Source organism: Saimiri boliviensis, chromosome 8 (genome assembly GCF_048565385.1).
Source record: "Saimiri boliviensis isolate mSaiBol1 chromosome 8, mSaiBol1.pri, whole genome shotgun sequence".
NCBI classification, from domain to species: domain Eukaryota; kingdom Metazoa; phylum Chordata; class Mammalia; order Primates; family Cebidae; genus Saimiri; species Saimiri boliviensis.
This window is the reverse complement of record NC_133456.1, coordinates 72,740,423-72,869,026: the sequence shown is the minus strand read 5'-3', so window position 1 is coordinate 72,869,026 and position 128,604 is coordinate 72,740,423. Positions and strand designations below refer to the sequence as shown.

Below are 128,604 nucleotides of genomic sequence, written 5' to 3'. Positions count from 1 at the left end.
TTACCCAGGCTGGTCTCGAACTCCTGACTTCAAGTGATCTACCTGCTTCAGCCTCACAAAGTTCTGGGATTACAAAGGTCCAGGCAGTGGCCACCATCCCATAGGTGTGAACTAACATGCCCAGCCCAGTTTGTGTTTCTTAAGAACAAGGACCCACTCTTACATAAAATGGAGATTTAACTGTGAAACAATACTACTACGTAAACTACATTTACTAATTGTTACAATTTTACTAATTGCAATTTTGAAACCAATTTTAGGAACCAATTTTACTAATTGTTGCAAAATGTTCTCTATAAATACTCCCCTCTCCAATCCAATCCAGGATCACAGGTTGCATTTAGTTTGTAGTTTGCTTGAGTCTTTTGTTTGTTTGTTTTTTGAGAGTTTCACTCATCGCCCAGGCTGGAGAGCAATGGCTCAATCTCAGCCCATTGCAAAGTCTACCTCCTGGGTTCAAGTGATTCTCCTGCCTCAGCCTCCCAAGTAGCTGGGATTACAGGCACTGCCACCATGCCCAGTTAACTTTTGTATTTTTAGTAGAGACGAGATTTCACTACGTTGGCCGCCAGACTGGTCTCAAACTCCTGACCTCAGGTAATCCACCCAATTTAGACTCCCAAAGTGTTGGGATTACAGGCGTAAAGCACTGTGTCCAGCGGGGTTTTTTGCTTTTTTTTTTTTTTTTTTTTTTTTTTTTTGTGGAGATGAAGTCTATCTTTGTTGCCCAGACTGAAGTACAGTGGCATGATCTCAGCTCACTGCAACCTCTGCCTCCCAGGTTCAAGTGATTCTTCTGCCTCAGCCTCCCGAGTAGCTGGGATTACAGGTGCCTGCCACCATGCCTGGCTAATTTTTGTATTTTTAGTACAGATGGGGCTTCACCATGTTGGCCAGGCTGGTCTCGGACTCCTGACCTCAAGTGATCTGCCTGCCTCAGCCTCCCCAAGTGTTGAGATTACAGGTGTGAGCCGCCACCACCAGCCTTTAAGAGTCTTCTGTGGGGAGTAGTTTCTCCTTTTTGTCTTTTGTGATACTGACACATTTGAGTACTGGCCAGTTGTTTTGTAGAATGTCCCTCAGTTTGAGTTTGTCTGTTGTGTCCTCATAATCAATTCAGGTTATGTACTTTTTGTAGGTATACCAAATAAGTGACATTGCATTCTCACTATATCTCATTGGAAGGATGTACATGTCAGTTACTGTGACTGGTCATGTTAACTTTGATCATTTGAATAAGGTGGTGTGTTATGGTTCTCCAGAGGAAACAGAACCAACAGAGAAAGTGAGAGAACACATGTATGAAATAAGGAATTGGCTCGTGTGCTTGTGAAGACAGGTCCAGACCTGCAGTGCAGGCTGGCAGGCTAAAGACCCAGGAGACCTGACGGTGCAGATGAAATCCCAGGCAGCCTGCTGGAGAATTTCCTCTTTCTCATGGAGGTCCATCTTTTTGTTCTGTTCAGGCCTTCAAATGACTGGATGAGAAACATTGTGAAGGTTAACTCTGGGTCTTAGCTTGACTAAATTAAGGAAGACCTATTCAGAAGCTGGAGCTGGATACAGTGACTCACGCCTGTAATCCCAGCACTTTGGAAGGCTGAGGTGGGTGGATCACCTGAGGTCAGGAGTTTGAGACCAGATTGGCCAACATGATGAAACCTCATCTCTACTAAAATTACAAAAATTAGCCAGGCATGGTGGTAGGAGGCTGAGGCCAGTGAATTGCTTGAGCTTGGGAGGCAGAGGTTGCAGTGAGCTAAGATTGCACCACTGCACTGTAGCCTGGGCAACTGAGTGAGACTCCATCTCAAAAAAAAGAAGCCTGACTATAATCTGAAAAAAAAAGAAGACTAGAGAAGTGGTAAAGTATTCCTTCTGGGTGCATCTGCGAGGGTGTTTCTAGAAGAGACTGGCATGTAAGTCAGTGGATTGAGTGGGCAAAGATCTGCCCTCAATGTGAGAGGGCACCATCCAATCTGCTGGTGGCCCAGACAGAAGAAAAAATGGAGAGAAAAGAATTTCCTCTGTCTCCCTCTCCTAGAGCTGGGATACTTCTTTTCCTGCCCTTGGACATCAGAACTCCAGGCTCTCTGGCCTTGGGGTTTACACCAGAGGCCTCCCAGGTTCTCAGGTTTTTGGTGGCCTCAAACTGAAAGTTACACCATTGGCTTTCCTGGCTCTGAGGCCTTCAGACTTGGACTTGGACTTGGATGGCCAAGGGTCTCCAGCTTGCAGCTTTCCAGCCGAGAATGTACCACCGCACTCTAGTCTGGGTGACTGAGTGAGACTCCGTCTCAAAAAAAAAAAAGAGAAGAAGAAGAAGCCTGACTATAATCTGAAAAAAAAAAAAAAGACCAGAGAAGCAGTAAAGCATTCCTTCTGGGTGCATCTGTGAGGGTGCAGAGGGCCGGCTGTGGGATTTCTCTGCCTCCATAGTCACGTGAGCTAATTCCCCTAATGAATCCGTTCTCATCCATCTATCTGTCTGTCCATTCATCCATCCATCCATCCCTCCATCAACTATCTATCTTCTATTGGTTCTGTCTTTCTGGAGAATCATGACTCATACACCCACCCACATCCTGGAGGGCAATGTGCTTACTCAAAATTCACCCATTTCAATGTGAATCTCATTCAAAAACACTCCAAGTTGACACATAAAATTAACCATCACAGGTGTTGCTTGCCAGATTTCTCCACTATAATGCTACTATTTATATAATTAAACAAGTACATTTGTACGGAGACAATTTGATTCTATGTAACTATCCCAATCTTCATCAAAATTTCACCCGCCAGTTTTTGCATCCATTAATGACCTAAATAATATTTGGCATCAGTTTTACTGAGGCATAATTTACATACAGTAAAATGTACTTTATTGTTGTAAAATATATACAAGAAAAAATTTGCCATTAGTGGTATTTAGCACATTCATAACTTTATTTATCTATTTATTTATTTAGATGTAGTCTTGCTCTGTCTCCCAGGTTGAAGTACAATGGGGCAATCTCAGCTCACTGCAACTTCTGCCTCCTGGGTTCATGCGATTCTCTTGCCTCAGCCTCCCGATAGCTGGGACCACAGGTGTGCACCACCACACCTGGCGAATTTTGTATTTTTGGTAGAGATGGGGTTTCATCATGTTGGCCAGGCTGGTCTCAAACTCCTGACTGCAGGTGATCTGCCCACCTCGTCCTCCCAAAGTGCTGGGATTACAGGCATGAGCCACCATGCCCGGCCCCACATTTACTATATTGTGCAATCATTCACCACTGTCTGTCTAGCTCCAGAACATTTTCATCACCCCAAAAGGAAGCTTGTATTCATGAGGCAGTCACTCCCTATTTCCCCTCTTCCCAGTCCCTAAAATCCACTAATATGGCTATCTCTGTGGCTTTGCCTACTCTGGATATTTCATATAAATGGAATTCTATAATATATGGCTTTTTGTGTCTGGCTTCTTTCATTCAGTATAATGTTTTCAATGCGTATCTACATTGTAATACGAATCTGTTTATTCCTTTTCATGGCTAAATAATATTCCATTGTATGGATATTCCACATTTTATTTATCCATCTATCTGTAAATAGACATTTAGGTTGTTTCCACCTTTTGGCTATTGTGAATAATCCTGTGAATACTGATGTGTAAGGTTTTGTTTGAACAACTATTTTCAGCTTTTTCGGGTGTACACCCAGGAATGGAATTGCTAGGTCAGAGGATAATTCTGTGTTTAACTCATTGGAGTTTTCCATACCAATTGGACAATTTTACATTTCCATCAGCAATATGTAAGGGTTTCCATTTCCCCAAGCCTCACTAACACGAATCCAAACCTCAGTTTATTTGTTTATTTATTTATTTTTATTTTTGAGATGGAGTTTCACTCTTTTTGACCAGGCTGGAGTGCAGTGGTGCCATCTCTGCTCACTGCAACTTCTGCCTCCCGGGTTCAAGTGATTCTCCTGCTTCAGCCTCCCAAGTAGCTTGGATTACAGGCTCCCATCACCACATCTGGCTAGTTTTGTATTTTTAGTAGAGATGGGGTTTCACCATGTTGCCCAGGCTGGTCTCGAACTCCTGACCTCAGGTAATCCACCTGCCTTAGCCTCCCAGCGCGCCTGGTCAAAACCTCAGTTTATTGTTTTTTCTTTCGTAGAGCATACTTTTGTTATCATGTCTAATAGCTTTTCACTAAGCCCTACATCCCAGAGATTTTCTTCTAATTAGCTTATAAAATTTTTATAGTTTTACATTTAAATCTTTGACCCATTTGAAATAACCTTTGAGTAAGGTATGAGGTTTAGGTCAAGTTTTGTTTTGGTTTGGTTTTTTGTTTGTTTGTTTGTTTGTTTTGATTTTCAGAGTGTTGAAAGGTCGAGTTTTTGTTCGTTTTGCCTGTGGATATCCAGTAGCTCCAGCACTGCTTGTTGAAAAGGCAAGGCCAAACCGGGTAGTTCACACCTGTAATTTCAGCACTTTGAGAGGCCAAGGCAGAAGGATCACTTGAGCTGGGTGTTTGAGGCCAGCCTGGGCAACAGGGTGAAACCCTGTCTCTACAAAAAATATAAAAGTTCTCTGGGCATGGTGGTGTGCACCTATAATCCCAACTACTTGGGAGGCTGAGGTGGGAGAATTGCTGAGGTGGGAGGTCGAGGCTGCAGTGAGCCATGTTAGCGCCACTGCACTCCAGCCTGGGCAACAGAGCGATCCCCGTCTCAAACAACAGCAGCAGCAGCAGCAGCAAAAAGACAAATCCTTGCCTCCATTGAATTGCTTTTGCACATTTGTCAGAAATTTAAAAATAGAAAGAATGACAGCTGGGCCTGGTGGCTCACGCCTGTAATCCCAGCACTTTGGGAGGCCGAGGTGGTTGGATCACCTGAGGTCAGGAGTTTGAGACCAGCCTGACCAAAATGGAGAAACCCCATCTCTACAAAAAATACAAAATTAGCTAGGAGTGGCGGTGCATGCCTGTAATCCCAGCTACTTGGGAGGCTGAGGCAGGAGAATCGCTTGAACCCAGGAGGTAGAGGTTGCTGTGAGCCGAGACCGAGACATTGCACTTCAGCTTGGGCAACAAAAGCAAAATTCCATCTAGAAAAAAAAAAAAAAAAAGAACGAATAATACCTACTATTTGATAGCACAATAGGGTGACTACAGTCTACAATAACTTCACTGTATATTTTAAAATTAAGAATGTAATTGGACTGTGTAACTCAAAGGAGAAAAGCTTGAGGGGATGCCTATATCAAAACATCTCATGCCTCATAAATATTTATACTTATGATTTATTTGCCCACAAAAATTTAGAAAGGAAATTTAGTGAGCTGGCCACGCATGGTGGCTCATGCCTGTAATCCCAGCACTTTGGGAGGCTGAGGTGGGTGGATTACTTGAGGCCAAGAGTTTGAGACCAGCATGGGCCACACGGTGAAACCCTGTCTCTACAAAAAATACAAAAATTAGCTGGATGTGGTGGTGCACACCTGTGGTTCCAGCTACTCAGCAGGCTGAAATGGGAGGATTGCTTGAGCCTGGGAAGTTGAGGCTGCAGTGAGCCATGATCATGCCACTGCATTCCAGCTTGGGTGACAGAGTGAGACCCTGCCTCGAAAAAAACAAAAAGCAAAGCAAATAAGATGAAGGATAAGTTTTCAGGCCCAAGGACCTGTGTGTGCAGAAGCCGTGAGTTGAGAGAAAGCTTGGAGCCTAACTGATAAGGAAAGCTCATGTGAAAGCGAGCAGAGAGTGAGGCCAGACAGTCTGGAGAGGCCAGGAGGCGCTGGGTTACACAGGGCTTTAGAGCCCTGATAAGGATCTTCAAACCTGCTTGAAACTAGTGAAGAGTTATTGTTTTTTTTTTTGAGACAGAGTCTCACTCTTTCACCCAGGCTGGTGCAATCACAGCACATGCAACCTCAAACTTCTCGGCTCAAGTGATCCTCCTGCCTCAGCCTCCCAAGTAGCTGGGACTACGGGCCTACAGACATGCACCTGTGTGTGAATATATATATATGTGTGTGTATGTGTGTGTGTGTGTATGTCTATACATATATATATTTTTTGAGACAGAGTCTTGCTCTGTTGCCAGGCTAGAGTGTGGTGGCATGATCTCCGCTTGCTGTAGCCTCAACCTTCAGGGCTCAAGACATCCTCTTGCCTCAGCCTCCTGAGTAGCTGGGACTACAGGTGTGCACCACCATGCCCAGCTAACTTTCTTTTTTTTTTTGTTGTTGTTGTTGTTGTTGTTGTTTTGTTTTTTTTTTGGTAGTGATGTGGTTTAACCGTGTTGCCCAGGCTGGTCTCAAACTCCAGGGCTCAAGTGATCTGCAAACCTCAGCATCCCAAAGTGCTGGGACTACAGGCATGAGCCACTGCACCTGGCCATATATATTTTTTTAAATTGTAAAATATATTCATATTATTGTGCTTTTTTTTTTTTTTTTTTTTTTGAGACGGAGTTTCACTCTTGTTACCCAGGCTGGAGTGCAATGGCACGATCTCGCTCACCGCAACCTCTGCCTCCTGGGTTCAGGCAATTCTCCTGCCTCAGCCTCCTGAGTAGCTGGGATTATAGGCACGCGCCACCATGCCCAGCTAATTTTTTGTATTTTTTTTTTTTTTTTTTTTTTTGAAACAGAGTTTCGCTCTTGTTACCCAGGCTGGAGTGCAATGGCGCGATCTCGGCTCACCGCAACCTCCGCCTCCTGGGTTCAGGCAATTCTCCTGCCTCAGCCTCCCGAGTAGCTGGGATTACAGGCACGAGCCACCATGCCCAGCTAATTTTTTGTCTTTTTAGTAGAGACGGGGTTTCACCATGTTGACCAGGATGGTCTCGATCTCTCAACCTCGTGATCCACCCGCCTCGGCCTCCCAAAGTGCTGGGATTACAGGCTTGAGCCACCGCGCCCAGCTGTGCTTTTTTTTTTAGTATTGTAAAATTAGTTCACATTCCAGATATAAAGTCTTAATGGATATTCAGTGCAAAGTAAAAAGTACCCCCCCAGCCGGGCGCGGTGGCTCAAGCCTGTAATCCCAGCACTTTGGGAGGCCTAGGCGGGTGTATCACGAGGTCAAAAGATCGAGACCATTCTGGTCAACATGGTGAAACCCCGTCTCTACTAAAAATACAAAAAATTAGCTGGGCATGGTGGCACGTGCCTGTAATCCCAGCTACTCGGGAGGCTGAGGCAGGAGAATTGCCTGAACCCAGGAGGCGGAGGTTGCGATGAGCCGAGATCGCGCCATTGCACTCCAGCCTGGGTAACAAGAGCGAAACTCCGTCTCAAAAAAAAAAAAAAAAAAAAAAAAAAGTACCCCCTCCTTTTCCTTCTCTGTCCCCTTTCTAGAAGTAATCAGCATTGTTAGTATCTTACAGATCTTTCCATAATACAGCGGGGAAGCTATCTTACGGAAATGAACACACTGTTGTGTAAGGGAATATAGTCATGGATACAAACCTGTCTTAAGGGGCAATAAAAGAGGAAAACAACCTGAATGTTCCCCAAAGAGAGAACCACTCAGTAAATGACGGTGTATCCATAACCAGGAAGCATTGTGCAGTTTCGTGCTGCTCTTAACAAGAATGGGTTCTATTTATGTCTACTGAGAAAAGAAAAAAAGCTGGGTGCTGAATGATGTTATAGTATGATTTCATTTTTATAAAAATAAGTAATTGCCAAAGTCTTCTAGATAACTTTGATCACTTTTATGATCTGTTTTATAAAAGCAAATAATTACCACTACCTCTGATATCAGGATAGTGCAAACGCCCTGCCAGCAGAGGATCTGATGAGAACAGAAGGGACTGAGTCACCTTGGCACCACTCTGCCGTGTCCTCTTTCCAGAACCCCAGGGCCAGGAAATTACCTCCTCCCCGCCTGCTTCTCCCTGTGAGTTTAAAGGGCTTAAATGCCTTGGTGGGTGGCAGCAAATGGGAGTGATTAGTCGTGTTGTGTGCTGCTCTCTGCCTTAGGGTTCTTTCCTGGAACTCACCAGGACTACCAGAGACTGGGTGACACAGCCTCCAGAGCTTTTCCAACACCCACTACCAGATGGGATGGCTGAGACTGCCCCCCACCAGAGGAATATAAGCTCCCAGGCCAAAATCATCAGACACCCAGGGAGTCCAGGTGGAGGACAACAAACTGGACAATGTGAACATTCTTGTTTTTTTTTTTTTCAGACGGAGTCTCGCTCTGTTGCTAGGCTGAAGTGCAGTGGCACGATCTCGGCTCACTGCCATCTCCACCTCCTGGGTTCAAGCAATTCTCTTCCCTCAGCCTCTAAGTAGCAGGGATTACAGGCATGTGCCACCACACCCAGCTAATTTTTGTATTTTTGGTTTCACCATGTTGGCTTCAATCTCCTGACCTCGTGATCCGCCCCTCTCTGCCTCTCAAAGTGTTGGGATTACAGGCGTGAGCCATTGTGCCTGGCCACAATGTGAACATTCTAAAGTAGAAGCATTAGGTGCAGTGGCTCACACCTGTAATCCCAGCACTTTGGGAGGCCGAGGTGAGTGGATCACTTGAGGTCAGGAGTTTGAGACCAGCCTGGCTAACATGGCGAAACCCCATCTCTACTAAAATAGAAAAATTATCCAGGAATGGTGGCAGGCACCTGTAGTCCCTGCTATTGGGAGGCTGCGGCAGGAGAATTGCTTGAACCCGGGAGACAGAGGTTGCAGTGAGCTGAGATCACACCATTGCACTCCAGCCTGGGTGACAGAGCGAGACTCCATCTCAGAATAATAATTATAATAATTTTGAGGACAATACTCATTGGGTAGCAAAATCTGAACCAACAAGAGGCTATTTATCTAATACTAGTAGTTATCCCATTCAGGTGAATATTTTTAAGTTTTGCTTCAGAAGCACAACTGTGTCTGATTACAGAGTACTATTCCAGACCCTACTGGGGGTGTGGCCAAATGTGCACTATTGCGTTTGACAGGGGTTCCCAACTCGTTGGCACCAGAGATCAGTTTCGTGGAAGACAGTTTTTCCATGGATGCAGGAGATTGTTTCAGGTTGAAACTGCTCCACCTCAGATCACCAGGCATTAGATTCTCATAAGCAGCGGGCAACCTAGATCCCTCAAGTACACATTCACGGTAGGGTTTGTGCTCCCATGAGAATCGAACACGGGGCTGATCTGAGATCAGGTGATAATGCTCGATGGCCCGTGGCTCACCTCCTGCTGTGTGGCCAGTTCCTGACTGGGCACTGATCCATACCAGTATGCAGCCCAGGGGCTCGGAACTTCTGCATTAAAGTATTTGTATTAACTTTCCAAAATTTGAAATATTCTGAATTCTGAAAAATATGTGTCCCCATGGATTTGCTATTTTTCTTTTTTCTTATTTTTTTTTTTTTCCTGAGAGAGTCTGTCACCAGGCTGGCGTGCAATGGCGTGATCTCGGCTCACTGCAACCTCCGCCTCCTGGGCTCAAGCAAGTCTCCTCCCTCAGATTCCCGAATAGCTGGGATTACAGGCACACACCACCATGCCCAACTAATTTTTTTTCTTGTTTTTTAGTAGAGACGGGATTTCACCATGTTGGCCAGACTGGTCTCCAACTCCTGACCTCAGGTGATCCACCCACCTTGGCCTCCCAAAGTGCTGGGATTACAGGCATGAGCCACCAGGCCTGGCCCCATGGATTTCAATAAATGATTGTGGACCTCTTAGGTATAGAAACTACAGTTAAGGCTTAGTGTGGTTGCTCAAACCTGTAATCTCAGCACTTTGGGAGGCCAAGGTGGGCAATCACTTGAGGTCAGGAGTTTGAGACCACCCTGGCCAACATGGTGAAACCCCCACATCTACCAAAAATACAAAAATTAGCTGGTCATAGTGGCATGTGCCTGTAATCCCAGCTACTGGGGAGGCTGAGGCAGAAGAATTGCTTAAACTTGGGAGGTAGAGGTTGCAGTGAGCCGAGATCACGCCACTGCACTCCAGCCTGGGCAACAGAGTGAGACTCTGTTTCAAAAAAAAAAAGAGAAAAGTAAAAATGAAAAACATAGGCCAGATGCAATGGCTCACACTTGTAATCTCAGCACTTTGGGAGATTGAGACTAGCGTAGGGAACATAGCAAGACCCCTGTCTGTAAGAAAACAAAAATAAAATAAAAATGTGCCGGCTGTGGTGGTGCACACCTATAGTCTTAGCTACTCAGGGAGGCTGAGGTGGGAGGATGACTTGGGCCCAGGAGTTTGAAACCCTGTCTCTACTAAAAATACAAATAGTAGCTCGGTGTGGTGGCATGTGACTGTAATCCCAGCTACTCAGGAGGCTGAGGCAGGAGGATTGCTTAAACCTGGGAGGCGGAGGTTGCAGTGAGACAAGATTGTGCCACTGCACTCCAGCCTGGGTGACAGAGCAAGACTCCATCTCAGAAATAAAAGGAAAAAAAATATATATATACACACGCACACACATATAATAAGTTTAGATATATTACTTTATTTCATAAACATTTGTATCATGCTTACTATGGTGCCAAGCACAGTTCTAGGTACTTTACAAATAGTAGCTGTTTTAAGCCTTATGATAACTCTAAAAGGTAGATACTATTGTTATTATTTCCGTTTATTAAAGGATCTGAGGCACAGGGAATAAAACTTGCCTGAACTCATATTGTTGCTAACCTAGAGCAGGATGGGAAGCATGCAGGCTGACTCCAAAGCTCATGCTCTCAACTCCTATGTTCTGCTGGATTGCACAAACAGGGAATACGCTGTCCATGTACGCTCAGAAGATTTACAAAAATAAGCCACGATTGTGTCACAAAGAAAGGTCAAAATTCAGTCTACCATTAGATCTAGATCAATATCTCATAGACTATGTTCCCTAACCATTATGCATTACGACTACAAATTCATAACAAAAAGGATACTTTAAAAATACCGTAAATAACCACTACACACCTTTTAGAATGGCTAAAATCCCGAAAACTGACAATACCAATTGCTGATAAGGTGAAGATGCAGGAATGCTCCGTCATTGCTGGTGGGAATGTAAAATGATACAGCCACTCTGGAAGATAATTTGACAGTTTCTTACGAAGCCAAACATAGTTTTACCACACAACTTGGCAATCACACTCTTAGGTATTTGCCCAGCTGATGAGAAAACTTGCATTCACACGAACACTAGCAAACACACACAAATATTTACGGCACTTTTATTCAAAGTTGCTGAAAAGTATAAGCCAACCAAGATATCCTTCATTTGGTGAATGGATAAACAAACTGTAATACATCCCTACAGTAAAACACTGTTCAGCAATAAAAAGCAATGAGCTATCAAGCCACACAAATGCCTAGATGAATTTTCAGTGCACCGTGCTAAGCAAAAGAAGGCTGTGTGAAAAGGCTACAGAGTGTATGATTTCATTTACATGACATTCTGGAACAGGCAAAACTACAGAAATAGTAAACAAATTAGTGGTTGCCAGGGTTTGGGAGGGAGGGTGCAGTGAGGGTTAAATGAGGAATCACAGGAGATCTGGGGAGGATTGAAGCTATTCTGTATGATTCTGTCATTGTAGACACACGGCACTACAGGTATGTCAAAACCCATAGGTCCTTACAGCACAAAGAGTGAGACATAGATGCAAATGTTCAAAGATAATTTAGGAGATTGGGAGATTCTAGGATGGAGTGGAGAATGTAACAAAAGAATCTACCTGTATGACGAACGTATGAAACAACTTCACTGAAGAAGAGTGTTGGGGACAATGGTGCTGACGTAAGTTGCTTTGGAAATTGTAGAATCCATCAGACTAAAGGGAAAGGGAACTATACACAGGACTGTACTCTTGCTGATAAATCTGTTTCCTTGGGGAAATAGGTAACAATGTTGAGATCACTCTATGTGTATCCCAGATTTGAGCAATTAAGTTCCAGTGGTGCAAGGTGGGAGGTGAGTTTTGTTTCGTTTTGTTTTGTTGAGACGGAGTCGCCCAGGCTGGAGTGCAGTGGTGCAATCTTGGCTCACTGCAACCTCCACCTCCTGGGTTTAAGCGATTCTCCTGCCTCAGCCTCCCAAGTAGCTGGGATTACAGGCACCCACCACCATGCCCGGCTAATTTTTTGTAGTTTTAGTACAGACGGGGTTTCACCATGTTGGCCAAACTGGTTTCAAACTGCTGACCTCAAGTGATCTGCTTGCCTTGGCCTCCCAAAGTGCTGGGATGACAGGGTGAGCCACTGTGCCCAGGAGGAGGCAGGCTTTTGCTGTTATGAGAGCACATAGGTGAGCAAGGGGTCAGGCCAGAATGATCTGTGTGGTAATGAAGTGAAGCTGGAGCCATCAGTATGAATTCACATGTAGCTTACTACAGATACGGATAGCCACAGATAACAAATATATGTAGGTGTTTATATACACAACACCGTAATTCTTTATAAGTGATGTACTTCAAAATACCAGTAGAGTCAAGAAGCTGTTGTAACTAGTAAAAGAATTCACCAAGATAGCCAGATAGACAATCAATCTACAAAAATCAATAGCGTATCTGTTTTTTTTTTGTTTTGTTTTGTTTTGTTTTGTTTTGTTTTTTAGTTAGAGTCTTGCTCTATTGCCCAGGCTGGAGTGCAGCAGTGCAATCTTGACTCAGTGCAACCTCTGCCTCCTGGGTTTAAGCAATTCTCTTGCCTGAGTCTCCCAAGTAGCTGGGATTATAGGAGTCTGCCAGCAAACCTGGCTAATTTTTGGATTGTTAGCAGAGATGGAGTTTCACCATGTGAGTCAGGCTGGTCTTGAACACCTGACCTCAATGAATCCACCCACCTTGGCCTTCCAAAGTGCTGTGATTACAGGTATGAGTCATTGCACCCGGCCTCAATAGCCTGTCTCTATACCAGGTGAAACCAACTAGAAAATGGCACCAGAAGATGCCAGTCACAATAATGACAAAACTCTACAGTATCTAGGAACTTAATTAACAATATATAAGACCTCTATAGCCAGGTGTGGTGGCTCACATTTGTAATCCCAGCACTTTGGAGGCCAAGGCAGGTAAATCACCTGAGGTCAGGAGTTTGAGACCAGCCTGATCAATATGGTGAAACGCCATCTCTACTAAAAAGTACGAAAATTAGCCAGGTGTGGTGGCAGTGCCTATCAACCCAGCTACTTGGGAGGCTGAGACAGGAGAATTGCTTGAACCTGGGAGGTGGAGATAGAAGTGAGCCGAGATCATCATCATAATAATAATAAGGCTTGCTCTACCAGATATCAAGACATACTACAAGACTACAGTAATCAGGCCAGGCATGGTGGCTCACACCTGTAATCTCAGCACTTTGGGAGGCCGAGGTGGGTAGATTGTTTGAGGTCAGGAGTTCAAGACCAGCCTAGCCAACATAGTGAAACCCTATCTCTACCAAAAATACAAAAAAATTGGCTGGGCACAGTGGCTCACGCCTGTAATCCCAGCACTTTGAAAGGCTGAGGTGGGCAGATCACCTGAGTTCAGAAGTTCGAGACCAGTATGACCAACATAGAGAAGCCCCATCTCTACTAAAAATACAAAATTAGCCGGGCATGGTAGCCCATGACTGTAATCCCAGCTGCTCAGGAGACTCAGGGAGGAGAATTGCTTGAACCTGGGAGGCAGAGGCTGCAGTGAGCCGAGATCGTGCCATTGCACTCCAGCCTGGGCAATAAGAGGGAAACTCTGGCTCAGAAATTAAATAAAAATTTAAATTACAAATATATATATATGTATATATATATATATATATATATATATATATATATATATATATATATCCAGGTGTGGTGGCACTCGCCTGTATCCCAGCTACTCCTGAGGCTGTGACAGGCTAACTGCTTGAACCTGGGAGGCAGAGGTTGCTGTGAGCTGCGATGGCACCACTGCACTCCAGCCTGGGTGACAGAATGAAACTCCCCTTAAACAACAAAAAAACAAAAGTTTCTAATCTACAGTAATCAAAACAGTATGGCACAGGTGTAAGAACAAAGAGACCAAAAGAGAACCTGACCTACAATGTAACAAATGAGAACATCAAGTGTGTAACTGTGGCATCACCGTCACCGGAGCAAGGACAGATTGTTTCATAGGCAATGCTGGAAAAACTGGCTCACTGTATGGAGAAAAATGGAAACCATGTTCCTATAAAACAGTACATACAGGGTGAATTCTGGATGGATTAGAGACCTACATAAAAATAAAATGATACAACTAATAGAAAACAGCGGCGTAGAAAATGTCTGTCACCCAGGGGTGGGAAAGGACGAAAAGCTTCAAAAGAACAAATTATTCTTGCAAAACATTGATAATTTTGATTACATAAAAATTAAGTATTTTGTCTACAGGAAACCTGTTAATTACAAAGGAAAAAATAGTAATTTACAGCGTAGAAATCTGGCAGACACCACCTTAACCAAGTAATCGAAGTTAACATCAGCAGTAATGGGACAAATTGGTATCACATGCCTCCTGATAAGACGCACCGAGAAGGAACAGCATCGTTTACGCCGTGTTCCTGCCGAAAATGCATAGCCCAAATCTAATCATGGGAAAACACCAGTCTAGCCGAAATTAATAAATGTCCTGTTCTCTTCCAAAATGTCAAGGTCGTCACGAAAGATAAAGACCAAAGAATTGTTCCAAATAAAAGGATGCCGAAATAGATGTGACAACTAAATGCAGTATGGGATCCTAAATTGGATCCTGAACCAAAAAACTTGTTTTTCTCTCCTTCCCCTCCTTCCCGTTCCTCTCTCCTTCCCTCCCTCTCTCCTTCCCTCCCTCCCTCCTTCCTTCCCTCCTTCCCTCCCTCCCTCCCTCCTTCCTTCCTTCCTTCCTTCCTTCCTTCCTTCCTTCCTTCCTCTCGTTCTATCCCCCCAGGCCCAAGGCTGGAGTGCTATGCCAGGATCCCAACTCACTGCAACCTCCAGAGACGGAGTTTCACCATGTTGGCCAGGCTGGCAAACTCCTGATCCCAGGTGATCTGCCTGCCTCGGCCTCTCAAAGTGTTGGGATTACAGGCTGAGCCACCGTGCCCAGCTGTTTATATTTTCCTGTAAAGGAAATTGGGCTGGGTACAGTGGCTCATGCCTATAATCCCAGCACTTGGAGAGGCTGAGATGGAAGGATTGCTTGAGTCCAGAAGTTTGAGCCTGCAGTGGGCTGTAATCAATCTTGAGCATACCAAAAAATGAAATTATAGAACAAATAACATTTTTACCCTACGAACCATTTACAAGTAGCCAATCTGATGCCCTGTCCCTCTTGAATACTTCAGTATATTTCCTGCAAACATTCTCCTACAAAGTCACAGCACAACCACCAAAATCAGAAAAGTAGCTTAGATATATCTCTACCATCTAATCCTTAAACTTCACTCCGGTTTTGTTTAGTGTCTCAATAAATTCAGTTAAATTTATTTATTTATTTATGAGACAGAGTCTTGCTGGCACTGTTGCCTGGGCTGGGGTGCAATGGCAGGATCTTGGCTCACTGCAACCTCCGCCTCCCGGGCTCACACAATTCTCCTGCCTCAGCCTCTCAAATAGCTGGTATTACAGGTGCACACTACCACACCTGGCTAATTGTTTTGTATTTTTTTAGCAGAGACGTGGTTTCACTATGTTGCCCAGACTGATTAAGTTAAATTTTTAATAAATCGGCAGGGTGTGGTGGCTCACGCCTTTAATCCTAGCTCTTTGGGAGGCCGAGGTGGGCATATCACCAGGTCAGGAGATTGAGACCATCCTATCCAACATGGTGAAACCCTGTCTCTACAAAAAATACAAAAATTAGCCAGGTGCAGTGGCTCACGCCTATAATCCCAGCACTTTGGGAGGCTGAGGTGGGCAGATCATAAGGTCAAGACATCGAGACCATCCTAGCCAACATAGTGAAACCCCGTCTCTACTAAAATATAAAAATTAGCTGGGCTTGGTGGTGCATGTCTGTAGTCCCAGCTACTCGGAAGGCTGCGGCAGGAGAATTGCTTGATCCCAGGAGGCGGAGGCTGCAGTGAGCTGAGATTGTGCCACTGCACTCCAGCCTGGCGCCTGGCAATAAAACAAGACTCTGTCTCAAAAAAAAAAAAAAAAAAAAAATTAGCTGAGCATGGTGGTGCATGCCTGTAATCCCAGCTACTTGGGAGGCTGAGGCAGAAGAATCACTTGAACCTGGGAAGTGGAGGTTGCAGTGAGCCAAGATCATGCCAAAGCACTCCAGCCTGGCAACAGAGCTAGACTCTGTCTCAAGAAAAAAATATAAAAAATCGCCGGGTGCGGTGGCTCAAGCCTGTAATCCCAGCACTTTGGGAGGCCGAGGCGGGTGGATCACGAGGTCAAGAGATCGAGACCATCCTGGTCAACATGGTGAAACCCCCGTCTCTACTAAAAATACAAAAATTAGCTGGGCATGGTGGTGCGTGCCTGTAATCCCAGCTACTCAGGAGGCTGAGGCAGGAGAATTGCCTGAACCCAGGAGGCGGAGGTTGCGGTGAGCCAAGATCGTGCCATTGCACTCCAGCCTGGGTAACAAGAGCGAAACTCCGTCTCAAAAAAAAAAAAAAAAAAAGCAAATTAAATCAGATTCACTATCACTATCCCTCATTCTGAGTCCAAAATCCTTCCTTAAAAGGACAGAGGGCATGACCCTGGGTGTGCTCACAGGCATGAGGGACATGAGAATGTCACCCATTGCATGAAAAGCCATGGAAAAAATTTGAGACCAGTTGACCTGGGTGTAAGACTGAGACCCAGATACTTGGGTGCTTGCCCCGTCTCGGCACACACGGAGGTATTTAAACCCAAGCAAGAAAACACCTTTCTGCCCGAACACCTCTTGTTGATTTTTGAGGTGGAGTCCCACTCTGTCACCCAGGTTGGAGTGCAGTGGTACAATCTTGGCTCACTGCAACCTCTGCCTCCTGGGTTCAAGTGATTCTTCTACCTCAGCCTCCCTACTACCTGGGATTATAGGCTCATGCCACCATGCTGGGCTTTTGAGAAAATAAAAACAAAAGGTTTGGAGGCCAGGTGTGGTGGCTCCCACCTATAATCCCAGCACGTTGGGAGACTGAGGCTGGTGGATCACTTGAGCAAAGGAGTTTGAGACCAGCCTGGCTGACATGGCAAAATCTCATCTCCACTAAAAATCTTAAAAAATTAGTCAGGTGTGGTGGCGTGCACCTGTAATCCCAGCTACTCAGGAGGTTGAGTCATGAGAATCGCTTGAACCCAGGAGACAGAAGTTGCAGTGAGCTGAGATTGACCCACTGTACTCCAGCCTGGGCAACAGAATGAGACTCTCTCTAAATAAATAAATAAAGTTTGGGAAAGCATTCCTCAGTGTTGAAAATGCTGTAGTATGGGCCAATGAATATTTATTCTAATTTAGGGTTTCACAGATTTCTTTATATACAGTAAAGCAGAAATCACTTCCAAACCACCTATTTATTTAACATAAAGAAAAAAGAAACCTAGAATGACTGACAGACAGGGCATGTACATATTATTAGAATGGGCTTCAATTGCATGGTGATTTCTGCCTCATGCCATGGGAATCAGCGGGTCCAGGCAGAGCCTCATGCTGTACTCCTATGTGCATGCTTTTTTCTTCTCACATCTGAGCAGCCAGAGTGCTTGCTTTTTATTTATTTATTTATTTATTTATTTATTTATTTATTTATGAGACGGAGTTTCACTCTTGTTACCCAGGCTGGAGTGCAATGGCGCGATCTCGGCTCACCGCAACCTCCGCCTCCTGGGTTCAGGCAATTCTCCTGCTTCAGCCTCCTGAGTAGCAGGGATTATAGGCACGAGCCACCATGCCCAGCTAATTTTTTTGTATTTTTAGTACAGACGGGGTTTCACCATGGGTTTTTTTTTTTTTTTTTTTTCTTTACTGTCTCCTGCTAAGTTCAGGTCAGAATTAGCTAACTGAGTCAACATCACTCAAGCCATGAAGAATCCAAACCCCTTGGCTCGGTCTCTTCTTTTTTTTTTTTTTTTTTTTTTACCACTTGAAACAGAAGGAATCAGAGTGTGGATTTCAGCATTTCTCAGGCACGTTTAATGATGAAATACTTTTATAATTATGAGGTACTGACAGGATGTCAATAGGTGGTTGTAAAATAGTGGACAATTGTGCACTAAAGTCTATTGCAAAAAATACTCCCAAATGAAATAATTGCTGCTGGAAATTGTTAAAAGTTGTTCTTATGCTTTATAACAAACAAAACAAATTACAGCAATAAGATCATTTTAATTTATTAATACATCAGTGTATAGATTACTAAAATAAATAGCCTCCTCTGTTTCCCCTGCCTCCTGCCCCCCACCCCAGAAATACCTATGACTGTATTAAAGGTGGAAAAACCAAATGCTCTGATATTCCTTCCAATCTGGGACAATACACTTAGCAAAAATTATATTTGAAATCTCTTTGCCCTTTTCTGTGACTTCTCTAGCTCTCCATCACTTTCTTTTCCTCTTTTCTGGGCAATACTCCACCCTTGCCTCCAAGCTCCCTAGAACCTAGGTATCATATCTTCATCTCTCTCTCCCACCAGAATCTTCCCTTTTTTTTTTTTATTTTTTTTTCCACCTCAGCCTCCCGAGTAGCTGAGACTATAGGCATATGCCACCATGTCCAGCAAATTTTTAATTTTTTTGTAGAGACAGGGCCTTGCTATGTTTCCCAGGTTGGTCTTGAACTCCTGGATGCAAGCAATTCTACCACCTTGACCTCCCAAAGTGCTGGGACTTCAGGAGTGAGGCGCTGCACCTGGCCAACAGATTTCTTTTACTTTGGAAGTGCTAATACCAAAATCATACTGAAGTTACCAGTAAGTAGACAGCTTTGGTAATTGTAGCAACACATTTGTTATAATTTCACCTAATCGTGAGAAATTTGGTTGAATGGGATGAGGAATTATTATTATTATTATTATTTTTTTTTAAAGAGTAAAGAAGAGGAAGAAAGAGAAAGAGGAAGAGGGAGAGAGAATGGGGGTATTGCTTTGCTGCCCGGGCTAGAATGCAGTCTAAATATGGGTATGCCTATAATTGTCCTTAATAATGGAGACATGAAAGAAAATGAGGGAAGAGAATAACAAACAAGGAACCAACCAACATTTCATTTAAACTTCTAAGTTGATATGATGTGGTACTGATAAGAGTGTATATTTTGTGTAAAGTGGAGAGTTCTATAAATGTTAATTACGTTTACTTGTTCCAGATCTGAGTTCAAGTCCTGGATATCGTTGTTAATTTTCTGTCTCATTGATCTGTCTAATATTAATGTTGAAGTCTCCCACTATTATTGTGTGGGAGTCTAAGTCTCTTTATAAGTCTTGTATGTCTGGGTATTCCTGTATTGGGTGCGTGTATATTTAGGACCTTTAACTCTTCTTGTTGTTGCATTAATTCTTTTATCGTTATATAATGTCCTTCTTTTGATCTTTGTTGCTTTAAATACTATTTTATCAGAGGCAAAAATTGTAACTTCTGCTTTTTATTTATTTTTTGCTCTCTGGTTGGTTGGTAAGTCTCTCTCCATCCTTTGTTTTGAGTCTTTGTGTATCCTTGAATGTGAGATGGGTCTGGATGCAGCATACAGTTTTAGTTTTTTGTCCAAATTGGCTGTCTTTGAATTGAGGAATTTAGTCAATTTAAATTTAGAATTGATAATGGTATATGTGAGTTTAATACTGTCATTTAATATTAGCTGGCTATTTTGCCCATTAGTTGATGTAAATTCTTCATTATATTGATGTTTTTTACTTTTTGGTATTTTTTAGAAAGGCTGATACTGTTTGTTCCTTTCTATGTATAGTGGTTCTTTCAGAAGCTCTTGTAAAGCAGGCCTGGTGGTGATGAAATCTCTGAGTGCTTGCTTGTTCACAAAAAACTTTATTTTTCCTTCACTTATGAAGCTTAGTTTGGCTGGATGTAAAATTCTTGGTTGAAAGTTCTTTTCTTTAAGGATGTTGAATATTGGTCCCCACTCTCTTCTGGCCTGTAGGGTTTCTGCTGAGAGATCTGCTGTAAGTCTGATAGGCTTCCCTTTGTGGGTAACCTGACCTTTCTCTCTGGCTGCCCTTAGTATTTTCTCCTTCATTTCAACCCTGGTGAATCTGACGATTATGTGCCTTGGAGTTGCTCTTCTTGAGGAATATCTTTGTGGTGTTCTCTGTATTACCTGGAGTTGAATATTATCCTGCCTTACTATGTTGGGAAAATTTTCCTGAATAATATCCTGAAGCGTATTTTCCAGCTTGGATTCATTCTCTTCGTCACATTCAGGTACACCTATCAAGCGTAGATTAGGTCTTTTCACATAGTCCCATATTTCTTAGAGACTTTGCTCATTCCTTTTTATCCTTTTTTCTCTAATCTTGTCTTCTTATTTTATTTCATTGAGTTGGTCTTCGACCTCTGATATCCTTTCTTCTGCTTGATCAATTCGGCTGTTAAAACTTGTGCATACTTCACGTAGTTCTCGTATTGTGTTTTTCAGTTCCATCAATTCACTTATTTTCCTCTCTAAATTTTGTATTCTTGTTGACATTTCGTCAAACCTTTTTTCAAAGTTCTTAGTTTCTTTAGATTGTGTTAGCATAAGTTCTTTTAATTCACAGGAGTTTCTTATTATCCACGTTTTGAAGCCTGCTTCTGTAATTGGAACACACTCGTTCTCCATCAAGCCTTGTTTTGTTGCTGATGAGGAACTGGGATCCCCTGCTGAAGGAGAGGCGTTCTGATCTTGGGCATCCTCAGCCTTTTTTGGCTGTTTTCTTCCCTTCGTTGTAGATTTATCCATCTGTGGTCTTTATAATTACCGTCTTTGTAATTGGGTTTCTGAGTGGATGTCCAACTTCTTGATTCTCAGCGCCGAAATCTGAGCAACCCACTGCGCCGACCAAATTGGCGGCGTTAAGATTGATGGTGCTTTTCTGACTGCACCAAGAACCGACGCTCCGAGGCGCCGGCAAAACCGCCTCGCCGGTCACAAGAGTCGCGCTGGCGACCCGTGGGGCTCCTCCGCTGGGAATCTCCTGGTGCGTGAGCAACAAGAATTCATGTGAAGGTGTGGCGTCCTCTCGTTCTTTGCGTTTTCAGTGGGAGCTACAATCCCGACCTGCTAGTGATCAGCCATCTTGGATCTCTGGTTTCACCATGTTGACCAGGATGGTCTCGATCTCTTGACCTCGTGATCCACCCGCCTCGGCCTCCCAAAGTGCTGGGATTACAGGTGTGAGCCACCGCGCCCGGCCACTTTTTATTTTTTTGAGATGGAGTCTCACACTGTCATCCAGGCTGGAGTGCAATGGCACGGTCTCAGCTCACTGCAACCTCTGCCTCCTGGGTTCAAGTGATTCTCCTGCCTCAGCCTCCCAAGTAGCTGGGATTACAGGTGCCTCCCACCACCACATTCAGCTAATCTGTGTATTTTCAGTAGAGATGGGGTTTCACCATGTTGGCCAGCCTGGTCTCAAACTCCTGACCTCAAGTGATCTGCCTGCCTCAGCCTCCCAAAGTGCTGGGATTACAGGCATGAGCCACCACACCCGACCTGGAACCGTGCCTTTTTTGGAGACAGAGACTTGCTGTTGAACAGGCTGGATGGGGTGGTGAGATCACAGCTCATTGGAGCCTTGGGCTCAAGTCCCTCTGCCTCTTGAATAACTGGGACCTGCCTCTTGTGCGCCACCACATTCTGCTATGTGCAGACTTTCTGATACCTGGTTCTGCAGACATGGAGGCTATGGGGGCTCTCTTGGGGTGATCATCCTGAGGATGGCCTGGAATATTTATATGCATATGTGTAAGTATGTGTCTCAAAGAGGCTCCAGGCTGCTGACCCCAGAGCCGGCTCTCATGAAATAACACTTCTTAGATCCATAGGACTTTACAAAAATTTTTATTATGTTTACATAGGACCTTGTTTCATTCAATCCCTCCAATTACTGAAAGAATCAGGCAAGACAAACTTTTCTCTTTTTTTTTTGAGACGAAGTCTTGCTCTTATCACCCAGGCTGGAGTGCAATGGCTCGACCTTGGCTCACTGCAACCTCCGTCACCCAGGTTCAAGCGATTCTCCTGCCTCAGCCTCCCGAGTAGCTGAAATTACAGGTGGCTGCCACCAAGCCCGGCTAATTTTTTGTATTTTTAGTAGAGACAGGGTTTCACCATGTTGGTCAGTTTGGTCTCAAACTCCTGACCTCAACTGATCCTCTCACCTCGGCCTCCCAAAGTGCTGGGATTATAGGTGTGAGCCACTGTGCCAGGTTTTTTTTTTTTTTTTTTTGAGACAGAGTCTTGCTCTGTCACCCAGGCTGGAGTCAGGGGCGCAATCTTGGCTCATTGCAACCTCTGCCTCCCAAGTTCAAGCGATTCTCCTGCCTCAGCCTCTTGAGTAGCTATTACAGGTGCCCGCCACCATGCCCAGCTAATTTTTGTATTTTTAGTAGAGACGGGGTTTCACCATGTTGGTCAGGCTGGTCTCTAACTGCTGACCTCATGATCTGCCCACCTTGGCCTCCCAAAGTGCTGGGATTACAGGCATGAGCCACCGCACCCAGCCAAGACAAACTGTTATGCCCATTTTGTGGATAAGAACGATTTACTCCAAGAGAGGTGTACTTGCCTAAGACCATCAGTTGTAGAGCTGGGCTAACCCCAGTGCATGACTCTTCCATGAATTGTGAGTTATTTATTGAGACAGGGTCTTGCTCTGTCCCCCAGGCTGGAGTGCACAGGCACGATCATAGCTCACTGCAGCCTCAACCACCTGGGCTAAAGTGATCCCACCTCAGCCCCACATGTAACTGGCACTACAGGCACACACTACCAAACCTGGCTCATTTTTTTATTTTTGTATTTTTTTTTTTGAGACAGAGTTTCGCTCTTGTTACCCAGGCTGGAGTGCAATGGCACGATCTCGGCTCACCACAACCTCCGCCTCCTGGGTTCAGGCAATTCTCCTGCCTCAGCCTCAGCCTCCTGAGTAGCTGGGATTACAGGCACGCACCACCATGCCCAGCTAATTTTTTGTATTTTTAGTAGAGACGGGGTTTCACTGTGTTGACCAGGATGGTCTCGATCTCTCAACCTCGTGATCCACCCGCCTCGGCCTCCCAAAGTGCTGGGATTACAGGCTTGAGCCACTGCGACCGGCTGTATTTTTTTTTTTTTTTTTTTGAGACAAGGTTTTGCCATGTTGCCCAAGCTGGTCTTGAATTCCTGGGCTCAAGTGATCCACCCACCTTAACCTACCAAAATTCTGGAATGACAGGTGTGAGCCACTGCGCCCAGCCCCATTTACTACATGAACAATGAACTACTACTGAGCACCTGCCATGTGTCAGCCACTGTGCAGGAACCCCCAACTCACTGACTTGCTCTCCTGAGAGAATTGTGTTCAAGCCCCCTGCCCCTGCCACTAAGGACGAGTTTCAAGTGATGGAATTAACTAGCCATGACTCTTCTGCACATTAATAGCCAGGTGGCAGCACAGCGTGGCAGCAGTTAAGAGCTGTGCTGTGGCCAGGCGTTGTGGCTCACACCTGTAATCCCAGTACTCTGGCAGGCGGATCACAAGGTCAGGAGTACAAGACCAGCCTGGCCAGGATGGTGGAACTCTGTCTCTACTAAAAATACAAAAATTAGCCGGGTGTGATGGCGTGCGCCTGTAATCATAGCTACTTGGGAGGCTGAGACAGGAGAATCACTTGAACCTGGGAGGTGGAGGTTGCAGTGAGCCAAGTTGCACCACTGCACTCCAGCCTGGGCGACAGAGAGCAAGACTCCATATCAAAAAAAAAAAAAAAAAAAAAAAAAAGGGCCGGGCTCTGGGCCTGGTGCAGTGGCTCACGCCTATAATCCCAACACTTTGGGAGTCCGAGGTGGGAGGATCACAAGGTCAGGAGTTCAAGACCAGCCTGCCAATATGGTGAAACCCTGTCTCTACTAAAAATACCAAAAAAAATAAATAAATAAATAAATAAATTAGCTGGGCATGGTGGTGCACACCTGTAATCCCAGCTATTTGGGAGGCTGAGGCAGGAGGATTGCTTGAATCCGAGAGACTGAGGTTGCAGTGAGCTAAGATCTCACCACTGCACTCCAGCCTGGGTGACAGAGTGAGACTCCGTCTTGGAAAAAATAAATAAATAAAGAGCTTTGCTCCTCGGCAGGGTGCAGTGGCTTATGCCTGTAATTACAGCACTTTGGGAGGCCAAGGTGAGTGGATCCCCTGAGGTCAGGAGTTCAAGACCAGCACGGCCAATATGGTGAATCCCCATCTCTACTAAAAGTACAAAGATTAGCCAGGCATGGTGCCAGGCGCCTGTTTTCCCAGCTACTGGGGAGGCCAAGGCAGGAGAATCACTTGAACCTGGGAGGTGGAGGTTGCAGTGAGCCAAGATCGCACCACTGCACTCCAGCCTGGGCAACAGCGAGACTCTGCCACACACACACACACGAGCTGTGCTCGAATCAGACTGGCCTTGCAGCCCTGCCACCCAATATGTCAACTCCCTGTATTTCCTCATGTACAAAACAAGGGTGTAATAATTGTGCCCATCACATAGGGCTGTTGTGAAGACTGACTGAGTTAATATAGGCAAAGCACTTACAACCCCACCATTACACAATAAGAGCCTAGTAAACATGAACTGTTAGGACTTTAAAGTTCCTTAGCATTGTGTTGAAACAAGGGGAAGTTTTAAAAAAAAAAGCGGGGAAAAACAAGGCCCTGGCCAAGCATGGTGGCTCACACTGGTAATTCCAGCACCTTGGGAGGCCAAAGTGGATGGATCACTTGAGGCCAGGAGTTCAAGACCAACGTAGGCAACATAGTGAGACCCTGTCTCTACAAAAAATTTTAAAAATTAGCCAGGCGTGATGGTGCGTGCCTGTAGTCCCAGCTACTGGAGAGTCCGAGGCTGCAGGGAGCTATAATTGTGCCACCACACTCCAGCCTGAGCCACAGAGTGACATCCTGTCTCCAAAAAAAAGGGCTCTTTTCAGGCCGGCGTGGTGGCTGATGCCTCCCACCACGTTGGGAGGCTGAGGCGGGCAGATCACCTGAGGTCAGGAGTTTGAGACCAGCCTAGCCGACATGGTGAAACTTCATCTCTCCTAAATATGCAAAAATTAGCCAGGTGTGGTGGTGCTCACCTGAAATCCCAGGCAGTAATAAACACCTGTAATACTCAGGCAGTTGAGGCAAGAGAATCACTTGAATCCAGGAGCTGAAGGTTGCAGTGAGCTGAGATTGTGTCACTGCGCTCCAGCCTGGGTGACAGAGTGAGACTCCATCTCAAAAAAAAAAAAAAAATCCTCTTCCAAGGCCATGCCTCCTCCTGGTGGCAACTGGCACCCAAAGGCTGAGCACTTGAGAACCTGAGAGCCTAACTTGCCCTGACTTAGGACAACCCCGCAGAGCTCAGCCAGCTCCAGAGCATGGCCGCAGTGCACACCAGGCTGGGATTGCTGCCCAGCCTCTCCCTCTGCTCCAGTCTGTCTCCTGGGCCTGCTTTCCTGGGTGTCGATCCAGTGGCACCCCCAATAAGTGCCCTGCATGTTGGTCTCTCCAAGCTGCTTCCCGCAGAACCCAACCTATGACAGGCACAGCAGATGCAGAGATGAGTAAGCCACGGTCTGGCCTTCAAGAATGTCAAGGCCGAGTGAAATTGCAATCCCACGCGGCTTGCTGGGGTAAGCACACCATGCAGTGGAGGGGCTGGAATTGAGGGAGTCCAGGCCCTGCTGGGGACCAGCCGGGTTGCCTGAGGTGTTGGTGAGTGCAGTCCAGCCAGGAGAGAGGGAAAGCCCAGAATTTCAGCGAAGATTCTGTGGACTGAGGCCTGATGTCAGCAGCTGTGGAGACAGCTCCCCATCTATGTGGGGTTTGCAAGTGAAGGGGAGCTGCCATGGTGCACCGTCCACAGTGAGCAGGAGTGACCTGCCACCTTCCACGCCAGGGTCCCCTCTCCCGTCTCTGTCCTGTGCTTTCCGAAATGGGGCTGGCTGACACTGTCCTCCATCCTTCAAGACAACTATCTTCTACTGACTCCCCTCTCCCCTCCAAAAGCAAGGCCTTTCTCAGCACTCCAATTCCTCGACCCCGCCTCCCCAAAGTCCTGCAGTGAAGGTTCATGTGGCCACATGCAGGCTGCTCGCACGACTTCCATGGAATCACAAAATTGGAAGCCTCCCCGGAGGCCCATCTAGGGCTGCCTCCTACCCCCGAGGGCCCTTCTCCAAAGCCTGGCAGGGCTGAACAGTCCCAGTGACTGTTCCCACCAGTAAATTCCAGCACCTTGGGAGGCCACATGGTGAAACTTTGTCTCTACTGAAAAAACACAAGAATTAGCTGGGTGTTGCGGCAGGTGCCTGTAATCCCAGCCATTTTGGAGACTAAGGCTTGAGCTTGGCAACTCCCTCAGAAGACAGCCTGAGCTATGCAAGTTTTCCTTCCTTTGAGCCCAAACTGCCCTCTCTCTGGAGTCACTCAGAAAAATATCACTTCTTTTCCCGTATGATAGTCCTTCAAATCAGACTGGTCACACAAGCGTCACTTTTTGAGTGCCTATATATTGTTCTTACCAGCAAATCCTCAAAACAGTCCTATAAAGAAACCAAGTAGGTGTTCGAAAAGGTTGGGGAATTTGTTGTGGTTACCTTCTGTTACCAGCAACAGAGCTGGGATCTGATGTTAGACTCAACTCCAACTCCAGTGCTCTTGAAGCACAAAAGCAGATTTGGCATGACAGAACCCTCCAGATGCATTTCCAAGGACGCTAAGGAGTTGAGAGAACTACTCTCAGGGCTCACCGCTGGTGAGGGGCTCAGAGGCTGAAGCCTGGCAAGCAGGCAGCCACAGATCCTACAATGGATGGCTCCCCAGACACCCACCTGCAGGTCTCAAGTTGGGAGAGAATCATGAGGGCTGCAAGCAAGCTCTCTGGAGTGCTGAGCTGAGCGTGCCCATGGCCACAGACGGGAGGAGGAACGCCGAGGCGGCAGGAACATTGGTGGTTCTTTTGCCACCTTCACCAAGCCACCGTCTGCTCTGTGGTCAGTATTTATCTTGCTTTAACCCCCAAAACAGGGCTCTCTCCCTGGAGACCCATACCACGCCACCCTCGGCAGCTCAGTTAAGATTCTTTGGTCAAGCTTTTTTTTTTTTGAGATGGAGTCTTGCTCTGTTGCCCAGGCTGGAGTGCAGTGGCTCACTCTCAGCTCACTGCAACCTCCGCCTCCCAGGTTCAAGAAGCTATTCTCCTGCCTCGTCCTCCCCAGTAGCTGAGACTACAGGCACATGCCACCACACCTGGCTAATTTTTGTATTTTTAGTAGAGATGGGGCTTCCTCATGTTGCCCAGGCTGGTCTTGAACTCCTGACCTCAGATGATCCGCCCACCTTGGCCTCCAAAGTGCTGGGATTGCAGGTGTGAGCCACTGCTCCTTGCCCAGCCGAGCTTTTTGACTACAATCGGCACAAAGGCAGCAAGTTCCTTCTGCTGACTGGTTCTTTTGTCGTCACTGAGAGCAAAGCAATATGTCCATTTTATATTTTTCTTTTGACAGAAGTGGTCTTACTAAATTTCCTAGGCTGGCCTCAAACTCCTGGGCTTAAGCAATCCTCCCACCTCGGCCTCCCCAGTAGCTGGGACTCCAAGTGTGCACCACTGTGCTCAGCTCAGCTCTTTCCATTTTAACATCCTCTGCATAACAATCACACGTAACAGTCAACTCCTCAAGAAATAACATGTATAAAGGATACTACCTCTGCGCAATATCTCTCCCATCTTCAAGACTGCTTCATTTGAAAACAGTGTTCTATTTCTTCCTGCTAGACCCTGTCCTAAATTCCCTACTTCCCAGGCCCCTCCTATGTGGTTAGAGGAAATATAAAGAACATGCAATCACCCAAGCAAAGTAAGGACAAAGACGGTTTCTCTTCGGCGCCGAGTCTAGAGATCAGAGAAGCAGGGAAGCCAGATGCCACTGGAGAAAGCAACTGGCTGTGTGAGGCCAGGTTACAGTCAGTTCAACTGCCACGCATCGGTGCTGCAGACGTGGAACCCAAAACCCTTTCAGCTGAGGCTAAGCCAGGCTAGGGCTGACAACACCATGATGCCAACACACTGCCCTTCATTCCTCGGCCCACCCCAAGGTCAGGCAGGCAGATGACCTCGATGCCCCAGCAGCTGGACAGTGTCTCTTCTAGAGGCAAGGTTGGTGCTGCCACTGCTTCCTCCATGTGAGTGATGAAAGTGCCACAGAAAATGCCACTCAGAGTCCATACCCCTCAACAGTAGGCACCCACCGCCAGGGAGCAGCAGAGAAGACGCAAATGAGATGCAGGGAGAGATTTAATTTACATAGCAGCCACTTGGGGTCCAGTCAGAGCTGGGGCAGTGGGGGAATCTATAACCCTGGAGGGCACCCCCCCAGACCCCTCCCCCTGGGAAACCAATCCTCACCAACCCTTGGATGGGCTCCCAAGGTTGTGCAGAAGACGCTCCAGTCAAAAGGAGAGACACATTTGGGAATAAGGCTGTCCCCAAGTCGGGGGAAGTTCATGGCCTGGAGTTGGTTGCCTACGTGGTGGCCCAGGGGTCTGAGAGACAGTCCACGTCCTGGGCAAGTCCTCAGCCTGGTGGCCCTAGAGGAAACCTTCACGGCGGAACTGCTCCTGGAGGAGGGCACGGTACTGGTCAAATCCTCCTTCCACGCGGGTGACGCCGCCTCCCTCGCACACCCACAGCTCCCGGCACACCAGCCTGATGAAGCGCTCATCGTGGGACACCAGAATCACGCCACCCTGAAAGACAGGAGAACAGGAGGTGCTTGGCGGGGCACCACAAGGCACTGAGGCCTGGGGAGGAGTGGTCGGGGTGAAGGCATGCTTACTCTGAAATTGTTGAGGGCACGGCCCAGAGCCTCGATGGTCTCCATGTCCAGGTGGTTTGTGGGTTCATCCAGAATGTAGAAGTTGGGGCTGGAAGGCAGAACCCAGGAAGGTGGGCAGTAAAAGGGTGCACTGAGAGAAAATAAAGCCTTCTGACAGTTTTCTACTGGGCGAGAAGGGGAAGTGGAGGGAAGAGCTCTGGAGAATGAGGCCTCACCAGGGCATGGTCATCTGAGCAAAGGCCACTCGGCTCTTCTGGCCCCCAGACAAGCTGGCAACAGGGCGCATGGCCAGTTCTCCGGAGATGCCATACCGACCCAGCTGGTGACGGTACTCCTCCTCAGGCCGCCCTGGAAAGGATGCCTCGGGTCAGGTGGGTGCTCGGCCCACTCCCTCTCCATGCACCCCAGAGCGCCTCCAAGTCCCCATGTCCTTCGACGCACGCTCAGGAGGGCTGCTCTGCACTCACCCAAGGCTGGCCTGGATGCAGGAGTCAGCCTCAGCCCTCTTCCACTCAAATCCCCAACTCACCAGGAAACTTGCGCGCCAGCAGCTCCACAGCACTGACGTTTAGGTCCAGCTGCTCCACGTGGTGCTGGCTGAAATAGCCAATCTTCAGATTCCTGCAGGCAGAAGCCCAGGTGGAAAAGCAGACAAAAGGCAACGGCCGTGAAGGAGGGCAGGCTGCATGGGTGCCTGGAAGCATGCTGGCGGGGGTCTTGCCCTGCAAGCATGCTCAGGGGGTGGGGGGGTTTGCCTTGGAAGCATGCTCAGGGCTCAGGGGTGGGGGGATCTTGCCCTAGAAGCATGCTCAGAGGGTAGGGGTTGGGGGGCCTTGACCTGGAAGCATGCTCAGGGATTGATGGGGGGCTTGCCTGTGAGCATGTCTGATGCCCCGAACAGGTGCCAGGTCCCCCATAAGCAGCTTCAGCATGGTAGACTTCCCAGCTCCATTCTCTCCAACCTTAAGAAATGTGAACACTTTATACAGTGCATGCCGGAAAAATCAATACCGAATGTTCTCACTCATACATGGGCGCTAAAAAATGCTGAGCTCATAGAAATAGACAGTAGAGGCCGGGCGCGGTGGCTCAAGCCTGTAATCCCAGCACTTCGGGAGGCCGAGGCGGGTGGATCACGAGGTCAAAAGATCGAGACCATCCTGGTCAACGTGGTGAAACCCCGTCTCTACTAAAAATACAAAAAATTAGCTGGGCGTGGTGGCACGTGCCTGTAATCCCAGCTACTCAAGAGGCTGAGGCAGGAGAATTGCCTGAACCCGGGAGGCAGAGTTTGCGGTGAGCCGAGATCGTGCCATTGCACTCCAGCCTGGGTAACAAAAGTGAAACGCCGTCTCAAAAAAAAAAAAAAAAAAGAAAAAAGAAATAGTAGAGTTGTGGTTACTAGAGAGAGGCTGGGAAAGGTAAGGGGAGGAGGGGAATTGAGAGAGGGATTTGGGAGAGGTTGATTAACCAAAACAAAATTGCAGCTAGACAGGAGGGTTGGAGGAGTAAGTTCCTGGGTTCTACAGCACAGAACGCTACAGTTCACAATGACTTATGTACATTTTCAAAAAGATGTAAGATTCTGAATGTTCCCAACATCAAGTGATCAGGTTTATGGTAAATATGCTTATAACCCTGCTTTGACCATTACACATTGTATACGTGTATGGAAATATCACTCTGTACCCAGAAATATGTACAATTATGTATCAATAAAAAGAAAAAGAGCACCACTGTGTGTAACACAGAAGAGAAGGAAATTAGAAGGGGTCCCAGGCAGTCTCCAGTCCCAATGACCCCTTCAACAGCCAAAAAAATATTTTTAAGAACTCTAGCTGGGTGCAGTGGCTCACGCTTATAATCCCAGTACTTTGGGAGACTGAGGCGGGCAGATCATTTGAGGTCAGGAGTTTGAGACCAGCCTCGCCAACATGGTGAAACCCCGTCACTACTAAAAATACAAAAATTAGCCAGGCATGGTGGTGGGAACCTGTAATCTCAGCTGCTTGGGAGGTTGAAGCAGAAGAATTGCTTGAACCCAGGAGGCGAAGGTTGCAGTGAGCTGAGATTGTGCCATTGCACTCCAGGAGCCTGGGTGACAGAGCGGGACGCTGTCTCAAAAAAACAAAACAGAACAAAACACCACCAAAACCTCTACAGAAAAATACATACACTAATACACTAAGGGGAGCAGTATTTGAGTATCTGCTAAGTGCAGGGGACTCACTTCTCCCAAGAACCAAGTGACGTAGATGTCAGCTCCATCTTAATGCTTAGGAAACTGCTTGGTAACCAAGCTAGGAAATGGCAGAGTCAAGATCTGAAGTCTGACCCTGAAGCCCATGCTCTCTCCGTCATGTCTCAAGGTTTAGAAAACTCAGAACCAAGACCAATAAGGTAACGCACTGCTTTAAGTTTTCATAGAACATAATACACTAGGTTCTCCTCTCTGAAGAGCAGCGCTGTGCCGCCAGAGGACAGGGCCACTGTAAGTCCAGCAAAGCCCTTAGCCTGGGCCCTCACTTCTGTTCCATGGACCTCGTCCCTTTACAGCCTGAGGAGCAGTCCACACCACACACTCAGACAGAATCCCAGCTCATGGCACAGAGAAACAGCAGCCATACCACACAGATGCGGGACTCGAGATCAGCAGACACCGAAAGGCAACTGAAGATGACGTGCTTCGGATCATAGTAGAAATCCACCTCATCTAGCTGCAGAATTGGCGGCGAGAACTTCTCAAACCCATCAGGGAACCTGCAGGAGGCAGGGGTGACGATGTGGAGCAGCCAGAAGGAAGCAATTCCCCACCAGCCCCACCAACCCAGCGCTTACTTCATTACCACCTCCGATTCCTTGTCCACAGGCTTCAGCTCAGGTCTGGGGGCAGAGATGAGGCAGACTAGATTTACAACTTAAAAAATAACTTCCTGCGCAACTCATGTATGTTCAGAGAAAACTTAGGGCTTATACTCCTACCACTCAGGTATCATTACTTTGGAGTACATTCTTCTCGTTTACTATATGCTAAAAAATAGAATCAGGCTTTTGTGACTTTTTACCCACAGTTAGTATACCATGGTGTATTTACATGTTGCAAACATCTAACTAAGCCTTACGATTTTAAGCTTCCTGCCAGCACTTATAGAAAGGGCACTTCAAGATTGAAATTCCAATGCACATTATCATTAGTTATTAAGAAAATGCAAATCAAAACCACAATGAGCTATCTCGTCACAACCATTAGGACGGCTAAAACTAAAAAGACAGTAACAGTGTTGGCAAGGACATGGAGAAATTGGAACTCTCATTCCTTGTTGGTAGGAATGTAAAATTATGTCGTTGCTTTGGAAAAGTTTGGCAGTTCCTCAAAACATTAAATGTGGAATTACCATGTAACCCAGCAATTCCGCGCCTACGTATGCACCTAAGCAAGTGGAAAACGTGTCCACACAAAAATGTGTACACCAACGTTCACAGCAACATTATTCACAATAACCAAAATGGAAACAACCCAAATGTCCCCTAACGACTCAATAAACAAAATGCTGTGGAATATTATCCAGCCACAAAAAGAAATGAAGTACTGACACACGCTACAACATGGATGAACTGCAAACATGATGCTGGGTGAAAGGAGCCAGACACAAAGGTTACTATCCTATGATTCCATTGAAAGGAAACGCCCAGAATAAGCAGATACATAGAAGCAGAAATAGTAAATTAGTGGTTGCTATGTGCCAGTCAAGATTAGCCCTCCAAGGACAGTGTGGAACACTCTGTTTCCCAGCAGGGGAGGAAGTCAAAGGTGGCTTCTAGCAAAGGGGAGAGCTAGAATGGTCAGGTAAAGGGTGGGCCACAGATGAGAAAAGAGATGAAGAGAACCAGAGAGTCAGGGTCTGGCCAAGGCCGCTGTACTCACAGCTTCTCCAGCATCTTGAGTTTACTCTGCACTTGAGAGGCCCTGTTGGCATTGTAGCGAAACCGGTCAATGAAAACCTGCAGGGGAGGAGTGCTGGCATTGGTGAAACTCCCTCACTATCCCCGACTCCAGAACGCATGGGATGGGAGCCCCAGCCCTGCCGGGCCCCACACCTGGATATGCTGGCGGTACTGCTGCTGGGCCTCATATTCCCGCTGCTGGTTGAGCAGCCGCTCCTGCTTACTCTTGATGAAGGTCTCAAAGTCTCCCCGGTAACCATCTAGCCGCTGGCTATGCAGGTGGATGATGTCTGTGGCGATGGCATTCAGGAAGTTTCGGTCGTGAGAGACGACCAGGATCGTGGAGGGCCATGTCTGAGGGGTCACAGGACGGCAGGTCCAGTTTGGGAGGGCAGTCAGTTCTCAGGTCCCCAGGTATCTTGGAGGCCGACTTGCCCCCAGCCACTCCAGCACCCACAGGCACTCACCTGCAGGTAATTCTCCAGCCACAGGATGGCCCTGACATCCAGCATGTTTGTAGGTTCTGGAGAAGTAGGGGAGCACACACTTGGGATTGCAGGGCTGGAGAACTAGGAACTTGGATGCTACCGCCCCTGCCCATCCTAAAGCCTGGGTGCCCCATTTCAAACTCACCATCTAACAGCAGCAGATCTGGTCTATGAAAAAGAATACACGGCATGAGGGTTTAGGGCAGCAACTCACTGCCACCTCCCAAGAGTTAAGACCAATCTTCCATAGGGCTCCATACACTGGCCCAGAAGACTCACCTAGCAAATAGGGCCCGGGCCAGGGCCAGCCTCATCCTCCAGCCACCCGAGAACTCCCTAAAGAATGATGGGGCCACATTAGGGGTGGGTGTTCATCAAGTCAGAAAGGGGCTGAGTCAACAGGGTTCAAAGCCAAGAATGGCAAGGGTCACTCACCGGGTGGGCTGCTGCTGCATTTTAGGGGTAAAGCCAAGCCCAGCGAGAATGACTGATGCCCTAGGAGGGAAGAAATTGAAGAAGTCAAGTGGAACAGTCCACAGAAGGGAAAGGAAATCTGGAGGGAGTGGGAATTTGAGGTACCTGGCAGGTGCCTTGTCGGCCTCAATCTCCTCCAGCTTGGCATAGATTTCTGCCAGCTCTGCAGCTTCAGAGCCCTCCGCCCTGGAGGGAGGAGAAACAGCAACTGGCCTAAGTGGGGGCAGTCTAGGAGGATGTCCTGCACCCTATACAGCTGGAAAGAGGCCACTGGCTACCTTGCGGCTAGAAGAGGAAGAGAACACAGGAAGGATCTGCCCAAGGAAATGAGGGCACTGGGCACTGTGGGAAGAACAAGGGCTGCTGGGTCCCAGAGTGCCAAGTTCTGGGCTCTGCTGATTACTAGGATGGACATGCAAATGGTGGATTGCTCCAGCACGGCAGGCACTCTGTGAGGGCCAGCAGCTGCTAGTTACTCTCTAGCCTGAAGCCCTCACCTGCCAGCAGCAATCTGGGCGCTGAGTTCCCGCTCCCGCCGTAACAGGCCCTCCCGCACACTGTCACTCTCCAGCACACTCTGTAGGGCAGGGGTGTCATCTCCAGCAACCTCTTGCTCAACGTGCAGCAGGGAAATGTGGGCTGGAACCCGCAGACTCCGGGTGGCCAGCATCTTCAGTAACGTGGTCTTCCCCAGCCCATTCCGCCCCACCAGCCCGTAACGGCGGCCCCATGCCAGGTTCACATCAGCTCCAGCCAGCAGTACTCTGCAGGAGTGGAGAAAGGAGACCAAAGATGCTCTAAAAACAGGTGCACAGAAAGTTTAACGATAAACCTAACATTGGTTGTAGCCCCATTTCATCTCTCTAAATTCTCCTCTAATTAGAAAAAGAAAACCAAGCCCCGCCCCCACCATTCACTCACCTGTCACCGAAAGACACGTCAAAGTTCTCAATTCGCACATCATAGGATTTGTTCTTGCCAGATGATTCCAATCGACTCTCCTTTCTGCTGCCTGCCTGGCTGGCTGATGCCTCTTCTAAGACTCTTTAAAGGGAGAAACGGACAGCTCTTAGTGCTCCTACCACCTTCTGTCCAGGCAGACACTGCTCTGCTCTCTTCTGAGCCATGCTTTCCCCACTCACAGAGGGTTGCTGGTCTTGAGCATGTCCTTCTCTGACCGCTTCTCCTGCTTTGCCTTAAGTCGAGCCTCAGCCTTCTCAAGCTTCTTTGCATTCACTGTCTAAGGATCCAAACACATCGACTTCACTCTAGGGTACAGGCTCAGAAAGGAACCCGAAGAGAAAACACCTCAAGTAAACCCTCTTAACTTACCCAAGATGAACACACTCAAAGGCTCAGGGAAAGACACAGTCAGAAATCCCCCAAAAAGATCCTCCAATTAGACTGTCCACTCCCAACCCCATCACACACTCCCTCCCTTGCTTCCTCCTCCTCACCGAGGACTGTTCCCTCTTTAGCAGTCCTGGAAGTTTGGTTCCACAGTCTGTAAGCGATAAGAAAAGCAGTCACCTTCTCCCTGAGGGAAGGGAAACTAACACTTTGAGTGACTAATATGAACCAGGCACACAAACAGACGTTTTCTACAAAGCTTTATAATCCTGGAGATGGCTATTATCTTCCCTGCACTTAAAAAACAAAAACAAACAGAAAAAACTTCACATAAAAGAATACAGAGGCATAGGCGGGGGTGGGGACAGATAACCAACTCTAACAAGATCATGCAGCTGGTTAGTAAGTTGCAAAATTGGGGAGTGAAACCAAGTCTGTCCAGCTCCAGGCTCCTATGCTTCCTACCATACCCAAGAGCTGGGAGAACCCTCCAACAACAGCCTCCCCCCGACCATGGGCTCTTTTGCCCTCGGTAAGGACATCAACTAGCTCCTACAACCCTGTCCTGTGGAAAAGCCATAGTGGGAGCCCTAAGCTGCAGGGGCAGATGGGTAGGGGCGGAGAAAAGGACAGAGGGCAGTTAGTTCAACCTCCCCTCACTCTCACCGTAGTTCTCTGTTATCTTTGACAACTGGATGGGGGCGTCCAGTAGCACCTGGCTACTTCCCTGGCTCTGTGGTTCAGCCCTGTGTCGGCAGAGACAGAAAGCGCAAAGTTAGGAGTTGAGGGAAAAGCTCTATGGACGTCAGACCTTCTTCCGCCACCTCTCGTCTCCGGACCGTTCGCCCTCCCTTCGCCCCCATCAACCCCTACTCCCTGGCACATACAGGCGCAGAGTGTTGTACATGCGCTGGCACACGGCCCTGATGCCCGCGTCATCCTTGCTGTCCCCGGACACCTCTTGCAATAGTTCCCCCACAGCTTCCACCAGGTCATCCACAGACTCAAAGTCCGAGCTGCCGCTGTGCAAGACGCCTGCGCAGGGCGTGGCAGAACGAGGAAGGTATCAGGTAGGGAGGACACACAAGCGGTTTCCCTAAACGGCGGCCCCAGTCCAGGCTCGAGACCCAACCGGCCCCCGGGACAAGAGGTCATGCCGAGGAGAGGCCTGGCAGCAGTCTCCGGCACGACGCCCGCTTAGGCTTCGCCCCGGCCTCCGCTGCGGTCTCCTCAGCCAGCTGATTCAGTTCTGCTTACCCGTCACGTAGTCGAAGACCTGTCCGTCAATTTCGGGGAACTCGCTCCGCAGGATCTCGGCGCAAGTCGCCATGTTCCAGTCGAGAACCAGTCCGCGCAGTCGCTGTGAGCCCCTGGCCTAGGCCCGCCCCCCGCCCTGTCCCCGAAATCTCGCCCCCTTCCTTGCAAGGCGCATGCGTAGCGGTGACACAAGAAACGGGCGGAGCGCAAGGAGCCCGGTGGGCGGGGCGAGCGGGGCACAGAGAGGCGCTGAGCCTGCGCCGCCGCCCTCTCTGCGCGTGCGCAACACCTTTTCTGCCGAAAGATTAGTCACACGTGCGGTTCTCACTGCCTTCTGGGAGGTGGAGTTCCAGGAGCAAGGGGTGGGGCGGGGGCTGAGAGCTCAAGGTTTATCAGGGCGCGAGGCATCGGTGGTCTGGCAGGTGGGAGCCTCCCAAGAGACAGGCGGCTGATAAAGCTCTTTTGCTTTGCCGAGTTCTATGCGCTCCCTCGAGGCGCGTCCGGTGTGGCTGCGCACCCAGCCAGGCCCATTTTGGAGCCCGCCCAGAGCTGCTGATTCACCCTGGTCCCTGACTCTGGGCGCTGAGCTCCCGCTCCCGCCGGAACAGGTCCTCCCGCACATTGTCACTCTCCAGCAAACTCTTCCCCCACCTCAGTGCTTTGCTTTCGCGGGCCCCCGGATCCTACGGGCTCCTCAGCCTGGTGGTCAGCGCCACCAGCCTGCCCGCCGCGACCTGTCTTTTCATACTTCATAATTGAGCTGACCTTTGCGAATTAAGCCCATTCAGTTCTTGCACCACCACAGGGCACGACCAAATCCACCGCCAAAGGGCAAGAAAACCAGGACAACGTGGCTTGTATAAATTCACTGGTATTTATTCCCTACCTACACCCAAAGCCGACTTCTTCGCACCCTGAATCTCAGTAAATGCCAGTAAAAGGCTACTTCCTTTTACCGATTCCCTCAGGAAGCTAGGAATTTCCTCCAAAATGACGTTACTGCTTTATATTTAACGTGAAAATTCCTCCAATCGGCCACTAAAGTGGCACCCAAAATTACATTACTACTCATTCATCTCTTTGGATTAAAAACATTGCCATCCGGGGCCCGGTGGTTTACACCGGCAATCCCAGCACTTAGGGAGGCCGAGGAGTGCTGATATCCTGAGGTCAGGAGTTTGAGATCAGCCTGACCAACATGGAGAAACTCCGTCTCTACTAAAAATACAAAATTAGCAGGGCGTGGTGGAGCACGCTTGTAATCCCAGCTACTCAGAAGGCTGAGGCAGGAGAATCGCTTGAACCTGGGAGGTGGAGGTTGCAGTGAGCAGAGACCGTGCCATTGCACTCCAACCTGGGCAACAAGAAACTCCGTCTCAAAAAAAACAACAAAAAACAAAAAACAAAAAACCACCTGCCATCATGAGGAATCAATTAATCCTGATAGTTAACCATTTTACAGGAAATACAGGTAAAGAGGATTATGTTAAGTGACTTAATGGGGACAAAAGGCAAATTCTGATGGGAGAAACTACAAAACTCTGGTTTCTTCGACAAAATTGCAAGACCTAAAGGGAAACATCGATTTTAAAATTTGAGTGTGATCTCGGCTCACCATAACCTCCGCCTCCTGGGTTCAAGTGATTCTCCTGCCTCAGCCTCCTGAGTAGCTAGGATTACAGGCATGTGCCACCATGCCCGGCTAATTTTGTACTTTTAGTAAAGATGGGGTTTCTCCATGTTGGTCAGGCTGGTCTCAAATTCCCGACCTCAGGTAATTGTCCCTCCTCAGTCTCCCAAAGTGCTGGGATTACAGGCATGAGCCACCACGCCTGGCCCATTACATTATTCTACTTCAGTTTATGTTTGAAATTTTCTCTAGTAGATTTTTGAAGTGTAAAAAAGCTGAAACTCAGTAAGGGAAAACCGCTGAAGGCAAACTTGCTCTTTTATCTGCCCCAACACACCAGCAGGATCTGGGACATGCCCCAGGGGCACATTGCACTGCCGGGGAGGGGGAGAAACAAGCCTGTCCTCCTGCCACCCACTCAGCAAGATTTGGGAAAGCTGGGTAAATGATGGAATTAAGAGGTCAGTTTCTCAGGATGGCTATAAGACCAGATACAAACTTTGCTTCATCTATACTTAATTATAGAACATCTGCCTAAGAATTAAAGAGCTAGGTGCTGTGGTGGTGCACACCTGTAATCCCAGCTACATCGGAGGCCGAGGCAGGTAAGATCTCTTGAGCCTAGGAGTCCGGTGACCAGGGGGAATAAAGGGGGGCTAGGGCAATAATCTACCCCCAGGGTACTGGGGCTGCTTGCCCTTGAGGCTTTCTTATAGGGGCCAGGAAACCTGGGCCCACAACCCACAAGGATAAGGGCTTGGATGGCCCAGGAGGGGCCTGACTGGGACAAGTCGAGCAAAGCGCCTTTGGAGAACTAGGAGCAGAAAACTGTGGGAAGAGCAGCACCGCCAGCCCCTCCCCACCGAGCTCCCACGTCAACACAGCCAACTCCACTCCACAGAGTTTATTGGGTCTGTAACTGGACGAAGTCACACTGTACAAAGTGAAGCTCACACTATCCCAAAGCAGAGTGGGACTAGGGGCTGGGGTCCTTTACTGGCCTTCGGGGGAGCTCCAAGTGAGGGGCAGCCAACCCTCTCACTCCAGAGGTGTGGCCACAAGGGTGGGAAGGAAAAGGAACCCACCTGGCTTTGGTCACAGAACTCAGAGCCTGGCACTAGGCCAGGACAGACAGGCGGTTGGGAGAGCAGGAGCCTCAGCCACCCTGCCCAGGGAGCCCGGGGAGCCCGGGGACTGCTCCACCAGTCCCACTTGCAATGTGCTTGGCCCAGACCTAGACTCAGGGGCTGGTGCAAAGGGAAGGCAGCAAAGCAGGAGGGAGGAGACACTGACGTGTGGTGGCGGGGAGGGAGTGGCACCTGGACCTGTGGAGGAAGGTGGGTGGGGAGGTGGGCTAGCAGCCTAGTGGCAGCTAGCAGCGAGTTTCATAAATGCCGCTGCGGCCAATGTAGCGCACCCATTTGATGACATCGTGGTCGCTGTAGTTCAGCTTCGGTTCAAACACCTTCAAGTAGCGCACCTTGAGGCCAGATGGCGCAAATGGCACCTGGGCAAGGACAGCTTGTTAGAAATGTGGCCTTAGTATTACAGCTGCTCTCCTCTGCGAAGTCCCGTTGCCCTGCCCTACTTCATCCCACTACAGGTGTTTGAATGGCTGTGGCCCTGAAAGCAGCTGGGGGGTGAGGGACCCTCTAAGAGGTGACTAGAGAAGAAAGCCCTGCCTATGACACCTTGAATCAGTTCCTTTAACAGCAGGAGACAGCAACCAAAGAGTTGCTTTAGAATACACTTATCCTGCTCAATATTACGAACTCAAAAATAAGGTGGAGCAAATGACGTCTACCATGTGTAAAACAAAGTCAGCTCACTGTTTTGTCTGCAAGTAAACTTTGTGTCTCACCTGGCATTTAAACAATCTAAGTTTTTCAAAAGAACTGTGTTAGAACAAGGCGAGAGAAGTAAAAGATTTTCCTCACTGTGAATAGTAATTTCTGCGAAGAGGCTTGAAGGGGAAGGATGGATCTATGAATTAAAGCCACTTCTTTCTAGGCCTCAAGTTTCCTCACCTCTAAGGTGTTTATCAAGATTATCTCTAGGAGCTTTTCCAGCATACCCTGGCATGACTCTAGGTCCCTCCTCTGCCATACCTCAAAGTTCATGGAAATGGGGGGTCGAGCCCATTTCTTCTTGTCGTTGGTAGGCAGAAGCTCAATCTCTGCGCTGATCTGCGATTCCTTCATACCTGCCATGCGCTTGATCCTGGGAACACAGGGACAGTGGGCAGCCTGTTGCAGCATGGAGGAATTTCAAGGGCAGTTGCCCATTTTAAGCAGAGAGAGAGCCCAGGAGGTGCCAGGACAAGGAGAGGTGGTCAGGGCCCTGAAAACCACTTGCTACGGAGCCTTGGGTCTACTCCTTCAGGACAGGATGCAGTTTCTGCTTAGACACTGGGGCACGCTGTCCTTTGCTGTCCTTTGCTGATATATTACAGGGGCAAGCAGGGAAACGCTGAAGCATCTTAAAAAATAAGCACATGCATGAACCCCAATGCAGGCGTGTACATACTCACACAGAGAAGGGCTGACAGTACATGCCGAGGCTCCTAGAACAGCAAACAGGCACACTCCCCCTACCCCTCATGCAGAAGATCAAAGGTGAAACAAGAAGGTACACTGCCATCTCGAGCCCTGCTGCGGCCTAATGAAGGAAAGACTCACTTCCATACAATGGCGTTCTCGCTGGCCTTGTACTTGGCCTTCCCCTTCATGCAGATCACCTGCACCCCACTTGTGTTCAGGGGGGTTGGGATCCTCACCTAGAAGTGACACACCTGTCAGGGAGCTCTGTCAAGCTGTGACATCAGCTGCCTTTATGCCTAGGGACAAGTTCTTCCTCCTCCCCGAGCCCCTTGTCCTCACCTCAATCTTCTGAGCCAGAAGTGAGGGTTTAAAGTTGGACTTGATGACCACCTTGACCTCCAGTTTGGTGCGTCCCACTTCTCGCACTAGCGGGATGACCCGGAAAGGAAGGATGATGTCCTTGGTTGTGCGATACCTAAGGGATGGGAAGCAAGGTCACCAAAGAGCCTGCTGTACTTCCTCTCCTCGATCTCTGCCAGCAGCTCTGGCTGTCTCCTCCCACCCCAGCAGCACCTCATAAGCTCAAACTCTCCATCTGGTGGGATGAAGCTGATGCTGCGTTCAGAGTCAAACTTGCTGAGTCGTACACACTGGTGGAAGGTGCAGTCATCAATGGCAATTGATTGCTTCCCGCTGCAGGCAGGGGCAGAGGAGGAGGTCTTGTTGGTATAGGAGAATGACAGGTGTCAGGCTGGGAGACCACTCCACCCCAGGCTAGCACCAGAGACTATGAAAAGCTGCTAGAATGCAGCTTTCTGATGCAGAGGTCTGCCCCAGAGTTTGGGATGACAGAGAGGCTTGCAAGCTCATTCTCTCCAGAGAGCCCTGCTGCTCGGGACTGGGGTGTTTCAGGCGCACAGGACAGAGGCTGTCAGTATGTACAGAAGAGGCTTGACCCTAGGGACCAAACAAAGGGGCTTGCTCTCTGAGGGCAATTCCCTCATCTCTCATAGCACTAATGTCAAGAGCAAACAGCCAGGCTTACCATCAGGAACAGAGAGTTTACAATTATGGTGGGAATGAAGTTCAGAAGAAACTTGAGTTCAGTAGACCCCACTGAGCCCTCCGTGGGACACCCCTTCCCGCCAGCTCCCTGCCTCAGGCACCTCTTGCTTGTTTCATCAGCTGTGCCTTTGCCCTGTTTTTCAATGACGATCTTGTCATTCATCCCAAATTTGCATTCAGGCATCCCACTCAGGTAGCTCTTCATCACCACCCGGCCCGACACATGGGCGCTCAGCACCTGCCCTGGTGATGAACAGATAAATGGGGAGCAGCAGAGTCAGTCGGCAGGCCCAGGATCCTGCCCAAGCCCCCTCCTGCTTTATCATCAAAGGGACCTCACCTTGTGGGGACATGAGCAGGTTCACACTCTCCAGCACATCCAGGAAGAGCTCATTCCGGCGATACTTGATACCTTCTCGCCGCCAGCCGATCTGCCCCGTCACCTGGCTGGTGATCTGTGACTGCTCTTCTTTTGTCTACACGGGGGCAAAGACAAACAGCAATAGCCTCACTCCTCTCTCCCTTCCCTCATCCTGTCTCTATCCCCATTCCACCCTCATTCCCCTCCCGTCTAGTCCCCACCTGTAATCCATTTTCCCCTGTGAGCCCCAAAGGGCAGGGCCTGGATAAAACAAAGCAAAGCTGCAAGGGTGAAGGCTAAGGGACAGCTTACCTGATGCTGGAGGCCGCAGGGCCAGCGAGGAGCCCACATGAAGCAGCAAGGGAGGCAGAAAAGGAGGAGAAAGCTATGAGGCTTGGATCCTAGGAGAGGGCCCAAGCTCTCTCCCTGCAAGGAACACCTGGCCTCAGGAGCAGGCCTCCCCCTACCCCCATCCCCACCCCTCAGTGCAGAAGGAAACTGCTGGCGCTGTATTCCTGGTAACAGAGATGCTGAATTGGCTGCTCCTGAGGACCACACAGGGCAAACTAAGCCTGCAATCACAGCAGGAGGCTCAGGCCAGCACTTCCTGTCACGGGAGGGCTCATGAGTCAGCTCAGACAAGGCTCAGGGGCCAGTGGAGATGAAGGGAGATTGGACTCCACCCTGACTATAGTTTGCACAATTCAAGTACCTGACTCTTGATGCCCTGCTGGGTGATGAAGGTTTTCAGCGCGCCTGTCTCGGAATTCTGTGGGTAACCAAAGTCTAGAATCTCTGCAAAAAGAAGGGAACCATCAGCCCCTGGTCAAAGCTTCATTCCAGTCCCTACTCAGGCCTACACATGTCTGGCTGGCACAGCTTCCACAGACTGTGTGGGATCATCTCAACAAAGTCTTCTAGCTCTGTAGCATTTATTCTGTGATTTGTGCTTGATAGGAAAACAATTCAAAGGTTTGATTGTTTTCAAATAGAGAAATCAAAGCCAGGTGCAGTGGCTCATGCCTGTAATCCCAACACTTTGGGAGGCCAAGGTGGAAGAATCACTTGAGACCAGGAGTTCAAGACCAGCCTGGGCGGCCGGGCGTGGTGGCTCAAGCCTGTAATCCCAGCACTTTGGGAGGCCGAGGTGGGTGGATCACGAGGTCAAGAGATCGAGACCATCCTGGTCAACATGGTGAAACCCCGTCTCTACTAAAAATACAAAAAATTAGCTGGGCATGGTGGCGCATGCCTGTAATCCCAGCTACTCAGGAGGCTGAGGCAGGAGAATTGCCTGAACCCAGGAGGCGGAGGTTGCGGTGAGCTGAGATCGCGCCATTGCACTCCAGCCTGGGTAACAAGAGTGAAACTCCGTCTCAAAAAAAAAAAAAAAAGACCAGCCTGGGCAACACAGTGAGACCCAGCTCTGCGAAAAATAGTCAAAATGAGCCAAGCATGGTGGCATGTGCCCACGGTCCCGTCTACGCAGGAGGTTGAGGCTTCAGTGAGCTGCGACTGCACCACTGCACTCAGCATGTGTGACAAGAGCAGGACCCTGCCTGTCTCAAGAAAAAGAGAAATCAACAGATGAGTCACATGGCCAGCGGGTGGCAAGTCAAGAAGCTTTGAGCGGTTTTCTCCAGAAAACAGACATTCGGAAGATGGAAGGACTCACCTTCCCTTACATCGTAATCATGGTATCTCCCCTGCCAGGTAAGTATACCTTCCCTTACATCACACTCTATAGAGAAACAGAGGTAACAGTGCACCTCAAGGGGCCTGTAATAGCTCACTCTCCCCCAGGCTCTGAAGCAGCTGCCGAGATGGGAAACCGGGAGGAGAGCCAGTGAACCAAGGTCCAAGCCACAAAGGAAAGAGTATGAATACAGGAGGTTCAGCCACCAAAGCTGAGTCAGGTTCCAAGCCCCCTGAAAGCCCAATACACCTGCTGGCCCATTTCTGTGTTCTACTTCAGAGCAGCCTTTAGGTCTGGATGTGAACTGGCCTTCTAAGAGGCACAGAGATCCTAGCCCAAGAGACCAGATACTCAGAAAGTTCAGAGTGCACCAAAGCCTCAGACCCGCACCCGCTTCAGGCCAGGCCCAGCTTGCTCCTTCCTCACCCTGGGCCCGCCACCCTGCCAGCCCACCAGGCTCACCATCCAGCAGCTCATATATGAGCACAAAATTGTTCTTGATGTTTTCCTCGCTGATCTTGCCAAAGTAGGCAGCCATCACATCACACATCTTATAGAGGAATTCGAAGACCATGGCAGCGTTGACATTCTGCTTGGTGACTGCTGCCAGCCAGATGTTGGACCGCTTGACGTGGAAGAAGCTGGTGCGAGCAATGTTGGTGACGGGGCTGCGCACCTGCTGCCGGGCATGGATAACATTGACCCGAAAGGCATCCACCGCGTTCCTCCTGAGGGAAAAGGGCACATGGGGCCTGCTCATCACCCAGGCCAACCTCACCCAACAAGGACCAACCACAGCTGCTAACAGCCCCACTCTCCTTACTGCAGAGGTCTGACACACACGCTGGAAAGAAAACCAGTGCCTAAACCACTAGGGTGGTTCCCTTCTCGTGACTGCCCGTGGAGGCATGGGGAGCAGGCCGGAGTGGGGCTGGTGTCTACGGCCCCCGAGAAATAGGGAAGTCAGGTATTAAGGCCGACGTAACCTTAACAACGTGAAGTTCATCAGGTTTAGACACAGACAGTCCTGCCGCCCAGGGCTGGTTTCCTGGCTTTCTCTAGCTTCCCCGTAAGCTCCCAGGCCCAGGGCAGAAGGAGACACTGCTTCTTCTCCAGTCCTCCCGCTAGTGTCCCACGAGTGGGGAAGGCCAGCTCCTCCAGAAGTTAGACAAAGCCAGAGTGACTTCAGAAGTCACGAAGGAGGGAGAGGTCTGCAGGACCTGTGGAACTGTGCAACCCACTCTTGCCAGGATCAACTCCAGAGCCAGTTCAGGGACCGGAAAAGGATGCAGGCAAACAACCATGGGGGCAGGGCCCCCCACCTGTACCTGGGCAGCAGCTTGAGAGGCCGCTTACCTATTGCTACGGCAGCCAATGAGATGGGATGAGAGAAATGACGCCAGCAAGAAGAGGAGAGTGACAGCAACGAGAGAGAGGGTTAGACACACAACACACCGGGAGGCAGCACACACCGTGAGGCGGAGGCAGACGGGACAGGCAAGGCGGCGCGTGAACCGCCTCGGCTTGCCCAGTCCATCCGAGGCAGGAGGGCTGGGGGGGTGCAGCCAGCCAGGGGCAGCCAGGCCAGGCCCTGCCACAGCTGCTGTAGCTCATGCCACTCTACCAGCCAACAGAGAAACAGCCTCAAAGGCCAGGCCAGCCCAGCACCCAGGGAGTCAGGTGAGGGACACAGCAACAGGCCCATTCTGTGACTGTATCTCCAGCTCTCTGGGGAAGAACAACAGGCAGCAAGAACCAGAGGAGCCTCATCTCGTTGGCGCCTCACAGGCCAGGCTAGGTCCCCAGTCGGAAAGAACAAGGGCGTCCAGGGGGCACAGAATGAGAAGGCAGGCTGTGGTTGGGTGAAGGTCTGAGGGGCCCAGCATATGGAGCTGTTCTGGGTCTACTCTGATAGGCTGGGGAGGGTAGCATGGCCTCCCCTGCCCTCCCTCCATGACCCGGAGAGTGCCTCACGCTTCCTCCCAGCCTCTCCCCCAGGAATGGCCCAGAGGAACTGAAGACAGCTGAGTCAGCAGCCTGACTCCTCCTGAGAAAGGGAGCAGGAGAGGATTCGGCAGCCTGGAGAGGCTTTCAATAGAATCCAGTGAAGGCGCTTGACATGAGAAGGGCTTCTGAGAGCAAGGCTTAGATGGATTAGGACCTCCAGCCTGGCCACTAACTCCGCCCACTGGAGGCACTTCTCCCTCCTCCTCCCCAAGGAAGGCATTAACTAGCCTGGGCAAAAGCACTCATCTTCAGCACCCAGGCCTGTAACTAAAGAAACAGGATGCAGGAAGGGCAGGAGCTCCTCAGGCGTGGGACCTTGCCATTCCACAGGTCCCACCTCGTAGCCTGCAGGCTGCCTGCCAGGCCGATACCACCAGACCTAATGGGAGCCAGGCTAACTAGCTGGGCTTCCAGGATGCAGCCAGGGGTCGGGGTGGCCCAAGTCAAGCCTCTGGTGGGAACAGACCTAATCCTGCATGCTGGGGCTGGAGGGGAGGCGAGGTGGGGGGCATAGCTGGCAGGGCCAGGGGACTCACCCGATGTCATCTCGGTAGACTCGGGAGATGAGCACCTCCCCCTTGTGATTATAGATGAATAAGCCTCCAATCATGGCGGCAGATCAGTCTCCGAGGCCCATCGCTCTGAGAACAGACCTAGGATAGGCAGGGGCGGGTAAAAGAAGGCCTCAGAACCCCTGCCAACAACCCCTGTGGAGCTGTGCAGGTCACTGGAGCTTTTTTCCTGACTCAACCCTCTAGCAAGTGACCCTGCAGCCCTCCCAGACAGGCCCCTCCCCTCAGCCAGGCTCCAGTTCCTGTTTATTCCACACTGGATGGGAGAAAGAAAAGGAGAGAGATTAGGCCCAGGACTCTAAGGCCATTTTGACCCTCCCTTTCCTGGGGCTGAGCATCAGTAACCCCCGCCCCCTCTCCAGAGCACTGAGCTCAGAAATGATCCTTTTCGGCCACCTCCTGTGCAGACTCTCAGGCTCCAGCCTGTGAGTCACTAAGGCCTGCCTGCCTGCGGCTGCAGGAATGGCGGTAGGAATTACTACGGCTGGTTCAGGCCTGGAGCCCCCAGGCCTAACCTTTAGAGCATCCAGCCTCTCGGGCTCCACTACCCTTCAAAGAAGGTCGCAGGGCCCTGAACCTCCTGCACTCACATTCCAGGAAAGGGTGTGAGGAGAAGAGAAGGGAGCCCTTAGGCCCTACTGTCGACCCAGGAGTGTGGCTTAACCTCTTCCTAGCAGTGGAATAGGCAGGCAAAGGGCAAAGGAGGAAGGTCCAGTGCTGGCAGACTACACTTCCATCACCCACGCTGCTATTACAGTTACCTCTGACCACTGCTCCCCTTTCAAAAAGCTCTGGAATGCAATAAAAATAAGGACTGCGGTGGGGGTGGGGGTGGTGCAAGCTCATAAAATTAAGAAATCCTTCCATCTGAAATCGTGATCCAAGCCCATCTAGTAACTCACTGCTGGCCTGCGTTACCTATAAGCAAGAGCCAGGGATGTTAGAATGCCTGAATTATCCAAATTATTTGGGTCAAATTAATTTGAGTTGTTTTAGAAAAGGCGCTACTTTGGTTTTAGATTTCCTGGATTAGCCCTGGTATTAATTTCACAGGGAGTACTTTAGCAGACTTTTCTAAACTGGAAAATAAGGCCTTTTCCTGTGGCTGTCAAGGTCTTCCAGAGGGGTGAGCGCTCTCTCAAGGTGGTCGACTACATTCCATGCCTCACTCCCTAACAGCCTAGGAAAGGACACGCAAAATGGAGGTGGAGCCTGGGGCAGGGAACCAAGTCCACAGGTACCGGCTGGTAGGTAGCGCAGGGCACCGGAGAACCGGAGGTGGGGCCTTGGGCAGAAATGGAACATTTAGTTAAGGGAAAAGACCTGCAGCGACAGCCAGGCAGCGTCCCCAGGTGAGCCCACAGCAGCAAACTGGGCTGGTGGGGTGCACCGAAAGGTAAGAGTTCCCAGTATGGAAAAGGTCAAGGCTTTAAGAAGGAAAAGCCGGCAGGCGGAGATTGACAGTGGTGAACAAGCTGGGGCTGACAGAGCCTGCCTGGGATTCGGCTGCAGAGTAATGGAGGGGTGGTGGGCTTTTCGCCTTGGGGAGGGCATCGTGGGAAAAAAATGATGCCACAGGGTGCGGGGGCTGTCACAGGTCTAAGGAAGAGCCAAGGGGTGTCACTGAACTGAGAGGAGGGGGCGCTGCATGGTGTGAGACTTGTCACGGTGCAAGGCGGCGGCACAAGGGGGTGTCACTGTCCTACGAGACGGGAAATTGTCCTTGCGCGGAGGGCTAGGGGGTTGGCAGGATCCTAGGGAGGGGGCGCTGCGCAGCGTTCCTGCTCTGGGAGGATTCCAGGCGGTCTCCCTCTCACGGGAGGCGCCAGGCGGGTCAGGTGGAGGGCGCCGCTCCCCGCCAGCCCTGCAACCGCGCCCTGGGCGCCCCCGCCCCACCATCCGCTCGCTCCCGGGTCTGAAGGCTGAAGCCACTCCCGGGTGTGGGCAGCTTTTCTCTCAGCTCAGTGCAGGGCAGGGCAAAGCTGGGCGGCGGGACAGACAACCCGCGGCGTTCTCCCCCGACCCATAAGGCCAGATGCCCGGCTCACCTGGTGTCCGCGGCCCTCTGCTCTGCCGGCCCGGCCACTCTCGGGATCCCAAGATGTCCGCCCGCCCCCTGCTCGTCTGCCCGCTCCCTCGGCTTTCACCGCAGTGCCGCGGCCCCGCCCCGGCGCCGGCTGCGCTTGCGCGCCCGCCTCCCGCGCCAACTACAAATCCCGTCAGGCTTCGCGGCCTCCTTGCTAGCAATTTGAAGCTAAGTTTAGCAAAACCACAACTACCGACTGCCTTCCAGAAACCATCCCCGCCTCAGGGGGAGGGATAGGCGTGGCCTTAGTCGGCCCTACCAGAAATACACATTCCGGCATACACCGCTCCACCCACCTTTTTTTTTTCACTGAGCACTCTGGGAATTGTAGTCTCTGCACTTCTTCCTGTTCCCATTTGTTTCAGAGAGCTTTGGAATATTAATACCATTTGTAGAAGCACACCTGTTAAGCCTCGGATTGCTGTAGGCCTTTTCTGTCTCCAGAGTCCCAGGACTGGCTGTCCTCACTTTACACACAAATAAACGCAACTTGGCAGTAGAAGTGTTTGTGCTGAATTTACTGCTTTCTAACAGTACCTCTGATTCTCCTAAGCTTTTCTCAGTTATTTGTTCCAGACACGAGCTTTTTCCAAGGGATTCAAGACCCAAGGAGAGGAGCGGGAGGAAGGAGGCGACTACTTGGGAAGAAACTAAAGCTTTTCACAAATATGTCGATGACTGTATACTCTTCCTCGAGGTCAGCTAAAGCTTTTCATGAACGGGCCAATGTTCTCCTTAACTATACGATTGTTACGCCTTCTTCTAGTGACAGGCATATATGTTGCTCAGAAGATGTTAAAAGAGTTGGATTTAGTTGGACATGGGATTTGAAATCCCCTCTTTGATAAACATAATCTTTACATCCAAGCTGAGGAGATAGAGCCAACCCTCAAACATGAAGGGCCTGCTTGGTTCTTGCAGAATCTGAAGAAAATCTGTTGGCTCTTCTCTTTCTGTGGGCAGAGAGAAATTGCTGCTTTCCCTGGGCAGGACTGCACCTGTCATGCGAAGAAGGAAGGGCAAGAAAGGGCAGATCTGGTTGCAGATGTTACAGTCCTTCACAGCCTCCAGCCGGAAGCCACAATGTGGTTGGATGAAGATCTGACCTCCTTCAAATAGTAGTCGCAGCCTGAAGTCATTAAATGACTGAATACTGGCATTTCTAATTTTTGAACCAGCATTCAAGGCTTCAAGACTCCTACCTTTGCAAAAAGCTTTATCTTCCAAAAATACCCTAAACTGCTACCAATTTAGAGTAAATAATAATAATGATAAAATAATAATAATAGCTACCATTTATTGAGCACCTACTCTACTGTGTGCCAGGCACTGTGCTAGGCACTTTTCGTACAATATCTAATTTAAATCCTCACAACAACCCTGTGAGGTAGGTATTATTATCATCATTTTACATACGAGGGAACTGAGGCTCAGAGAGGTTAAATAACTCTCCTATCACACAACCAAAAATAGTAGAGCTGGAATTCAAACCCAAAACAACCTGACTCCAAATCCCATGCTCCAGTGAATTAAAGTAGAGACAGAGGGGAGAGGGAGGGCAAATTCAAGAAAGATTGTTGGAGTGAAATGGATATGATGTGCTGATGAGTAAGATATGGGAAGAAGGAATGTAAGCTCATAAATGTTTCTAGCTGGTGAGCCTATGTAGATTGTGATGAAGGTAACCAGGATAGGAATTCAGGAGAAACATAGTTGGTTGGGCATGTGAGTCGAGTCCATATGGAAATGCCCAGAAATGTCCAGTAGGTAACACTAATACAGATCTGAAGTCTGGGGGAAGTTGGGGTTGGAGCTATATATTTGGGAGTCACCAGCATATCAGCAGCAATTGAGGATATCAGGATGAATGACTCCATTTTGGGAGTAACTAGAAAGGAAAGAGAAGTGAATCCAAGACAGAACGATGGAAGCACTGATACTGACAGGCAAGAGCAATCGTGGAGAAATTCTCAAGAGGGTTGGACAAGACAGAGTCAGAGCGAGAAGTACATGAAACAGCCCTGCTGTGGGTGGCTGGAAGCCATGGACTTGGTTGGGAAAAATCTAGAGCTCCCAGAAGGCAGGCAAGACTGAGTCACACTTCCAGTAAAGCCCTCTGCTCACCAAAACCCCAAGAAGTATTGTTTTTGTTTGTTTGCTTTTGAGGCAGAATCACACTCTGTCACCCAGGGTGGATGCAGTGGTGCAATCTCAGCTCACTGCAACCTCCACTTCCTGGGTTCAAGCGATTCTCATGCCTCAGCCTCCTGAGTAGCTGAGATTACAGTCAGGCACCAAAACACCCATCTAATTTTTGTAATTTTAGTAGAGATAGGGTTTCACTATGTTGGCCAGGCTGATCTTGAACTCCTGACCTCAAGTGATCCACCTGCCTCAGCCTCCCAAAGTGCTGGGATTACAGACGTGAGCCACCGCACCTGGCCAAGTATTGCTAATTGAATGAATGCCAAAATGCCTCTACCTTGGTTTACTTCAAAACCTAGAGCTAAGGACTTCATCTCAGTTTTGACACCCTAGACCCAAAAATATGGAAGCCCAGGGAGCCAGGAGAATTTATAGCAGAGGCTTAAAGAGAAAATCATGATTTGTTTAAAGTGGAGAATAAGGTGAAAAATAAAATCTGGCCCTCGGTCTGGAAGTCCTGGAAGTGTCCTTGCCCAGCCTCAACTGGCCTGTGGGCTTCTGTGTCCTTGCGCTGGGGAGCCATGATGAATGTGAAAACGGGTAAGGTTGCGTGTGGGGGTGGGAATGGCCTGTCAGTTGTGGGGCAAGTCCTCTCAGAGTCCAGCTTGACCCAGCTTACGGGCTTTATCCAGGTGCGAAAATGCTAGGGATGTGTGGGAGTTTTGAGGGCTACCAGGAAGGGGAGAAGGATGTCAGGGGACCAGCCCCACAACCTAGGAGAGGATTAGGAGAGAGGGTCCAGCCCTTTGGGCAGGGGCCAGCCCCAAGGCTTAACTGAACTTGCATAGGCACCTGTGGGTGTCTCTGGGCATGTATGCATGCAGGAGTGAGAAAGGTAAAGAGAGCTAGAGAGGCCCCCTGCAGACTGCCACGTGTTGTGTGGCCTGATTCTCTCTGGAAAGGAGGAGAGTCTCCATGCACGGGCGAAGCTGGGCCCTCCCCAGAAGCTTAGTGACTCAGTATGTTAACATGTGGGTGTGGGGGCTGGACATCCTTGGGAAGCCCTGAGGCGCTGCCGAAGCAGGGTTCCTGGTCTCCTCGGAGGCTGGGCCACCCCTCGCTGGGGGCTCACAGAAAGTCAAACAGCCCGAAATTCTTGGCTGCTCCAGGCCCAGGGAAAATTGGGGGAGGAAAAAAGAAAGAAAAGAAATGTTTCAGGCCTGGAGGTGAGATGAGCCTGCTGATTAGTAGGGTTAGGGGTCCAAAGGAACCAGCACACAGGGCAGGCAGGGGTAGAGCAGAGATGCTCTCTGGAAGCCAGTAGCTGCTCAGGCAACTGAGGGGGCCCTCGGGACCTCTGATCTTGGCACAGGCAGGGACAGCACAATGGCTACCGGAGGCAATTACAGCTTTAGGTTGCAGGACTGAGGCAGCAGGCAGGGGTTGGTTAGTAGGGGCAGATGAAGCAAATGTATTTTGGTGTCAGTAATGTGGGGTAAAGTCAAGAGGGGTGGAGTTAATAGAGGGATGATGTAGCTGAGTGAATGGTGAAAGGGAGCTGAAGAGGAGATGAGAGAATAGGGAGTGAGCATCCCATCAAGGACACTGCCGGAGACAACTCTCTAAAGGGGGTTTGCAGAGGGGAGTAAGGGGCAGCACCAAGTCTGGTCCCGGGGACACAAAGGATTCTGGGAATTCCTGTGCAGCAGTTAGTGGGCAGAGGAAACGAACTGGGGCCAGAGGCAGGTTAGGGGGCTGCAGAGCCAATCGGTAGGTGCATTCCATCCTTGCAGCACCCAGCGAGCAGTTAGCGCACCTGGATTTAGTTCCGTTTATTTCCCTTTCAGGTACCAAACAAAGTAAAAAAGACGGACGGATGGAGAGGAACGCAGCCGGCTAGGGTGGGAGCGGAATGGAGGTGGGGAGGGGCCCTGCTCACATCACATCCACAAAGAACTCACTGGGGTTTCCCATGGCCATGCGGAAGGACTGTCTGCTGGCGGTCAGTTCCGGGGGCACTGAGGCCAGGTCGCGGCCTGGAGGGGCTCCTGGGGGGCCCAGGGCCGTGGGCGGTGGGGGCATCATCAGCATGGGGGGGCCGTAGAGAGGGGGCACGCCGGGAGGACCATAGCTCGGGTGTGTGTGGTGGCTGCGAAGGCTGCTGGCCAGAGAATGGTGGCTGCGGTGGCTGTGTTCACTGGCCGCCGGGCCTGAGCGCTCGCTGGGCGCCCGCTCCCGCGGCCCCCGCAGGCTGCTGCGTGTCGTGTGGTCCGATTCGCTGCCGCTGCCCCCCGACTTGGAGTCCCCGGCCTTCGGGTCCTTCTCTTTCCTCCGGTCACTGCCGCTACGGTTGGAGCCACTGCTCCGACTGCCTGTAGGAGGCAAACAGGGCCGGCGTGGGGCAGCTGGGCGGCGGGTAAAGCCCGCAGCCCACCTGTGGCCTTCCACCATGGCCCCATTACTTTACCTTCGCTGTGCTGACTGCTGGCGCTGCCCCCGCCGTAGCTGTAGCCCAGCTCTGGGAAGCCCGGGTGCGGGTTGTAGGGGTGCGGGGGTGGCGGGTACTGGTACGGGAAAGCCATGGGCCAAGGGGCGGCCCCTGGGTGCGGCAAAGGGGCCAACGTGTCCTGGTCAGAGGCGCCACTGGAGCCATCGTGATCGTGGAGAGACAGGTTGGCCATGTCTGTGGAGGGAAGGCCGCATGGAGCTAGCTCTTTCCGGAGAGAGGTCCCTAGCCTAGGTCAGGTGGGTTCTGGCTAAAATGAGGAGGCACAGACCAGAGAACTCCCCACTTCTGCAGATCCGCTTTGGCACCACCAGAGCCAGCCCCCGGGGGAGACCCTCCTCAGGAAGGCCCTGAGTCATCATTCTAGATTCTCAGCTAAAGCTGTACCCCCAATCCCTGGAAGGCCCTTGCGAAGCTTTTGTACTTTCTCTGCTGGCCTCAGCGGGATAGAAGCAGCAAAACTCTTTATTCTGAGACGGTGTCTCGCTCTGTCCCGGAGGCTGGAGTGCAGTTGGCACAGTTTTGGCTCACTGCAACCTCCTTCTCCCGGTTCCAGCAATTCTGCCTCAGCCTCCTGACAGGCGTGCACCACCATGCCCAGCTAATTTTTTTCTTTTCTTTTTCTTTTTTTTGTATTTTTAGTAGAGATGAGGTTTCCCCATGTTGGCCAGGCTGGTCTCAGGCGACCCACCCGCCTCAGCCTCCCAAAGTGCTGGGATTACAGGTGTGAGTCACGGCGCCTGGACTGCAAAACTCTTAGGTGGCCATTTTCTTTTCTGTTCACTCAGCCGGTGCAAGTTGAGGAATTTGGAAGGCTGAAATACCAGCCAGCCACCAAGTACATCACACCTGAAGTTCACGAAGCACAAGAGAGAACATTATTTTCTGCAGATGTCAGCACAGCCCTATGAAGAAGGCATTCATCATGTCTTTCCCCCACGAGGATAGTGAAGTCCAGAGAGGTTCAATGAACCGGCCTGAGGTCAGCCTGAATTGTAATCAGAACAGAGCTAGGCTGGGCGCGGTGGCTCAAGCCTGTAATTCCAGCACTTTGGGAGGCCAAGGCGGGTGGATCACGAGGTCAAGAAATCGAGACCATCCTGGTCAACATGGTGAAACCCCGTCTCTACTAAAAATACAAAAAAAATTAGCTGGGCATGGTGGCGCATGCCTGTAGTCCCAGCTACTCAGGAGGCTGAGGCAGGAGAATTGCCTGAACCCAGGAGGCGGAGGTTGCAGTGAGCCGAGATCGCGCCATTGCACTCCAGCCTGGGTAACAAGAGCGAAACTCTGTCTAAAAAAAAAGAACAGAAGCTAAGAGTAGATTACTTTCTCCTTACCTTCTCTGATGAAGTCATTAATTAGGAGTAAGGAGCAGTTTGGGACATTTTTTTTGAGATGGAGTTTCGCTCTTGTTGCCCAGGCTGGGGTGCAATGGCGTGATCTCAGCTCACTGTTACCTCTGTTTCCCAGGTTCAAGCGATTCTCCTTCCTCAGCCTCCCGAGCAGCTGGGATTACAGGCATGTGCCACCATGCCCAGCTAGTTTTGTATTTTTAGTAGAGATGGGTTTTCTCCATGTTAGTCAGACTGGTCTTATACTCCCAACCTCAGGTGATCCACCCACCTCGGCCTCCCAAAAGTGCCAGGATTACAGGCGTGAGCCACCTCACCCAGCCAGTTTGGGAAATGTAGGTGAAGTTTTACCCACTCCCTCACCTAGAACTAAATACCCACTAAAAGCCCAGAATGAGTGCAGGGCCCTCTAGAGATTCCCTACATAGAAGGTACTAGGCCCTGACTGCACTTTCCCGGTGCTGCTGGGAGGGTGAGTAGGGTGGGAAGGGGCCAGAAAGAAAAAACAACTTAGGTGCATCCCCCTGTGCTCTCCAACCAGTTCCCAGACGGGCCTGGCTCTTCACAGCACTGTCTCACCCACTAATATTCCTCATCTCATGACTCTGGTGCCCCCAGGGAAATTTACATTCCTTAAGGGCAAGGCTGCTCCCACCAATGTTGGAACTACCGTGAAGAGAGTATAAGGGGCCAGCCGCTAGGACTCGATACCTTCCTGGGACACCCTCTGCTCACACACTATTTGTACCAGTTCCCAGAGCTCCAAGAGAGCAATAATTGCCCTTGAGGCCACCTGCCTTATTAAGATGAGACATTCCTCCCAGCCCTAAGGAGAGCCAGCCCAGCCTTCCAGGAAAGAAGTCAGGAGACAGGGCTGTGAGGCTGCCTGTGGACGCCGTAGCCAAGCCATCAACCTGTCAAGAGGCCAGCAGGCAGCACGGGGAGTGGAGGAGGAGGAAAGCAGTGGTCTGTGTCAGCTCTTGCCCGAAGAGCTGATGACACCGTGAGCCTCCAGGCTGTTGTCTCGAGGCAAATGACTGTGCTTCGCAGGGTGACCTAGGCCTCCAGTTCTTCCCGTTGAGCCTGTAACACCCCTAGCTGAGACTTTGGCCAGTGAGAAGGAAAAGGCCTGTCTGTCAGTATCCTCCTGAGCTGGGCCTCTGGGAGGTTGTGAGGCTTGAGTAAGATGACCCTTTGGGAACCAGCATGGTCAGGCAGAGCAGGCACTTAGAAAATGCCAGGCCCAACAGGGAGATGTAGGCAGGCGAACAGGCTAGATGGGACTCTTCTTCCACCACAGAACTCCTAGGCTGGGATTACAGGCATGTGCCACAATGCCCAGCTAGTTTTGGGCCCCTGGCTCTGCTGTCCTCCAATCTGGGTTCCCGAGTCTGCTGCCACCTCCCTGGCTACCTCCCCACTCCTAGCCAGGAGACAGGACAAGAAGGTGAGGGAGGCACATACTGCCGCAGAGGTCGCCAAAGATGTAGTAGCACTGCTCGGAGAAGGTGATCTTGTTGACGGTGTGGCGGATGAAGCCAGCTTTCAGCAGGTTGCTGGCATACTTGCGGGCCTCCCTCCGGTCCGTGAAGCCTTCCACATTGTGGTATAGCCAGTCCACCACATCTGAGCCTGGGGGCAAGGCTGCCAGTTGATTGGGGGGGGCCCATCTGACTTGGACCCATCGGGCCTCACAGAGGCTATGAGGCTGGGGCTGGTTCCAGCTCAAGGGAAGTCCTGGGTCCCCCGGCCAACCCTGCCCGTCACTCCCACCTGCCCCACATCCCACCATGGGGCTCTCTCACCGATGAAAGCGTTAGGGATGGTAATCTTGAGCCACATGCGGTCACGGACCTCCAACCCTGATTCAGGGGAGGCCATGGCTTTTACGATGGCAGCCATGTCACTGTGGATGGACAGGTGGAAGTCGTCTAGGCCTGGGGGTGGGAGGCAGAATGGTAAGGCAGAAAGGGGCTTTGCAGTTAGGGAAACAAGAGTTTGCATTCTAGCTCTACCACCTAATCGTTATGGGACCAATGCTGGGAAAATTACTGACTTCTTGGACACTCAGTTTCCCCTTCTGTGAAAAAATGGGGATTTTAATATCTACTTTACAAAGCTATTTGAAGAATTAAATCATGTAAATGCAGGTGCTTGGCCCAGGGTATAATGAACGCGCTATGATAATCGGAATGACTGCCATTTACTGGGTGCTTGCTTTATACCACGCACTGCAATGGTGCTTCATCCACATCCTCTCATTAAACCCACAGGAATCTGGTAACGTTTATATTGTGAGCCCCATTTTGTAAGAGGAAACTGAGGTGCCCTGGGTGCTCATACAGGTTCAGAAGCAAACACTGTTGAGTGGGGGTTGGAGTGCCCACCGTGGGGGAGTTGCAGTGTGGGGTCGCTGACAGGAGCCAAGTCCCCTCTCCAGCCCTCTCTGATGCCCAAGCAAGAGTCTCCACACGGACCCGCATCAGTTTCCCCCACCTGGCCCTGTCTGCTGAGCCCAGGAGACAGGGTTGGACACTCACGCTCTGTGTCAGGGATAGAACTGGTGATGGAGGAGCTGGTGGAGGTGATGGTGCTCAGGGAGGGGCTCATGCCATATGCAGGGAAGGTGCCCGTCATGGCTGCAGTGTGGGAGACCCAGGCCGCAGGGTCAATGGGCCGGATGGGCTCGCCTGCAGGGAGGACGAGGAGTCATGGGCTACCCACCGCACCCACTGCTGGGCCCAACAGGATAGGTGTGGGGGTTCTGGGTGACAGAAGAGAGACCGGGCTCATGGATGTAAGCACCAGCGTTAGGACAGAGTCTCCCATCCACTTACTCCTGGGCAACGTGAAGCAACCACGTGGACTTGGGTCCCAGCACTTGGCTACAGTCAGGGTGATGGGCCTGAAAACAAGGGTGTCCTAGTGAAGGCAGGATGTGTACAGGCCAGACCACGCCCCTTGCCCAGTGCCCCATTCCATCCGTACCCCGGTTTGTGCACAATCTCCCGCAGTACTCGGACTGCGTCGTCATTACTCATGTTCTCAAAGTTGATCTCGTTTACCTGGGAAAGAGGACCCAGAGTGGGATAAGCAGTTGTGCTGGGGAGGATGAGCGGGGAACTCAACTTGGTAGGTTAGGGAGTCTTTCCCCAACCAAGAAGGGGCCTCTGAATGAGCAGGGTGCAGATGGTAGGACACCTCCCTGCTCCCTATCCACACCACTACCTAGGGTGGGCCCTGATACCTGTAACAGCATGTCTCCTGGCTCGATGCGCCCGTCAGCAGCCACGGCCCCGCCCTTCATGATAGAGCCGATGTAGATGCCGCCGTCTCCACGCTCGTTGCTTTGGCCCACAATGGAGATGCCCAGGAAGTTATATTTTTCTAGAGAGAGTAATTTAAGACCTTAACGGGGAGCAAGGTTCCTACCCACATTCCCAGCCTGTTAGGAAATGGAAAGGGACAGGAACTGAACTGACATTTACTGATCCTGAACCAGACACTGCACTCAGCATGCATGCTCAAACATGCTTCCATGGAATCCTTGCTGGCTGTAAGGTAGGGACTCAGTCCCATTTTACAGAGCAGGCAATTGAGGTTCGGTGAACTTAGAAGATGACTTTTCTAAGCCAGTAAGTGGCAGAGCCAGGACTCAAACTCAGATTGAAATCCCAAAGTTGAGCTCCTTTTATTATATTCAGCTGTCTCTTAAAGAGTACCTAGGGCAGAAATCAGAGAGCAAGGATGCAATGGCTGAGAGATGCAGAGGAGTGGACACTCAGGAATCATTTCCTCCAGGAAGCCTTCCCTGATGCCATTTTCTGCTTCCACAACTCTCTGTGCTTATCTCTGTCACAGCCCTGATGGTGAGGTACTAAAATGATCAGTTTATGTATCAGCTGATGCTTAGAAAAGAGAGCTCCTGGAGGGCAGGGAGCAAACTCTGCGCCTCTCTGACCTCGAGTCTGCCGAGTGGCTGGCACAGAGTATGTGCCTGAGATTGCAGTTTCCTCAGACTCACCCATGTTGAGAGTGACCGTGATGATGTTGAGTGACATGGTGGAGTCCGTGATGCTGCTGAAGGATGAGGACTGGAATAGACAGAGGCCCTGAGCAGCACATGGGGCTGGCAGGAATTCACTCCCACCTGGCTCCTCCTCAAGGTGAGTCCTCGATGCTGCCCCCGCCCCAAGGTTCTAAACACCGCACTAAGGGGAAGGGATATGAGGAAGAACGAACCTTGGCCCTGCCTAGGAAGGGCTCACCACCTGCCCGCGCCATCCCTAGCTTTCCAGACCCCATACCCGCTCAATCCGGGAAACCTTCTGCTTCCGCCGCCGCCGCTTGTGTCTTCTCATCAGGCGTGAGGCGCTGCTCTGCTCCGTGGAGCTGCTGAACCTGTGGGGCCCACAGTCGTTCCCCACCAGGCTGGCCCAGCCCTGCCCCATGAGAGGCACTGCAGGGCCTGGGTCCCCAACACGAAGCCCACAAGCCTCCAAGGGGCCCCACATCCTCAGATTTTAGGTTCCTCAGGGGTCACCTGCCCCACAATACCCATGAAACTCAAGCCCCACCTGCTGGTGGAGTCATCCTCATCTGAGTCAAAGAAGCTGGTGGTCTCCAGCTCGCTGCTCATGAGGGTGGATGAGCTGTCGTAACCGCCTGGCTCTCGCCGCCGCTCCCCCTTCGCAGTTCCATTGAGCCGGGCTGCTGCAGGGATGGAAGCAGTCGTGTTTACACAGTGCCAGCGCAGGACGAAGGAAGGAGGTAAGCCAGGGGCTGCACTGAGGCCAGGCACATCCTGAGCACAGGAAGTAGGGCGAGGAGGTGGCTAGCTGGGTGGAAAGCACGGGGAGGGTGTCTGTGTTCAGGAAGATATACCATGCTCTGGGCCATCCCTCCGGCGTGGACGCTCTCGCTGGGCAGACACCAAGGAGTCCGTTTCTGTGTCATTGTCCAGGTTCTCCTGGCTGCCCCCACCAGCATGAGGGCTGCAGGGAAGAGACTTGATGGGGGAGGGGGGCAGGCTGGGGGCTCCCTTGCCGAGCCCTGGGCTGAGCTGATGTGGCCCTCTCCACCCTCAGGTCACACTCACTGGAAGGATGGGGGTCGGGAGTCCCCGATGCCTCCAGTGCGCTCCATAGGTGGTGGCAGCTCCGACGGGTTGTCCGCACAGAAGGGGGCTGGGTCTGGGTGTGAGCCCTCAGCGGACACCAGCTGAGGGAGAGAAACAGAGTCAGTAGTATGTTACAGGAGCACCAAAGAGAAGGGGATAGTTGGCTTCTGGCAAGGCGGGAAGGCCTAGGAAGAAGGAAGCAGGAAATACGGAGGGAGGAAGGACAGGGCTGTGCAAGGGCGGCTGAGATGGACAGTGGCCCCTCTGCCACTGCCTGCTACTGATGGGGCGGCTGGAAGACAAGGTGTGGTGAAGTGGAGGGGGAGCAAAGGACAAGGTTCAGGGGTCTGAGCAGAGATCAGCAGCTGGCAGGAGGAAAGCTGAGGCCAGTGTGAAAGGCACAGGAAACGTTACTGTCCCCACTGTGTGTTTCTGTCTCTCGCTCTCCCCCCTCCCCACCACTGTCTCACTTTTCATCAAGGTTACAGAATCTGGGGTGAGAAACAGTTCATTTAGAAAGCTAAAGCCAGATGCAGATACTAAAGCTTAAAACCACCAGCTACAGTCTCAGTGACGTATTTCCCTTGTCCAGCCCAGCACAGGGATGCAGGTGGGTGGAGGGCTGAGGCTCCTTACCCAGGACACCACCCGGCCATTGAAGCACGGCAGCTTGGCATTGTCATCAGAGATCTCCTCCTTCACCACTCTGCAGAGAAAGGGGGATGCCACAGAGAACCTTCTAGGGTGAAAATGAAGGATCCCCAAATCCCAACTCTCAGGGGCTCCTCTATTCTAAATTGAGAATCAAACCACCAGCACAAGACTTTTCAAATGAAAGCAGAGGTTGGGGAGACCAAGGGACAGCTCTTTAGCACCACCAGGAAGACACCAGCCCTGCCTGGGCCAGATGCCTTCCTGGGGCATCCTCTGTCATCAGGTGGTTGCAAATTAAAATGGACACATCACTGCCCTCTATGCCACTCCCTAAAATCTCCAGAGTGCACTACCCATCCCCAACATCATGATTCTCCTGCGCTGGATTTTCTCTATTCCTCTGATCCCTAACTGGAAAAAAAGCATACAATTATAATTGTCCTTCCTTTCTTAAGTGGAAACCCTAACATTGTTGTGGGAGGTGTGAACAAAGAATTTAAGAAAATTAGAAAAGAGAAGTGGAGGCTGGGTGTGGTAGCTCACGCCTGTAATCGCCACTTTGGGAGGCTGAGGTGGGTGGATCACGAGGTCAGGAGTTCAAGACCAGCCTGGCCAACATGACAAAACCCTGTCTCTACTAAAAATACAAAAATTAGCTGGATGTGGTGGCGAGTACCTGTAATGTCAGCTACTTGGGAGGCTGAGGCAGGCAAATTGCTCGAACCGAGGAGGTGGAGGTTACAGTGAGCTGAGATTGTGTCACTGTACTCCAGTCTGGGCGACAGAGCAAGACTCTGTCTCAAAAAAAAAAAGACAGAAAGAAAGCAGAGGGGAGAAGGCATTTACTGGTTATTTTTCACATGCCATTATGATAATTAACAGTAACACTTGCACTCTCTCACACTGGTAATCCCAGCACTTTGGGAGGCCAAGGCAGGAGGATCACTTGAGGCCAGGAGTTTTAAGATTTGCCTGGTCAACATAGTGAGGTCCCGTCTCTACAAAACAAAACAAATACAAAAATTAGCCGGGCATGGTGGTGTACGCCTATGGTCCCAGCTACTTGGAAGGCTGAGGTAGGATCGCTTGAGCCTGGGAGTTCGAGGCTGCAGTGAGCTATGTTTGTGCCACTGCACTCCAGTTTGAGTGAAAAAGAAAGGGAGGTACAATGGGGAAACTAGGCTCAATAGGTTCAGTAATTCAGCTAAACTCCTATTACTAGTATGTGAAGAGCTGGAATTTGAATCCTGGTCAGCCTGAGTCTAACGTCTGCATTCTTACCTATTACACCACCCTATCTCCCCAGAGTTAGAACCTATAATCTTCACATCAGCCTCAGTGGGCAGACAATATGATCTTCATTTCATGAAAAAAAAAATTGAGAAACACTTGATAACTTATCCAAGGTCATAGGACTAGTAGATGTCAGAGCTTGTCCGACTCCAAAATCCATACTCTTTCCATTGTATTTCACATTCTTTACTATATAATAACAGAGGTAATGTGGGTCTGTGTGGAGGGTGGATTCGGGAGGACGATGATACGAGGCATGAAGGGTGTGGAATGTGGCCTAGGGAATGTGGTTTGACCTAGGGAATGTGGGGAAGTAAGAAGTCAAGATAGTAACTGCAGTTTGGGGTTGGAAAAGGGAGTAGTAAAGTTTGAGGACCCTCAGACTGTCAAATATGCCAGGAGTACAGGGATGGGAAGACATGACCAGGGGTAAGATGATGCATAACCGGGAGCTCTGAGCAGAGCGGGAAGACAGCAAGGAGGAGATTGGGAAGTCTAGTCCTGCCTTGATTTTTTTTTTTTTTTTTTTTTTGGAGACGAAGTCTCGCTCTGTCACCCAGGTTAGAGTGCAGTGCTGCAATCTCAGCTCACTGCAACCTTCACCTCCCGAGTTCAAGTGATTCTCCTGCCTAAGCCTTCTGAGTAGCTGGGATTACAGGTACCTGCCACCATGCCTGGGTAATTTTGTATTTTTAGTAGAGATGGGGTTTCACCATGTTGGCCAGGCAGGTCTCAAACTCCTGACCTCAGGGTGATCCACCCGCCTCAGCCTCCCACAGTGCTGGGATTACAGGCATGAGCTACTGTGCCCAGCCCCCTTTGTTCTTCGAGCAGCTTCTGCCCAGAGCCGGAAACATGCTTGGCTCCTTGTGATGCTCACATTTTTGGACTCACAGCCAAGTTGGCAGACCGAGCCTGCCCTTCCCACTCCCATCCGTCTCTGGTTCCTCAATCATTCCCAACACCACAGCGACCCTTGGAAAGCAACCCAAATCATCCTACTCAGGCCCACCATGGCAGAAAGTGTAGAAAGGATAGGATAGAGGCTGGGCGCCATGGCTGATGTCTGTAATCCCAGCACTTTGGGAGGCCAAGGCAGGGGTCGGGGGGATCACCTAAGGTCAGGAGTTCGAGACCAGTCTGATCAACATGGAGAAACCCCATCTCTACTAAAAATACAAAATTAGCCAGGCATGGTGGTGCACGCCTGAAATCCCAGCTACTCAAGAGGCTGAGGCAGGAGAATCGCTTGAACCTGGGAGGCAGAGGTTACAGTAAGCTGAGATTGTGCCACTGCACTCCAGCCTGGGCAACACGAGCGAAACTCCATCTCAAAAAAAAAGAAAGGATAGGCTAAAAAGAAGGGACAGAGAGGTAGCTCAGACCCGCCAGCCAGTCTGGCCACAGGGTACTACTACAAGCTGGCAGCCCCACAGGACCCAGCGGAAAAGGGAAGACACGGGCCACATGGCACAGCCTGCTTTGGAGGGGGGGGTCTGCCTATGGGTGGGAAAATGCTGCCAAGTCCCTACCCAGCCCTCCACTGGCAGACCCCACCACGCTGCTCCACACTACACGTTTCCTCTGTTTCTGGGGGTTATCAACAGGTCACCAAGGCTCTGCTGACTCACAAGAATCAGCTGATCTTCGGCAGCTTTGGGGGACCTCAGTCAGGCCTTACTCTCCCACCATGGAGCTGAATGGCTGGGGGTTACACAGCGCGCGCGCACACACACACACACACACACACACACACACACTCACGCCCCAAACAGAATCAAACAAATATGGGCTCAAATTCCAATTCTCCCAGTTACTAGCCTACCAATTTCTCCAAGCCTCTGTCTCATCCTGGTAACTGGATCCTCAAATGCCAAGCATGATCCAGGCAATACAAGCTAGTTATATTGTCACTTTTTAGCGGGTCCACACGCTATTTCTAACTACATATATGTTTTTAAGGGCAGAGCAAATACATCTATTCATCATTCATTGTTCATCCAGTTAAAATATTTTGGCTGAGAGCCCAGTGGGTTTTAGGTCCTGAGCTTGCTACTGTAGAGATCTCATGAAACATCAGACCCAGAGTCTGCCTTGTTCTCAGAGAGACTGTGTTCCAGTGGATAGTTTACGGAAATATATTGCAATCCAGGAAGTGGTTGAAGCTGCAGGAGCAGCACGTGTTCACTGGATAGACATCTGCTGAGTGTTACACAGGTGTCAGGATATAAAGATAAGATAAGCCAGGTGCGGTGCTCAGCACTTTGGGAGGCCAAGGCGGGCAGATCACTTGAGGTCAAGAGTTTGTGACCCGCCTGGCTAACACAGCAAAACCCCATCTCTACTAAAAATACAAAAATTAGCCAGGTGTGGTGGCACACACCAGTAGTTCCAGCTATTCAAGAGGCTGAGGCAGGAGAATTGCTCGAACCCAGGAGGCAGAGGGTGCAGTGAGCTAAGATCGTACCACTGTACCCCAGCCTGGGTGACAAAGGCAGGTCCCATCTTAAAAAAAAAAAAAAGGAAGGCCCATAGGGAAGACAGTGTATGACATGGAGCAGCAAGCCACAGTAAATGACCTGACCGCTATGTTGCCCCCTCTCACAGCTCAACATCAGACTAGCAGTAGGTACCTTACTTCCATGTACCATCCACCACGCCCTCAATGCTAAAGATGTTTATCCTTCCTCCAGTTTTCAAATAAGATGGCAGGCTGGCTGCAGTGGCTCATGCCAGTAATCCCAGCACTTTGGGAGGTGGATCACCTGAGGTCAGGAGTTAAGAGACCAGCCTGACCAACATGGTGAAACCTCGTCTTTACTAAAAATACAAAAATTAGCTGGGCATGGCGTTGGGTGCCTGTAATCCCAGCTACTCGGGAGGCTGAGGCAGGAGAATTGCTTGAACCCAGGAGACAGAGGTTGCTGTGAGCCGAGATCACGCCACTGCACTCCAGCCTGGGTGACAAGAGTAAAACTCCTCAAAAAAATGAAATAAATAAAACCATAAAAAGATGGCTGAGCTTACCCTGAGCTTGACAAATACTTTTGAGACCAGATGGGACTTGAGGAGTCCTCAGGCCTCACAGCAGAACCTCAAAGGCTGAGGCAGGAGTAGAGAAACTGGAGAGACAGTAGCCTTCCTCCGCTGACAACTTTCCCTTCTGTCAACTAGGATCAATGGCCCCTGCCTGACCTTTGTCTTGTAGGGCTTGGAGAAATGGCGGCCTTATCACCTCTAGTTTGCCAAGGCTTACCACCTCCCTCGAAGAGGATTCATCAGTAAAATGGTGACAGTAATGACACTTAAAATTGTGTGATTAAGGATTTTGATGTGGATCCAGATTCCTAATGTCAAAGCAAACTCTGCCTTTTCTTAGCTGTATGACCTTGGTTGGGCAAGTTACTTCAGCTTTCTGTGCTCTAGTTTCCTTTTTTTTGTTGAAACAGGGTCTTACTCTATTGCCTAGGCTGGAGTACAGTGGCACCATCACAGCTCACTGCAGCCCCAAACTCCTGTGCTCAAGTGATCCTCCTGTTTCAGCTTACCAAATTGGGACTACAGGCACACTCCATCACGCCTGGCTAATTAAAAAAATTTTTTTTGTAGGGATGGGGTCTGGCTATGTTGCCAAGACTGGTCTCGAACTACTGGCCTCAGGCGATCCTCCCACCTCAGCCTCCCAAAGTGCTGACATGACCAGTGTGAGCCACCATGCCCGGCATAGTTTCATTTGTAAACCAGAGATACCATTATACTTTCTATTTCACAGGGCTGTTTTGAAGATCAAGTGAGTGAAGATTTGAAAAACATTTTGATTAGTCCCTGGCACACTAAGCATAAAAGGAGTGTGTTAAATAAATGAAACACACACACATGTATATATACATATGCTATTAGTCAGCTATTAGTCCTCTGTCACAAGACAGCCGTATCAGGTCTCCTGCTCATTTATCCTTCTGAGGATAAAAACAAAATCCATCTCCTCCACTTTATTATTATTTTTTTGAGAAGGAGTCTCACTCTGTTGCCCAGGCTGGAGTGCAGTAAAAAATCTTGGCTCACTGCAACTTCTGCCTCCCAGCAATTCTCCTGCCTCAGCCTCCTGAGTAGCTGGGATTACAGGCACGTCCCACCACACCCGACTTTATTTTTTATTTTTAGTAGAGACGGGGTTTCACCATGTTGGGCTGGCTGGTCTTGAACTCCTGACCTCGTGATCCACCTGCCTCAGCCTCCCAAAGTGCTGGCTGTGAACCACTGAGCCCAGCCTTGACTTCATTTTTAGCACTGTTTTCAACCCTGCTAAAATGGTCCCACTCTGATATTTTGGTTCAAGTCCCACTGATGTTTGCAAGACGGCTTCAGGTGGCACATAAATTAACATTGCTTAGTTCAATCGTTAAATATTTACGTTAAACATATTTTAGAAAGAAATATAAATAGAAAATCAGACCTCTGGTTTCACATTATTGCTTGGTTTAAGCTAAGAAAAGAATGAGTGGGCCGGGTGTGGTGGCTCACCCTATAATCCCAGCACTTTGGGAGGCTGAGGCAGATGGATCACAAGGTCAAGAGATCGAGACCATCCTGGTCAAGATGGTGAAACCCTGTCTCTACTAAAAATACAAAAATCAGCTAGGCATGGTGGCGTGCGCCTATAGTCCCAGCTACTTGGGAGGCTGAGGCAGGAGAATCATTTGAACCCGGGAGGTGGAGGTTACAGTGAGCTGAGATCGCGCCATTGCAATCCAACATGGGCAACAAGAAAGAAACTAAAAAAAAAAAAAAAAAAAAAGAATAAGAATGAGTGGACTGACAATGGATTTAAAGAAAAATATTAAGTAAACAGTGACTAGTGTAAGGGGGGCCCTCTTACAACTGCAGTTTGGCCTGCCTCAACAGCAGCCTTGGGAGAGTGACAGCAGCCCAGAGTTGTCCAGGCTTAGGAGGCAGGGGCCAGGCCCGGTGGACGTAGAGGTAAGTGGAGGGTGGAGAGACAGCCTATCCTAGCCCTGCAAGGCATCTGGATCTGGGATGGCCCCAGGGCACTGGACTCTGGCTGATCTTCCCCCATTCCTTACGTGGAGGCTGTAGCTTGATCCCTTCTAACCCTATTCTTCTCTTGCCAGGCCAAGGCACCCACCCCCTCACCCAGACCCCTTCTCGACCCATCCGTCCTCGGAATCTTCCAATCAGAGGTGTCTGTCTCTGGGCTGAAGGCAGACAATGGTCACAACACCAGGAGCACCTCACCCCAGGGCAGGAACAACGGCAGAAACCAGAATAGTTAAAATCTACATAGCACTGCCCACTGTGCAAAGGACTCTCACACACAGGATTTCAGGGGCCCATCCAATCCTGAGTTCCCGGGCAGAAGGTGACAGCAACACACGCCAGGCATTAGACAGAAGGTGCTTGCTTCCCAGGGCTAGGTGGGTCAGGGGCTTGGGAGAGAAGCCAGACTGATGAGCACTGGGGAGAAGAATGTCTCCTCTTGGCTGTGGGGCCTCAGCTCCAAAGAGCAGTGCGGGCCTCAGGCGAGGGCTGGAGAGGCAGCAGCCTTCAGGCCTGGTGGGGCCTCCCCAACGACTCCAGGCCCAGCGCCCACCTAGTGAGGCGGCAGGCTAGTGTGGGCGCCTCCCCCTCCCCCAGTCTCCTGGGAGTTGGGGGGTTCGAGGGGATCAGCCAGCCCCCCCCCCAAGGCCAGCTGCTTCAGAACCTTCCGGCTCCAACATTCCATCCCCTCTTAAAGGGGAAGTGACTGCTTCCCAACTCTGCCTGTCCAGATCTCTGCAGCTGTGTGGAAGGGAAGACCCCACCAGGGAGGGGAAGATGGAGAACACCAAGAAACTCTTCCTGGCCCTCCCATCCAGGTCCCAGGTCGTTCCCAACGTCTCCCCCTTGGCCACCATCTGGAGGAAAAAGGCTAGAACTGGAGGAAAGATCAGCACCTGGGTCATGAGGACCAGTCGTCAGGGGTCAGGCGCTCTGTTCCAGTGGCAACACCCTCCGCAGCCCACAAGGGAGAGGAGAGGCAGCTAAGATAAACATCAGCTCTGCAGACCCCGCTCCTGGCCGGCGCCCGAGCACCCCCGACACCCCTCCCCCAGCTCAAAGTCCCAGCAGAGCCCTCAGATGCAGCATACTCCAAATATGGCTGGGAGCTGCGCTGCTGAAAAGATGCAGGGGCGAAGAAAGCGGGCCACGCAACCCCAGTCTGCGGAAAAGGTGGCGCCGGCCCCTCGGCAGGAGGAGGACGGAGACTCGGGCTCCGGAACCAGGTGGAGGGGGGCGTGTGTCTGTCTCTGGGGGCCGCTGGTCCCCGAGGAGGTGAGGGGACCGCACGGCAGGAACTCCGATCGCTCTCGGGGAGTTGGACGTCCCCTTAAACCAGGGAGGCCCAGGTCCCCCTTCAGGGATGGGCTGGAACCCACGGGGCCCCCGCGGGCCGAGTCGCCCCTGAGGTCAGAGCAGGGCTCGGAGCCGGCGAGCGAGGGCAGTCCAGACGGGCCGCGCCGTCCCCGGGGGCGGGGCGGGGGCCCTCCTCACCCGAAATCGTCGTCCATAGACTTGAAGAAGAACTTATAGCTGGGTCGCTGCAGAACGCCCTTAAAGTCCGCCAAGGTGACGCGCTCGGCGGGCAGGGGCAGCTTCACGAGGTACGGCGTCTCCTGCCCGTCCAAGTGGTAGATGATCTTGGTCTCGCCCATGGCTCGGGCCTCGGGCCCGGAGGCCCGCGCGCGGCCTGCTCGGGCGGCGGGGCCGAGCCTCCCACACGGTGGCGGCGGCGGCGCGCGGCGCGCGGCGCGGCCCAGCGGCTCAACCCGGCGGCTCAACCCCGCTCGGCGGCGGCCCGCGGCGCCAGCTCCCTTGTTCTCCGGCCGCTCCCGGGTCCCAGCGCCGCCCGCCGCCGCCGCGGCCGCCGCTTCCGCTCCCCACTCTCCCGGCTGGGCCGGCGGCCGCTACTCTTCCGGTGGCCGCGGCCCTCCCGGCCCTGGGCTGCGTCCCGGCCCGCTCCCCTCCCCCGGCCCGGCGCGGCCCCGCCCCGGCGCGCCCCGCCCTCGGCCGCCGCACGGAGGCGCCGGCCTCGCGGCAGATGGCTGGGCTTCCACCCGGCTCCGCGGACGTCCCGCCCCCTGGCCGGGCCGCGGCGCTCGGTCCCGGGTCCTTAGAGACGGAAGGGGAGATTCACCGGGAGGGCGGCGTTCCCGGACCCGCGACGCCCTGACTCTGGACCCGAGTGGGATGGGTGGTTCCTCTGCGGTCCGAGGGGAGTGGAATGCAGGGATTGCTTTGGTCCCCAGAAATGGTCTACGGAAAGAGGGTGGCTCTGACTCTGGATCCCTGGAGGGGAGTGACCGCAACATGGCCCTTCAGGGTTTCTTGAGTAGCACTACTGCTGTCGCGGAGTCTACGAAACTGATCTCCTCAAGGGCAGGACAGCATCCAGTTCGGATTCCTCCCTATAGCCTTAGCGTCCAGTTGCAAGGCAGTGGTTCAAGAAATGGACTGAATGAAGAATAAGTTGATGCATGCACGCCGGACAGTAAGTCACCAACCCGAACTAGGTATAGCCAGTTCCTCACAGACCTCCTTTTAATTTATTTACTAAACACTGAGGGCCTACTATGTGTAAGGCATACTGCGTGAGATACAGCGGTAGCAAGAAAGACACGGCTTCTCTCAGGACCTTCCTTCTGCTGGATGGAAGTGCACAGGCTTGTTAATAAATAGCTTCAGAGTGGCAACTGCTATGAAGAAGGTAACAGTGCTGTGATGGGAACAGGGGAAGTCGGGCACAGTGGTTCATGCTTGTAATTCCAGCACTATGAGAGGCTGAGGCAGGTGGATCACCTGAGGTCAGGAGTTTGAGACCAGCCTGGCCAACATGGTGAAACCCCATCGCTCTTAAAAATACAAAAATTAGGCCAGGCGCGGTGGCTCACGCCTGTAATCCCAGCAAGTTGGGAGGCCGAGGCAGGCAGATCTCAAGGTCAGAAGTTCAAGACCAGCCTGACCAACATGGTGAAACCCTGCCTCTGCTAAAAATACAAAAATTAGCCAGGCATGGTGACTCGCACCTGTAATCCCAGCTACTCAGGAGGCTGAGGCAGGAGAATGGCTTGAACCTGGGAGGTGGAGGTTGCAGTGAGCCGAGATTGTGCCACTGCACTCCACCCTGGATAACAGAGCAAGACTCCATCTCAAAAAGAAAAAAAGAAAGAAAAATTAGCCAAGTGTGGTGGTGGGGGCCTGTAATCCCAGCTACTCAGGAGGCTGAGGCAGGAGAATTGCTTGAACCCGGGAGGTGGAGGTTGCAGTGAGATCACACCACTGCACTGCAGCCTGGGCGACAGAGCGAGACTCTGCCTCAAAAACCAACAACAAAACAAAAAAGACAGTGACCGGGGAAAGAAGTTTCTGGGGGTTAGAGAAGTACCCTTCCAGAAGAGAAGACCTAGAAATAGAGCGTATAAAGTGGCTATGAGATCTGGGGTGAGAGCATTCTAGGCAGAGGTGCAGGGAATATATGGGCTCAACACAGGAATAAATGTGTCACATTTGAGGAAAGAGAAGGCCATCGTGACTAAAGGGACAGTCCTCAACGAGGCTGGAAACATAGACCGGCCAAATTACATAGGACCTTGCATGCTACGGTCTTAAGTACAGGCTCCTTCTACTCCATTTTGTACACTGTTGCCAAATTAGCACTAGACTAAGAAGCTCTTTCAGATACCTCTTCTATTCAGAAATCTTTGCACTTTCCCCAAAGCCCCCAAATATCCTTAATATATCAAGGTCCTCTGTAATCTAACCTCTACCTACTTTTCTTTTATAGACTTTTGTCTCATGTCCTGGCAATTTTTTTTTTTAAGAGACGGGGTCTCGCTATATTGCTCAGGCTGGAGTGCAGTGGCTATTGACAAGCGCGATCCTACTACTGATCAGCATGGGAGTTTTGACCTGCTCCGTTTCTGACCTGGGCCGGTTCACCCCTCCTTAGGCAACCTAGTGGTCGCCCGCTCCTGTGAGGTCACCATATTAATGCCGAACTTAGTGCAGACACCCGATTGGCATAGCACACTGCAGCCCAGAACTCCTGGGCTCAAGCGATCCTCCAGCCTCAGCCTCTTGAGTAGCTGGGACTACAGGCACGTGACACCACACTGGGCTCCTGGCCAAATTTTTGACTCCAGGCAAATGAACCTACTTGGTAGCTCCTGCACACACCTTATATATTGTCACTTTATACACTTTCCTCCACTTTCTTTACATTTTTTATCAAAGGAGTATGTTTGCAAAGTCAAATCATATTTAAAAAGCTTTTTAGGCCAGGCGCAGTGGCTCAAGCCTGTAATCCCAGCACTTTGGGAGGCCGAGGCGGGTGGATCACGAGGTCGAGAGATCGAGACCATCCTGGTCAACATGGTGAAACCCGTCTCTACTAAAAATACAAAAAAAAAACTAGCTGGGCATGGTGGCGCGTGCCTGTAATCCCAGCTACTCAGGAGGCTGAGGCAGGAGAATTGCCTGAGCCCAGGAGGCGGAGGTTGTGGTGAGCCGAGATCGCGCCATTGCACTCCAGCCTGGGTAACAAGAGTGAAACTCCGTCTCAAAAAAAAAAAAAAAGAAAAAAAAAAAAAAAAAAGCTTTTTAACAAAACAGCAATCCTCGTCATTGGTATAGTGGTGAGAAAAAACAAAAATCCAGCAGTTCTTTGTCCCATTTCCTTCTCACTCTCAGTACTCATACTTCTTTGTCATTTATGCATTCTAGACATTCCTTATTGATTTCCAAATTTGATTGATGATTATCTGTCTCTCTTCCACCTTTCCCTTCCCTCTCAAAATAGTGAAAGACCCCTCTCTCTTCCTTGGCGCTGCCTACGGAGGTGGCAGCCATCTCCTCCGCAGCACTACTGGCATTCAGCGAGCAGTGTCATCTCCATTTTACAAGCATCATGGCCACCCTCAGCCTCCTCGTGAAGTCCAAGATTGTCAAAAAGAGAACCAAGAAGTTCATCTGGCACCAGTCTCACCGGTATTTCAAAATTAAGCAGAACTGGCGGAAACCCAGAGGTGCTGACAACAGGGTTTGTAGAAGGTTCAGGGGTCAGATCTTGATGCCCAACACTGGTTATGGGAGCAATGATAAAGCACGTGCTGCCCAGTGGCTTCTGGAAGCTCCTGGGCCGCGACGTCAAGGAGCTGGAAGTGCTGCGGATCTACACCAAATCTTCCTATGCTGAGATCACTCACGATGTTCCTCCAAGAACCTCAAAGCCATCATGGAAAGAGCTGCCCAGCTGGCCATCAGATTCACCAACCCCAATGCCAGGCTGCGCAGTGAAAAAAATGAGTAGACAGCTCATGTGCATGTTTTGTGTTTCAATAAAACTATAAAAACTGCCAAAAAAAAAAAATCGCGAAAGCACACTTTTTGGCTAAGAAAATACAGTACTTGGTATTGATCTTATTTTGACTGAGCAAATGTTCGCTGCTAAGTCATGTGTGTTTTATGATTGTTTCCTCTACAACCTTTTCATTTCCTCTGACTTTAATGATTGCCTTGTTTTTTCATGTTTTAATATATCATACTTACCATTAATTCTTCCCATGTAATCTAATAGTTTCTCAATATACTCTTTGTTTACTAGTCAAGGCTATTAGATAATCCATCAGTTCCATTTTTCCTGGAGCCTTCTATTCTTCTTTTTTTTTTTTTAGATGGAGTCTCACTCTGTCACCCAGGCTGGAGTGCAGTGTCACTATCCCAGCTCACTGCAATCTCTGCCTCCTGGGTTCAAGTGATTGTTCTGCCTCAGCCTCCCAAGTAGCTGATATTATAGGCACCCACCACCCCATCCAGCTGATTTTGTATTTCTAGTAGACACAGGGTTTCACCATGTTAGCCAGGCTGATTTTGAACTCCCGACTTCAGGTGACTGCCCGCCTTGTCCTCTCAAAGTGCTGGGATTAGAGGCGTGAGCCACCCGGTCTGGCCAAGCCTTCCATTATTTTGTTCTGGTCTGCGCCACTCACTGTCTCAGCCTGTGGACAGCTCTCATCGTGGGACTTCTCTGCATCCTCAAAATTCCCTTTACCTGTCTCCATGTTTTTTTTTTTTTTTAATCTTTTATTTGTTTTTATATTGCAAGCTCACAACAAACATCTTATAACTGTCTCCATGTTGAATCTGTTTCCTGGATACTTTACTCCTTTGTTTTATTTATTTGTTAATTGAGGCAGGGCCTTGCTCTGCTGCTCAGGTTGGAGTATAGTGGAGTAATCATGGCTCACTGCAGCCTCAAACTCCTGGGCTCAAGCGATCCTATCAAAGTCCTGGGATTATAGGCGTGAGCCACTGCACCCAGCCAACAATAAATTATTGAATTAAGAACAGGCCCATTCCCATAATCCCAACACTTTGGGAGGCTGATGTGGGAGGATCACTTGAGCCCAGGTGTTTGAGACCAGTCTGGGCAACACAGCAAGACCTTGTTTCTACTGGGGCGGGGGGCGGGGGGTGGGAAATGGCTGGATGCATAGCTCACGTCTGTAATCCAAGCACTTTGGGAAGCTAAGGTGGTCGGATCACTTGAGGTCAGGAGTTCGAGACCAGCCTGGCCATCATGGTGAAACCCCGTCTCTACTGAAAATACAGAAATTAGCCAGGTGTGGTGGCTTGTGCCTGCAATCCCAGCTAACTGGGAGGCTGAGGCAGGAGAATTGCTTGAACCCAGGAGAAAGAGGTTGCAGTGAGCCAAGACTGCACCACTGCACTCCAGCCTGGGTGACAGAGTGAGACTCTGTTTCAAAAACGAAAAAAAAAGAACATTTTAATTACTGGTTTTCACTTTTTTTTTTTTTTGAGATTTGAGACTGAGTTTTGCTCTGTCGACCAGGCTGGAGTGCAGTGGTGTGGTCTCCACTCACTGCAATCTCCACCTCCTGGATTCAAGCAATTCTCATGCCTCAGCCTCCTAAATAACTGGGATTACAGGTGCGCACTCCCACACCCAGCTAATTTTGTTTTTTTTTTCTTTTTTTCTTTTTTTTTTTTTTTTAAATAAAAGATGGGGTTTCACCACGATGGCCAGGCTGGTCTTGAACTCCTGACCTCAAGTGATCCACCCACCTCGGCCTCCCAAAGTGCTGGGATCACAGGTGTGAGCCACTGTGCCTGGCTTGTATTTTTAATAGACATGGGGTTTGACCACATTGGCCAGGCTGGTCTCGAACTCCTGGGCTCAAGTCATCTGCCCACCTTGGCCTTCTAAAGTGCTGGGATCATAGGCATAAGCCACATTGCACCCAGCTTTTTTTCTTTTTTTTATTAAGACAGGGTCTTGCTCTGTGATCCCCGCTGGAGTGCAGTGGTGTGATCATAGTTCACTGCAGCCTGGAACTCCTGGGCTCAAGTGATCCTCCTATCTCAGCCTCCTGAGTAGCTGGGACTACAGGCGCACACCACCACTCTTGGCTGATAATTTTAAATATTTTGTAGAGATGGGGTCTTGCTCTGTTGCCCAGCTGGTCTCAAATTCCTGGCATCAAGTGACCTACCTGCCTTGGCCTCCCAAAGGGCTGGGATTGCAGGCATGAGTCACCATGTCCAGCCGATTTTTCCTATTCTCTTTCTGGAACCCAGTAGATGATTTTGTGATTTGGGGCCTTATGGATTGATCCTTTATTTTCTTATCCTTTTCTCCGTTTTTTTTTTTTTTTGAGGCAGAGTTTCGCTCTTGTTACCCAGGCTAGAGTGCAATGGCACGATCTCGGCTCACCGCAACCTCCACCTCCTGGGTTCAGGCAATTCTCCTGCCTCAGCCCTGAGTAGCTGGGATTACAGGCACGCGCCACCATGCCCAGCTAATTTTTTGTATTTTTAGTAGAGACGGGGTTTCACCATGTTGACCAGGATGGTCTCGATCTCTTTTTTTTTTTTTTTTTTTGAGACGGAGTTTCGCTCTCGTTACCCAGGCTGGAGTGCAATGGCGCGATCTCGGCTCACCGCAACCTCCGCCTCCTGGGTTCAGGCAATTCTCCTGCCTCAGCCTCCTAAGTAGCTGGGATTACAGGCACGCGCCACCACGCCCAGCTAGTTTTTTGTATTTTTAGTAGAGACAGGGTTTCACTATGTTGACCAAGATAGTCTCGATCTCTCGACCTCGTGATCCACCCGCCTCGGCCTCCCAAAGTGCTGGGATTACAGGCTTGAGCCACCGAGCCCGGCCTGGTCTCGATCTCTTGACCTCGTGATCCACCCGCCTCGGCCTCCCAAAGTGCTGGGATTACAGGCTTGAGCCAGCGCGCCCGGCCCTGTTTTTTTTTTTTTAATAGAGAAAATATTCATGATTCAAGATTCAGGAAGTATGTAAAAATGGAAATACAGTGAAACATCACCCTCCTATTTAGAATCTAAATTCTCCACTTCTCAAGAGAAGGAATTAATTTTTTTTTTTTTTTTTGGAGACAGTCTCACTCTGTCACCAGGCTTGAGTACAGTGGTGCAATCTCAGGTCACCGCAACCTCCGCCTCCTAGATTCAAGCAATTCTCCTGCCTCAGCCTCCTGAGTAGCTGGGATACAGGGGCACGCCACAATGCCCGGCTAATTTTTTGTGTTTTTAGTAGAGATGGGGTTTCACCATGTTGTCCAGGATGGTCTTGATCTCTTGACCTCATGATTGGCCTACCTCAGCCTTCCAAAGTGCTGGGATTACAGGCGTGAGCCACAGCACCTGGCCTTAGTTTTAATTTTTAAGAACTCTTCTCCAATTCTTCCTTTTTAAAATACTTCATAGACACAATATCTTCTGAGTTTCAAGAACGGTTAATTGTAGCTTTTTCCCCATGAAGTTTTCAAAAAGCTCCCTACTTTGTCATTGTTTCAATTTTCTGTTTGTTTCAGACTGTAATACTGGAAGGTTACTCAGGTGTTTAGTGGTCCTTGGCTGTCTATTCATATTTAACAGAGAGATACCAAAGAGCAGATTCCAAGTTCAGTCTACGTACAAAACTTATTATCAACCAACAGGCTTCACTGTAGGGTGATCACATCGAGGGAAAGCTGACTTCTTTTGTTGTTGAAGAAACCAAAATTGTCAGTATGCGTAGCCATTTTTTTTTTCCTGCAGTTGTTTCTTTTTAGACTGGAGGTTATGTCAGTGTGTGCTGGTGTTGAGTCTCACTGCTCATATATTCTCACCTAATTCTTCATTTTCAGTCTAATACCGCACCTCTATCCCCACTATGCCTGCTGCTGAATGCAGAGGCTCTGATAAAGTTTAAGTTCTTCTGGACATTCTGAAATTTCATGGGCTTTTTCATTCATTATGTTGGGCACAGGTGGGCAGTCAGTCTGGAAAACTGTGACCTTTGGGCTTAGGAAACCTGAAGTCTATCTTTGCTGATTTTTCCCCTACCATTTCTCCAGAGACAGAATCTCCCATTTAATAATGCAGGGGGAGAGTAGGGGTAATCACTCCGGCTGGATCAGATGAGGTTGGGACTTGGTGGTGCTTTTTCTTACACAGATCTTTGTGTAACCTCCTTCCACCCCACCCCTAGTTATCAGCATCAGTCCATACCCTCCTCCGGGGTGCTGAACCTTTTCTAGGTTCAGAAGGGCACATTGGCTTGCTTCTTGTCACTAACTTCCTCAGCAGGTAGAGCCCACCTCATTCTGCTTTGTTATGTCACTGTTCACTCTTATTTTTCATTTTCCAAAATGTTGACATCTCTCATTCATTGTCACCTCCCATTTTCCTTATCATTGGGTCACGTGCCTTTTTTTTTGAGACAGAGTTTCACTCTTGTCGCCCAGGCTGCTGGAGTGCAATGTCACGATCTCAGCTCACTGCAACCTCCACCTCCCGAGTTCAAGCACTTCTCCTGCCTCAGCCTCTTGAATAGCTGGGATTACAGGTGCCTGCTACCATGCTTGGCTAATTTTTTTTTGTCTGTATTTTTAGTAGACATGGGGTTTCACTGTGTTAGCCAGGATGGTCTCAATCTCCTGACCTTGTGATCCGTACACCTCAGCCTCCCAAAGTGCTGGGGTTACAGGTGTGAGCCACTGTGCCTGGCTAGAAATAATCTCTTTCCAAAAATGCTCTGTAGACCACTTCTGATTTCTGCTACACATTCGGTACAGATCAGGGATGCCTTGTAAATTACTTATATCTCACTGCTGTACTAACTCCATGCCATAATGCCAGAATCTTCATACTAGACACTAGATCCTATACCTGACAAGACAGAAGAAGCTGAGATTTACTAGAAAAGTAAATTAAGTCAAACGCTGGCTAGCCTGTCTTTTCCTTTTCCAGTGATACCTTCATACCCCCAAGGAGACGTCAGTCACCCTGTCCTCTGTTTGTATCTTTTTTTTTTTTTTTGAGAGATTTGCTTGTCATCCAGGCTGGAATGCAATGTCACGATCTCAGCTCACTGCAACCTCCACCTCCCGAGTTCAAGCAATTCTCCTGCCTCAGCCTCTCAAGGAGCGGAGATTACAGGCATTCTACCACCACGCCCGACTAATTTTTGTTGTTTTTATTGGAGACAGGGTTTCACCATGTTGGCCAGGCTGGTCTCAAACTCCTGGTCTCAGCTGATCTGCCCGCCTCAGCCTCCCAAAGTGTTGGGATTACAGGCCTGAGCCACAGCACCCGGCCAAAATTATTGACACTATATGAAGACAAGGAACTCAAAAAGAAAAGACAGACAGGCATGCCTCTTTTGGTTGAGGTTAAAGTGATACAGCAGAGTGACAAGCTCTAGCTCAAGGGTCCAGTATCAAACCTGGCTCTATCAGTTACTTGAAGCTCTCTGAGCTTCAGGTATCTTATCTGAAAATGGGGATACAACTTTTAAGTCTCATGTGAGGGTGAAATGAAACTATATGTGAAAATGACTTGCCTATCACATAGCAAACACTCTGATGTGAAGGGAGAGCACCCTCCACAGGGCCTTCTTATGTTCTTGGGACCTCCATTACTGGCTCAGGGTTATGTTTGTCTGTGGGGCCAATTTGCCCTTCACTGAAACACAGTACACTGAAGAGCAGAGTTCTGGATTCTGAAAGTCCTAAGCTTTACCCCTCAAGAGTCATGTGACCCGGGCTGATTTCCTTATTTTTAAGATGAAGAATGGCCCGGCTTCCCTGACAGAACGAGTACCAGATCAACTGGAAAGGCACGTGGGAACGCCTGGCGTGTCTAATGGGCTTTCCATATAGTCGGCAACATAACCCTCTGGCAGAAAACTGTTCAGAATGAGACTCTGTGGAAACAAACGTGGGCACAGCACCCTAGGACCACAAGCTGGTCCAGAGGCTGGAAAAGAACCTCCGCCCTCCGTTGCCCAGGAGCCACGGGAAAGGTTAATGAGCAAGGTACCACAGTACCACCTAGTGGCCGGCACACCTGTCATCCTGCTCCCCCAGGCGTTACAGAAAGGCTACCATGACTGGTCACATACTTTACAGGCTGATTAGTCAGGGATGGAGAGAAACCAAATCCACCGCTCTCTTCTCTTTAATGTTGACATATACAAGTAGCAGAGAGCGCCAGCTGCTCTCTGCTTTTCCCTGAGGGAAAGCCGGAGCACAAAGCTGTTCCTCTGGCCTTCCTCCAACGGCAGGGCCTCCTTAGCTCCTCCTTAGGCAGAAGCTTTGTTCTAGCCCCACTGCCCACATCCCAGCTCCAAGTCAGGACGGGAGGCACATGGTGGCTGGCGGTGGGAAGAATACTGTAGTTCCAGCCCCTGCTCCTTTAAGTCTCAGCCTGGATGGTGGCCACTCATCCCTCCGCAGCTAGTTCCTCACTGTCCCAGCTCAGGAGCCAGGAGGGCACCCAGTCACACCCACTGGAGCAGCAGTGTGACTTCAGTCACCTTCAGATGACTCCTCTTCTGCCTCTTTTAGCCACTGGATGAACCTCTGCAGCTGTAAGGAAGCAGAGGAGCGACCAGCTGCGGGAGGTGCACGTAACTCTCCTGCTCCTCTTGGCAGATAAACAGCTCTAACAACCAGAGCCCCAGAAACCAACCACCCTGGAGTCCGGGGGCCAGGACCGTCTCAGCGAGAGGGCAGCAGGACTCACCTGTTGATTCTTGCGCAACTGCCGGCCCTTGTCAGTTGTATCTCTTTGGCTGAACCAGAGTAGAATTGTTTCCTCGGCCAGGATCTCCAGTTGGTAGAAAGCCATCAGTACCTGCAAAAGGCCAATAAAAGGCGACCTCAGGGGCCTTGGAGAGTCCAGCAGGATACTCTACCCGGCCCTCAGATCCCTCTATGCACCAAGTAGCATCCTCCAAAACAGACAGGAGTGAGCTGCTTGCTCTGCTCCTGGGGCAGGTCTAACTTCTGGAACTATTGCTGGGGAGAGCTTTGCACATTTCCAGGCCACCCCCAGGATGGCTACCTTGCTAGCCTGGCTCCAAGCAGTACTATTCTAGCTATAAGCATGACATTGGGAGTGGATGGGCCATATTTGATTCACATTAGATTCTTCTTTCTTTTTTTTTTTGATGAAGTCTCACTGTGTTGACCAAGCTGGAGTGCAGTGGTGCGATCTCGGCTCACTGCAACCCCCACTTCTTGGGTTCAAGCAATTTTCCTTCCTCAGCTTTCCGGGTAGGTGGGACTACAGGCACACACCACCATGCCCGGCTAATTTTTGTATTTTTATTTTTTTTATTATTTTATTTATTTATTTATTTATTTATTTATTTATTTATTTATTGAGGAGGAGTTTCGCTCTTGTTACCCAGGCTGGAGTGCAATGGCGCGATCTCGGTTCACCGCAACCTCCACCTCCTGTGTTCAGGCAATTCTCTTGCCTCAGCCTCCTGAGTAGCTGGGATTACAGGCACATGCCACCATGCCCAGCTAATTTTTGTATTTTTAGTAGAGACGGGGTTTCACCATGTTGACCAGGATGGTCTCGATCTCTCGACCTCGTGATCCACCCGCCTCGGCCTCCCAAAGTGCTGGGATTACAGGCTTGAGCCACCGCGCCCGGCCTTATTTTTTTTTTTTTATTTTTTTGAGACAGAGTTTCGCTCTTGTTACCCAGGCTGGAGTGCAATGGCACGATCTCGGCTCACCGCAACCTCCACCTCCTGGGTTCAGGCAATTCTCCTGTCTCAGCCTCCTGAGTAGCTGGGATTGCAGGCATGCACCACCATGCCCAGCTAACTTTTTGAATTTTTAGTAGAGACGAGGTTTCACCTTGTGGACCAGGATGGTCTCGATCTCTTGACCTCGTGATCCACCCGCCTTGGCCTCCCAAAGTGCTGGGATTACAGGCTTGAGCCACCGCGCCCGGCCTTTTTGTATTTTTAGTACAGATGTATGTTGGCCAGGCTGGTCTTGAACTCCTGACCTTGTGATCCACCTACCCTGGCCTCTCAAAGTGCTGGGATTATAGGTGTGAGCCTCCACGCCTGCCGGGCCACATTAGCTTCTAGTTTATGTCTCCCAGCAGGGGGTCACCAACACTCATTTGAAAGCAAGTACAGAAGAATGAGGCTTGAGGTTGTATTTACCTTGGCCATGGAAGAACCAAGAGCTTCATATTCTAGGAAGAAGTCCTCAATGGCTGCTAACGCTTCCAAATGGTCAGCTACACGCTTTACGTAGTTCCTAAAAACAGGGCTCCAGGCCTTGAGCAGCTATGGAAGACAGAAGGGAGCTGCAATGTATTCCTGAGCATTCACCTACACCTGGACATCCAAGCAAACCCATATTGATGACATGGGTGGACAAGAGGGAGATGATACAGGGTCTGTGGAATCATGTCAGAGGGACTTGGGAATTGTTGACAGGGCTTGGGAAAAAGAGATTCCTTAGGGAAGGTAAAGGGGATCAGATGCTGTAGGCTGCCTCCAAATACCTATTCCCACCCCAAAGGCTGATCTTGTATTGGGTCAAATCGCTGCCACACAGTCAATGTCCAGGTTCCTTCTGAGTACACCTTTGGGGGCCTAGTATGGTATGAATCCTGGAGTCTCAAAGGCCAGTCAGTATTGAACTCAACCTGACCCCTCTGAACTAGCCAAGGCTGCTCTAGAGCCCAACCAGCTTCCAGAGGCAAGGAGAAAGGAACCAGATGTAACATATACCCAATATGGCAAGACAGTCTACTCCTGCGTTTCCTTTAAAGTCAAGTACAGCAAGGATGTGTATCTGCCTCTACCCAGTCCCTTGTACTCAGCTCCAATCTTTGCTCACAGGAAGCAGCAGGGCACAGTAGCGGCTTGGGTCAAGCGGGAAATCCATCTGCTGCAGGGGGAACTCCAGGACCACGTGGCTCAGTACCTGCATTACCTCCTTCAGACTTATGTTATAGGCATACCTGTGGGGAGACTGGGGTGACACCAGGGCCTTCACTGGCCCTTCGGCATGCTTAGAACTATGACTCTGACAGACACTGGAGAAGTTGGATAAAACAACATGGAAGGGGAGGGTTTAGGAAGAAGAGAGTCTACGCTGAGGCTAGAACTTAATAATGCTCTCCTTGCTCCAAATACTACTGGTCTCACCATTTGGGATATCGAGGGAATAGGTTCCTATTCGGAGAAGAACCGCTTATGAGAAAGCCTCTACCTTCCCGGGATTGCCCCGAGGAGAACAGGAACGGACTGCTCTTACTTGAGAGAGTTGATTTCCAGGACTAGATTGTCACAAGAAATGTTCTCCTCTTTGCCCCGCTGCAGCGTTCCTAAAACTTCATTCTGGAACACTGAAATCAAAGCAAGCGTAAGTTCACGGGCCAGCATCGTCCCGGGATGCTCTAAGTCATCTAGTCTTGACTACACCAAACCCCTTCCGAGGAACGTAAGCCTCTGGCGAGTTGATCCAGGTGGAGAGTAAACTCATCCAACTTTTCTCCCCCGGCCACTCACCTTTGATGTCATCCATCTGAGGGGAGCCTCCCCGGCTGTCCGGCTCCTCAGCATCCACACTTCGTTCACTTTCAGTTTCACTCTCCTCTTCCATGTTGATATTGAGTTCTGAGAAGCCATAACAGGTAAGGAGTAAAAAAACCAGCCATCGACAGAGAGCAATATACCTGCCCTGTCTGCATGAATAAAGGAGCGAATAAGTAATGTGACTCTGAAGTATTAATCATCCTTCAAAACACTCAAGATTCAGCAGGAGGAGGGCAGGCACAAGGCCTAGCTCACCCCACAGGCTGTGCCGCAGTTTCTCCTCTTCCTCCGTGTTCATGCCTGCAGCTTTCCAGAGGTGGCCCTGGCCAGCAACTCCTACTTCTGCTGGATTGTAACCTGGAAAAGACAACGATCTCTAGAGAGGGCCCTGAAGCAGCATCAATCCCGCCAGGAGGAAACACTGGTTCTTTTATGAGGCAGAGACGCACACAGATGCCCCACATCTGCCGCGTCTCACACCTTTCATCTTCACTTTCTCCTTTTCTTGGTCAGCCCCAGAATCATCACTGAACTGGCCCTCATCTTCATCTTCCTCTGTATCTGGAGGGTGCAAAGAGATCACCGAGCCCTCAGGCAGCGTGATGTTGGGGCCCACTACCACCTAGGGGGAAAATACAGAACCATTAGGGTGTGGAGGAAGAGTGCATCCTGACCACGAGAGCAACTTTTTCTCTCTTTTTTTTTTTTTTTTTTTTGAGACAGAGTGTCGCTCTTGTTACCCAGGCTGGAGTGCAATGGCACGATCTCGGCTCACCGCAACCTCCGCCTCCTGGGTTCAAGCAATTCTCCTGCCTCAGCCTCCTGAGTAGCTGGGACTACAGGCACGCGCCACCATGCCCAGCTAATTTTTTTTTGTATTATTAGTAGAGACGGGGTTTCACCACGTTGACCAGGATGGTCTCGATCTCTCGACCTCGTGATCCACCCGCCTCGGCCTCCCAAAGTGCTGGGATTACAGGCTTTAGCCACCGTGCCCGGCCTCTTTTTTTTAAACTAAGGCTAGAAAGTAAATGAAACCACTGGATTTGGACTCTCAATCAGTCAGGATTATGGGTGGAAACAATGCTCCTTCTGGCTCAGTGTGACTGCCACTCAATTTGGGGCCTGTGCACAGTGCAGATCAGGTCTTACCTGGGAAGTAAGGACACAGCGTGGCTTCAGGGTCACTTGTTCCTTGACCTCAGCATTGTCACAAAGCAGAGACTGATGGATTTGTGCTCCAGCAGCCACTCGAACACCCTGCCACAGGTAAGTCTGGTCCAGCACCACGTTATCACCTGGCTCGGGATGGGAAGGCCTCTGGGTCACTAAGCGCTCCAACTGCACACCAGAGCCCTTCATAGAGGACAGGGGTGACAGACACCAGCACAGCTCCTGCCTAGCTCTCATTCCCCATCCCACAAGTCACCAGAAACACCCACTCACCCTCTAAACCCAGGCCTGAGAAGACAACACACTTCACCAAGTTTATAATTACAGACTATATACAGGGCTTAAGAACCTGAGAACCTTCGGGGTTTCTGGGGATCCTCTGAACTCAAAACCTTATAAATCATATCCATGTCTACAAGCAGAACCAAATAATTCCACCTCTTTTGGTACATTTTAGAATCCAAGTCTTTTGTTTTTTTTGAGACGTGGTCTCACTCTGTTACGCAGGCTGGAGTGCAGTGGTATGATCAAGACTGACTGCAGCCTCAACCTCCCCAGGCTCAGGTAATCCTCCGGCCTCAGCCTCCCAAGTAGCTGAGACTACAGGCATGTGCCATCACGCCTGGCATATTTCTGTATTATTTGTAGAGAAGGGGTGTCACCATGTTGCCCAGGCTGGTCTTGAACTCCTGGGCTCAAGTGATCCTCCCACCCTGGCTTCCTAATGTGTTGGGATTACAAGCGTGAGCAACGACGCTCAGCTCCTAGAATCTGAGCCTTAATGTTGTTCCTGCAAAGGGCAGTACTATTAGAAGCATCACATTCCTACAACCAAAATGAGTTACCATGAGGCCAACCAGGCAGTTACAGTAGGCTAAAAAGAACACTGGATTTACAATCAGAATCCCCAGATTCAGGTTCCATTATTACCAATGGCCTTGGGCAAGAAAACCTTGTCCTGCCTGTTTGTTCATTTGTAAATTATGATTAAATGAAACAAGGTATAAAAAAGCCCTTTGTAAACTGTAATACACGAAATAGATGTTGTTAGTGCATGTTAATTACCCACTTGCTCCTGAAGGTGACTACAGGGTGCCCTGGAATGTGAAGAGCCATCCAGTGAGGCTCACAGGCCATGAATTAAGGTATTGCTATTTCCAAATCCCTGCTTCCTCCTTTCCTGAGCTAGCCACTCCAGTTCCTTATTTCCAGGGACTGTCCCTGGTGTAGCCATCCTTGTGTTTCTGGACACAGGGCCTCCCCCAAGTTCCTGCTCCTAGGATAGTTGGCTTGATTCCCCACCTGTGCTCACCAATGTGGCAGCCGGGGCCAATGACACTGTTGGTGATAAAGCAATTGCTGCCAACGACAGTGCCCGACCCCAGGAGCACATTTTCCTCCAGGATGCTGCCATGGCCCAGGCTGACCTCAGGCCCTCGGTAGATGTTGTGCCGGGAATGAGTGCAGCTCTGGGTGCTGCTGTCAGTGAAGTTTGCCTCCGGGGTGAGAGGGTAGACCCATCGGCGGATGACGTCAGCACAGACAGCCGAGTACATGTGTAGGTTGGAGACACGGGCACCGTATTCCTTAGTTGTTACGTGCATGTGGATCTGGTTCCCTAGGATCTGAATGAGAAGGAAGGGGAGGTCACCTAAGCATGAAAGACAAGAACGCCCCCAAGTACAACTTTTGTAAACCTTATAAGTTCCCCTCTGCCTCTCCCTGCCACAAAGACTTTTCTTCGTGTACTGTTCCTCCCGCCCCTAGCTCTTTTCCGCCATCCTATGCCTCAATAAAACACAAAAAGGGATCAAAAGTTACCAGCATGAGATATAATTATAGCCTTCTCCTCTCTCCTAAAGAGGCACTGGAAGACTTTTCTCACCTCCTCATTTACTAAGAGACCTCTCACAAAGTCATCTCGAGTTTGGTAGTCGAAGTTGTCTGTAAAGAGTTGTGCCACCTGTGGAAGGAGGTGGAGTGGGCTAAGATTAAGGACTATTCTTTAGGAACACAGATAAGCTCCCCAGAGACCTAGCAAACCCTGCGACAGCTGGACACAGGCCAGAATTCCAAAGAGACTTCCACTGCGATACTGGATACAAAAACTTTGCTTTACAACAGATTCTTTTAAAAAAAAAAAAAAGTCCAGGCACAGTGGCTCATGCCTGTAATCCCAGCACTTTGGGAGGCCAAGGTGGGTGAATCACAAGGTCAGGTGTTCAAGACCAACCTGGCCAATATGGTGAAGCTCATTTCTACTAAAAAATACAAAAACTAGCCAGGCGCAGTGGTGCATGCCTGTAATCTCAGCTACTTGGGAGGTTGAGGCAGGAGAATCGCTGGAACCCGGGAGGTGGAGGTTGCAGTGAGCCGAGATCGCGCCACTGCACTCTAGCCTAGGCAACAGAGTGAGACTCCGTCTCAAAAACAAAAACCAAAAAAGCCATGGTGGCTCATCCCAGCATTTTGGAAGGTGGTCAGATAGCTTGAGCTCAGGAGTTCGTGAACAGCCTGGATACTATGGTAACCCCGTCTCTACTAAAAAATAGAAAAATTGGTGGTAGTGCATGCCTGTGGTTATAGTTACTTGGGAGGCTGAGGCAGGAGGATCACTTGAATATGGAAGGCTGAGGCTGCAGTGAGCCATCATCGCACCACTGTGCCCCAGCCTGGGCCACAGAGTGAGACCCTGTCTCAAAAAATATATATAAATAAAAATGAAAATGGGGCCGGGTGTGGTTGCTCATGCCTGTAATCCCAGTACTTTGGGAGGCCGAGATGGGTAGATCACCTGAGACCAGGAGCTCAAGACGAGCCTGGCCAAAATGGTGAAATCCCATCTCTACTAAAAATACAAAAATTAGCCAGGCATGGTGGTGTGTGCCTATAATCCCAGCTACTCAGGAGGTTGAGGCAGGGGAATCAGTTGAACCTAGGAGGCAGAGGTTGAGTGAGCTCAAATCACACTACTGCACTCCAGCCTGGGCAACAGAGTGAGACACTATCTCAAAAAATAAAAATAATGAAAATAAAGAGGGAGAAGAAATATCCCTTTGCCTTCTGAAGGAGGCAATAGAGACCCGTAGGGTTCCACTCTCTGGGTGTGCAGCCCCAGCCCTGAAGAGCTCACCTGAGGAGAACAGATGCTGATTTGACAGTCCAGTAAATCATAGCGAACCTCCACCCCATCTCGACTGCCCTGAAACAGGCTCTGTGGGGAGAGGTTATAGGACTTTAATTTGTTTCTCCCACTGAAGCCTGCGACTTCCCCACCTCAAAGGACCCCAGATATCCACACACCAGAGGAAATGAAAAACGCCGGAGACCCTGGGTCTTCTGAAAATGGAGAACCCTGTTGGTGGCACTGTCCACAGCCACTACCACATTGTCTTCAGGGCTGCGAGTCGGGTGGCTGGGGGATGACTCCTTGAAGATCATCGTCATCACAGAAACATTCTTTTCTAGCTTCCGTCTCAACCTATAAAGAACAGGAGGGAGAGAACTGCAAAAATGCAGCCTCAGGGCTCTGCTGGTCTTTAATCCTTGCTCCTGGCACTCTCTCATCCTGACCTGTGTTCCTCAAGGGCTCTGGTGATATTGATGTTGGAGACAACATCCCCATACACCAGAATGAAGTCAGAGTGCACCAAGGCCTTGGCATCAACATCACGGAGGACATCTCCCAGTGATCGATACAGTGCTGATGTAATTATTCGGACCACATTGAGAGATGTAGGGCGGCACCACTTGGACTTCCTAAAGGGAGAAGGGAGAGAGGCATGAGTATATCAAGCATAAAGATGATATAAGCCTTCCCCATTTTTCTCCCGCATTCAGCATTCACAGTCCTTCTGGACGGCTTCTTTGGGTTCTTGCCAGCGTCTTCAACTTCAAAGAGAATTATGAACTATAATTAATGCTTTCAGCATCTGGTGTCACCAGTCTTTTTTTTTTTTTTTTTTTTTTGAGACAGTCTTGCTCTGTCGCCAGGCGCCAGGCTGGAGTGCAGTGGTGCGATCTTGGCTCACTGCAACCTCTGCCTCCCGGGTTCAAGCAATTCTCCTGCCTCAGCCTCCCAAGTAGCTGGGACTACAGGCTCATGCTACCACACCCAGCTAATTTTTGTATTTTTAGTAGAGACAGGATTTCACCATGTTGGCCAGGATGGTCTCCATCTCTTGACCTCGTGATCTGCCCACCTCGGCCTCCCAAAGTGTTGGGATTACAGGCATGAGCCACTGCGCCCGGCCACCAGTCTTGTTTTATGGGTTAGAAAACACGGTTATTTCTTCTCCATACCTTGACCCCTGTCCCCAAACATCGATTTGAACTCAAAATCCTGCTGAAACCTAGAATATACAAAGTACCCTAGGAACACACTTCATGTCGGCTTTCCCTTTCTGCAATCCATATAACATTTAGGAACTGTCTGATGGAGACCATGCTAATGTCCTAGTCTATATTTCCTAGATTTCCATAAGTGATGAGACTCCCTATTTTTCAAGATTTCAACAAACATGTAAGTGCTCACTACATGCCCGGCACTGAACTAGGCAGTGGGAATACAAAGATGACAAGGAGCTCATTTATATCCTTGCAGGTGAGAACAAACAAGATTTAGAAACTCAGTGGAAAAACAAAGATGTTATTGTTGTAACTTCCAAACTGAAGCAATTACATAAAAGCAAAGTCCACTGGGACCAAACTTTGCAAGTGACATTCAGAAAAAAAACAAGTTTATTCTTTAAACTTCGTCACAGAAAACCTAAGACAGACAAATACAAGGTTTCAGCTGCTCACCTCCTGTTAAGCGTAGAAAATACCCTTAGAACTTACAATGACATCTGAGTAGACAGTTTCCTCTCTCGCATTTCCCCTTACTTAGTTACATTCCTCCTGAAAAAACTAGAAAAAGATGGCGAAATATACGACGAAAAGTTGCAGGGCCTTACAGTAAATGTTCTTTGATTTGAGCAGCTTTCCAGCAACAAAAGACAAATGTTTCCTGTACACCTGTGGCAGTCAGGAATTCCAAAGTATAGTCAATTAATGCCACATTGGCCAGGGGCAAGAGGACCTGAAGGACAGAAGATTGAAAAAAAAAATGAGTTCTCAAATCCCTCTCTGGGTACCCCACCGCAACAATTTTCACTCTTATGTTAATATTTCCAAACAGGGTAGTTTTGCTGTATCTTTCCAATTCAAAGGTAAACAGGTTCCTGCCGCAGATGTTCATGCCATGCTCTAAGCCTGAGTCTGAGATGTTGCAATTTGGGGATGGCAAGCACAGAATCTATGCGCCTTCTATCTGACACAGAGCTCTGACAGAATGGCAGTTCACCGCTGGCAAAGGGCAATACTGGAAATCAATCATATTTCCATAAATTTAAGCACTGCTAACGCCTTCTTCCCCATAAGATTTCCTGCCTTGATCCTTTTCTAAGAGTCATAGTTAGCCATTTCCCATCGCTTTTCAAAAATGAACAGCCATTAGACTTTTTCGAGGGAATCAGGGAGGATTTGGATTTTCCTTAAATCCAATGCAGTTCCCTCTCTTTGAAATGGGGACTGCTGAACCACCCAGCTGAGAGCAGTTACCATTGTCTAGACAACTCCGGGGCGATGGCAAGATGGCAATCAACCACTAAACCCATTTTGTCCTTTCGACAGATGGCACTATCATTAGAACCTGGAAGGAAAAAACAAAAGTACACTGCCCGAGAGCTAGCCCTCTCTTTTTAAGGCATTATTACAGCCCTTTCAGAGGCAAAAGGTCGTTTCTTTTCACCTAAGCATCCGTCATCTGCAAGGTTAAAAGCAGCGCTGCCTCTTCTAGGGGCACTGAATCCCCGCGTGAAGGCTTCTCTCAAGTGCTGTTTCTACATTAGCTCCCTTCCTTCCTCTCAAACCCGAGGTGGACGGCATTACGAGTGCCCAAAATCTGCCAGCCACTCACTTGGTCAGCAGTCATCAGGGTTTAGACAGACCCTCTACCTCTTTCCTAACCACACAAACTCGGTTTTGGGATAACAGCACGGACACAAGTCCTTCAGGGGCATGCTGTACTAGTTAGCCGAAAGGAGAACTTGCTCCAGCCCCGCCAACTTCCCTGCCCGCTGGCTGCTTGCGTGCGCGGCGCTCACCCGAGGCAGGTCCTTGGAGATGGGGAAGAAGCGGCGATCGAAGCTATCGGCCACCAGAACTGCTTGCAGGGGCGGCGACGGTTCCTCCTCCGCCCCTCTGGCTCCCCCGCCACCGCCGCCTCCCGATCCCGCGCCGCTGCGCTTGTTGGCCCGACTAACCGACACACCAGGCGGCGCCACCACAGGGGCCGCCATCTTCTTCTCCCACGGCCACCACTTCCGCAAGGAAGCTGACACCGCACGCAGTAGGGGACAAAAAGATGCAGCACTTGAAAGGCGAAGGACTAATTAACGCAGGGAAGGAGGAGACAAGGCGGGAGCAGTGCGCATGCGTCTTTCTCGGGAGCCCACTAGGGTCTGAGGTTGATCCCGGAGGCGCGAGGAGTGGGGACGAGTCACGGTTGTCCCGGCCAGTGGAGGCGCAGGGTAGGGGTGGGGTCCCAGAGACGTCATACTCGGTCTGCAAGTATCGTAGGCCTTCATTTGTATGAGAACAAGCCGAGATTCTTGAGGCGTGATGGGATTTATTGTCGCCGCGAAGGGGCCAGCGCCATCCGGAAGCTGTAAACGTCCAGCAGTTTCCCCGCCCCACGCATGTGAAATATGTAGCCCTCCGCATTCATTCTGGAAAATTCTGGGGACCCAGCGCCTTGGGAGACGGAACCGAGCCAGATGGCCCCCCGCTGCGAGAAACCCACAACCTGCATAAATAGAGAAGGTGGCATATAGTAAGGGGACTCATAATTCCATTGAGAGCTGATTGTGGGCCAGGCACGATGGAAGCATCATCTCATTTAATTCGGCACATATCTCTGCAAAACATCTTATTCACTCGTTCCGCAAACATTTCTTGAACTCTCAGAGGGATGAAGGACGTTGACCCAGCTAGTAAATGGAAGAACTGGTATTGGAACCCTGTCTAATTTCAGAGTTCCACAGTCTTGCTGCCAAGTTAGGTGGGGATAACAGTGGTTATTTTATGTCTTCATCTATTCATTCATCCAGCCTGTCAGCCTCCTCTGTCTTAAGCAGAGTGCCAGCACCTTATTCTCTTTGGGGAAAGAAGCGGTGGCTGCAGGGAATAAACCAACTCTGCAGAGGGCCGGGTCCGTGGGAAAGCGGCGGAACGAGGCAGGCAGCCTGGGCGTCATCTGGGAGGAGCGGAGCTTTTCTGTAAGCCATCGCGCCCTGTTTGCACGGGCCTGCCCAGGTTCCACACCACAGGCTTCCGCAGTTCCTCCCATCCCGCCCCGCGCTGCACGTCGGGATTTGGAGTTCGCGAGGCTGAGAGTTGTTTCCACGTGGCGATTCCGACTTAACCCGTCGTGCTCCGGCGCCCGACTCGTCGGACCGACGAATCTGTCATTTCTTCCCTCGTTAAGGAACGGAACGAAAACCATTTGATTTTGGAAAATTTAGCCTAGAAAAGGAAAGGCAGAAGGTAACTAAGTAAAAGTTTTCAATTAAATGAATGAACGTTGTAGAAAAGAATGTTCAGCTGCCCTGCAAATCCAGAGGTAGAAATAGAGGGGGTAAAAAGGAATTAAATAGGGGACACACACACACACACACACACTCTCTCTCTCTCTCTCTCTCTCTCTCTCTCTCTAACGCTCTCCCCCCCACCCACCCCCCCACCCCCCACACACACACCGGTGGTAGGGTATGGAAAGTAGGTTCGATTGCAGAATTTATTTTAAATGATTCCCGCATCCTCGGGAAGTGAATCCGCTGCCGAAAGGCATTTGTGCTTATGGTAAATCTAGGTCTTAAAATTCTGTAGACTGGTAGCTATATGGATATGATTTTAATAGATGAGTCTCAGGAAGACTGTCTTAAACTGCTATTTTTGTTGTTGTTTAAAAACTTACTTGAGGCCGGGCTCGGTGCCTCATGCCTGTAATCCCAGCACTTTGGGAGGCCGAGGCCGGTGGATCACAAGGTCAGGAGATTGAGACCATCCTGGCTAACGTGGTGTAACACAGCCTATACTAAAAATACAAAAAAAATTAGCCAGGCGTGGTGGCCGGTGCCTGTAATCCCAGCTGCTCCAAAGGCTGAGGCAGGGGAATCGCTTGAATCAGGGAAGCAGAGGGTGCAGTGAGCCAAGATCGTGCCACTGCACTCCAGCCTGGGCAATAGAGCCAGACTCCATGTAAAAAACGAAACAAAACCAAAAAACTTACTTGAAATATACTAGAAATCACATATACATAATTTCACATACACACGCATGCACACACTACATAAGTAAAAATTCCTTTCCCCACATCTTTCATCCTATAGAATCTGTGGAGTTATAACCATTCTTAATAATTTGATGGGTTTTCTTTCCATTTCCCCCTTAAGTTTATATATCTAGAACTAGAGCTAGAGTATATGCCTACATACCTACACACAGGCACCCATACATATGTATTCAAACATAATGTATGTATACCCACATGTATTCAAACACAGAATTATGTTTAGGTAATTATGGTTATATGCTGGTACGCCAGAGCCAGACTGCCTGGCTTCCATTCCAGGCCCTAGATGGGTAACTTTGGGTACTCAGCCTCTCTATGCCTGGACTTCATCTTTGAAATGGGATATAATAATACTTTTCTCATAAGGTTATTGTGAGAATTAAATGAGAGCCCTTAGAACGGCATTGACAGACACACTGTGAAGGTATTAGCTATTTTGATGATGATGCATTTTGTCTGCAACTTGATTTTTATTTAACATATGATGGAATGTAGACAAACCTAGCCATTTTCAATGATTCCAGAATATTCCACAGCATGAATATGCCATTGTTTATCCAACCATTTCTCTCTTGATAAACATTGCAGATTTTTTCTGGAGTTTTATGATTACAAATAATGCTGCAATAGTTTTCTATATATAGTCTTTTTTTTTTTTTTGAGACGGAGTTTCGCTCTTGTTACCCAGGCTGGAGTGCAATGGCACGATCTCGGCTCACCGCAACCTCCGCCTCCTGGGTTCAGGCAATTCTCCTGCCTCAGCCTCCTGAGTAGCTGGGATTACAGGCACGAGCCACCATGCCCAGCTGATTTTTTGTATTTTTAGTAGAGACGGGGTTTCACCATGTTGACCAGGATGGTCTCGATCTCTCGACCTCGTGATCCACCCGCCTCGGCCTACCAAAGTGCTGGGATTACAGGCTTGAGCCACCGCGCCCGGCCTATATAGTCTTTATAAATTTGCATTTATTTCTTAGAATTTATTTATTTATTTATTTATTTATTTTGGGACAGAGTCTTGCTCTGTCACCCAGGCTGGAGTGCAGTGGTGCCATGTCAGCTCACTGAAACCTCTGACTACCAGGTTCAAGCAATTCTTCTGCCTCAGCTTCCTGAGTCGCTAGGATTACAAGCACCCGCCACCACACCCGGCTAATTCTTGTATCTTTTTGTTTGTTTGTTTTTTGTTTTGTTTTGTTTTGTTTTTTTTGAGACGGAGTTTCGCTCTTGTTACCCAGGCTGGAGTGCAATGGCGCGATCTCAGCTCACCGCAACCTCCGCCTCCTGGGTTCAGGCAATTCTCCTGCCTCAGCCTCCTGAATAGCTGGGATTACAGGCACGCGCCACCATGCCCAGCTAATTTTTTGTATTTTTTTTTAGTAGAGACGGGGTTTCACCATGTTGACCAGGATGGTCTCGATCTCTCGACCTTGTGATCCACCCGCCTCGGCCTCCCAAAGTGCTGGGATTACAGGCTTGAGCCACCGCGCCCGGCCAATTCTTGTATTTTTAATAGAGACTACGTTTCACCATGTTGGTAAGGCTGGTCTTGAACTCCTGACTTCATGATCTGCCCTCCTTGGCCTCCGAAAGTGCTGGGATTACAGGTGTGAGGCACCACGCCTGGCCTTAGAATGTATTCTTAAATTAGAGTAACTGGTTCAAATTGGATGCAATTCCAGCTACCTACAAATGTAGGTACCTTGTTGGCAGCGGGTGCGTTGTTGGACTCACTGGCAAGGGTGATGAGGCCCTGGTGGAACTCATGGAGATGTTGCTTAACTGCTCTCCCTGGACAGTGTGTTGTTTTGCACTTATACCAGCAATGTATGAGAGTGCCTGTTTCCCCATAGCTTCACCAACAGAGGATCTTGTCAGTAGTTTGGACTTTCTGCCATTCTATAAAGGAAGAAAAGTGTAGTTTTAATTTGTATTTATCTTTTTCACTGAGGTTGAACATCTTTTCGTATAGTAAAGGGCTATTTTTACTTTTTGGTCAACTCCCAGTTCTGGTTCATTTTCTTTTCTTTTTAGACAGAGTCTCACTGTCACCCAGGCTAGAGTGCAGTGGCGCAATCTCAGCTCACTGCAACCTCTGCCTCCTGGGTTCAAGCGATTCTCCTACCCAGGCCCCCTGAGTAGCTGGGATTACAGATGCTCACCACCATGCCCACCTGATTTTTGTATTTTTAATAAAGATGGGGTTTCACCATGTTGGCCAGGCTGGTCTTGAACTCCTGACTTCAGGTGATCCACCCACCTCAGCCTCTCAGAGTGCTGGGATTACAGGCATGAGCCACTGCACCCAGCATTCCTTTCTTTTCTTTTCTTTCTTTCTCTCTTTTTTTTAGAAACAGGGTTGTGCTGTGTTGCCCAGGCTGAAGTACAGGGGTACAATCATAGCTCACTGCAGCCTCGAACTCCTGGACTCGAGCAATCCTTCTGCCTCAGTCTCCAGAGTAGCTGGGACAACAGGCATGTGCTACCACACCTAAGTTTTGTAGTTTTTGTAGAGATGGAGTCTTTCTGTGTTGCCCAGGCTAGTTCTGGTTCTTTCTCTGCATTTAGAATTCAAAATGAGTCTTGAATATAAAGTCAGTGTAGAACATAAGCTCTGCGGGCTTTCTGTTTGTGTTATCCACTACTGTAGCCCAGGTGTCTAGAAGAGAGACTGGCACATGGCAGATCTCACTAAGTATTTGTTGAATGAATCACTGGTTGTTGCTAGTCAGTCACCAAGTGTGTGATCAACTGCAGACAAACAGAAGTAATTCCTGGCTCTCCTAAGTCTGAGGCTCTTTTTAAATGTGAAAGTACCACAAAACATAAAAGTTATCATCTTAACAATTTTTTAACCTTGGCATGGAGAACTGATTGAAGTTAGCCATTTTTAAGTACACAACTCTGCAGTGTTTCTTACATTCACATTGTTGTGCTACCATCACCACCATCCATCCACAGAACTCTTTTCATTTAAAAATTTTTTTTTTTCTTTTTTTGAGACGGAGTTTCTCTCTTGTTACCCAGGCTGGAGTGCAATGGCGTGATCTCGGCTCACCGCAACCTCCGCCTCCTGGGTTCAGGCAATTCTCCTGTCTCAGCCTCCTGAGTAGCTGGGATTACAGGCACGAGCCACCATGCCCAGCTAACTTTTGTATTTTTAGTAGAGACGGGGTTTCACCATGTTGACTAGGACGGTCTCGATCTTTTGACCTCGTGATCCACCCGCCTTGGCCTCCCAAAGTGCTGGGATTACAGGCTTGAGCCACCGCGCGCGGCTAAATTTTTTTTTTTTATGTTTTTCGAGATGGAGTCTCACTTACCCAGGCTGGAGTGCAGTGGTGCGATCTCGGCTGACTGCAACCTCTGCCTCCCAGGTTCAAGCGATTCTCCTGCCTCACCCTCCTGAGTTGCTGGGGTGACAGGTGTGCGCCACCACGCCTGGTTAATTTTTGTATTTTTAATAGAGATGGGGTTTCACCATCTTGGTCAGGCTTGTCTGAAACTCCTGACCCTGTGATCCACCCGCCTCAGCCTCCCAAATTGCTGGAATTACAGGCACGAGCCACCATGCCCGGCCTGTTTTCTTCTCACTTTATTTTTAATTTTATTTATTTATTTATTTTTTTGAGACGGAGTCTTACCCTGTTGCCCAGGTTGGAGTGCAGTGGCACAGTCTCGGCTCACTGCAACTTCTGCCTCCTGGGTTCAAGTGATTCTGCTGCCTCAACCTCCTGAGTAGCTGGGACTACAGGCGCATGCCACCATGCCCAGCTAATTTTTGTATTTTTAGTAAAGACGGGGTTTCACCATATTGGCCAGGCTGGTTTTGATCTCCTGACCTCGTGATTGGCCTCCCAAAGTGCTGGGATTACAGTCATGAGCCACCATGCCCGGCCTTTCTTCTAACTTTAAATGGCACTTTTCCTCTTCCAAAATTCTACTTGTAATATATTAAAATAATGGTAGGATATGTCCCCTTCAGGGCATCCTTGATACGTATACAAGAGCTGGCCTTTCCTAGGCGCTGCTAAAGAGCCAGGGCTCTGGGGAGAGGACACATTAAACTGGTGTATCACTCTGAGGGTAAGTCAGGGGGCATTTTGTGCTTCTCAGCTGGGCTCACTTGTTGCTTAGTGGACTGAGCTTGTTATTCATTGCTGTTGTTTATTTTTCTAGTTACTTTGGGGTCTGCAATAGTTGTTCTGAAAGTTAAGAGTTCTAAATATACTACGGGATAGCTGAGGTCCATGTTGTAGCTTGGTAGAAAATGACAGAGGAAATACAATTCTGGACTGGATGCGTGACTCACACTTGTAATCCCAGCACTTTTGGGAGGCCGAGGTGGGTGGATCCCCTGAGGTGAGGAGTTTGAGACCAGCCTGGCCAATATGGCAAAACCCTGTCTCTGCTTAAAAAAAAAAAAAAAAAAAAATTAGCCAGGTGTAGTGATGTACGACTGTAATTCTAGCTAGTGGGAGGCTGAGGCGGGGAATCACTTGAACCTGGGAGGCGGAGGTTGCAGCAAGCTGATATCACGCCCCTGCACTCCAGCCTGGGCGGCAGAGCGAGACTCTGTCTAAATAAAAAAAAAATAAAAATAAAAAATAAAAAAATTCTGAGTTCTTTCCTGTTCTTGTTTTCACTTCCAGAGATATACCTCGTCTCCAGGGTACAACAATCCTTTTTGTCTTCTAGGCTGAAGTTTGAGGGGAAAAAAAGTCCTTCAAATTTTATCCATAGTTGAGTTGAAACAGGTTGGGATTTTTCAAAAGAAACTTTACTCAAAATCCTAAGGCAAGAGAAGGGAGAAAAAACGAAAATAAGGTCATAATCAATCCGCTGCTTTGGCTGGGCCCTTCCTGCTGAAAGGCTGGAGTGGCTTGTGGCGTCTGGCAACACCGCCCCCTAGAGGTCATTGCTGTGCTACGCTCCCACCTCCCCAACAATTGTTAGACTATTCAGATCCCTATTGACACTGAGCATTCCAGGATTGTGAAGTGGAAGCCAGCCACATCCATGATGTCCGTGGAGCCTAGAAGAACCCTGCGGAAAAAAATTTTACCTGGCTACTCTGAGATCCAGACGTGCACAGGCCAGCCCTCTTGAAGAGAGCTTGAGCTTCTTGAATGGGGCTCGAATGGAGAGAGACAATGGGATTTCTGAGACAGCGTTGCCAGGAGAAAAACACGTGGCTGAATGGGTCAGCCCAAACATGAGGGGAGGAGGGAGGAGGGGCTGGAGGAACAGTGCGAAGCTGTGCCTGGCTGCTCTTTATCCAGCCTCCTCTGAGGAACGTGTGTGACCCAGGACGGAAAAGGCTGTGGTCTATAGGAGGAGCAGTAGGTAGGGTGGCCATCTGTCCCTGTTTGCTTAGAACTGTCCCAGCCTAGGCCGGGCGCGGTGGCTCAAGCCTGTAATCCCAGCACTTTGGGAGGCCGAGGCGGGTGGATCACGAGGTCAAGAGATCGAGACCATCCTGGTCAACATGGTGAAACCCCGTCTCTACTAAAAATACAAAAAATTAGCTGGGCATGGTGGCGTGTGCCTGTAATCCCAGCTACTCAGGAGGCTGAGGCAGGAGAATTGCCTGAACCCAGGAGGTGGAGGTTGCGGTGAGCCGAGATTGTGCCATTGCACTCCAGCCTGGGTAACGAGAGCGAAACTCCGTCTCAAAAAAAAAAAAAAAAAAAAAAAAGAACTGTCCCAGCTTTAGCAATGGAAAGTCCTGGCTCCTGGACTGAAGAAAGCTGATCCGTTCCTGGCCCTCTGAAATGATTGGTCACCATAGATAAGGGTCACTCAGTGCCAAGAGTTCCTCTGTGGAAACTCCTCTCTAAACAACTGACCAAGAGAAATAGCCAGTTTCCCCAATGCCTGGACAGGAAGGAGTCCCTGAATCTGGTGGGCCACAGGTTAGCCACCCTGTGGCACTTACTGGTGGCAAAACACCAAAGACAACAACAACAACAACAACAAAAAGATTAGAAATAGCCAGAGAGAAAATATATACAGCATTACCTAAAGGGGAACAAAATGAGATTGACTTCACTACAGCAAATATGGAAGCCAGGAGAAAATGGCGTAACATCTTCAAAGTGTTGAGATAAAATAATGTCAACCTAGAATTGTCTTCCCAGAAAAATTATCTTTCTTTTTTTAAATTTATTTTTAAGCTGGGCACAGTGGTTCATGGCTGTAATCCCAGCACTTTGGGAGGCCAAGGCGGGTGGATCACCTGAGGTCAGGAGTTTGAGACCAGCCTGACCAACATGGTGAAACTCCATCTCTACTAAAAACACGAAAATTAGCTGGATATGGTGGCATGTGTGTCTGTAATCCCTGCTACACTGGAGGCTGAGGCAGGGGAATCACTTGAACCTGGGAGGCGGAGGTTGCAGTGAGCCAAGATTGTGCCACTGCACTCCAGGCTGGGCAACAAAGTAAGACTCTGTCTCAAAAAAAAAAAAAAAAAAAAAAAAAAAAATCTTAAAAAAAATTTTTTTTTATTTTTTATTTTTACTTTTAAGAGATGGGGTTTCACAATGTTGGCCAGGATGGCCTCGATCTTCTGACCTCGTGATCCACCTGCCTTGGCCTCCCAAAGTGCTGGGATTACAGGCGTGAGCCACTGTTCCCAGCCCCCCAAAAAATTCTTTTTATGCCGGGCGCGGTGGCTCAAGCCTGTAATCCCAGCACTTTGGGAGGCCCAGGCAGGTGGATCACGAGGTCAAGAGATCGAGACCATCCTGGTCAACATGGTGAAGCCCTGTCTCTACTCAAAATACAAAAAAATTAGCTGGGCATGGTAGCGCATGCCTGTAATCCCAGCTACTCAGGAGGCTGAGGCAGGAGAATTGCCTGAACCCAGGAGGCGGAGGTTGCAGTGAGCCGAGATCACGCTATTGCACTCCAGCCTGGGTAACAAGAGTGAAACTCCGTCTCAAAAAAAAAAAAAAATTCTTTTAAAAAATATTTCTTTCTCGGGCTGGGTCTGGTGACTCATGCTTGCAATCCCAGGACTTTGGGAGGCTGAGGTGGGTGGATCACGAGGTCAAAAGTTTGAGACCAGCCTGGCTAATATGGTGAAACCCCGTCTCTACTAAGGATACAAATATTAGCTGGGCGTGGTGGTTTGCATGTGTAGTCCCAGCTACTCCGGAGGCTGAGGCAGGAGAAATGCTAGAACCCGGGAGGTAGAAGTTGCAGTGAGCTGAGATCACACTACTGCTGCACTCCAGCCTGGGCAATAAAGCAAGGCTCCATCTCGGGAAAAAAAAATTTCTTTTTTAAAGAAGCAGGATGTTGCCCAGGCTGGTGCTGAGGTCCCAGGTCAAGTGATCCTCCCACCTCAGCTTCCCAAAATGTGAGGATAACAGGCATGAGCCACCACACCCAGATGAAAAATTATATTTGAAAAACAAGGGCAAAATAAATACATTTTCAGATAAACAAAAACAAACAACTGATCATCAAAAGACCTTTACTGAAGGTGGGGGTGGAGAAGAGAAGCTGATTAAGTGGTATAAAAATACAGTTAGATAGAATATGTTCTCGTCTTTGATAATACAGTAGAAAAATTGTAGTTAATAATTTTACTATTTATTTATCTACTAGAGACAGGGCCTGGCTCCGTTGCCCAGGCTGGAGTACAGTGGCTTAATCATGGCTCACTGCAGTCTCGAATTCCTGGGCTCAAGCAATCTTTCCGCCTTAACCTCCTGAGTAGCTAGGATTACGAGCATGTGCCACGATGCCCAGCCAATTTTTAAAATTTTTTTGTAGAAACGGATCTTGCTATGTTGTTCAGGCTGGTCTCAAACTCCTGGCCTTAAGCAATCCTCCTGCCTCAGCCTCCAAAAGTGCTGGGATTGCAGGTGTGAGCATCTTCACCTAGTCAACAATCATTTATTGTCTATTTCACAATAGCTGGAAGAGAAGAGTTGTAATGCTTCCAACACGAAGAAAGATAAGGCTGGGCGCAGTGGCTCACACCTGTAATCTCAGCACTTTGGGAGCCTGAGGTGGGAGGATCACCTGAGGTCAGGAGTTCAAGACCAGCCTGACCAACATGGTGAAACCTCTGTCTTTACTAAAAATACAAAAAACTAGCCAGGCACGGTAGTGAATGCCTGTAATCTTGACTATTTGGGAGTCTGAGGCAGGAGAATTGCTTGAACCTGGGAGGCAGAGGTTGCAGAGAGCTGAGATTACGCCATTGCACTCCAGCCTGGAAGCCTTGCACGACAGAGTGAGATTCTGTCCCCAAAAATGTATAAATAAATAAAAAAAAATTATATGAAATAAAAAAATTCAGTAATGCAGTCACATTTGCCACATTTCCAGTGCTTAATAACGATGTGTGGCTAGTGGCTACTATATTGGACAATGCAGATATGAAATATTTCCGGGCCGGGCGCGGTGGCTCAAGCCTGTAATCCCAGCACTTTGGGAGGTCGAGGCGGGTGGATCACAAGGTCAAGAGATCGAGACCATCCTGGTCAACATGGTGAAACCCCGTCTCTACTAAAAATACAAAAAATTAGCTGGGTATGGTGGCGCGTGCCTGTAAACCCAGCTACTCAGGAGGCTGAGGCAGGAGAATTGCCTGAACCCAGGAGGCGGAGGTTGTGGTGAGCTGAGATCGCGCCATTGCACTCCAGCCTGGTTAACAAGAGCAAAACTCCATCTCAAAAAAAAAAAAAAAAAAAAAAAATTTCCACCATTGGCCGGGCGCGGTGGCTCCCACCTGTAATCCCAGCACTTTGAGAGGCCCAGGTGGGTGGATTACAAGGTTGGGAGTTCAAAACTAGCCTGGCCAGCATGGTGAAACCCCATCTCTATCAAAAATACAAAAATTGCCGGGCACGGTGGCTCACGCCTGTAATCCCAGCACTTTGGGAGGCTGAGGTGGGTGGATCACGAGGTCAAGAGATGGAGACCATTCTGGTCAACATGGTGAAACCCCGCCTCTACTAAAAATACAAAAAATTAGCTGGGCATGGTGGTGCGTGCCTGTAATCCCAGCTACTCAGGAGGCTGAGGCAGGAGAATTGCCTGAACCCAGGAGGCGGAGGTTGCGGTGAGCTGAGATCGCGCCATTGCACTCTAGCCTGGGTAACAAGAGCGAAACTCCGTCTCAAAAAAAAAAAAAAAAAAAAAAATTAGCTGGAGATGGTGGCAGGTGCCTGTAATCTAGCTACTCAGGAAGCTGAGGCAGGAGAATGGCTTGAACCTGGGAGGTGGAGGTTTCAGTGAGCCGAGATCATGCCATTGCACTCCAGCCTGAACAACAGAGTGAGACTCTATCTAAAAAAAAAAAAAAAAAAAAATCCACTATTGCAGAAAGTTCTATTAACAGCACTTTAAAAATATACCTCAAGCCGAAGGAGAAAGTTCCAGAACAAAGGTCTGAGATGCAAGGTGAAAATTCTACTAAAATAAAATGCTAAGCATGTGAGTAAATTTAAATAAACATTGATGATATGAAATAATATTAATGTCTGAGCTGGGCGGCTACAAAAGAAAATGCTAAACTACTTATACGCATTAAGTCAGGAAAGACGTGATTAGAGTTAAAAACATTTTAAGATCTTTTTTATTATTCACATAAAGACTGGACCAAGAAACACAATTGAGCAATATATTGTTTACAAGTAATACACCTAAAACATGAGAACTCAGGCTGAGCGCGTTGGCTCACCATCTGTAATCTCAGCACTTTGGGAGGCCGAGGTGGGTGGGATGCTTGAGGTCAGTAGTTCGAGACCATCCTGGCCAACATGGTGAAACTCGTCTCTACGAAAAATACAAAAATTAGCTGGGCATGGTGGTGTGTGACTGTAATCCCAGCTACTTGGGAGGCTGAAGCAGGAGAATCACTTGAACGAGAGAAGTGGAGGTTGCAGTGAGCCGAGATTGTGCCACTGCATGCCAGCCTGGGCGATAGACTCCATCTCAAAAAAAAAAAAAAAAAAAGAAAGAAAGAAAGAAAGAAAAAGTTTAAACATGTACAAAAGTCGATAAAATAGCACAATTAACTCCATGTGTCCATGACCATGTGGAACAATGATCAATTCAATCTTACTTCATCAGTACCTGCCCCCACACTTTCCTCTCTCGCTTCGGATTATTTTGGGCAAATCCTAAACATCTTATCATGTCATCTGTAAATATTCTAGTATTTATCTCTGGAACAAAATGATTATTTGGCAAAAATAATCATGTCATTCTACTCAAAATTAATATGGTTTTGAATATTGTTAAATAACTACTCTGTTCAAATTTCCCCAATTTTCACATCAATATATTTTTCTTGTAAATGTTTATTGTTTTATTCAGGCTCAAAATAATGTTTCTATATTGTGATTGATTGAAAAGTCTCTTAAATTGCTCACTTCAGTGTTTTCATAGGTGGAGCACTGTGGCTCACGCCTGTCATCCCAGCACTTTGGGAGACCTAAATGGGTGGGTCACTTGAGGTCAGGAGTTTGAGACCAGCCTGGGCGATGTGGCAAAAGCACATCTCTAGAAAAAGTACTAAAATTAGCCTGGCATAGTGGTGGGTACCTGTAGTTCCAGCTACTCTGGAGGCTGAAGTGGGAGGATCGCTTGAGGCTGGGAGGCGGAGGTTGCAGTGGACCACTACACTCCAGCTGGGATGACGTCATGAGACCACATCTCAAAAAAAAATCACTTTGAAATAATATTAGATTTACAGACAAGTTGCAAAATAGTGTAGAGAGTTTCCTAATATTTTCCCCCTAAAGTTAACAACTTATTTAACCACAGTATAATTATGAAAGTTAGGAAGCTAATGTTAGTACAAAATTATTAAATAAACTGCAGATCTTTTTAGAATTTCAACAATTTCCTCCTTCAGTATTAGTTTTCTGTTCCAGAATTAGATCAAAACTTCACGTTGCATATAGTCTCTCCCTAGACTCCTCAAATCTGTGACAATTCCTTCCTATGTTGCCCAGGCTAGATTCCTAGGCTTAAGGTATTCTCCTGCCATAACCTCCTGATTATCTGGGTTGACAGGCAGGCACCACGACATCAGGCTCTGATTGTAATACTTTTGATAAGTACTGATCAGTTATTTTGTAGAATGTCACTCATTCTGGTTTTTTAGAAGCAGGTTTTTCTTTTTCTTTTTTTTTTTTTTTTTGAGATGGCGTCTCTCACCCAGGCTGGAGTGCAGTGGCACCATCTCAGCTCACTGCAACCTCCACCTCCCGGGTTCAAGTGATTCTCATGCCTCAGCCTCCTAAGTAGCTGGGATTACAGGCGCCTGCCACCATATCTGGCTAATTTTTGTATTTTTAGTAGAGACAGAGTTTCACCATGTTGGCCAGGCTGGTCTTAAACTCCTGACCTCAGGTGATCTGCCCACCTTGGCCTTGCAAAGTGCTGGGATTTCAGGTGAGAGCCAACCCGCCTGGCCAAGCAGGTTTTTCTAGACATGATTAACATACCATATAGTTCACTTGTTTAAAGTGTACAATGTCAAGTGTACAATGTTTACATATATTTAGAGATATGCAACTATTACCATAATCTAATTTTAATACTTTAAAAAAATCATTCCCAAGTAAACATTGTATCCATTACCAATCACTTTCTGTTCCTTTCAACCTACCGCTCACCTCCTCTATATCTCTACAGATTCTGGACATTCGTATAACACGGTATAACATGGAGTGCTGTAGCATGATCTCAGCTCACTCCAACCTCTGCCTCCTGGGTTCAAGGGATTCTCCTGCCTCAGCCTCCAGAGTAGCTAGGAATACAGACGCGGCCACCACGCCTGCCTAATTTTTTGTATTTTTAGTAGAAATGGGGTTTCACCATGTTGTCCAGGCTAGTCTCAAACTCCTGTCTCAAGTGATCCACCTGCCTCGGCCTCCCAAATTGTTGGGATTACAGGTGTGAGCCACTGTGCCGGGCCATACAGTGCTTTTTTGTGTGTGTCTGTCTTTTTTTTTAGCATCATGGTTTCAAGGTTTAGCCATTTGTGATGTGATCAGTACGTCATTCCTTCGCGTGTCCAAATAATATTCCGTTGTATGGAGATACCACATTTTGTGTATCCATTCATCAATTGATGGACATTTGGGTTGTCTCCATTTTTCGAGTGTTATAAATAATGCTGCGATGAACATTTGTGAAGACTCTTTGAAAACATTTGTTTTCATTTATTCTGGGCATACACTTTGGGGTAGATTTTTTGGTCTTATGGTAGCTCTATGTCTAACATTCTGAAAAACTGCCAAACCCTTTTCTAAAGGGTCATTTTGATTTCCAACTTCTTGTTATCCACACTTGTTATTATCTTTTTTTTTTTTTTTTTTTGGCATATCCATCCTCATGAGGGTGAAGTGTGTTGCATTTCTCTAATGACTAATTATGTTGAGCACTTTTTTTTTTTGAGTCAGAGTCTCATTCTGTTGCCCAGGCTGGAATCTTGGCTCACTGGAACCTCCGTCTCCAGGGTTCAAGCAATTCTCCTGTCTCAGCTTCCCGAGTAGCTGAGTCTAAAGGCTCATGCCACCATGCCCAGCTAATGTTTGTATTTTTAGTAGAGACGAGGCTTCACCATATTGGTGAGGATGGTCTTGAACTCCTGACCTCAGGTGATCCACCCATCTCAGTCTCCCAAAGTGCTGGCATTACAGGTGTGAGCCACTAAGACCAGCCTGCTTTTTTTTTTTTTTTAATTTTCCTTTTTTTATTCACCTGTGTGCAGGTGGGCTAAGGCCAAAAAGGGCATTAGCCTTTTTTTGTTTTTTTAAATAGAGATGGGGCTTTGCTATTTTGGCCAGATTGGTCTTGAATTCCTGACCTCGGGTGATTAGCCCACCGCAGCCTCACAAAGAGGCTTCATGTGCCTACGGGTCATTTGTATATCTTCTTTGGAGAAATGACTATTCAAATTCATTGCTCTTTTAAATTGATTATTTGTTTATTTATTGTTCAGTTGTAAGAGCTCTTTATGTATTCTGGGTCCTTCAGATATATTCTCCCAATCTGTAGGTTCTTCTTTTTATTTATTTATTTATTTATTTATTTATTTTGAGACGGAGTTTCGCTCTTGTTACCCAGGCTGGAGTGCAATGGCGCGATCTTGGCTCACCGCAACCTCCGCCTCCTGGGTTCAGGCAATTCTCCTGCCTCAGCCTCCTGAGTAGCTGGGATTACAGGCACGCGCCACCATGCCCAGCTAATTTTTTGTATTTTTAGTAGAGACGGGGTTTCACCATGTTGACCAGGATGGTCTCGATCTCTTGACCTCGTGATCCACCCGCCTCGGCCTCCCAAAGTGCTGGGATTACAGGCGTGAGCCACCGTGCCCGGCCTTTTCTTTTTTAAAGATGGGGTTTTTCCATGATGACCAGGCTGGTCTTGAACTCCTGACCTCAGGTGATCCACCCACCTCGGCCTCCCAAAGTGCTAGGATTACAGGTGTGAGCCACCACGCCTGGCCAAAACGGATCTCAAGGGTAACAGTTTCTTATTTATTTATTTATTGTTATTTTTTTAAGACGGGGTTTCACCATGTTGGTCAGGCTGGTCTTGAACTCCCGACCTCAGGTGATCTGCCCGCCTTGGCCTCCAAAGTGCTTGGATTACAGGCGTGAGCCACTGTGCCCGGCCCCCTGTTTCTGTTTTTTCTTCTTCATCTTCCGGAAGTTCCAAACTCTCTGGCGACTGACTCTGCAGTCTTACTCTCAAATCCCTTCAGCTGCTGGACATAGTGCTCATTAACGACTCAATCATAGAGCTCACTTCGAAGCCATGCTTCTGAAGACATTCCACAAAGGCCGGGTGAACTACTTGGTCCTTGGTCTCACTGTGATGTAACAGATATGTTTCTGGTTTGCCTTCTTGCTAGAAAACGCAATGAGATAAACCATCTCATCACTAGAGGCAGAAGTGCAGTATCTTTCTTTTTTTCTTTTTCTTTTTTTTTTTTTGAGACCAAGTCTTGCTCTGTCACTAGGTGCCAGGCTGGAGTGCAGTGGCACGATCTCAGCTCACTGCAACATCCACCTCCCAGGTTGTCAAGCAGTTTTCCTGCCTCAGCCTCCCGAATAACTGGGGCTACAGGTGCCGGCCGCTATGCCCAGCTAATTTTTGTATTTTAGTAGAGATGTTGGCTAGGATGGTCTAGGTCTCTTGACCTTGTGATCCGCCTGCCTTGGGCTCCCAAAGTGCTGGGATTATAGGTGTGAGCCTGTAGCTTAACAGCTCTGAAAGCTTCTTCTGATTTTGAGAGTCTATATTTTCCAAGCTTTATGTTTTTAGAGAACTTCTCATAGAACTTTTTGTAGTTCTTTTTATCCTCTGCCAGTTTAGCAAAGAGTTCTAAGGATTTTTTGACCAAATTCTTCCTAATAACTTTCAAAATTTTGCTTTGTTGCAACATCTCAGAAAAAAATATTTAGAGGGAGATCCTGTGAGTGCATCGCCCCTGTAATGAAGTGCAGATATTCAGGGATTAGCTCCTCACAGTTACCCATGATGAAAACTGCGTACATCCAGCTGAATGTTGTTCTTTTTCTTTCTGTTTTCAAATAGGCCCAAAGAAGCATGTGTTGAAACAAAAAGAAGAGCTTTCTAAATTCCAACTGTCCTGCCGCCGAAAAGTGCTTCACCACCAAGTGGTCACTGGTCAAGCTGTCACAGAGCTCTCCATATGCCACGTGAGTCAGAACATCAGGATTTCTGGTCTAGATAAACTTAGTTTTGTGGAGTTCTTGATTAGTGTACTTTCCCTCACTTTCCTTCTTCTTGTCAGCATCCTTCTCTTCTTCTTCCTCAGAACCCCCATCTTCAGTTTTAGGTTTGCCATCGGAGTCTTTTTCTTCCTCTTTATCTTCCTTTTCTGCAGCCTCATCATCGCTGACTTCTTTATCACGTTTCTTCTCCATCAGAAGAGTAATGGGATAGCCAATAAACTGAGAATGTTTCTTCACAATCTCTTTTATTCTTCTTTCCTCCCAATACTCAGTTAGGTCTTCTTTCAGGAGCAAGATACCCTTTTCTCCATGCCCCGTAGGTTCACTGTGCCCGTCCTGACGGTGAATTGTCCTCCCGCTGAGGACTCCCAAGCAGGCTGCTCACATTGATGTTTGGTGAGTTACTTTCTTGGCAAACGAATAAGCAGAATACAAACCACCACCAAACCGGCCAATCGTAGAGATACCTGCACCAGCCTGGGAAACTTCTGTGAATGCTTTGGTCCCAGACCTGATGACAGTACCAAGGTTATTGATTAATTCAGCCATGGTCATTCCTATTTCAGTATCCACAATAGTAAGGGTTTGATCTTGTTTGTTTGGTATAAGATTAATGTGCAGCTCTCCCAGAGTCTAATTCACTGGGATCCATCAAACTTTCCTTTTTTTTTTTTTTTAGGGGGCAGGGTGCAGGGGAGGGATGGGGGCAGGGAGTGGGATGCAGGGGAGGATGGGGGAAGAGGGTGGGATGCAGGGGAGGGATCCAAACTTTCATATCAGATTTTGTCCAAAGCATCTGATGAATTTGAAATGAGCTCTCTTGGGCCAGGCACAGTGGCTCACTCCTGTAATCCCAGCACTTTGGGAGGCCAAGGTGGGTGGAGTTTGAGACCAGCCTGGGCAATGTGGTGACACCCCGTCTTTACCCAAAATACACCAAAAGTTAGCCAGGCGTGGTAGACATCCCTATAGTCCCAGCTACTCAGGGGCTGAGGCATGAGAATCACTTGAACCTGGGAGGCGGAGGCTGCAGTGAGCCAAGATCGCCCCACTGCATTTCGTACTAGGCAACAGTGTGAGATGCCATCTCCAAAATAAAAATAAAAAGCTAAAAAAAAAAAAAAAAGCAGAAATGAGCTCCCTCAGAAAGATCCTTTTGTAGGAATAGAAAGTATTGATGATCAGTGAAATCAGCTGGATAGTTTCCACCTGAAAGGCAAACATCTCAACCTCTTCCTCCGTGGGTTGGTCTTGGGACTGGGTTTCCTCAGGCAGCTTGACTAAGGGACCACGTGGGCTCTGCAGTGTAGCAGCACCAGGATGCTGAAGCATGCAGGCCTCGCATTTCTGTATGAATTTTAGAATCAGCTTGTCAATTTCTGCAAATAAAAGGCAGCCAGGATTTTGATATAGATTGCATTGAATCTGTAGATCAATTTGGGGAGTATTGTCATCGTCACAGGATTTAAGCTTTCCAAATCCTTTTTTTTTTTTTTTGAGACAAGGTCTTGCTCTGCCAACAGGCTGGAGTGCCCGGCTGGTTAAGTTTCTACCCTACGATCTGACAAAGAGCCAGAATCTCCACAGAATGATTTATTGGGCAAGTTAGTGGACAGAAGAGGTAGAGCATGCTTTGCAGATGACGTAAGGGGACCTGGAACCACATGGTAGGACTGAAGGAAGCGAACAGGATGCAGGAACAGGGAGACATGTCTGGAACTGGGTGGCGTTGGTCAGCAGGACTGGACTGGGGTACTGGAATACAGCAGAGACTCGGTCATCTTTGGGGATATGATAGTTGGTACTTGGGAGAGGGTGAAGACCTGGCTGGTCCCTGGAGGCAAGAGAAGCTCCAGACTGAAGTGCGCAGGGGAGCCCCTGCCTAGGTGTTCCAGAGGCCGACGACGGTGAGGATGGAGGAGGCCAGGAAGAGCAGGTAGAGGCGGAAGAGCAGGGCGTCCATCGCGTGGCTGAACTGCACCCACAGCGCCACCGAGCGCTGCCTCTGGGCCCCGTGCTCCCCCTGGACCCTTGTCCATTCTGAGCCCCCTGTCGGCTCTGCCACCCCGGGGCCTGGCCTCTGCCCTGCTGACACCTCTGGCTCCTTCGCACCTGCAGAAAGACAGAGACTCAGCCATGGGCTGCGAATGTCACCTGTGGAGGCAGGGAAGGAGGCAGGAGAAGGGGAGGTGGGGGCGGAGGAAGCGTGACGTTCCTCACCAGGCAGGTGGGTGGGGGTGAGACCCAGGCCCTCATTTCTCTTCTGGGGCGCAGTGGGACAGCATCTCCCTGGGCTGGTGCAGGACAGCAGCAGAGAGTGGAGCCACCGAGGCAGGGGTGGGGACTGGGTGGTGGCCATGTGCAGCAGGTGGGTGATGAAGACGGTCTCCAGCAGGCTGAGCACCATCAGGGACAGGCACAGGGCGAAGTAGACACCTGCAGGCGAGGAGGGCCTGCGTGAGGGCCAGAGGCACCACCTCGAATTTTTTTCTTCTCTTCCAACCTGGCGGGCAGGAAAAGGCAGCCTCCTTTTCCCAATGTACCTCCCTTCCCTGAGTTAGTTCCCACCCTTCTCTTCCAAAAGGTTGGAGGGGCCATACTGATGAGGGGGGTGCCACTGGTGGGGAGCAAGTCATTCATCATGAGCAGGAAGACATTGTAGCCCAGCAGGAGTGTTATCTTGAATGGGACACGATTCCCACTTTCCACTGGCAGGTAGAAGCTGAGGGCATCAATTGCAAGCAGAAAGCCACTGGGCACCAGAAGGTTTATGATGTAGAGGCTGGGCCTGCGCCTGATGGCCACCTGGTGGGGTAGGAGAGGACGGTAAGTTGTTTTGGGGTCAGAGGAAACCTTAAATCCAGGAATATCAGTGCCAGTTTCTGTGTCTCCCTTTTTTCTTTGGCCTGATATCACCCTGGGATCTGGAGCTGTGTGGAATGCAGCTTTAGATACTGGTATAGAACCTGCAAAGAGAGAGTTGGGCCAGAGTTGAGCTTTAGGATAGAGAATGAGGCCGGGGAGCCAGGAGAAAGGGTAACATTGGAAGATGCTGAAACTCAGGAGATACACATTTGATGGAGATTCTAGGCAAGGGCAAAAGCACGGAAGGAAGGAAGGAAGAGCAGGAGCCTCCGAGCTCACATAGAACGCGATCTGATCATACAGGTTGGCTCCCACGGACATCTTTGCGGTGGCCTTGTTGATGCCCAGGAGCTCCCACTCTCCATGGGCCTGAAGGATGTTCCGGGATGTGTCTGTTATTTCCCACACTTCCTTCTCCATGCCCAGCAACATGTTGTCCACTGAAAAGGAGAACCATCTGAATCATTTTTCAAGGACATAGTTTTCTGGTGGCTCAACTGCACTGTTTCTTTCTTTCTTTTTTTTTTTTTTTTTGAGATGGAGTTTAGCTCTTGTTGCCCAGCCTGGAGTGCTATGGTGCAATCTGGGCTCATGCAACCTCCACCTTCTGGGTTCAAGTGATTCTCCTGCCTCAGCCTCCCAGGTAGCTGGGATTATAGGCATGTGCCACCACACCTGGCTAATTTTGTGTTTTTAGTAGAGACAGGGTTTCTCCATGTTGGTCAGGCTGGTCTTGAATTTCCGACCTCAGGTGATCTACCCGCCTCAGTCTCCCAATGTGCTGGAATTAGAGGCATGAACCACCACACCTAGCCTGCACTCTTTTTCTATCCTTTCATTCAACACATATTTTTGAGCACCTACCACATGCCAGGAAACTTGCCAGGAGCTTGGGATGGTAAAGAACAAGACAGACTCGGGATCTGCCTTTATGGAAAATATTTTAGCATCCATGGAGCCGCATTCTTCATTCCACCCATACTCCTTGGTAACATTTATTCACAGTTTCTTTATTTTATCTTTTTTTTTTTTTTTTTTGAGACGGAGTTTTGCTCTTGTTATCCAAGCTGGAGTGCAATGGCGCGATCTCGGCTCACCGCAACCTCCGCCTCCTGGGTTCAGGCAATTCTCCTGCCTCAGCCTCCTGAGTAGCTGGGATTACAGGCACACGCCACCATGCCCAGCTAATTTTTTGTATTTTTAATAGAGACGGGGCTTCACCATGTTGACCAGGATGGTCTCGATCTCTTTTTTTTTTTTTTTTTTTTTTTTTTTGAGACGGAGTTTCACTCTTGTTACCCAGGCTGGAGTGTAATGGCGCGATCTCAGCTCACCACAACCTCCGCCTCCTGGGTTCAGGCAATTCTCCTGCCTCAGCCTCCTGAGTAGCTGGATTACAGGCACTCGCCACTATGCCCAGCTAATTTTTTTGTATTTTTAGTAGAGACGGGGTTTCACCATGTTGACCAGGATGGTCTCGATCTCTTGACCTCATGATCCACCCGCCTCGGCCTCCCAAAGTGCTGGGATTACAGGCTTGAGCCACCGCGCCCGGCTTCTTATTTTCTTTATGTTTGTTGGTTGCTCTCATTCACCCCATCCCTGAGACCCCACTGCAACTTACCCGTGTAGAGGAATGAGCTGAAGGTGAGTGTGCAGTTCTGCTCATCAAAGGGGAAGTAGAAGATGTCCAGGTTACAGATACTGGCCACCTTCATGGGCTTCTTATACCTGATGCGACCTTCGTTACTTACATATGCTGTGAGGTCTTTAGGGGTCTTATCCACATCCATGCTAGAGGAGAGATTAGGCAGGAGGCAGGTGCTGTGGTTTCTCTTTGTTTGTTTGTTTGTTTGTTTGTTTGAGACAGGATCTTGCTCTGTCACCCAGGCCGGAGTGCAGAGGCGAGATCTCGGCTCACTGCAGTCTCCATGTCCTGGGCTCAAATGATCCTCCTGCCTCAGCCTTAGCCTCGCAAGTAGCTGGGACTACAGATGCACCACCAGGCCTGGCTAATTTTTTTTTAAATTTTTTTAGACAGAGTTTTGCTCTGTGACCAGGCTGGAGTGCATGCTGGGTTTAGCACTGACTGGCCCCCCAGTCGAGGCCTGAGAGGGGGTACATTTCTAATGTACCCGGATGGTGCAGTCTCAGCTCACTGCAACCTCTGCCTTCTAGGTTCAAGAGATTCTCCTGCCTTAGCCTCTGAGTAGCTGGGGTTACAAGCGCATACCACCATGCCCAACTAATTTTTGTATTTTTTACTAATAGAGATGGGGTTTTACCTTGTTGGCCAGGATGGTCTCAATCTCTTGACCTCATGATCCGCCCCCCTCGGCCTCCCAAAGTGCTGGGATTACAGGTGTAAATCACCACTTCTGGCCTGCCTTTTTTCTTTCTTTCTTTTTTTTTTTTTTTTTCAAGAGATGAGGTTTCGCAATGTTGCCCAGGCCAGTCTCAAACTCCTGAACTCAAATGATCCGCCCATTTTGGCCTCCCAAAGTGCTGGGATTACAGGCATGAGCCACTGCCCCAGGCCCAGTTTCTCTTCTAATCTCTCTGGTTGTTTCTTAGCCATCGAAAGACCACCTACAGTGGTCCCAGTGGTAAACCGTGATCTCTATGGATACCAGGAGACGTAACTTCCCTCTGACTTTTCCCGGCCCTTGATACGCACAACTCAATGATGAAAATGTCTGGGAGCCACAGGTTCTTGGCTGCCATGCTCATCTTCGTGATGCCCTCGCACTCCTCTGGGTTCCAGCTGATGAATGGGTTATCCCACACCTAGAGCCCAGGCAGAGGAGACGTGAGAGCCTGACATCAGTTGGAGTTATTTTCTCTTTGCCCTTCCATTTTTTCTTTTTTTAAAAAAGTTATGGAATACTTCAAGCATATAGAAGAAAAATATATAAAATACCATGATAAACATCTATGTGTGCCGGGCGTGGTGGCTCAAGCCTGTAATCCCAGCACTTTGGGAGGCCGAGGCGGGTGGATCACGAGGTCGAGAGATCGAGACCATCCTGGTCAACGTGGTGAAACCCCGTCTCTACTAAAAATACAAAAAACTAGCTGGGCATGGTGGCGCATGCCTGTAATCCCAGCTACTTAGGAGGCTAAGGCAGGAGAATTGCCTCAGCCCAGGAGGCGGAGGTTGCGGTGAGCCGAGATCGCGCCATTGCACTCCAGCCTGGGTAACAAGAGCGAAACTCCGTCTCAAAAAAAAAAAAAAAAAAAAAAAACAAAAACAAAAAACCAAAAGAAAAAAAAAAAAACTATGTGTCTATAACACAGTTTTGTGACATTAGTATTTTATTACATTTACTTACTTTTTTTCAAGAAATGAGAATTTTTTTTTTTTTTTTGAGACAGAGTCTCGCTCTGTTGCCAGGCTGGAGTGCAGTGGCATGATCTTGGCTCACTGCAACCTCTGCCTCCTGGGTTCAAATGATTCTCCTGCCTCAGCCTCCCAAATCCCAAGTAGCTGGGACTACAGGCATGCATCACCATGCCCAGCTAATTTGTGTATATTTTACTAATAGAGACGGGCTTTCACCCTGTTGGCCAGGATGGTGTCGATCTCTTGACCTTGTGATCCACCCGCCTCGGTCTCCCAAAGTGCTGGGATTACAGGTGTGAGTCACTGCGCCCAGCCAAGAAATGAGAATTATAGGTAAAATTGAACCTGCCTGGGACCATTTCTTCATAAATGTTCATTCCTCTGCTTTCCCACTTTAGTGGAAAATTACTGATGATCAGGGATATCATCTCCTTTCTGCAGTAGGAATGAGATTTAGAATTGAAGGATCAATAACTCAGCCTCTCTGAGTTAGAATTTTTTTGGGTGTGAAATAATGGTAGTGGTGGGTATCCAGTGAAATCGGGCATGTGGGAGGGTTTTATGAATTGTAACGTTGTTCAGAGGTCATTACATATTAGTATCTAGCGAGGTCTAAACTGTTTTCTAGGCATTTTCCACTGGTCTCTTGCAAGGAGGCCTTGAACAAGGCCTTGGATCCTTGGAAACCAAGAACTTAGTGGCCTTTCTCTCCTGGGCAGATGCTGGAACCATCTTTTCTTGCCTTGCTGGTGCCCAGCGCTCTTTTCCAAGGCTGGTAACCTAGTTTGGAAAATGTTTTCGAGGATTGTCCAACTCTGGGTGGGCCTGGTCTAGAGGCGCTTTCTGTGTCAGAAGCTGTAGTTTATGGCCACGACCAGAACAGGGGGCTCTATACCTGTTAGATAAATGTTTGTGTGCCATCAGTGGTTCTCAAAAGACACCGTACACAAAACCCCTGGGGGTTGTGTTGAAATGCAGACTCTGACTCTGTAGGTAGGGTGACTAAATCATCCTGGTTTGCCAGAAACTTTCTGGCTTTCAGCACTGACTGGTCACCCCAGTCCAGGCCTGAGGGGCACATTTCTCATAAGCTTCCCGTGGTGGTCTGGGAACCACGCTGGAGAGCAAGGTCAGGTGATTGTTGTTATCTTTCCCCAGCTCCTTCCTTCCTTCATTTCCTCCAAGCTGGCTTTTCTTTTCTTTTTGAGGTGGAGTCTCACTGTTGCCCAGGCTGGAGCGTAGTGGTGCCATCTCGGCTCACTGCAACCTCTGCCTCCCAGGTTCAAGTGATTCTCCTGCCTCAGCCTCCCAAGTAGCTGGGATTACAGGTGTGCACCACCACACCCAGGTAATTTTTTATGTTTTTGGTAGAGACAGGGGTTTCAGCATGTTGGCCAGGCTGGTCTCGAACTCCTGACCTCGAGTGATCCGCCTACCTTGCGCCTTCCAAAGTGTTGGGATTACAGGGGTGAGCCACTGAGCATAACCATCAAGCAGGTAGTTAGAAACTTAATTCATTTACTTTCATTTCCCCACATCCTTCCACATACCTTGTTTCCTTATCAATGCAATTAAGATATGTTTTCCAAAGTATTGGGTTATACTTTGACTACAGTCCATAGATTTTCTTTTCTTTCTTTCTTTCTTTCTTTCTTTTTTGTTTTTTATGAGACAGAGTCTCGCTCTGTCACCCAGGCTGGAGTGCAGTGGCAAAATCTTGGCTCACTGCAACCTCCACTTCCCAGGTTCAAGCGATTCACCTGCCTCAGCCTCCTGAGTAGCTGGGACTACAAGCGAGAGCCACCACGCCAAGCTAATTTTTGTATTTTCCGTAGAGGTGGGGTTTCACCATGTTGGCCAGGATGGTCTCAATCTCTTGACCTCGTGATCCTCCCGCCTCAGCCTCTCAAAGTGTTGGGATTACAGGCGTCAGCCACCGCTCCCGGCCAGATTAACCTTCTTCTTTTTTTTTGAGACGGAGTTTTGCTCTTATTACCCAGGCTGGAGTGCAATGGCGTGGTCTCGGCTCACCGCAACCTCCGCCTCCTGGGTTCAGGCGATTCTCCTTCCTCAGTCTCCTGAGTAGCTGGAATTACAGGCACGTGCCACCATGCCCAGCTAATTTTTTGTATTTTTAGTAGAGACGAGGTTTAACCATGTTGACCAGAATGGTCTCGATCTCTTGACCTCGTGATCCACCCACCTCGGCCTCCCGAAGTACTGGGATGACAGGCCTGAGCCACCATGCCTGGCCTCAGATTAACCTTCTTAATCATGCTGTTAAAATCACTATATATTTTCTCCTTTTCGACTTGATTTTTGTTTTGTTTTTGAGATGGAGTCTCACTCTGTCACCCAGGCTGGAGTGCAGTGGCGGGATCTCGGCTCACTGCAACCTCTGCTTCCCAGGTTCAAGTGATTCTCATGCCTAAGCCTCCTGAGTTGCTGGGATTACAGACACCTGCCACCATGCCCAGCTGATTTTTGTATTTTCAGTAGAGATGGGGTTTCACCATGTTGGCCAGGCTGGTCTCAAACTCCTGACCTCAAGTGATCCACCCACCTTGGCCTCCCAAAGTGCTGGGATTACAGACATGAACCACCACACCTGGCATCTCCTTGATTTTTGAAAGCAGTATTAAAGCCTCTCACCATTATGGTAGATTTTCCCATTTCTCTTTCATGTGTTTCAAAGCAATGTTAGGAACATAAACATTTGTAATGATTATATCTTTGTGTAAAATCCTTTTTGATCGTAACTGCAGGGAGAGAATGAAGTGGTGTCCGTACCATTTCCAGCCAGAGGAATGATGACAAGAGGTGCAGCTGTTCATCCTGCCAAAAGAAATTCTGGTTTCCGTCACGTTGCCGGTCAGAGGTCTGCTCATCTCCCCACTTCCCATGCTGGTTGGCCAACTCCCAAGGTATATGAAGCGGGTATGTGATAAAGGCCAGTGCTATAAGTCACGCACAAAAGCTTGATCAAAACAGATGTGTTAGGCTGTGGGCAGGGGAGTTCACAGCAGGGAGGGAGGAAAGAAGTCCTTCTCAACCCTGGCCGCATGTAGAATAAATCGAGAAGCTTAAAAATATAGAGAAGCTTAAAAATATCAATATGGCTGGGTGCGGCGGCTCACGCCTGTAATCCCAGCACTTTAGGAGGCTGAGGTGGGTGGGTCACTTGAGGTCAGGAGTACAAGACCAGCCTGGCCAACAAGGTGAAACCCTGTCTCTACTAAGAATATAAGTATTAGCTGGGTATCGTGGCACATGCCTGTAATCCCAGCTACTTGGGAGGCTGGGGCAGGAGAATCATTTGAACCCAGGAGGTGGAGGTTGCAGTGAGCCAAGATCATACCACTGCACTGCAGCCTGGTGACAGAGTGAGACTCTATCTCAAAAATAAGTAAATAAATAAGTGGATGCTTGGGTTTCATCCAGTCAGAACCTCTGGGATTAGATCCTGGTCGCTGGTATGTAGCCAGAGGGAGAAGGAAAGATTCTCTTCCATGTGCTGTGAGACCTCTCCCTGCTGCAGCGGACAGAGCTTCTTTGAGATCCCCATGCCAAGGCCACCTAGCAGTGGCAGGGGAAGCAGAAATGTGGCTAAGGGCTCTGGGGGGCTGTGTTGCCAGGGGCACTCAGGAGGGCCAGAGGGATTGGCACTCACCACATCCAGGATGGCAGACATCGTGAAGGAGATGTTGACTCGGGTGGGGACGCTGACATTGGTGACTGGACGGAAGGCCCTTCTCTCAAACACTGAATTCAGAGCAGTGGGATCCGCCCCGTGCCGGCCAAACTCTGAGCAATTGATGGTGAAAGTAACACCCCTTCCTGTAGCAGACATTGAATGTGTGAGATGAAGGAGAGCAACCCGGTGCTCCCTATATCAGAGGGACCCCAAGGCAGGGCCTGGGGTTGCCGGTGATAATATGAAAGCTAAAGTGTTGAGCATACGCTATGTGTCAGGTATATTCTAAGCCCTTTAAAAATGGATTATCTCATTTAATCCTCCCAATCCCCTAATCAGGTAGATACTGCTTTACCCTCATGTAATAAACAAGCTAACTAAGGTTTATTAAGAGGAAGTAACTTCCCACAGTCAGATAAGAAAAGGCAGAAGCTGGACTTGGCCTGAACCCAGGTTTGTCTGCTGCTGCTGTGCTGTGCTCCCCAGGGATGAGATGAAGAATGGGAAGGGGATCACCGAGAGGGGTCCGGACGCTGGGCTCTTCCCTCCGAGGCCCGGGAGGATGGGGCGAGCTGGAATGCAAATGCCGGAAGCTAATGTGGCAAAGCTGAGTTAGAGCTCCCGCCTTCTTTCTAGTATTTCAGTCTCCATGCAAAGCATGCCCAAATCTGTATGCAAACTGAGCCTGAAACGCTGATAGTCTTCCGATAGGATTTCAGTCCCAGGCCCTGAGAGGACACACCTGTTTTCACCCTGGCTGCCCCAACCTTCCTTCTCCACACTTTACTGCCCAGCTCTATCACCAGCTTTCTAGTTTGAGGCTTTAAAAAAGTTTTATTTTATTTTTAATGAACGTACAATAATTGTGCATGTTTATTAGTTTGTGTTTTTTGTTTTTTGTTTTTTGTTTTGAGACAGCATCTCACTCTGCTGCCCAGTCTGGAGTACAGTGGTGCAATCACTGTAGCCTCAACGACTCTGAGCTTAGCGGATCCTCCCACCTCAGCCTCCCAAGTAACTGGGACTACAGGCACTCCGTACCACACTTAGCTAATTTTTTTTTTCTTAGTGAGACAGAGTCTCACTCTGTTGCCAGGCTGGAGTTCAGTGGCATGATCTCAGCTCACTGCAACCTCCACCTCCCAGGTTCAAGCATTTCTCCTGCCTTAGCCTCTTGAGTAGTTGGGACTACAGGCATGCACCACCATGCACGACCATGCCCCGCTAATTTTTTGTATTTTTAGTAGAGACAGGATTTCACCACGTTGGCCAGGATGGTCTCCGTCTCTTTACCTTGTGATTCACCTGCCTCGGCCTCCCAAAGTGGTAGGATTACAGACATGAGCCACCACGCCCAGTCAATACTTGGCTAATTTTTAAAAAACATTTTGTAGAAACGGAGTCTCACTATGTTGCCCAGGCTGGTCTCAAATTCCTGGGCTCCAGTGATTCTCCCACCTGAGCCTCCCAAAGTTCTGGGATTATAGGTATGAGTCACCATGCCCAGCCACATAGCTATTTTCAGAAGTGTGGAGTTTTTTTTTTTAATTTTTAAATTTTTTTAGATGGCGCCTCACTTTGTCGCCCAGGCTGGAGTGCAGAGGCACGATCTTGGCTCACTGCAACCTCAGCCTCCTGGGTTCAAGTGATTCTCCTGCCTCAGCCTCCCAAGTAGCTGGGATTACAGGTGCCCACCACCATGTCAGGCTAATTTTTTAATTTTTAGTAGGGATGGGGTGTCACCATGTTAGCGGGGCTGGTCTTGAACTCCTGACCTCAGGTGATCTGCCTGCCTTGGCCTCCCAAAGTGCTGGGATTACAGGCGTGAGCCACCTCGCCTGGCCTGTCTTACCCTCTTCTAACTAATATAATTTTAAATTTTCTTTTTTTTTTTTGAGACAGAGTGTCGCTCTTGTTACCCAGGCTGGAGTGCAATGGCACGATCTCGGCTCACCGCAACCTCTGCCTCCTGGGTTCAGGCAATTCTCCTGCCTCAGCCTCCTGAGTAGCTGGGATTACAGGCACGCGCCACCACGCCCAGCTAATTTTTTGTATTTTTAGTAGAGACGGGGTTTCACCATGTTGACCAGGATGGTCTCGATCTCTTGACCTCGTGATCCACCCACCTCAGCCTCCCAAAGTGCTGGGATTACAGGCTTGAGCCACCGCGCCCGGCAATTTTAAATTTTCTACTGGTGAGAGTCTGTTGGAGGAGCAACAACCTCCTGGAATGAGAGAGATGGTCGCTAACCTCTGTGCCAAGGACAAGGAGCCTCTTCCATCCCAACATCACAGTGCTTTCCAGGCAAATTCTTAAACCTCTCTAAGAACAGTGAATACTCATTTGTCAGCCCCTGTGTGCAAGTGCTCAGAGGCGCTTTCATAACATTTTATACTGCCTAGACCAGGTGTACAATTTGTGTCTCTTCCCTGTGCTGGCCTTTAAAGTCACCTCTGGCTCAGTCCTCTCCTGCTCCCTCTTATCCGAAGTCACGGAATAATCTAAGGAGAAGAGATGACATTTACTGGCACTGCCACCAAGCGCCAGGCACTGCGCTTCCCTTCTCCCCTTCCCGAATCCTCACAACCCGGCAAGGTAGGTTCTGTTTTACAGATGAGGAAACTGGAGCTCAGAGAAGTGAAGCAGTGCGACAAAGTTTACACAACCAGCATTGTGAGACACTGAGATTCAAACCCAGGTCCATCTGTCTCCAAATCGCATGTTCTTGTCTCTCTACCATGCTGACTCTGGGGAAGAGACGCACATTCTGCTTTCACCCTGGCCCTGCTGTCTTCGGGTATTTTACCTGGCCTAGAGCCTTGGATCCAGGGGAGGTGGATGGGGAAATTATGGCTAAAGTAGGTGGGGACTTCGCTACAACGGTTTGGGTTCCATACCTGTAGAGAGAAGGAATTACACCTGTGGGTAGAAAGATGGGTGTATAAAGAAGCCAGGCAATCGTGGATGGTTGTATTTCATGCGGAGTATCAATGAGGAAAAGACAGACTTTTCAAGTAGTGTTGAGAAAACTGGATCTCCATATGCAAAAGGATCAAGTTTGCTGGTGTTGAACGCTTATTTTTCAAGAGGAAAACTGGAAGTGCTCTTGTGTGGCATGTAACTGGAAGGGAATTTTCCATCTTTCAGAAAAGGAAAGTCTAGGTGGGCATCATGGTAATGTAGTTATGAAAGCACTCTATCCGTCTTAGACAGTCTCTAGGAGTTGGAACTTTGAAAGAAGTTCCTAGATGTTCTGCTAGGGACAGGGCCTCCTTCTTTCCCCTTCCCCCATCAAGGCTCCTTTCTTACCTTGAAGCAGAAGACTGAGAATGAGGTAGAAGGGAAATCTTTTCCGGTGGAACCAGCTTCCTTCCATCCTCTTTGTCTAAATCTTCTCTGAACACGTACTGGGACTCAGGACTGCCCAGATTAAAGGAGTGCGGGCCACACCTAGAGTCTGACTTTGAATACTGATCGCATTGGTTGACCACTGACATTTGTAACCTTCCTGGAAAGAGTGTTCCGCTTGTCCTGTTCTTGCCTATGCTTGAGGCTCAGTCTGATTTTAAGACTTTGTCTGAGTCTTAGGCATTTCACTACAATGTCTATGGTTATTGATAGTTCATACGTGATCAAGCTCATACGTGCAGACCTTGGCAAGGTTCCTCAGTCTGAAGAGATGAGTCTGAACTCATCTTTTCCATTCTGGAAAATTCTCAGACATTTATAAATGTTTCATTTCCTCTATTTTTCTTATTAAACATATGTTGAATGGTTTCCTTCTACCTTACATGCCTTTTTTTTTTTTTTTTTTTTTTTGAGACGGAGTTTCGCTCTTGTTACCCAGGCTGGAGTGCAATGGCACGATCTCGGCTCACCGCAACCTCCGCCTCCTGGGTTCAGGCAATTCTCCTGCCTCAGCCTCCTGAGTAGCTGGGATTACAGGCACGCGCCACCACGCCCAGCTAATTTTTTGTATTTTTAGTAGAGACGGGGTTTCACCATGTTGACCAGGATGGTCTCGATCTCTTGACCTCGTGATCCACCTGCCTCGGCCTCCCAAAGTGCTGGGATTACAGGCTTGAGCCACCGCGCCTGGCAAGTCTGTCTTTTTCATACTCCATGTTATGTTTAAAAAAAAAAAAAAAGCCTGTCTTTTCTCCCTTGGAACTCTTGCAAAAATCATTTGGCTATTTATGTGAGAGTTTATTTCTGGGTTCTTTATTCTATTCTATTCCATTGGTCTATATGTCTGTCTTTTTTTTTTTTTTTAGGCAGAGTCTCACTCTTTTGCCCAGGCTGGAGTGCAATGGCACCATCTCGGCTCACTGCAATCTCCGCCTCCTGGGTTCAAGAGATTCTCCTGCTTCAGCCTCCCAACTAGCTGAGATTACAGGTGCCTGCCACAACTCCCCGCTGATTTTTGTATTTTTAGTAGAGATGGGATTTCACCATGTTGGTCAGTCTGGTCTAGAACTACTGACCTATATGCCATACTTACTAATTAGCTTTATGGTGGAGAAATCTGGCAGACCTCTTTTTAACTGAGTGGTAACAGTTATCATCAGTAAAGTGACAAATTGACATTGTATATTTCCTGTGATGCACTAAGAAAAACTTGGCACCACTTCTGGGTTATTCCTAATAAAAATGCATAAATCATGAGTAGTTGAAGAAGTACAATTAGACAAACCCAAATTGAGGGACAAAATAACCACAAAATAACTAGCTTATACTCTTCAAAATGTCCAAGTGATGAAAGATAAGAAAAGACTAAGGAAGCGTTCCTGATTGACAGACTGAAGAGATGTCACAGTTAAATGCAGTGTGTATTCCTGGACAGGGTCCTGGACCTATGAAAGACATTATTGGAGGCTGGGCACGGTGGCTCATGCCTGTAATCCCAACACTTTGGGAGGCTGAGGCCAGTGGATCACCTGAGGTCAGGAGTTTGAGACTAGCCTGGCCAAAATGGTGAAACCCCATCTCTACTAAAAATATAAGAAATTAGCTAGGCATGGTGGCAGGTGCCTGTAATCCCAACTACTTGGGACACTGAGGCAGGAGAATCGCTTGAACCCGGAGGCACATGTTGCAGTGAGCTGAGAGCTCACCACTGCACTCCAGCCTGGGCAACAGAGCAAGACTCTGTCTCAAAAAAATGAAATGAAATAAAATAAAATATCCACAATTGGAAAATCTGGGAGAAGTGTACACAGGAGCTCTTTGTACAAACTTTACAACATTTATGTACATTTTAAATCATTCAGCCAGGTGCGGTAGCTCACACCAGTAATCCCAGCCCTTTGGGAGGCTGAGGCTGGTGGATCACTTGAGGTCAGGAGTTCCAGACCAGCCTGGCCAACGGAGGGAAACCCCATCTCTACTAAAAATACAAAAATTGGCACGCACCTGTAATCCCAGCTACTCCGTAGGCTGAGGCCGGGAGAATTGCTGGAACCCAGGAGGTGGGGGTTGCAGTGAGCTGAGATCTTGCCACTGCACTCCAGCCTGGGCAACAGAGCAAGACTCTGTCTCAAAAAAAAATTTTTTTTAAATCATTTAAAAATAAAAAGTAAAAGGAAGAAAAAGAAAAAGTAAGTCTAGAGGTTCTGCATGCATCTATGTCCAGTCTTTCCTTTGGACCAGAACGGAATTGGATACTGGCCTCCAGGAGAGGGCAGCAGACCTCTGGCCACGTGATTGAAGCCTTCCGTTACATTTTAATGATTTCTTCTGACTGTTAACATGGTCACCTTTTTACTTCTTCAATTTGAATCTACCATCTTCTCAGCCAGTAGGTTTCAGCTAGGGATTCAGATCATTAAGTAGTTTTATTAATATACAGACACTCAGAAATTCAGACTTACTGAATCTCTTGATGTTCTTAACATGTTCTTGGTATGTTCTTGCTATAAACTTAGCAGGTTCATGATATATGATTTTTTAAAATGTATGCCTAAGAATAGCCATTCAAAGACCCCCGAATACTCCTGACCCACTTCCTATATAGGATCTATTAAGTCAGGATTATTATATGTTATATCTTCATTTTTTTCTCTGTAAAGATTATGTTCATCCCTTTATATAGATTACTGTTCACTGTCTTTTTTTGAAAATCTAGTTAGTTGTCACATTTATAATGATTTTGTCAAAAGCTCCTTTTGTTTCTTTTTTGGAGATAGTTTTTCTCTGTTGCCCAGGCTGGAGGGCAGTGGCATGATCTTGACTCACTGCCACCTTCACTTCCCGAGATCAAGCGATTCTCCTGCCTCAGCCTCCCCAGTAGCCAGGATTACAGGTGTGCACTGCCATGCCTGGCTAATTTTTGTATTTTTAGTAGAGATGAGGTTTCACCATGTTGGCCAGGCTGGTCTTGAACTCCTGACGTCAAGTGGTCCGCCCACCTCGGCCTCCCAAAGTGCTGAGATTACAGGCGTGAACCACCACGCCAGGCCCAAAAGCTGTTGTTGGATTGACTTTATTATCCTGTTTTGCATTTCACGGAAACAATCAAATTTTCTTGTCAGCGGTGCAATTCTTGTAATGAACTCTCATCGGATCTTTCATGTTTTAAAATAATGAGTAATAAGTTAGTAAGCTAATTATAACCATTTTAGTCTTTTGTTATCTACACATAGTTTTTTTATCTTACTCTGATACTTCTCTGAAAGCTCAGCAATCAGCTACAGCCAGAGTGCTCCGTCTTCAACAAAGGATTATCACAGAATCCTGCTGGGTACTTTGGGCATCGTGTCTGATGGCCACAGTTAAACAGCTTTGAGACCGTCTGAGTAGATTGAGTCAGGATTTCTAGAACTCTACTTGAGAAGCCAATGGATTTCATGAGATTATTAACTGAAGATTTACTCGAATAATAATTAATTACAAAGGATCAAATGAACTGAGAAGGGACACTTGCAGTTTTCATTTGAAATATTGTTGATGTTGTTGTAATATTTTTATTTTTTCTTTTTGAGAGTCTCACTCAGTTGCCTAGGCTGGAGTACAGTAACACAATCTTGGCTCACTGCAACCTCTGCCTCCCAGGTTCAAGCAATTCTCCTGCCTCAGCCTCCCAAGTAGCTGGGATTATAGGTGTGTGTCACCACGCCCAGCTAATTTTTGTATTTTTAGTAGAGATGGGGTTTCACCATGTTGGCCAGGCTGGTCTCGAACTCCTAACCTCAAGTGATCTACCTGCCTTGGCCTCACAAAGTGCTGGGATTAGAGGCGTGAGCCACTGCGCCTGGCCATTGTGATAATATCCTATTTTCCAGATATTTAAGGAAGCCCATTTTATTTCCTCTTAAGCTATGTATAACTCAACGATTTAGTAATTATAACTCTTTTTTAAAAGACTTTTTCACAGTGAAGTGAAACATTTGTAAATGATATCTTATTCTCCCTGCCTGACCTCTACAGAATTTGGAAACTCTTATACAATAGTCTTAATTTCATGATAATATAATTATTGTATTTTCATGACAATGTAGTTATTGGCATAGGTTCGATGGGACTGTCTTCCTTTTTACCAGGATAGAATTGGAAACGTTGGTTATGCAAGGCCTTGCCTGGAGTATCATACTTTAGAAGGTGCTCATTTAATCAAATATGATTAGATATTTCTAAAGAACTCAGGTCAACTTTGTGGAGCCTATGCTTACAAGACCCTTCCAGGAAAACTGGCCTGGTACCTGGTTTATAGCGTTGGCAGTCTTACAAATCCAGGTAGGATATTTTGAGGATCTCAAGAAGAGAGGAATTCACTCAAATTGGTGACATCTGGTGATGAGTTCTTGTTGTGGCTATCTGACTTCAAGAGGCTTTTGAAAGTCAAATTTGAGATTTTTTGAAAACTCAGCAAAGCAAACTGAAGAAGGTCTAAATGGTAGTTTACCATTCTTGTTGTACCTATGAAAATACTGAAGCCAATTGTTAACAGTTTCATTTTGTGACCAAAAAGAATCTTCCTGCCAGGCACAGTGGCATGTGCTTGTAGTCCCATCTACTCAGGAGGCTGAGGTGAGATCATGGAGTTCAGTATCAGCCTGGGAAACATAGCAAAGCCTCATCTCAATCAATCAATCAATCAATCAATCAATCAAACAAGTTAGCTGGATGTATTGGTACACACTTTTAGTCTCAGATTCTTGGGAGGTTGAGGTGAGAGGATTACTTGAGCCCAGGAGTCTGAGGTTGTAGTGACCTATGATCGTGTCTCTGCACTCCAGCCTGGATGACCAAGTGAGATTCTGTCTCTTAAGAAAAAAAGGCTGGGCGGGGTGGCTCACGCCTGTAATCCCACTTTGGGAGGCCGAGATGGGTGGATCACTTGAGGTCAGGAGTTCGAGACCAGCCTGGCGAACATGGTGAAACCTCGTCTCTACTAAAAGAACAAAAATTATCTGGGTGTGGTGGCAAGTGCCTGTAATCTCAGCTACTCCAGAGGTAAGAGAATTGGTTGGAACTGGGAGGCGGAGGTTGTAGTGAGCTGAGATCGAACCACTGCACTCCAGCCTGGTCTCAAAAAAAAAAAAAAAAAAGAGAAGAAGAAGAAAAAGAAAAAAAAGAGGATAATCTTTCCGGCTGGCCGCAAGGTAGTGGGTTATCTCGATTGATTGTTCATAGTCAGTTACAGATGTGATTCCTTTTCTATTCCTTCCTTCTTTCTCCCTACTGCACTTGACTAGTCTTAAAAAAAAAAAAAGTATAACCTTCCCTTGAGATTAGAAAGGAAATTATAGAAAAGGGAGAAGGTTATAGAAAAAAGTTTTGTATTTCCATGAGCAACTATGCATTGACTATAGCAACTATTCCCAGCTGTTGGATTCTAGCCCTGTTTACTGTCTTTGAGCTATTTTGCATCTCTTTCTACACTGCAGGCAATTGATGAATATTCTTGAAAACAAAAACCAACCAGTTAACAAGATTAATTTTATTCAGGCTATCGCAATACGGAGGTTACCCCGATCTGAAGATCAGGGTGTCTTGACAGGGAAGTTTTGTCTTAGACTTTTATAGGGAGGAGCAGACAAATTGTAGGTGGGGTGATTTACAGTTGGGATTCTTTTGCAATCAGAGGGAGTCCTGGCCAGTTAGCTGAACAGGAAATGTTTCCCTCGCTGTCTGGCTGGTTTCAGGGATAAGTCATCCTAATCTCAGCTAATCATTCATGTGACAAAGAATGGGGAGTTGGAACGTCTGGTCTTGTGGGCAGGTTCAGGCAAAAGGGGAAAAGACTGGCCTTATCACAGGACGAGGGAGTCACGTGTAAGTCCTATGGAAATTGTGACAAAGAATGGGCAGTGAGTCTTGTCTAAGTTATGTGGGGAAGAGTGGTTCTTTGCAGTAAGCTGTTTCCCAGATCACAAAAGGGTTGGGGTATTTCTTAACCATTGCCATTTTCTGGGAACACAGGATTCAGGTAAAGTTGGACATCGTCAATATGCAAACTCTATCTTGTCCTGTAGACTTCCAATTGACTTTCCCCCCAACCCCCGAGGAAAAGCCAGTTGTGTCTCCATTTGCAATTTGATATCTTTACTGTATATAAATTGATGGTTCTTGACTTTTCCTTGCAGCCTGTGATGACATCTGCCTGATTATCTCATATCATATGAGTTTAACCAATTCTTTAACACATACTCCTTTTCACATTCGTAGGAGATTTTGCCCTTTTCTGAAAATTAGCTTTTAACAGTACAATCCACAGAGTCTATTCAGATCTTTCATTCGTGCATGTGAACAAGCCAGTTTTTGAGGATCCCATGAGAGGTAAGGAAATTCTGAGAGCTAGGGAAGATGGGTCAGTCCAAAGGCTGATGGTGGCCACAGTAAAGACTGATACTCTGAGGTTGAGTTACCAAGTAGAGTGAGACAGGACTTCTTTGGTGGGATTGTTCTGAATTCAGAGTCTAATGTTTACGTTTTCATGTTTAAGAATTATCTAATTTCTGCACTCCTTGGCAATGGCCTGGATGTGTTAAAATAGAGGACTGGCTGGGCGTAGTGGCTCATGCCTGTAATCCCAGCACTTTGGGAGACTGAGATGGGTGGATCAAGAGGTCAGGAGTTCGAGACAAGCCTAGTCAACATGGTAAAACCCCAACTCTACTAAAAATACAAAAAATTAGCCAAGTGTGGTGGTGCATGCCTGTAAGCTCAGCTACTCTGGAGGCTGAGACAGGAGAATTGCTTGAACCTGGGAGGTGGAAGTTGTGGTGAGCAGAGATTGTGCCATTGCACTCCAGGCTGGGAGACAGAGCAAGACTCCGTCTCAAAACAAACAAACAAACAGGGGACTGAGAGTTTGACAAATTTGAGTCCCAATCTCAGTTTGACCACTTACTTGTTATGTGATCAGGGAAGGATGTTGACCTTTTCTATTTTGATGTTCTTACCTGCTAGGTGGAAATAATATTAGTACCTACCCCTCAGAATTGCTGTAAGGTTCAGATGAATAGTGAATGCGGTGGGCTTGACTTATAGAAAGCACTAAGCAAATGTTGGCTACTATTATTAAAATAACTTTCTATGTCCAGTCCGAGAGGAGCCTAAATTAACAACCTTTCCTGAAAACCCGTAGAAACCATGGGGCCTCTGCTTCGCACCAGACCCCTCAATATTCAAGCAGAGTTCTTGCTCAAGCAGGATAGATGGAATAACACTTTATCAACTTGTCAACTCAGCAGGAGGTCAGTCAGAAAAATCATAGCTGCATATTAGTTTTAATGTCATCATTGCTTTCTCTGGGACTTTTTTTTTTGAAACGGAGTCTCACTCTGTCGCCCAGGCTGGAGTGCAATGGTGTAGTCTCGGCTCACTACAACCTTTGCCTCCCGGGTTCAGTGATTCTCCTGCCTCAGCCTCTCAAGTAGCTGGGATTACAGTTGCCCAGCACCACACCCGGTTAATTTTTGTATTTATAGTAGAGATGGGGTTTCACCATGTTGGCCAGGCTGGTCTCGAACACCTGACCTAGTGATCTGCCCGCCTCTGCCTCCCAAAGTGCTGGGATTAAAGGTGTGAGCCACTGTGCCCGGCCTTCTCTGGAACTTTGTATTTCTTTTCATGTAACTTTATTTTTTAATGAAGGTAATTCACTAAGTCTGAATGCGATTTATTTATAGATTTTTATAAAGCCGTTCATGTATTTTACAAATCACAAAAGGAATCTGACAGCGTGTCCAAATTTTAGTCAGGAAAATATGGGTAGTTTAGGTGTACTGTGCACAGCATGCACTTTTTCATATACCCCAAGGTTACCAATGACCTCACAGGGGGAGGGTCCCCACATCGAGGCGGTAAGGACTAGCAAATCCTAGCCCTTTTTTTTCAGGTGTTTTGATTTTTCATATCACTAAGGACTGACCGTTCCTAATAACCTGCGAACGCAGGGTTGCTAAAATGATGCATTTGTAAACTAAAATTTGCACATTACTTGAGTGTCCTCGGGATTCAAATCTGACATTCTACTGAGAACCTGTAGCCTCTTGTCTGGCACTCTTGTCTGCAAGCAGACATTGGGATCTCTAAGAAGGCTTTCAAACCTACCAAGGCTAGGGCTTACGTTAAAGTTCTGCCTTAATTAGCCTGGGTAAGATCTGGAGCAGGCATCCCCAAACTTTTTACACAGGGGGCCAGTTTACTGTCCCTCAGACCGTTGGAAGGCCGCCACATACTGTGATCCTCTCACTGACCACCAATGAAAGAGGTACCCCTTCCTGAAGTGCGGCAGGGGGCAGGATAAATGGCCTTAGGGGGCCGCATGCGGCCCACGGGCCGTAGTCTGGGCCGTAGTCTGGGGACGCCTGAGCTTGTATTTGATTCATCCTCAAGTCTCAAACAGGCCTTAGCCAAGGATATTTGATCTTACTATCTATCACCTGTGCCCAATAAATGATTGTTAAGGCCGGGTGCGGTGGCTCACACTTGTACCAGCACTTTGGGAGACGCAAGCCTGTGAATCAAGAGGTCAGGAGTTCAAGACCAGCCTGGCCAAGACGGTGAAACCCCGACTCTACTAAACATACAAAAAATTAGCCAGGTGTGGTGGAGTGCACCTGTAATCCCAGTTACTCAGGAGGCTGAGGCAGAGAATTGCTTGAACCTGGGAGGCGGAGGTTGCAGTAAGCAGATCACACCACTGCACTCCAGCCTGAGCAACAGAGTGAAAGTCCCTCTCAAAAAATAAAAAATAAAAAAGTAAAAAAGGCAGATGTGGTCCTTATGTCCATAATCCCAGCACTTTGGGAGGCCGAGGCAGGTGGATCACCTGAGTTCAGGAGTTCGAGGCCAGCCTGACCAACATGGAGAAACCCCAGCTCTACTAAAAATACAAAATTAGCTGGGCATGGTGGCACATGCCTGTAATCCCAGCTACTTGGGAGGCTGAGGCAGAAAATTGCTTAAACCTGGGAGGTGGAGGTTGCAGTGGACCGAGATCGTGCCATTGGGAGACAGAGACTCTGTCTCAAACAAACAAACAAACAAACAAACAAACAAAAGTTTGTTAAATGCGTAGCTGAAGCCTCACCCAAAGAAAAAAACTATGGCCAGGCACGCTGGCTCATGCCCATAATCCCAGTACTTTGGGAGGCTGAGGTGGGTCAAACACAAGGTCAGAAGTTGAAGACCCACCTGGCCAAGATGGTGAAACCCAACTCTACTGAAAATACAAAAAATTAGCCAGGTGTGGTGGAGGGCGCCTGTAATCCCAGCTACTCAGGAGGCTGAGGCAGAGAATTGCTTGAACCTGGGAGGTGGAGGTTGCAGTAAGCAGATCACACCACTGCACTTCAATCTGGGCAATAGAGCGAAAGTCCCTCTCAAAAATAAAAAATAAAAAGGCCGGATGCAGTCCTTATGTCCGTAATCCCAGCACTTTGGGAGGCTGAGGTGGGTGGATCACCTGAGTTCGGGAGTTTGAGGCCAGCCTGACCAACATGGAGAAACCCTG

The 128,604-nt window shown here is 48.7% G+C and overlaps 6 protein-coding genes and 1 pseudogene across 9 annotated transcripts; 1 reads left to right on the top strand and 6 right to left on the bottom strand.

The window, feature by feature from the left end:
* Positions 1–28,384: 28,384 nt before the first annotated feature.
* Positions 28,385–36,594, bottom strand: ABCF3 (ATP binding cassette subfamily F member 3). Of its 2 annotated transcripts, XM_003926954.4 has the most exons (21): positions 36,458–36,594; positions 36,088–36,235; positions 35,867–35,946; positions 35,308–35,354; positions 34,993–35,090; positions 34,772–34,894; positions 34,348–34,614; positions 33,956–34,036; positions 33,812–33,871; positions 33,656–33,712; positions 33,522–33,544; positions 33,356–33,411; positions 33,042–33,242; positions 32,869–32,945; positions 31,782–31,826; positions 31,571–31,703; positions 29,817–29,905; positions 29,473–29,564; positions 29,159–29,291; positions 28,944–29,031; positions 28,385–28,854 (listed from the first exon to the last, which is right to left on the bottom strand). In XM_003926954.4, the coding sequence occupies exons 1-21, from the start codon at positions 36,528–36,530 to the stop codon at positions 28,696–28,698; spliced, it is 2,130 nt and encodes a 709-aa protein (XP_003927003.1). In that variant the 5' UTR covers positions 36,531–36,594; the 3' UTR covers positions 28,385–28,695. The 2 variants fall into 2 exon arrangements, with proteins under 2 accessions (XP_003927003.1, XP_074260725.1); XM_074404624.1 differs by lacking the exons at positions 34,772–34,894; positions 34,993–35,090; positions 35,308–35,354; ... (1 more) ...; positions 36,088–36,235; positions 36,458–36,594 and adding an exon at positions 34,129–34,135 and having other exon boundaries at positions 34,348–34,536.
* Positions 36,595–38,976: 2,382 nt separating this feature from the next.
* AP2M1 (adaptor related protein complex 2 subunit mu 1) lies at positions 38,977–48,483 on the bottom strand. Its single transcript, XM_074404620.1, has 11 exons — positions 48,377–48,483; positions 46,293–46,409; positions 44,212–44,477; positions 42,766–42,848; positions 42,033–42,168; positions 41,794–41,935; positions 41,201–41,320; positions 40,967–41,102; positions 40,766–40,863; positions 40,196–40,307; positions 38,977–39,594 (listed from the first exon to the last, which is right to left on the bottom strand). The coding sequence occupies exons 2-11, from the start codon at positions 46,364–46,366 to the stop codon at positions 39,460–39,462; spliced, it is 1,302 nt and encodes a 433-aa protein (XP_074260721.1). The 5' UTR covers positions 46,367–46,409; positions 48,377–48,483; the 3' UTR covers positions 38,977–39,459.
* A 1,197-nt stretch (positions 48,484–49,680) lies between these two features.
* Positions 49,681–68,199, bottom strand: DVL3 (dishevelled segment polarity protein 3). Its single transcript, XM_010337629.3, has 16 exons — positions 68,039–68,199; positions 60,176–60,245; positions 59,519–59,640; positions 59,305–59,414; positions 58,998–59,133; positions 58,728–58,821; positions 58,445–58,514; positions 57,668–57,807; positions 57,409–57,485; positions 57,258–57,325; positions 56,961–57,110; positions 56,226–56,357; positions 55,885–56,052; positions 53,027–53,242; positions 52,521–52,931; positions 49,681–51,719 (listed from the first exon to the last, which is right to left on the bottom strand). Exons 1-16 carry the CDS (start codon positions 68,197–68,199, stop codon positions 51,688–51,690), a joined length of 2,157 nt encoding a protein of 718 aa, XP_010335931.2. The 3' UTR covers positions 49,681–51,687.
* LOC141585404 (uncharacterized) lies at positions 68,180–72,122 on the top strand. 2 transcript variants are annotated; one of them, XM_074404623.1, is made up of 2 exons: positions 68,180–69,057; positions 71,343–72,122. In XM_074404623.1, exon 1 carries the CDS (start codon positions 68,180–68,182, stop codon positions 69,011–69,013), a length of 834 nt encoding a protein of 277 aa, XP_074260724.1. In that variant the 3' UTR covers positions 69,014–69,057; positions 71,343–72,122. The 2 variants fall into 2 exon arrangements, with proteins under 2 accessions (XP_074260724.1, XP_074260722.1); XM_074404621.1 differs by having other exon boundaries at positions 68,180–69,035; positions 71,343–72,121.
* Positions 72,123–78,013: 5,891 nt separating this feature from the next.
* EIF2B5 (eukaryotic translation initiation factor 2B subunit epsilon) lies at positions 78,014–89,031 on the bottom strand. 2 transcript variants are annotated; one of them, XM_003926961.4, is made up of 16 exons: positions 88,751–89,031; positions 87,560–87,684; positions 86,178–86,363; positions 85,908–86,085; positions 85,738–85,818; positions 84,490–84,567; positions 83,917–84,229; positions 82,584–82,729; positions 81,912–82,053; positions 81,687–81,788; positions 81,405–81,512; positions 81,151–81,241; positions 80,731–80,854; positions 80,046–80,171; positions 78,599–78,709; positions 78,014–78,441 (listed from the first exon to the last, which is right to left on the bottom strand). In XM_003926961.4, the coding sequence occupies exons 1-16, from the start codon at positions 88,943–88,945 to the stop codon at positions 78,382–78,384; spliced, it is 2,166 nt and encodes a 721-aa protein (XP_003927010.1). In that variant the 5' UTR covers positions 88,946–89,031; the 3' UTR covers positions 78,014–78,381. The 2 variants fall into 2 exon arrangements, with proteins under 2 accessions (XP_003927010.1, XP_010335930.1); XM_010337628.1 differs by lacking the exons at positions 87,560–87,684; positions 88,751–89,031 and adding an exon at positions 87,444–87,553.
* A 7,985-nt stretch (positions 89,032–97,016) lies between these two features.
* LOC101041217 (heat shock protein HSP 90-alpha A2-like) lies at positions 97,017–107,072 on the bottom strand (annotated as a pseudogene).
* A 246-nt stretch (positions 107,073–107,318) lies between these two features.
* Positions 107,319–119,019, bottom strand: HTR3E (5-hydroxytryptamine receptor 3E). The gene is made up of 8 exons (XM_039478780.2): positions 118,953–119,019; positions 115,619–115,785; positions 111,283–111,392; positions 110,230–110,399; positions 108,885–109,045; positions 108,341–108,545; positions 107,961–108,176; positions 107,319–107,852 (listed from the first exon to the last, which is right to left on the bottom strand). The coding sequence occupies exons 1-8, from the start codon at positions 119,017–119,019 to the stop codon at positions 107,623–107,625; spliced, it is 1,326 nt and encodes a 441-aa protein (XP_039334714.1). The 3' UTR covers positions 107,319–107,622.
* Positions 119,020–128,604: the final 9,585 nt, after the last annotated feature.

What these genes read in the sequence shown, in the direction of transcription:
- ABCF3 (XM_003926954.4), bottom strand. Translation starts at nt 36,530, where the DNA reads ATGGCGACTTGCGCCGAGATCCTGCGGAGCGAGTTCCCCGAAATTGAC. An exon ending in GAATCGGAGGTGGTAATGAA is followed by an intron (nt 31,704 to 31,781) that starts GTAAGCGCTGGG and finishes TGCCTCCTGCAG; the next exon opens with GTTCCCTGATGGGTTTGAGA. An exon ending in GCTGGCGCGCAAGTTTCCTG is followed by an intron (nt 29,292 to 29,472) that starts GTGAGTTGGGGA and finishes CATCCTTTCCAG; the next exon opens with GGCGGCCTGAGGAGGAGTAC.
- AP2M1 (XM_074404620.1), bottom strand. Translation starts at nt 46,366, where the DNA reads ATGATTGGAGGCTTATTCATCTATAATCACAAGGGGGAGGTGCTCATC. An exon ending in AGCAGGGCATCAAGAGTCAG is followed by an intron (nt 42,169 to 42,765) that starts GTACTTGAATTG and finishes GCCCCCGTGTAG; the next exon opens with ACAAAAGAAGAGCAGTCACA. An exon ending in GCTGATGAAACAAGCAAGAG is followed by an intron (nt 41,321 to 41,793) that starts GTGCCTGAGGCA and finishes CCCTGCCTGCAG; the next exon opens with CGGGAAGCAATCAATTGCCA.
- LOC141585404 (XM_074404623.1), top strand. Translation starts at nt 68,180, where the DNA reads ATGATCTTGGTCTCGCCCATGGCTCGGGCCTCGGGCCCGGAGGCCCGC.
- DVL3 (XM_010337629.3), bottom strand. Translation starts at nt 68,199, where the DNA reads ATGGGCGAGACCAAGATCATCTACCACTTGGACGGGCAGGAGACGCCG. An exon ending in ATGGCCGGGTGGTGTCCTGG is followed by an intron (nt 59,641 to 60,175) that starts GTAAGGAGCCTC and finishes TCTCTCCCTCAG; the next exon opens with CTGGTGTCCGCTGAGGGCTC. An exon ending in CACGGTCACTCTCAACATGG is followed by an intron (nt 57,808 to 58,444) that starts GTGAGTCTGAGG and finishes TACTCTCTCTAG; the next exon opens with AAAAATATAACTTCCTGGGC.
- EIF2B5 (XM_003926961.4), bottom strand. Translation starts at nt 88,945, where the DNA reads ATGGCGGCCCCTGTGGTGGCGCCGCCTGGTGTGTCGGTTAGTCGGGCC. An exon ending in TCTCCAAGGACCTGCCTCGG is followed by an intron (nt 87,685 to 88,750) that starts GTGAGCGCCGCG and finishes TCTGTCCTTCAG; the next exon opens with GTCCTCTTGCCCCTGGCCAA. An exon ending in GGCGTTTTTCATTTCCTCTG is followed by an intron (nt 85,819 to 85,907) that starts GTGTGTGGATAT and finishes CTCTCCCCACAG; the next exon opens with AGCCTGTTTCAGGGCAGTCG.
- HTR3E (XM_039478780.2), bottom strand. Translation starts at nt 119,019, where the DNA reads ATGGAAGGAAGCTGGTTCCACCGGAAAAGATTTCCCTTCTACCTCATT. An exon ending in GACATTTTCATCATTGAGTT is followed by an intron (nt 110,400 to 111,282) that starts GTGCGTATCAAG and finishes TCTCTCCTCTAG; the next exon opens with CATGGATGTGGATAAGACCC. An exon ending in CAGTGGCACCCCCCTCATCA is followed by an intron (nt 108,177 to 108,340) that starts GTATGGCCCCTC and finishes CCTCGCCTGCAG; the next exon opens with GTGTCTACTTCGCCCTGTGC.